The sequence below is a fragment of the Rhinoderma darwinii genome, chromosome 6 (assembly GCF_050947455.1).
Source record: "Rhinoderma darwinii isolate aRhiDar2 chromosome 6, aRhiDar2.hap1, whole genome shotgun sequence".
In the NCBI taxonomy this organism is placed as follows: domain Eukaryota; kingdom Metazoa; phylum Chordata; class Amphibia; order Anura; family Rhinodermatidae; genus Rhinoderma; species Rhinoderma darwinii.
The window spans coordinates 130,679,446-130,823,624 of NC_134692.1; the positions used below are offsets into that span (position 1 = coordinate 130,679,446).

General features: G+C 42.8%; 6 protein-coding genes across 11 annotated transcripts; 3 read left to right on the forward strand and 3 right to left on the reverse strand.

The window, feature by feature from the left end:
- Positions 1-1,005: 1,005 nt before the first annotated feature.
- On the reverse strand, positions 1,006-29,703 carry IQCE (IQ motif containing E). Of its 2 annotated transcripts, XM_075830361.1 has the most exons (24): positions 29,355-29,699; positions 28,152-28,244; positions 27,078-27,146; positions 26,620-26,659; positions 23,869-24,015; positions 22,033-22,164; positions 21,494-21,564; positions 20,851-20,964; positions 19,927-19,977; positions 18,267-18,337; positions 17,063-17,135; positions 16,718-16,767; positions 16,201-16,364; positions 15,148-15,203; positions 14,514-14,710; positions 13,891-13,971; positions 12,983-13,082; positions 12,258-12,401; positions 10,977-11,003; positions 8,757-8,870; positions 6,783-6,883; positions 6,232-6,341; positions 5,311-5,436; positions 1,006-5,106 (listed from the first exon to the last, which is right to left on the reverse strand). In XM_075830361.1, exons 2-24 carry the CDS (start codon positions 28,203-28,205, stop codon positions 5,003-5,005), a joined length of 2,196 nt encoding a protein of 731 aa, XP_075686476.1. In that variant the 5' UTR covers positions 28,206-28,244; positions 29,355-29,699; the 3' UTR covers positions 1,006-5,002. The 2 variants fall into 2 exon arrangements, 1 of the variants encoding a protein (XP_075686476.1); XR_012849550.1 differs by lacking the exons at positions 1,006-5,106; positions 5,311-5,436 and having other exon boundaries at positions 6,256-6,341; positions 6,722-6,883; positions 29,355-29,703.
- Positions 29,550-43,626, forward strand: BRAT1 (BRCA1 associated ATM activator 1). Of its 3 annotated transcripts, none has more exons than XM_075830359.1 (14): positions 29,550-29,814; positions 31,060-31,194; positions 33,107-33,261; positions 33,748-33,892; positions 34,498-34,867; positions 36,084-36,203; positions 36,775-36,866; positions 36,951-37,069; positions 38,110-38,296; positions 38,420-38,493; positions 39,508-39,601; positions 39,874-39,972; positions 40,858-41,039; positions 42,675-43,626. In XM_075830359.1, exons 2-14 carry the CDS (start codon positions 31,068-31,070, stop codon positions 43,368-43,370), a joined length of 2,460 nt encoding a protein of 819 aa, XP_075686474.1. In that variant the 5' UTR covers positions 29,550-29,814; positions 31,060-31,067; the 3' UTR covers positions 43,371-43,626. The 3 variants fall into 3 exon arrangements, with proteins under 3 accessions (XP_075686474.1, XP_075686473.1, XP_075686475.1); XM_075830358.1 differs by having other exon boundaries at positions 29,593-29,836; XM_075830360.1 differs by having other exon boundaries at positions 29,594-29,836; positions 40,867-41,039.
- A 220-nt stretch (positions 43,627-43,846) lies between these two features.
- On the reverse strand, positions 43,847-56,509 carry KDM8 (lysine demethylase 8). 3 transcript variants are annotated; one of them, XM_075830364.1, is made up of 9 exons: positions 56,459-56,509; positions 53,394-53,924; positions 51,970-52,052; positions 51,720-51,880; positions 50,069-50,201; positions 48,596-48,640; positions 46,183-46,332; positions 45,520-45,612; positions 43,847-45,440 (listed from the first exon to the last, which is right to left on the reverse strand). In XM_075830364.1, the coding sequence occupies exons 2-9, from the start codon at positions 53,839-53,841 to the stop codon at positions 45,276-45,278; spliced, it is 1,278 nt and encodes a 425-aa protein (XP_075686479.1). In that variant the 5' UTR covers positions 53,842-53,924; positions 56,459-56,509; the 3' UTR covers positions 43,847-45,275. The 3 variants fall into 3 exon arrangements, with proteins under 3 accessions (XP_075686479.1, XP_075686478.1, XP_075686477.1); XM_075830363.1 differs by lacking the exon at positions 56,459-56,509 and adding an exon at positions 54,854-54,978; XM_075830362.1 differs by lacking the exon at positions 56,459-56,509 and adding an exon at positions 54,712-54,978.
- A 17,274-nt stretch (positions 56,510-73,783) lies between these two features.
- On the forward strand, positions 73,784-75,813 carry LOC142656494 (chemerin-like receptor 1). Its single transcript, XM_075831427.1, has one exon. It carries the CDS (start codon positions 73,961-73,963, stop codon positions 75,071-75,073), a length of 1,113 nt encoding a protein of 370 aa, XP_075687542.1. The 5' UTR covers positions 73,784-73,960; the 3' UTR covers positions 75,074-75,813.
- Positions 75,814-94,032: 18,219 nt separating this feature from the next.
- On the forward strand, positions 94,033-98,472 carry LOC142656495 (chemerin-like receptor 1). The gene is made up of 2 exons (XM_075831428.1): positions 94,033-94,098; positions 96,484-98,472. The coding sequence occupies exon 2, from the start codon at positions 96,493-96,495 to the stop codon at positions 97,579-97,581; it is 1,089 nt and encodes a 362-aa protein (XP_075687543.1). The 5' UTR covers positions 94,033-94,098; positions 96,484-96,492; the 3' UTR covers positions 97,582-98,472.
- A 10,313-nt stretch (positions 98,473-108,785) lies between these two features.
- On the reverse strand, positions 108,786-111,728 carry LOC142656659 (chemerin-like receptor 1). The gene is made up of 2 exons (XM_075831584.1): positions 111,671-111,728; positions 108,786-109,912 (listed from the first exon to the last, which is right to left on the reverse strand). Exons 1-2 carry the CDS (start codon positions 111,726-111,728, stop codon positions 108,786-108,788), a joined length of 1,185 nt encoding a protein of 394 aa, XP_075687699.1.
- Between the last annotated feature and the right edge of the window lie 32,451 nt (positions 111,729-144,179).

Sequence of the window (144,179 nt, forward strand, 5' to 3'; positions counted from 1 at the left end):
TGCCTGTCAGATTTACACTGACAGGCAATAATGCTCTGGTATTATTAATAAAAAGTACAGTAAAAAAATAAATAAAACCATTTTTTTCCATAAAAAGTGGTTTTATTTAGTAAAAGTATATAAAAAAAAAAAAGTACACATATGTGGTATCGCCGCGACCGTAATGACTCCATTAATAAAGTTAATATGTAATTTAAACCGCAAGGTGAACACCGTAAAAAAAAAAAACGCAAAAAACCATGGCGAAATTGCAATTTTTTTCCATTGCCCCCCAAAAAAGTCATAATAAAAATGAATCAATAAGTCCCATGCACCCCAAAACAGTACCAATCAAAACTACGTCTCATCCCGCAGAAAACAAGCCCAAAAAATCACTACATTGATGAAAAAATAAAAAAATTACGGCTCTTGGAAAGCGACGATGCAAAAACAAATAATTTTAGTTCAAAAGTCGTAAAACATAAAAAACCTCTACATATGTGGTATCGCCGTAATCGTACCGACCCATAGAATAAAGGTAACATGTTATTTACGGCGTCAATTTAAAACGCATAGAACTATGGTGTAATTTCTGTTTTTTTTTTATAATCCCCCCAAAAAAAGTTCATAAAAAAATGATATGTACCCAAAAATGGTGCTATTAAAAAGTACAACTAATCCCGCAAAAAACAAGTCCTCATACAGCTATGTAGACGAAAAAATAAAAAAAGTTACAGCTCTTTGAATGCGACTATAGAAAAACGAATAAAATAGCTTGGTCATTAGGGCCTAAAATGGGCTGGTCACTAAGGGGTTAAGACCCCTGTTAGCCACAACCCTTTTTCCTAGACACCTCAAACAGTCAAGTGAGATGTAAAAATTATACACATGATAAATTTGGTGCACGGCTTATATGCCAATTCTTGGCACATTTTCTATCGGTTTTGTTTGGAGTGTTCCTTTAAATGTGGCAGCCTGTGTAACATAAAAACACGGAGCCGGAGATGTAGCAGAGTTTTTGGTGAAGATTTATTGTAACGTTCTATACTGTGTGTATATATATATATACACATATACACACACACACACACACACACACGATTACATGCAAATAGTAAAATCCACACTATGTACAAAATCTCAGCAGAAAAGACATTTCCATTACAATAAATAATTACTATCAAATATTTCAAGATGTCCTTATCAGGTTTAGTAAAATTGCAACAGTTTTATTTCACGGTTTATCAAAAATGCAGCAAAAAAAGTGACCAAACGGTCATTGGCGACTGCGGCCTTAGCGATTGCATGAGAAGTGCTCGTTGTAATTGCCTCCTATAGAACAGTCTTCTGAAGCCAGGACAAGTTTAGAAAAGGCCTGAAAAAGCTCAGACCACCAATAAAAATTGACGTGTAACACGTGCCCAATAATATCAGGCAAGCGGCCCAACGTCACAGCTTGAACAGATGTAGCAGAGCCGAATTTGTTGTTTAAAGGGGACCTATAAAATGATTATTCCGATGTGTTATTTTCCCTGTATAGATTCAATCTCTTGGCAGGGAGTATTTTTCTTGAGGATATTGTATCTATAAGTAATGTATGTTTGACCAAGCAGCTTGAAATCCGGTCCTTGGCAGGAGTCGAGTACACGAGTATCCGCAATCCTGGGCAGCAGATTTCCTGCAAATCTCCGCAGCTATGCTCAGAGGGAGAAATGAGCCCTAGGCAAATTGGGCTAGAGTACTTATCAATATTTTGCGCCCAAAAAAAATAAAAATGCTGACCGGCAGTAATAAATCTGTCGCACTTTACGCCTCCTCTTAGCCACGCCCACTTTTCAAAATTGTCCAGGAAGGTGGCAAAAGTTTCTAAAACATAATACATTTGGTGCACTCCGTGTATGCCACTTTATGGGTGCAATTTGTGACATAATTCTGCAGCATTTTGCTTAGTAAATCTCTTCCTGGGAGAACCCCCGATTTTATATTTGGCGTTGTATTTCATTTTTAATAACCATACCCATTCTCACAGCCCACATTTCGTTTTTTGGGGCTGCATGGTTTGTGTATCATAATACCGCTCTGAGGTAAAGGCTATGTACACTTTTGAAAGGCCATTTTTTTTTTTTAATTCACTGAATCAGTCAGTTCCGCGGATCTGAAGGGTTCAGTGACAGCGGGTCCTGCGTACACCTGTAAACTATCACATCTAAGTTACGAACTAAGATGGGGATGGATAACAGGTGGAGCCCGAGTGTCAGAAACCGGCAGGACTATCTGTGTCTGGACCCGTCAGTCCCACTGATCTGACGGATTCAGGTCTCAGCGCCAGTTACAGCTGCTGCGTATAGAGAATACAAAGCTGCTGTATCTCAAAAAGTAAAAAGAATTAAATTGTAGATTATATAATATGCAAAATAATGATATAAGTGTTCAGAGATTTTTGTTCGCTTATTTGTAATGTTTGGGAAAATAAAAAAAATACATAAATTAAAAAAAAAAAAAGTAAAAAGAATGAATAAAAAAAGTATTTATAAAGTTACAAACACTGACTAACATTTTTATTAAAAAAATAAAAATAAATCTGCCTTTCAAAAGTGTACACAGCCTTTAAGACAAAGCAGTAGGTTAACTGGCGACCCTACGTAAAGCTAGAGAGGAGTTTCGACAGAACAACAACTAAGCACTGCTACATCTGGCAAATAATTATTGTGTCGGGTTATTTTTATAACCAATAAGGGTTGAGCAGCCGGATCCGACCATTTGTGGGCAGCCGGTACACCGCCACAGTGATCACGAACACACGGACTCCAGATACGGTCTCAGAAATGTCAGATTCACATATAAAACAGGTAATAGATAAATAAAGGTGAAGCGATAGAACGCAAAACATTTTCCACACGGATATGAAAGCGGCTGCGAATTCTCAAATCCACACAGGTGTTCACAGCAGATGTAAAAGGGGTGAAATCCACACTGAATCCGCATGTAACAGGTGCAGATTTGCTGTGGCAAAATAGTCTACAAATCCACTATTTGTGTGGGTACCTCCTGTGTCTCCATGGTAACATCAGACTACAAATACATCTTCTGTAGTCTGAGCCTTAATGAATAATCAAAATATAGCACCAACATATTCCGCAGCCCTTTACAATTCAAAGGGTTCCAGTACAGACGATATCAGTCATTACATAGTGACAAAGCGAATTCACACAAGAGGGGTGATGACCCTGCTCGCAAGAGCTTACAATCTATGAGTAAATGGGGGAGACACAAAATGTAAAAAGTGCTTGTTCAGTACAATGGTCCGGCCATCTTTATACATAGTGGGCAGTACATATAAAGCCGCATGAGCCGTCACCAGCCAGTGTCTGTGTATGACAGACATGAAATGTGTTAGGGTGCAAGGAGTGTGGGGGAGACTGCTGAATGAGGGGGTCAGGTGCTGAGGACTAATAGTGGGGCCAAGGAAAGGAGTCAGATTAGGGAATGTTATAGGCCTTTCTAAAAAGATTTCAGCGCACGTTTAACACTGTGAATGTTGGGAACTAATCTGGTTGTCCAGGGGCAGTGCATTCCAGAGAACTGGTGCAGCACGGGAGAAGTCTAGGAGATGTGAGCGGGAGGTTCGGGTTATGGAGGATGTTAATCTAAGGTTATTGGCAGAACGTAAAGCACGGGTAATGCGGTAGACAAAGATGAGGGGGGAGATGTAAGGAGGTGCAGCACTGGGGAGAGCTTTGTGGGTGAGAGTAATACGTTTTTATTGTTTTCTAAAGGGAGTGGGCAACCAGTGCAGTGACTGGCACAGGGTAGAGGCATCGGTGTAGCGGTCCAGTGCAGGGACCGCAGCAGTGTAGAGGCATTGGTGTAGTGCTCCAGTGTAGTGACTGACCAACCACTACACCGATGCCTCTACCCAGTGACTGAGGGAGACACCGGACTGCTGCATCGAGGATAGACTGGAGAGGGGAGAGTTTAGTGAGGGGAAGACTATTAGTAATGAGTTCCAGTAGACAAGACAAGAGGGAACCCGAGCGACAATGAAGAGTTTTGGCTGTTTACGCATCAGTATTTCGAAGCCAAAACCAGTAGTGGGTCCAAAACACGGAAGAGGTGCAAATCTTTCCATCATAGGTTTTCTCTGCGCGCTGCCGCTCTGCTCCGAGTGACGGCTCCAGCAGTCTCCTGGCTGGGACTTGTGAACGCCGCAGCAGGGGAATTAATCATCGGTTTCTCGGTCCTGCAACTTGCACGACCGAGACAAAAGGTAATGTTACTCTGCCGTCCCCTTTCACTGTCAGTGCGTGTGCTGGACATACACTAACGGGCTACGTCAGGCCAGATTCATACGAACTAGTGCAATTTCGGACATCAAAAACTGGAGTTTTCACATCCGGGTTGCACCCGTGCGGGTCCCGTTTTTCACAGATCCCCATAGACTAGAGTCTATGGAGGGATCCGTGAAAAATGGAAGAAAATAGGACATGTTCTATTTTTTCAAGAACCCTTCACACTCTCCGTTGAAACAGTCGTGTGAACGGCCTCATAGAAATTCATGCATCCGTGTGACGGGCGTTGTGGCCGTTACACGGACATATACTACGGTCGCCTGAATTGGGTCTTCGGCACAAACAATTGGCGATTTCCACGGCTTATTTGTCAAACAAACTAGAACGACTGGACTATTTCAGGATAAAATAATTTTCTGAGAATGTTGGGGCATTGTGACTTCTGGACCATCAGAGCCTGGATATTTACTAAATGACACAATGCTATATGTACGTCTGTATGGGATATCATGTCATGTATATAAAAGGAGTCTTCCTTTACTGGTCTGAACAATTCCTAACTTTATATCCATCATTTTATCAAGAGTATAAAAAATCCTTAAGAAATCAAAATAAAAATTTTCTTACAAGAGGTTTCGCCTACAGATGACGTGTAAATATAGAAAATGTTTCTCTAACAGGAAACTGCACCCGGTCAGGTATTGAAGGCACTAGAAACAGCATTTCAGCCAGTTTTAAAAATCAGAGTCTTTCCTTCTTGCTGGCCGTGATGGAGACGCAACGATGATGTCATCAGAATCGTCAGAGTGCGGGTCTTCAGCGGGTGGATGGGACTTTCCTATAGAAACAGATTTATATACATTAGGCCTCATTCAGACGGCAGAAATGCGCACATCCATATTATGAACGGCATCAGAAGGATCTATCAGGTCATTACACCAAAACGGGCACTAAAATGGGATTGCTTTACAGCCGCCTGAATGAGGCCTATGAGAAAAATTTATTTCAGTTTGGAACGGTGCCATAATGGCGGGTCACATACCGGATGGCGATCGTCGTGACATTGAAGTCTGGGAATTTGGCCTCTTGGTTTTAAGTTCCTCTTCTTCTTCGTCGGATATTAGCTCTTGAATACAGTCCTCACTGATCTCGCCATCGCTTTCGCTGGCTGTGAAGTCAAATAATAAACGCTGCTGATATCCGGTCTGATAGTAGACACCCCAACCCCATATGGGACAATACATATGCCAGCAGGGTTCAGTTATGCTTTGATGGGGTGGGCCGCTTTATGTATCATTTGAACAAATGTTTGGGGAAACGTACTAATAAATACTTTTTTGAAGTTCAGCGCGAGCGTAGACGAAGGCAATATACCAGGCTTTCATCTGCAGGGTCCTGGACATCCAAGAAACGAGGACAGGCACAGTGCGGTGCAATGGAGGAGGCTGACGGACGTGTCTCGTCGCATGCCCCTCCATCTGCGGCCATTTTGGGAACGGGAGCCGTGTGCGCTCGGAACAATAGCCTAATCTAATCAGGGTACGTTCACATCGCATACGTTTGAGGAAGAAAAATAAGAGGCTGATGTCAAGAGAAAACCGGCTCTGAATCCAGGCGTTTAAGCGGATTTTCAAAAAGTTTTTTGGGCGTTTGCAAGCGTATTTTTTTTACGTCATTTTTTGTAGTGTCAATGGAAAATCAGCTTCAATTATGCCTCGAGAAGTGACATGCCGCTTCTTTTTATGATGCGTATTTTTACGATGCATTTTTTTTAAATTCAGCAGCATAAAAATACGCCTCATATTAACTACACTGGATTTCTAATTGAAATCAATGGGAAACGGTTTAAATGGACAAACGATACATAAAGCACCAACCTCTCTTAGGGTTAACGCAGGCTGTTTAATGGGGGGGGGGGGGTCATTTTGACCATAAAAGATAAAGCAGGAGGTGGGCAAATTACCTAGCGGGTGATGTACACTTTGCCCGGAGGATTTCCTGGTGACTGGAGATCTGGTGTTGGATCTGGGACTCTTTCTGATCGGGCTCTCTCTGCCTTTCATCTCATTCTGCCTGAGACAAGAGAAGATCTAAGTAACATCAGCATCGCCTGACAAGCCTAACATGTGCTTAAGTCACTGCTGAGTTTACATAGAAAAGTACTTGGCGCATTTCATGGTGTCAGGTCGCTTCTAAAGTCATGTAATTACGCAGGAATTACTAGCGAGCCGCGGTATGTTTGTTCGTCAGATGACAGGATATGTAACACACGTTAGGAAAGGAAGCAAAGTCATAGTAAACAAACGGGGGGAGAGTTATTAAAACTAGTGCAAAGGAAAAGTGAAGATGTCGCCCGTAGGAACCGATCACAGTCCCACTCACTTTTCACAGCATCCGGCTGATTGGTTGCTATGGGAAAATTTTCCACGTTCCCTTTGCACTAGTTTTATTACCTTTTAATAAACCGCTGTGTTCTGCTCAGAAATACTCCGTTCTATATCGTCAAATTTCTACCTTTGTTCAACCATTTTTGTGCGGGTCAAATGTGCCCGAAAAGAGGACTGCAGGAAGCGGACATGGTCTTCGTCCTTGCTGGTTTCAGACGTGGTGCCGTCCTACAGAACAAGTCACATGCAGAAATAGGTTACGACAGACAATATTGAAGCCTTAAAGGGCATATGTACATTATGGAGATCATCTGAATGGCCGCCATGTACTGCTACATTCCCCTGTAACTCCTACAAAATCAGCTGTGTGCCAGGAGAAGAACACGGCGATCAGCTGACGAGACAACCCCTTTAAATAGGCTCTGTCACCACATTATAAGTGCCCTGTCTCCTATATAAGGAGATCGGCGCTATAATGTAGGTGACAGTAATGCTTTTTATTTTAAAAAAACGATCTCTTTTCACCACTTTATTAGCGATTTTAGATTTATGCTAATGAGTTGCTTAATGCCCAAGTGGGCGTATTTTTACTTTAGACCAAGTGGGCGTTGTACAGAGGAGTGTATGACGCTGACCAATCAGTGACCAATCAGCGTCATGCACTTCTCTCCATTCATTTACACAGCGCATAGGGATCCTGCTAGATCCTTATGTGCTGTCTTATACTAATACATTAACGATACTGAAGTGTTTAGACAGTGAATAGACATTCCAACGGGATGTCTATTCACAATCTCTGCACTTCGTTAATGTTTCTCTGGTAGTGACAGCAGAGGACGCGTAATCTCGTTGTAACCTGTCATTTACAGCGTAATCTCGCGAGATCACGCTTCCTCTGCTGTAACTAGCACAGAAACAGTAACGAAGTGCAGAGATTGTGAATAGACATCCCGTGGAATGTCTATTCACTGTCTAAACACTTCAGTATCGTTAATGTGTTAGTATAAGACAGCACATAGTGATCTAAAAGGATCCCTATGTGCTGTGTAAATGAATGGAGAGGAGTGCATGAGGTATATACAAGTTTTTGACGCTGCCACCATTGCGTTGAGCACCACCCATGTCATTATTGACGGTGAGCTTCATCCTCTACCGGCCAGCTTTGATGTGAAAGTTGTGTGTGGAGCAGTGCCAGCTACCGTTTATCTTCACATTACTTCGGTGAAGCGACCGCGACACATCAGTGAGCGCTGCGCTCCTTTATACTGCTAATCACGAGGATACTGGGGGATGCCGAACCAATCCTATATTCATATCCAAAGGATAGGCCATCAATGTTAAAGGGGTTGTACAGGATTAGGCCCCATTCACACCACATGTAGGCCTTCCATTGGAGTTATACGTGAGGAAGAACTCCAACGTATACATCCGACGAACAGCCCGAACATATCCCACTGTATGACAGTGGGATACGTCACCCAGGGACTGGCCCTGGAAAAACTCCTGAAGTCACGGTCTATGTATTGACAGTGACGTCAGGAGCTTTCGCAGGGCCAGAGTCCTGGGGCAGAACATCTACTAGCGCTCTGACCAGGGTTTTTTTTTTTTGTTTTTTTTGCGGGATCCCTCAGAATGGAATAGCTTACTCTACTACGCTATTCCATACTTAGTCAGGCTGGAATACCTTGGTATACCTTTTTTTGGAGGCCAAAAGGACACTCTTTTGGTTTTCGTCTGGATAATGAAGCCCTATAAACACGTTTATCGTCAATGTTGGAAGCTTTCATGATAAATGTAGGTCAACAACGTGATGTGAATGGGGCTTTAGAGAAAAATGGCTGCTGTCTTTCACAAACAGCACCGCACCTATCCACAGGTTGTGTGTGGTATCGCAGCCAAGCCCAATTCACTTAAATGGAGCGGTGGTGCAATAGCAGACATGACCCACGTACAGGTGTGGCACTGATTTTAGGGGCAAGCAACCATATTTTTCTAGTCCTGTACCACCAATTTCAATTCTGGAAAACCCTTTTAAGAAAAGACGAGATGAGTTGATAAGCCCCTTAAATTCAACTTAATACATGAAAGAAACTGTACGTACCTGCTGGGGGGGGCTGCCTGATCTGGGAGACCTTGTAGGATGGGCTGCAGCTGGAGAGAACATTTTCTGCCTTGCTAGGTGACCTCGGAGGGCTGCTTGTAGGAAGACAGTTGTCTGTGAAAGAAGTGAAATGGGGGCTGTCAGATAATCAGAAGATCAGGCGAGGATTGCGTGGAGATTTCCACCACATGACAGGACGGGATGTCGGCAACGCATACGGTCGTGTTGTAGCGTGGCATTATACATCATCATCTCCTTTGTCCTGGAGTCCATCTGTCTAGTAGTTTCATATCTGGAACACTAGGTCACAGCTCAGATATCAGCAGCTGCCTGGCTTCCATTCATTGACAGGCGACACACTACATTTCTGCTATATAGTGCCCAATGCTACTTACATTTATATTGCTGACACGAAGGCTATAATTCCTATTAAAAGCTTAGAAGTCTCTTGAATGTTTATTAAAAAATCCACCGGTAAAATTCCTGCCATTGGTGCCATTGACCGAGCAGATGCCGGGTCTTTCGAGTCGCAATCAAGTTATTAATTCTGCCCTCCTATGCGGTCTCCAATTCTAGGAATGTACCCAATGAGGCAACAAAAAAAATCATGGTTTCTCATTGTAAAAAGTTGAATTGGGGTCTTAGCCCTTTGCACACTATTTTATACTACTTTGAAGCGTTTTGGGGATTTTACCTTGCAGGATAAACGGTGGGGGTCCCAACCAAACAAAGGGCACCCCCACCAAAAAGCAGGAAACGACTCCTGGGACTCGCGCCATTTTAAAAGAACGAAGAAACAGCAGCACTCGCTGGAGTGCCACGACTCCTTCACTGCAGTACCTGGCACCGACACATCTAGGAGTGTGGCAGTGCCTGATTCTGCAGCTTAGCCAATTCAAGTGATCGGTGCGGAGCTACTGTATCAAGCACAGCGACACTTGTATGGACATGGCGGTGCTGGGTACTGCAGTGAAGGGCCGTGGCAGTCCAGTGAGTGCCACTATTTATTTGTTCTGTTGATTGTGGAGGGTCCCAGGCTCGGACCTCCATTCATCATACCAGGCCATCAATTTAAACCCCTTTAATCCCTTGATTGCTGGTCCCCATAGGTCCACCATGTTCCCTCCACTACTGCTAATTTAACTGCTATGTATGCCATTGCAAGATTTTTTTTTTTTCTTTTCTTAAATTTATGTGATTATAAAAAAAAAAATTCAATTGACATTTCAAAAAACAAACAAACATTTTTCCGATACAGCGTCTATGGATTCTGTATACAAAGAAGCTGTATCGTTCGCTATTGGCTGATTCTGTAGGATCACAATAATATTGATCACATCGGAGTTAATGAGCTTATTGTGATCCTGTGTGTTAGAGACACGCAGGACCCACTTTCACTCGAGCCGTCAGTTCACTTCACTGACGGATTCCTGTGATCGTGAACGATACAGTTTCTAGGTCTAGGATACATAGACGATGTATCGGAAAAACAAAATATAAATTTTTCAATAAAAGTCAATTGAAAAAAAAACTTTTATGATAACATAAAACATTGACTTAATAAGAAAAATTTAAAAACTTTCAAGAAGGTGTACATAGCCAAACAGCTTATTTGCCAACAATACCGACGTTTCCATTCATTTCGGTGGCGTTGCCGGGTGGAACTGTCCCAATTTTGGGGATTTAAATGTTGGCAAGTATAAACAAGGTCATTTTTATTATTAGAATTTGCCGTTACGAAAGCAATTCTTAATATTTGGGTGGAAGCAGCATTGAAATCTAACAATATAAAACAGGTTCTGCAACTGGTTTGATCTACAGAAGAATGAGAAATCGGGCCGAGACAGACGACGGCATAACCCGAGCGCTGCCAACCTGCACTGCCACTTCTGCCACATCAGCAAATTGCAAACAGTCGAGTTGCTGGAGACAGGTCTGGTTGCTATGGAAACACTGCCTAGAAACGACAGCCTTAAGACGTTGTCAAGAACCAGGTCCCTAGAAACCAGTCTGTCTCAGATTACACAGGCTGAATAGTCAAAGAGGAGGCATGACCGTCCCCAATATGTAATCTCTCTCACTGTTGTATTAATAGGTTTTAAATATTATATATATATTTCATTTTTTTTTTTCTGTATTATTTTGTTTTATATAATTGACATAAAATCTAAAACTTTGACGATAGAGTGATCATCTAACACTGAGATAATTATATCTTACCTCTTCCAAGCTATGGTCCTCTTCTTTCTGTGAAGTAAAATAGACTATAAGGGTTAAACATAACATTAATGCTACTTTACCATTACCGATTTGCCGCCATTTTGCGATGTGTTTTTCGCCCGTGCGGCTATTACAGATGAAGCACATTGAAACCATGTGCCTCAGCTGTATTAGCCGCATTGCCGAAAACCGCATTGCAAAGTTGTAGTAAAACACGTGCATTTTTAAAAAAAAGCGTTTTTCAAACCAATTAAGGGTCTATTCACACATTGCGATTGAAGCGCGGCCAGAGCCGCATAAAAAAAAACGCATCTAAAAAACAAAATGCGTTTTTACCATGATTAGATGTGGTTTTCGGATGCATTTTTTTTTTTTTTATATATACCTTTAATGTATAAAATCGACCCTAAGAAACATTTCAAAACGCCACAAGAAAGACATGTGGAAACGAGAAGACTGCCACTTAGTGGTAAAACAAAGAAACTACATGATGCAGTCTTGGAAGTAAGGGGATGGGATTCATCAGGGTTTTGTAAAAGTCAGAGCATGGCTTGCTGGATTCCTTTACCAAGCCTCCTCTTTCACATGAGCTTTTTTTACTTTTCATTTGTTAGAGCACCAGATGGGTCGAGAAAGAGTGATACAGAGGCCCGCAACCTCCAGTACTCCAGCTGTTGTGAAACTACAACTCCCAGAATGCCATGACAGCCAAGTGCTTTATTATTCCAGCCAAAGGCAGTAAGGGCATGCTGGGAATTGAAGTTTCACAACAGCTAGAGTGCCGAATGTTGCGGACCCCTGCAGTAGTATATTAGAAGTGTTTCTTCAAAACTTTATATAAAGACTTGACTATGAACTATTCTTTTAGAGACAACACTTGAAAGTAGTGGTAGGAAACCGGTCTACCTGCCAGGTGACGTGAAACTGCAACTCCCAGCAAGTCCTGCCTATTGGAAACCCCCCCATTCATAGTTCCACCATAACAGAGCCCCTGTAACAGATCCAACCAACTACATGCTCCAATAAGAGAGCAAGCCAGCGGCACTGCCCATAATATCATACAATGGTGTTATCTCATTTTCAGCTAGCAACAAAGGATGGTACACGGATGCCCTCAAACACAACGCACAGGGACGAGGGGACAATGGTGGGCATTACCCTGAAGATGGCCCTGCGTGTGCCGGGTCCTTTGTTAGAGTGTTAAAAGTCAAATACGCCTGCCATTCTCATTGTGGTCACCCCTGCTCCAGTGTCCATGTCGGTTATCTACAACAAGCTCACCCTGTTTTTATACATCCGCCAGTTCTTCTGGATAAGCTGCGCTGCTTTTTGTTTGCTTTTGTGCTCTCCTCCGATGAAGGAACTATTGGATCCACGGCGTGAGGATGCGCTAGATGCACTTCTTGCAGAGCTTGGGCGGGACCCCTGTCACGAGGTAAAAAAAGCAGACTTTAATATATACAATGAAAGCGGGCAGCACCGGGGCTCAGCGGGCAGCACCGGGGCTCAGCGGGCAGCACCGGGGCACATACTGGTAGATTAATTGGCTTCCTGTTATGAGCGCCAATAAGGACAGGGACTGTTGGGAGTAATAACCTCTGTATAGCGCTTCGGAATATGTTGGCGCTAGTAGCGTAGTGTAATACTGCCAGATATTTTGAGATAAACCGAACAAGAGAGAACGAAGCAACGGAGTGAAAAGTGCAAGCTGCAAATACATGGCCTGAATTGCTAGCAGGAAAAGGTGATAATGAGTCAGTGTATGTAAAGATGAGCGCAATCATCCATCATAGTAATAAGGAGGGCGGCTCCCCCTCTATATGCTAGAGCAGAGCGCTGCTGGAAAAGATGACCCCCCACTCCGGAGAACTAAGCGCAGCCATATTTTACATGGTCACCCATTCACCATGGCAATCAGTTTGGCTTTTATATGGGGGTTATCCATTGTTTTTCCTATACTGTCATGTCACTTACACAGGCACTGCACATGAGGAACATAAATTAACCTTTTTTGCCGCTTCCAGCGCAGCCCCCTTCTCACGTTTTTCATCCTCCAGTTCCGCTTCCAATCTCTTAATTCTTTGGCTGAGCCGGTTGATTTCTTCTCTGTTGTGTGAAAGAAGATCACAAGAGAATATTTTATTTTACAGTGATTGGTCTGTACAAGAAAATCAGTTCATGCATAGAAACTGGACCAGTGAAATATTTTGGACAACCCGTTCCAAGTGTCACATTCCCCCCCCCCCCCCGCCTATCTGCAGACTGCAGAGAGCTACAACGAGTGTCAGGAGTAGAGGACCCCGCTGGTCCGTACGTTACATGGATGCCCAATTGATTTCAAAGAGCCTCATGTAATGCTGCAGGGCAATGAAGACTTGCGGACTTCTTTTCCGGTCTATAAAAGCTGGTCGCAGGGGCCTGAAAACCAAATGCCGACCTGGTTCTATCAATGCCTAGACTTTGGTTAGAGCTTCAGGAAGTATGCTCGACCACCGCTCCATTCATCTTCTCCTGGCAGCGGTCTTGCGGCTCGGCGGGGAGGGGGAAAACGGACTTCCTGTTCTGGCGATTGGTGGGGGGGCCCAGCAGCCAGACCAAAGCACTGATCTAGCAGTTATCCTTTATCCAGTGGAATACCCCTTTAAAATCAAGTCAATAGATAATAAGTCATAGTTAAAGGGGTTGAGCAGTTTGGAGTGTTTTTATACGGATGACCCCTCCACAGGTTAGGTCATTAGTATACAAATCGGTGGGGGTCCAACACCCGGACCCCGCACCGATCAGCTGTTACGGCTACCTCCGGGCACCGGAAGTTTTGAGGTTGTCGACGCAGGAAGCAGAAGGCTGTGGATAGGTCATCAGTATAAAATACCAACCCAACGTGGACAACCCCTTTAATGGCTTAATCATTCACCTTTCATCTTTTTTATCCTTCAGTCTTTGCAGCTGCTTCTCAAGGTCTGTCTTTTCCTGCTGCAGTTTTTTAAAGTCGGCTCTGTTGAGAATAACATTCGATAGAAAAAATTAACGTATTACAAAAAGTTCGCTCACCAAATTTCCAATGCGTTAGTTGGTGAAAAAAGATGTAAATTGATCCAATTGCTGCAGGTGCTTGTAGATACTCCTAATAGGGTCCTGTGTCGACAGCAGGTAAACAAGGTAATGGAGGTGAATGATGAAGATGTATCCAGCACTCGACATAAAAGTTAAATGTTTTATTAGGTCATGTTAAAAACAAAGAGGTTAAAACAAAAATCCCGGGACCACGCTTACGCGTTTCAGACCATTGAGGTCCTTAATCATAGTTTCGATTAAGCTATAATTAAGGACTTCAATGGTCTGAAACGCGTAAGCGTGTTCCCGGGATTTTTGTTTTAACCTCTTTGTTTTTAACATGACCTAATAAAACATTTAACTTTTATGTCGAGTGCTGGATACATCTTCATCATTCACCTCCATTACCAATAACATTCGATATCAGAAGTCAATACACGTCTAGTCATAGACACTTCTCATCTCCAGTGATCATCTGCTCACTCCTTGGTGCCGAGTCGTTCCTGTAAAGCTGCCCGATCTTCTTTTATCTTCTTGACCAGGTTCCTCAACCTCTCACATTCTTCTTGAGGGTCCGGTTTCTGCAGTAATGGACCCTCTCCCTCACCGGAGCTTGGCGTTCCCCTCACTTGTGGTGACTTGTCCTGCTCTGTAGAGGACTTCTGCGTATTTTCAAATTTCTATAAATGTACAGAATAAAGCTTTTATAAAAATGGTGTAAGGTCTTAGTCTTATTTTGAGCGATTCTCTTTAAAATCTTCACCAATCTCCAAATGCTGTAAAATCGCTTTAATCAGACAACCATGGGAACGGATAGGGGCTGAGTGATCAGAGATTCTGAATTATCAGGCGGTCAAAATATATAAAACTTACTTGCAAGGGCAGAAAACCTTCATGACTAGTGGTAAGTATAATCTTTTATTTTTTTTCCTATCGTCTGCCGCAGCGGACCTTCCGGTCGAAAAACCGCACCACAATTTGGTGTGGTTTTTCGGCTGGAAGGCGCTGCGGGCTCCAGGGCAGATACGCTGTGTACCTTTTACGCAGCGTATCCATCCTGTGTGAACATAACCTTCTGGTGAGGAAAATATTTTGCTAGAAGAACTTGCTCACTCACCTTTTCCAATTCTGAAATCTTCCTCACTAGTCTCTGCTTGCTCCACTCACTGTAACCTGGACAAAAACAGCTAAACGTAAGTACAAAACCTCATGGACCCCTCTAAGTAAATTAGTATTGTCATGCTTTACAGTATTAAAATAAAAACGGGTGTGGACGATAGTGGGAAGGGTGCTGTGGCGAATTGGTTTCCATTATGCACTATGGTGGCACTTTTCAAATTTGAGTGTCATCAATGGTAACGGATAAGTGCTGAATGACCCAAAGGACATAAAATCCCTGCAATGTACAATCCATCTAATTTGTGCACTATAATTACTGGAATTCTATTAAAGTGCCCCCTGGTGGACAAAATGTTAAATGCAGGATATGAAGCTGCACACGATTACTTCATTAACTTTGCATGTTTTGCACATGTGCTGACAAATGTGAGAAACGTCACATTAAATAAACATAAACCAATTCGAACATTAAATAAGTAGGCAGCAGTCCAAACTTTTAAAAAAAGTTACCAATTTCTTTATTCTTCCATGTTGCTGAAAGGGTAACTAAAATTTTCAAAAACTTTTGACATCATAGTGACAAGTCAGAAGTTTTGATCGGTGGGGGTCCGAGCACTGAGACCACCATGATCACTAAAACAAAGTGGTAGAAGCGCTCGGGTGAGTGCTGTGCCACTTTATTTCTGATCGGCTATCCTCGGAAAGCCGAGCGGCTTTCTTTTAAGCCTGTACCCTCCGAGAAAAGCCAATCAGAAACGAAGCGGCACAGCACTCACCCGAGCACTTCTGCTACTCTGTTTTAGTGATCGGTGGGGGTCTCAGTGCTCGGATCCCCACCGATCAAAACTTCTGACACGTCACAAGTTTTTGAAAGGTTTCGTTACACTTGAACGGTCGCAGCATGGGTGAATAAGGAAACCATTCACTTTTTTATATTTTGGAGTGCTGCCTTCTCCCTTTTGTGATATTTGCTGATGGGACGGCTGTGGTGAGGTGTCTGTGACTTGCACCCTCTATTTAGAGGGACACATTGCTGCTTTTTTCTCCATACCTTTTGATCTGGTAGATGTAGGCGACTGTGCCATAGCTCTGTCCAGATCGGCTTTTAGACTCTTGTTTTCCTCCTGTAACTCCTTGACTTGTTTGGAGAATTTCAGTACAGCCGCGTTCAGTGCTTTTTGTCTCATGAGGGAATCCTTACTTTCTGGAGGAGGCCTAACAAAAAAATCAGACCATATTTTATAAATGACACATTCACAGCGATTGGTAGGTGTTGCAGTGCCAGGACCACCTGCCCACTTCTTTATGACATGTCAATACAATCTGTACATAACTAGCGAGTCCACATGCTGCAGAGACTTGATTAAGGCCAGGATCTAACGCACACACGCACACAGTTTTGATGCCTCCTTTGGCTAATTTATTTGAGCCAAAGCCAGAAGTGGATCCAAAAGGAAGGAAAGGTATAAAAGGAAAGACTGACGAGTCTCCTTTCTTTTGTGATCCAACGGAAGGCTCAGAGACTAAGAAGTAACAGACATAAGACATTCATCGCTCCTTCTACTGACCTTTGTTGCGCAGCTTCTGCTTTCACCAACAACATCTGTAGCCTCTGAATCTGTTAATTTTAAACAAAACAGAAAACACAATAAACTTTTTATGTTTCATGTCATAGATAGAAATTGTCCCCCAATCATTGATCTTGGAGACCAGTGTTGCTGGGAAGGCAGTGGTGGTGGTGGTTTAGACCTAAACTTGTGTTTTATTCATGGACATTGGAATATGTTCAGAGATCTTTTTGGACGTATCATTTCCAAAGACAAGAAGTGAAAAAGAACTAATTCCTGTAGCTTTTTGTGGAATATACTGTAAAGTGCCCATGCCTGGCGTTGCGGTCTATCATCAGGACTCACCTCTTCATAATAGGTTTCCATAGCGATCCTCATCTCTTCCAGGCTGGTTGTTTTTAGATCGGTTTGGACTTTGCTTTAAAACATAAAAAGGTAAACACATTTTATCATTGAATTCTGGCAGCACGTGGTGACTCTACCCCATTACCTAAATACGGCTGCACTACGTTACATTTTGTCAGTCTCGTTCCACAACAGGATAGTCAATGGCTTTATGTGCAAAGAATAAACCATCCTACGGTCTAGGAAACTCGATGTCTGTCACTTATTTGATGCCCAGATGGATATTCTAGACCAGCGATCCCCAATGTGTGGATCTCTAGCAGAACAACAACTCCCAGCATGCTCAGGGTAGTTTTGTAACAGCTGGACAGCCATAGGATGAGGATCACTGGTCTTGATTATCTCTTCTAGCCTTACATAATATATCAACCCCTTGCCGTCGCAGCCATCTTTCCTCCCCGCCTTTCAAATGCCGTAACGTTTTTATTTTTTTGTCAACATAGCCGTATTAGAGCTTCATCATTGCAGGACGAGTTGTAGTTTTTAACGGCACCCTATAATGTACAGAAAAACGAAAAAACAATACTTTGTGGGGTGGAATATAAAAAAACAAAACACAGCGATTCCTTCATTGTTTTTTGGGTTTTGTTTTTACGTCATTCACGAGCGGTAAAAATTAAATGTTAACTTTATTCTACGGGTCAGTACAATGACGGCCATACCAAATTCATACAGGGTATTTTTTTTATGACTTACTACTATTACAAAGAAAAAACTATTTATAGGTTTGTTTTTTTTACATTTGTAGAAAACTTGCAAATAGATTTTTTTTTGTACATTCCTAAGCACTTTACTTAACGATTTATTTAAAAAAAATATTGCTGTATATTGTGATTTTTACCAGCTCCTATTAAGTCAATGATAGTAGAACAAAGATGGCAGACTTGGGGGTCTTCAATAGGGCCCCAGGTTACAATGACAACTCCGAAACAGCCGGAGGGGCCGATGGTTATCTCAAATCCCGGCCGTAAGAGAGGAGTGTCAGCTGTAACACACAGCTGACACCTGCAGCACATGGAGCAAGAACAGCCCATGAGCCCGCTCCATACTCCTCCCCTACCGACCATGACATACAGTTACGTCAAATGTCGGTAAGGGAGGAGTATGGAGCATGTTAAATAGGATACATTGTTGAGTTTCATACCTTAAGGCATTATCTTTTTCTTTACACTGCTTTTCCAACTTCAGAATTTTCTGCTTGAGATTATTCACGATCTGCAATGAAGATAAAAATAAAAATGTCAATCACAGCTTGGTGATAAGGATTATGACTAGTTTGCACAAGCTGCGCTACTACGGAGCATAACAAATGTGTTTAACTGGTTCCCGACCGCTGGCTGTATTTTTACGGCCAGCAGTCAGGGTCCTTAAAACCCGCGCCATAGACTTTTTACGGCTCGGGTTTTAACTTGCTGCCCGCGCGATCGGGCAGCTGAATGTCGGGTCTCCGGCTGTCAGTGACTGCCGGGGACCCTGAGGAGAAGATAGGAGCAGCTTTCGCTGCTTCTGTCTTCTCTGATCTATTTTACACAGCGTTCAATGAACGCTGTGTATAGGAATAGAGACAGCAGCAGCGGCGCTGTCTCTATTCCTCCCGGTGATCATGTGACAGGTCACATGATCGCCGGGTGCCGTTAGTGACGGACTGCTGCTCGGTCTAACTAGACCCAGCACAGCCCTATTAGTGACAATCGTCACTATGAGAGGGCTGATTTCCCCTGTAACTGGGGCTGCTGTGCAGTTACAGTGGAAAAACATGGTGTAAAAGAAAGAAAACAAATATATAAAGTTCCCCAAAGGTCTTTTTTGACCTTAGAGGGACAGACCATAGTAATAAAAAAATAATAAAGTAAAGTGCAAAAGTAAATTAAATAATAAATACACATAAAATACCCACCCCAAAAAAAAACGTTCCCCCCGCCAATCATTGTTGTAACGCTAGCGCTGACCCAATTACCCTAATATAGACATGTAATATATTAAAATTTACAGTAGACAATGGCGATCACAAATAAAAGATCTATTTTAGGGTAAAACTATGTTATTACCCCAAAAAAATAGCTGAAACGTAAAAAAGCTTATTTATTTACTATTATTTTCAAACTTTATGAATAAAAATTCTAAAATAGCAAAAAAGGTGTGTATAAAAACGATAAAAAATGAAACCTGCATGGTCTACGGAAAAAACGTCGCAAAAATAACGTCGTTAGCCCAACAAATAAAAACGTTATAGCCATTTAACTAACACGTGCTAAAAAGGGCTAAACGGTGTCTGGTCCTGAAGGCGCAAAATAGCCCGGTCCTGAACTGGTTAAAGAGGTTTTCCCATGAAGGACATGTATGACATATCCACAGGATACGTCATAAATGTCAGATAGATGCGGGTCCCACCTCTGTCTCCAGAGCGGGGCCCCCTAATCCCCGTTCTAGCTTTTTGTGCTCACGGTGACTCCCGGCCACGTCCCGACTTTATGGTCGGGAGTTACGGAAACAGCGTATCTCGCTGAGCTACACAAAGAGCTAGAACGGGGATTATGGGGCCCTGTTTTAGAGATAGTTGCGGGCCCCAGAGGTGGGACCCACATCTATCTGACATTTATGACCTATCCTGTGGATAGGTCATAAATGTCCTACATGGGAAAACCCCTTTAATACATAGTGTCAAGTGATGGCCCTAACAGAACATCAAGTAATGGATGCAAAATACTCGTCATGACTGGAATGTTGCGGCTGCCACGGACATTAACATCTGCCCCAACTCCCATTTTTTTTTTAAATCAATTGCAAAACACATAATAACTCACCAAACTGCTGTCACATCTTTTGTCCACCAGGCTCCTTGCAAATTCTGAACTCTGTATTTTATTATAAAACAGTGTGAGTATTTTTCACGTAATATCAAGAAGGCCAGCATGTGTAGGTGAATGCGGAGCAAATTCTGCAATACCCACTGCAGCCATTGCACAAGAGGGGCATTGTTTCAGAAAGAAATCAGCCATGCTTTAAACTCACACATCCGTTTAAGGAATTACAGATCCGATTTTTCCTATGTTGCACTGGGAAAGACCGTCCAAGCAAACTAATTATTCAGACAAATACACAGTAAGGTCCTCTGCACACGGCCGTGCCTGCTACCACGGCCGGCTGCGGACAGTCACCCGCATTTGCGGGCTGTGCTCCCATTATAAAGTATAGGAGCACAGTCCTTAAAAATCAAAAAATAGGACATGTCGTATTTTTTGCGGGTCATTTCTACGGCCCGGACACCTTCCTGTAAATATACGGGAAGGTGTCCGTGGGCGAAAGAAATGAATGGGTCCGTAACTTGATCCGCAATTACAGTCCGAAAATGTGGATCAAAATTACGGCCATGTGCATGGGGCTTTAAGCAGTGATCTCCAGCCTGTGACTCTACAGCTGTTGCAAAACTACAACTCCGAGCATGATCGGACTTATAATCTTCCAACAGCTGGAAAGCCACTGCTTTAACGCCAGGATCACACACAGTTTTGATGCCGTTTTTTGCATTAAACACAGAAGTGGACACAAGAGAAAGGAGATACTTCAGTCTTTTCTCTATACCTTTTCTTCCCTTTGGATCCATTTCTGGCTTTGGCTCAAAAAACAAAACAAAACCAAAGAGTCACAAAAACTGCATCAAAATTGTGTGTGTGTGATTTTGGCCTAAAGGATCATTGATCGTGCTCCTAGATCGGGAGAACACTCACTCTTGAGGGATCCAGAAACTGTTCAATTTGACGGTCTTTTTTGTTGTTTTCTTCCTCCAATCTCCGGAGTTTCGTTTTCATTATATCCGCTTCAGTCTTTTGTGCTTGTAACATCTGAATGAAAAAGAAATAAAGAAAACATATTAAACAATATTAGTGATAATAATGAGGTGAATGGAAGCTGCTCACTTTTCTCTTATATGAAGTCTCATATATATATATATATCTCCTAGTCAGTTGCTTCCAAAATATGCTGAGCGACAACCACTAATTGCAGCCATTCCAGTGTTCATAGGGTTGTCACCCAGCGGCCCCTACATGGGATATATATATAATCTGCCTAGTGATGCAGTTACGTCTTCCCACTCCCCTCTCTCATACTGCACCATCTATGGTCACTATACTTTTGGCGGTGTTCATGAACCAGGAAGAACAGGATGAGCACAGTTATAAGATAGGAGAGTGTATGAAGCTGTGCTGCAGGGTATGGTAGCGGTCGGTGTAAGATGAATACAGGGTTTCTATATATGAAATGTGATAATCGCCAAACCTTTAGAAAATGTCTAATAAAATCCTTGCAAATAAAGTAATTCTAACCACGGCGGCAAACAATACAGCTGTATCCACAAGCGCCGGCATGCACCTTTTTCAAGTCTAAGATCTGGTCATACATGTCCTCTTTTTCTTTGAAATCTGGCGTCCCGGGTATATAACCTGTGTTTAAAAACAACAACATACAATTTGCTGAATAATAAAATTGAACTACATTGTCAGAAATAACAAATAAGAACACAAAAAAGACGCGGGTAAGCTCCCCTGAATTGCGATGGAGCGAATGCGCATGCCTAGTCGCAGCAGAAATCAGAGTTTTAAATGCGCATTTCTGCCACGGATAATCTTCAAACTCCACGGTGCATATGGTGTGCGGATTTGCCGCGTGGATTTTCCTGCGGCAAATCCGCAGCGTAATACAGTAGCAGCAAAGTAAATGAAACTTCAAAAACTTCAAAAAAACTTCAGAAAAATGCAACAGACGACATTATTCTGCAATAGAAACCTGGCGGGACGTAATCTAAGAGCTTAATTTACACATCGGACCAATGATGACCAAAAACTATGATTGATCTATAAAAAGAGTAAAGCGCGAACAGAACGGCTCCTACACGTCTGGATCGTAGTTACCATTACTAGCAGAACGGGAATATTTGGGTTTCTTCATCCCAAGAGCTTCCTTTAGGTACTCCGGGGTGCTGCTGCCGGGGCTCACCCACGCCTGGCCCATGTCCATGTCAGATTTCAAAGGCTGAGTGAGGCCTGAGAGGAAACACAAGAGGATGAAATGAGGGAATAAAGTATCATAAACACACTCCAAACTCTGCAAGAATCAGGAGGAAACAATCTGCACCGCTCTACATCGCAGAACATGAATCTCCACTTTACCAGCATGTCATTTTTAAATCCCAAATTCTCAGATCGGATTTGACGCAGATCTCACCCTTTTTGAATTGCAAAGAGTAAAACCTGCCATGAAAATCCGCAACAAATCAGCCACGTGTGCTATTAGCCTTAGGCCCAGTTCACTTTTTTTTTTTTTACGCTGATTGACGGGGAAACCGCGGCAAATAACGCCTGAGACCGCCTGCCATTTTTTTGGGTGTTGGTTTTCAGCTGCTCGTGGTAAAAAAAATAAAAACTAAAGAGACATGCTCTTTGTTGCCGCGGTTCCCGCCTCTGACCTCCCGTTGAAATCAATGGGAGGTAGAGAAAGCGTTTTTTGTCCAATGGTCGTGGGCGAAAAGCGCAGCAATAAACAGGGCAAGAAATTGCAGGCAGGTCAAAATCTCCCCCAAAGTTCCTGAAAGAATTTTGAGGCAATTTTTCTGCCTGCAAAAAAAAAAAAAAAAAAAAAAAAAAAAAGCACTGTGTGAACAGGGCCTTAAAGTTCCATAGTATAACTGCCTAATACAGGAACGGTGATGGAAGAGCTTCTTTCCTCTAGACACAAACAGACGATTTAGACCATTTTCTGCCGACTGTTGGTGCTTTTTCCAGAACTAGCATGACCGGCAGAGATCTGTGAATAAGGTTGATCTGCCGTGTTGGAGCTGCATCCCATCAATAGAAGCCCAGACCAGCCCACAGAGATGATCAGGACAGAGATCGATCAGCGATTTGTCGTTCTAAAGGGAACCGGTCACCAGCATTTCACCTATTGAACTCTCCTCACCCCTCTCTGGCCGATACTGTCAAAAGTTGATTGCCGTTACCCCCTCTCCTAAACTCCTCCTCTGACCGTAAATAACGGTCTGCAAACAGTTCACGCCTTTTATGGTAATAATCCGGCAGTCTCATTCGTTCCTCTTCCTATGCCCGCCCACTGCCAAAAACTGGCCCTCCCTGAATGCCGAAATCTCGTCGGAGATCGTGCACATGCGCCCGTCATGTATGGCCCGATACCCTTCCCTGCTTTGTGTGGGCCGGACGAGGAATGAAGATGTGACTCTTTTATGCTCATTAGCATACGGCACGGGAACACTAAAAAAAATCAATTCTAAAAGGTACAGAGCCGACTAATTCTAGCTTACATAAAAATGATTTTTCACCGACCGCCACCAGGTATTGCTGGTTTAATAGCTGAAATGCTGGTGACCGATTTGACAGGTTCCCTTTAACTTATGGCAATGTCATCCAAATCGGCAATCGTCACAGACCAACCACAAGTTATTCAGAAAACGGCCGCCTCTTATCACTAACCTTATGTTTGACCGGCTTTAGGATCGAGCAACGACCCCATTAAACATGAAGAGTCAGCGGATTTGCTAGCATAAAAGCTAAAATTTAGATTAGTTTTGTAGAATAGATTATTCTGACCACACAGAAGGAACACAAGCTCCGGTCCGAGAACTGGAAATGACAGTCCGGCATGTGTGACGCTTATTGTTAGTTTGGTATCATTGATATCACTTCAATTAAAGCTTTTCTAATGAGTTCTATAGAAGAACAAAGTCCGAGCGTTACCATTGCCTTGTTTGAGGGAGCTGAGCCACAGCTGTCGCGGCACTTTCATCATCGGGTTCTCTGCGTGCATTTGTCCCGTCCCTTTCAGAGATCTCCATACAGGGGCTTTTTTAGGGTTCAACTTTGCGCTGGAGAGATAAGGAGAATCTGCAAAAAATAAATGAGAAAACTATTTAATCTTCTGAAACAATATAAATGATAGCGGAGAGGGGTGTAGTCATCATTAATCTCCCCCGCCCCGCACCTCTCTACATACAACTCAATGTCATGGGGCAGAATTAACAGGCCGAGTATATGTGCGCCGTTCATGAAGATTGGTCACTATTCTTATAAAAAACTGACAAACCCTTAAAACCGAGGATTGGGGAACTGGATTGTGAGCCCTATTGGAGACCGGGATTGATGTGAGTGATAAGCTCTGTACAGCGCTGCGGGATACGTTGGTGCTATATAAGCGACAGGGAATTAAACAGTCATAAATGTGTTTCTGCTGATGGATCCTGTTAATTTAAGCAGGATCAACCGGCAATTTAAGGACTGAATTTTTACCCATCCGATCCTGCGGTTTCCTCAAAATTGGCGTCAGAGATGGTGATTGTGGGACTTCATGTCTACCTAATGGAGTTTTCTCCTAAGTGAATGTCCAACTTTTAACATCTGAAGTCCAAAATTCTGTGTCAATTTGTATTCCCAAAGTTAACATCCACAGGATAGGTGATGAGTGTCTGATCGCTGAATTCCCCACGATTGCTAGAACAGGGGACCTGAGACCCCCGTTCCTCCTTACTCCACATGGAGCGGAGGACGATCATGCGGCCTGCCGCTCCATCCACAGACTAATGGAGAAAGCCGAGTGCTGTACTCCGTTGTCTGTCAGTCCCATAGACTTTGAACGGAGCAGCATAAGAGCACGCGTTGGTGTCGCTCCATTTAAAGTTCTCATCACTGTGGTCTTGGAGTGAGGAGGAAAAGGAGGCTCGGGACCCCCATTCCAGTGATTGTGGGGCAGTGGGGGTCCCAGTGGTAAGGCCCCCAGCAATAAGACATTTATCAGCTACCCTGTGAATAATTAATAAACGTTTATAATATACCTTTATAGTGGTCAGATGTATGGACATCATTAAATAGGCTCTGTCACCACATTATAAGTGCCCTATCTCCTATATAAGATCGGCGCTATAATGTAGGTGACAACAGTGCTTTTTATTTAGAAAAACAATCAATTTTTAGCACTTTATGAGCGATATGCTAATGAGCTTCTTAATGCCCAACTGGGCGTGTTTTTACTTTAGAACAAGTGGGTGTTGTACAGAGGAGTGTATGACGGTGACCAATCAGCGTCATGCACTCCTCTCCATTCATTTACACAGCAGATAGCGATATAGCTATATCGCTATGTGCTGCCACATAAACACACTATAACATTACTGTAGTGTCCTGATAATGAATATACATTACCTCCAGCCAGGACGTGAGGTGTATTCAAAATCCTGTCACTTCTGTAGCGTCTCTCTGAGATTTACAGAAAGGCAAGCGTAATCTCGCGAGATTACGATGTAACCTGTCATTTCAAACAAGAATACGTTTGCCTTGCTGGAATCTCACAGAAAAGATTCAGAAGTGTCAGGATTCTGAATAAACATCACGTCCAGGCTGGTAGTGATGTATATTCATTATCAGGACACTACAGTAATGTTAGTGTGTGTGTGTGTGTGTGTGTGTGTGTGTGTGTGTGTGTGTGTGTGTGTGTATGTGACTGCACAGAACGATATAACTATATCGTGATCTTCTGACTAAATGAATGCACAGAAGTGTATGAGGCTGATTGGTCACTGATTGGTCAGCGTCATACACTCCTCTGTACAACGCCCACTTGGTCTAAAGTAAAAAATGCCCACTTGGGCATTAAGAAACTCATTAGCATAAAGCTAAAAATCTCTCATAAAGTGGTAAAAATAGATCATTTTTCTAAATAAAAAGCATTACTGTCACCTACATTATAGCGCCCATTTCCTTATGTAGGAGATAGGGCACTTATAATGTGGTGACAGAGCCTCTTTAAATGATAAAATTAGGGCAACCTTTAGCCACCACCAGAGGGAGCTTCAGCGCAATATATATATATCATATCACTGCACTCCTGCTCCCTTAGATAGGGCAGAAATTCTCTCTTCAGCAGAACTATATGCATAGGGGACATACAGAGAAACAAGGCAGGTGGGATGGGGAGGGGTCTTAAAGCTGCCTGGAGGCATTTGATATGTGATTATGTAATCCTGTAGTTTACAGGAAGTCAGCGACACAGGAGAGACTGACCACCTGTCTACATATGAGAGCATGGTCTATTTAGGTGGTCAAACAGATATATATGACACAGCTGCCCATAATGAAAGGGTTCAACATGTATAGATGCAACTGAGCTGGGAAGAAACATATGACCCTGCTAGAATATTGCTGGTGAGATAGCATGATGTGTGCAAAAGAAAAGAAAATTGCCGGAGTGATTCTTTAAACTCAATAATAAAACAGTATGCAATAAGCTCCCCCCAGTGGTGGCTGCGGGTAGCTAGAATTTTATTATTAAACGGTGTCCATGCAGAGGATTTGGATGTCTGTATTCGATTAGACACAAAATAGTGTTCAAACGCAGATTTACTATATGATGGACATTCCCGTCTTTATTTAATCCATACCATACGCTTTTAACATTTGTAATGTATTGGCCATACAATATAGGAGGCAGTGACTTACTTTGAGACCTGGGTGGTTTACTTGATTTCTTCTTTACTTTCTACATAAATAAAAAAAAAACTTTCAATATTAAAAAATGGAGTATGTTTTATTGTGACGTAGCATATGGAATAGAAATGGGCCCATTGTATGTCAATATTTAATTCATAGGCTCAATGTAACCCACCAAGACTTCTCTTTAGTGCCTCATTATCCCTGAAAACTTCAACAGACCTATGAATATGATCTGTATTATGGCCGCAAATCCCGGCCGGACCATAGGTCTAATGACACGAACATAGATGCTCCCGTATTACGCTCATCTAAGGCTGGCCTATGGGTGGATTTTGTAAAAATCGACATACTAAAGGTTTCCCTGAATGCGGATTATGTATAAATAGTAGTGGAATTTATCATAATATGACATAGAAGTATTTAACATTGCATCATCATATGATACAATGTAACGTTCTTCATACCTTATCTGTGTCGGATTCATACGTAATAGCAGAAACTGCGTCATCACCCGGCTGTGACAGCTCCTGATACTTGAAATAAGAAGAACGAGGATTAAAAGCAAAATAAAAAAAAATATATAATAAAAATAATATATATATATATATATATATAAATAAAATAAAAAAAAACATAAAAAAAATCAATAAAAAAAAAAAAATCGCAGCTGTTGGAAAGTTAATTAATCAGCTATAAATTAGATCTGCATTTTACTACAGAATGAGGTAAAGGGTTGGCCCAACTGTTAGACAACTTTTTTTCCCAAATTCCTTAAGAGGTCATTGAGACCCACCTCTATAGAGGTGCTGGAAAGTCTGAGCGTCCGTCAATAAACTTCATGTACATACATTATTCCATATAGATGTCTGGCTGGTATCAGAGGGGGGGATCCGGCTTATCACTGATATTTTTTAAGTATTTCTACATAGAAGACACAGCTCTAAAAACCCATACTGTAAATGTAACGATCCCAACACCTGTGTGTCCATCACATGACCATGGACAGAATTGTATCCACTGGAAGTAAACATGGAAGGTTCCTACTGAATAACAGCAAGCAGAGATCTTGAAAACCGTGAGGAATTAATACAGAAAGTTTATTGGAAAATTTTAATCATTCAAAACATAATATTAATTTTTTGAAAACCGGACATTATTTATCTAGTACGGATCCTGAGTTACAGTCTGTATTTTACTCCAGAGTTGCATTCACATGTCAGAGCTGAAATCTCCCAGCATTCCTTGCTCACTCACTGTCTGGACCACGCTCCGGTGATTTAGATTCTGGGAAATGTCGTCTTTACACCAGACGCTCTCCATCACAAATCCGGTCAGATTAGATGGAATGAATAGAACTACATGCAGAACTATTCTTCCCATCAAAACGACGAACCCTTATGCAACTCAAGATCCGTCGGGCGCCGGTTTTATCGACCGTACTACAGATCCTGAAGAGCGTCACAGCTTCTGTCTCCAGTTGTAATTAATATTTGATAATAAAAAATAAAATATAAAAATCCTTGCCGTAAATAACTTACCACATCGTCAAGATCTTCAGCTTCAGTCACATTTTCACTGGACAGCCAAGACATCTCTCACTGCGCTCGACTACTCCGTAAACAGCAGCACCGCTATTGAGAAACACAACAAAAAAGGTCTGGTTAGTTTCAGTCCCAACTGGGCACCCCTTGTCCACATGTCCTATTAGGCCATCATGGAGGGGGGGGGGGGTGCACTTTCTTTTAGTGAGAATGGAGAAGAGTGGCTCGTGCTCTGGAGAAGAGCGGCGCGACTATCTGCAGATTCAGCAGCCTGACCGGAAGTGATCACCTGATCTTAGGGGTACGGCGCTCCACTGAATGGACCAACCCCATTAATAATTATGGCCACAACATTGTACAGTCCAGCAACAGTTCCCGCTCCGAGGACCGCGGCAGGCGGGGACTTTTACCGGGGCGGTGCACCTGTCGATCCGTAACCCAGGGGTCCTAACGCGAGCTCAGGGTGAACAGAAACCTCCCGTGTGCTGCTCACGATTTATCAGAGCGGATTCACCATCGCATAACGCCGCCATTCCCATCGCCATAACCCACAAATGTTTTTTTTTTTTTTCTGTAGAGGGGCGTGGCTTTCCAGACCACACCTACTGCGACTGATTCATGAAACTTCTGAAAAGTGGCAGTAACCAACGCTCTCCAACGTTCCTCGCAGACGTGCCCCTTGTTGGGAGTGTATGTCATAGACTAAATTGAACATTTCAGCGACACGCCTGTTTTCTGGCGCCATCTTTGCGAATATCCCGCAATGGGTCTCATGCCGTAAAATTGTGGCCCTTTTATTACACAGAACTTGGGAACGGTTTACGTTTTTCTTGGACACCTAGAAAAAGCTCCAACGATTTTATTCATCGTTAGAAAGGGGCATGGTTAAATCTGACATACGCCATTTCTTTACACTGAAAACAACGGCAAGAGCGGCTGTACTCGCTTCTCACTAGAAAGATGGTTTTTCATCCTGCGCCAAATTCTACAGGCATCAGGCAATATTTTGAGGAACACGACGCACAGGCGACAAAAAAAAGACCATTTTTAAGCACGGTTACAAGTGACAACGCTGATACCGGTGTTTGTTTATATGCAGAATCTTTTTTATGTGGCAGTATGCAGCGTAGGGGGAAGCCTTGCATTATATTCCTTCATATCTATTTAAATATAATACCAGACACCCCCCACTCTCCTCACCTGCTCCCCTGCATCCAGCAACACAACGGGCCCTGATGGTGACCTGAGGCTCCGGGTTTCTCATCGAGTCCTTAGCAACCGAAACCAAGGAAGGGACAAAGCACTTCCCCTGCAACCCAGAACCATTCATGAGCGGAGCACGTCACTGACTCCTCGGGCGCCATGTTTGATTTGGGCACCAAACTTTTTGAAAAATATTAATAACATGAATTTCTACTATTTTATTCGAAAGCGAATTGCGTCCTTTCAGTAATACGATTTGAATTGGCAATATTCATACGGGGCCTTATCACGGCGCAATTCTGTTTTTCCCAAATCAAGGATGGCCGCCGGGTTTCTCTGACGGCTGGTGATGACGTCATGTCATCGCGTCTTCCCGGATCTCCAGCATGCTGTGGCTGCTTCTCTAGTTTTGTAGCGTTGTGAATTATATCTATTCAACCGGGAGGAGGGGGTCGAGGTTTGGGCTCTGCTTACACTTGGTACTGTTCATAATATTCTGTAAATTAGGCCTCGTGCGTTTTGTTGTTGCCCATAGCAACCTGTAAGACTTCCAACTTTCTAGTGAAAATGAAAGCAGTAATCTGATTGGTTGTTATGGGCAACTGCTCCACCGCCTGCACTAGATATATAAGGCCCAGGGTGTATATACATCTGTATATGGTGGGATCATTTGAAGTTAAATATTAAAGAAAACAGACAATATTTTTGTAGTAAAATCCATATAAAATGAGTTTTCTTGTAAGGGAGAGCAATTACACAGTAAGGGTATGTGCACACGAGGGCATTACGTCCGTAATGGACGGACGTATTTCGGCCGCAAGTCCCGGACCAAACTCAGTGCAGGGAGCCGGGCTCCTAGCATCATAGTTATGTACGACGCTAGGAGTCCCTGCCTCTCTGCAGGACAACTGTCCCATACTGAAAACATGATTACAGTACGGGACATTAGTTCCACGGAGAGGCAGGGACTCCTAGCGTCGTACATAACTATGATGCTAGGAGCCCGGCTCCCTGCACTGTGTTCGGTCCGGTACTTGCGGCCGAAATACATCCGTCAATTACGGACGTAATGCCCTCGTGTGCACATACCCTAAGAGTATATTCACTCAGTGCTGTTTTTTGGTGCCACAACCAGGAATGAATCTAAAAAAAGAGAAGCAGAATCTTTCCTCTATACCTCCCCTCCCTATACGATCCACTCCTGGTTGTGGCTTCAAAAACTGCAGTGTGTGAATAAGGCCACTTTCAAAGTGCAGTATTTTGCTTCAGTATTTGCAAGCCAAAACCAGGAGTGGGACCAAAACATGGATTTTGTAGGTCCAACTCCTAGGAATACTGAAGCATAATACTGCCGTGTGAAAGTGACCTTAAAGGAACCCTCCGCGGCAACTTGATACACTGAGATATGCTTGGTGCAGGGCATGAGGGGGCGGAGCATGACACAGGAATTCCCTTCTTGGTCTTCTTTGAATCCCTGTGTCATGCTCCACCCCCTCAGGCCCTGCACGAGACATAACCCTGTGTGTCAGTTTTGCCTAGAGTGTTCCTTTAAGCGGACCATAGATATTAGAGATCTGCTGACAGCTGCTATCTAAGGGTTCCCCGATGTAAGATACAAGTCTCGCTCTATAGAAGTGAACAGATCTGGACAATTTATGGTCATGTCTTCATATACTGAAAATGTTGTATTTTTTTTCTCCAGGAATCACAATGGACGCGGAGTGCTCCCAGTTGCTGCCGCATGTCTGCGGAGTCTTGGTTGACAACAGGCAGCTTATGACTGATGACTCCATCTATGAGAAACTTCTGGACTGGTTTAAGTTTCTGCTTGGGACAGGTAATGTGCATCTCCTTATGGCCACATTCACACTGCTGCATAGGCTGTTGTGTTGCAGTGACCCTTAGTAAGATTGTGACTTTTTTTGTTTTCACCCCTTGCTTAATTTTAAAGGGGTTTTCCGGTTTTAGTTAAGTAAAACTTAAATATGTTATTAGGGTGTATTCTCACATGCCGCATGGTAGCAGTAGAGTGCAATACGGCAAAACCGCACCTGTTTTTGGGTAAATGATCGCAGTCTTTATACCGTAATTACAGATGAAAAACATTGAAAACACGTGTTTGACTTGTAATTACTATGCGGAGAAAATACGCATTGAAAAACCGCAGTAATTTGTAGAAAAACGTGCCAGGTTTGGCCGCACGACTCACTATCGGGACAATGTGGCAGGTGAGAATACACACTGGCAGCCACTGCAGGAGGAATGTGGTATAACATGGCGCCCATGTAATCCATAGTAACACTGAGTCCTCCAGAGCAGGAGCCGCACATTGCAGCCGCTCTCTATTTGGGCTACTAGAGGGGGTTCCCAAGCAGGGAACTCTCCCTCTATGACGTTCATGTGCTCTAATAGGACAACCCCTTTAAGTCTGGGCTGCACAGAAACTTTTTGTAGCACAACTATCGAGCGGCAGTCCAAAGGAATACATAGAGTTGTATGCAATATTGTGGACTGCAGCTGTCAAAATCAGTGGCACTACAAAAAGTCTCTGTGTAGCCCGAGCCTAAATGGGTTGTCTCATTATGACTACACCAGTTCATATCCCCCATAAGGCGGGATTCACACGACCGGGTCGTTCCCGAGCCCGAGTGTCGGCCGGTAAAATCGGCCATTTTGCCCGGCCGGTTTGCATTAAGTTTTGCATCCGTGCCGGGCCGGGCAGATCCGGACAGTGACATCAGCGGCAACTCCTGAAGGGGAATCCCCATGTGTTCGGGGATTCCGCTTCAGGAGTTTCCCCTGATGTCACTGCCCAGATATGGACAGAGACATCAAGCGCTCTGTCCAGGAGCGGAATCCCCGAAAACACGTGGATTCCGCTCCTTCAAGGAGCTAAAGTGCGGCTAGCACATAGCAGAGCGGGGAGATACCTCCCCGCTCTGCTATAGTGGCGTCGCTACAGTAGTAGCAGCAGCAGCAGCTGCTAGCGGCGCCATCGAATGTGTCGCCGGGCCAGGGCGCTTTTAAAACAAGCAGGGGAAGGGAGTCAGCGCAGCGCTCCCTCCACCTGCTGTACACCCCGGCCCTGCCACACAGTGTACAGCGATGCCATTCGTCCGAATGGCATCAACTCCTCCTCCTCACATGCACTCTGCGCTGTGAGGAGGAGGAAATAGAGCGCAAGCGCCGGAAAACCCGGCCATCACATGGCCCCATAGACTTCTATGGGAGCCGGGCGGCCGGGTACCCGGCCGAAGATAGAGCATGTCCTATTTTTTGACGGCCGGTTTTCCCGGCCGTCAAAAAATCGGTCGTGTGAATAGCCCCATTAGGGGTCTATTATTCCTAATGCAGCCGGGTGCCGGCCGATTTATGAACGGCCGGCACCCGGCGGGGAAACCCTGCCATGTGAATGAGGCCTAAGGGAATATGGCCACGGGAGAAGGGGAGTTCAATGCTCGGAAACCCTCCCTATTAGCCAGAGTGGGGAGTTGCACTATAAAAATTTGCCGTGTAGCCCAGGCCTAAAAGTGCCATTCTCATGAACTACTAGCCGCTACTAGTGGTTCTCTACAGTAGATACCCCTGGTATCATAGCAATAGTATTATAACATTACACTTACTTGCTCCTGGGTAAATTCTTTGACCATATTTTTTATTGGACTTTTTGTGGCTCAATCGCTTGTTATAGATTTTTATATCACTTTGTATTAAGTTGAACGTTTGATGCTTGTTTTTTTCTCTTCTAGTTTCTTCTGAGCGTCTGTTGAATGAGAATCCGTGTATTCCAGGACTGTTCCGGCAGGTGCTGAATATAGAAGAGGCAGACCACAGTCTCCTCGTCTTTTCCATGAGGCTGGTTGGCATCCTGGCGGCTCAGGAAGGAGGATTTAAATATCTGATGGTGATCAAAGCTATTTCTATAAACCGTCATCCTCAAGGGAACATGTAACCAATATTGTAGAGTGGGGTGTAAGATAAGTACAAGACATATGAGGATGGCCCCGCACGTTATAGGGGTCTGATTCTTCCCTTTTACTCACATACATAAAGACTGCAACGTTAATTGTACCCAAGCCCCCCACCCAATCTTCAAGATTCAAGGACCAAATATAAGCATATAAAAACCCATTTAGGGCCTCATGCACATGGCCGTATAATAGATCTGTTTTGTACGGATCTGCAATGGACTCATGATGTACCTCTGTGTGTCATGGCACACAAAGTGCCTACGGGTCTTTAAAGGGGTATTCCCATCGAAGACACTTATGAATTTCTGATAGATGCGGGTCCCAGCTATGGACCTGAACTTATCTCCAGAACGGGTGATTGTTCGTTTCCATTCATTTGCTCGTCATCTTTATCTAAATCTCTTCTTTGCTCTTCCCAGTTGGATCATGTTATACAGGACATGTTTGGAGAATGTATCTACACCAATGAGATCTGGAAGGATGCGTCCATTAGGAGAGCATGGATACAAGGCCTGCTTAGTATGGTACAGCACCGAGAAGCATTACACTTTCTCCATGCTGGAGGTAGGGGCAGTAAATAGAGCTACTCTGATGTTTCTTGAGCTATTGTCACCAATAAGATCTTTAACTAGGACCTGTCAACACTCCTGACATGCCTCTTTTAGTAAATACGTTGTATTTCCCATTCTAAGTTTTTAATGCTTAGAAGTGCATTGAGCCATTCCTCTGTTATTCCTCCTGGAAATGTATGCATAGATTGACAACTAGGTGTTACCATTCCGCCTTGTCAAAAGGGAGTGTCCCTATACAGTCTGAGACTGGCGGCACTAACTGGACAGTATCAGGCTGTGTAGGGACTTGCCCTATTGCAAGGGGAACACCCAGTCGTTAATATATTTATTCATTTCCAGGAGGATTAATAGAAGAATGGCAGAACACAGAGTTCCTGTTGTGATAGCAATGGAACAATCACACAATTTTATCACCGGTTCCTATTATAAGGGTCGTCTCGTGAAGACAACTCCTTGTCATATGATTTATTTGGGCGTATGGACATTATGATGGGGGGGGGGGGGGGGGGGGGGGGCGGCATGTAGTACTACATTTCTCCGGCATCGGCCAAATGTTATGTCTAAGTGTTTGTTTTTGTTGTTTTCTGTTTCCCGCAGGAATAATAGAGACCATGTTAAGCCTTCTGATGGACTCCAGCCTGTTTGTAGCCTCTGCAGTCAATGACCTTGTAGCCCATGTTTTCCTCATGTTTGTGAAGCTGATGGGACAGACCGATATCAGCCATGTATCTGATCTGCCTGACATGGCCCTGAGAATCCTTGGTCACTTAGAGAAGCTGCTCACCTCTGGTGTTTCCCAGTCGGTCACCCAGTCACTAAAAGCCCTGACCGTCATCTTCAGAGACTGCGCTGACGCAATGGCCGAGACGCTCTGGCCACAAATAGCAGATCTGGTCATTTCTCTTTTACAGCAGAAGCCTATTCATGCTGCTCCACATCTGGAGGAACTGTTGCTTGCCGTGACCAGGTAAATAAAAACGTAATAATGAATGGTAAAAAATGAGTGACGTAATACTGTTCAATTTTCTTATTCTGACTAGGAGGCAAAGTAGCAGCAATTTGGGACATCTTTTATTTTATAACGATCTAGGTCAATATATAGAGGTAGGAAAGACACAGATTATGTCTCTCCTGCACTTTCAAGATTGCATTGTATTTGTCTGCTATAAGTTTTTCTATTCTATTCATACGCGCACCTGACATTTAGGTTGTCAGACCCAAACTTGATGGTAAGTATGCTAATGCATTACATAGACTATAGTCAAATTCTTTATTGTTTAGGCTCATTCTTGATACTTTCAGGTTCAGGACATATTGCTTGTGAGTTCTACTATTGGACTTTGTTTGGTAATCCTTAAAGGGGTTTTCCCACGAGAGACATTTATGACATATCCACAGGATATGTCATATAGATGCGAGTCCCACCTCTGGGACCCGCACTCTTCTCCAAAACGGGGGCCCCCTAAACCCTGTTCAGCCGCTCTGTGTTGTGGCTGAATGAGGTGAATTCCGACCATGAAAAATGTTATATGGTCGGGTGTTACGTAAATAGCGTAACTAGTGAATGGCAGTTACGGAAGCCGCGTATCATGCGAACTACGCTGTTTCCGTAACTTCCATTCAGTTCTACCGGACTTACGGAAACAGCGTAGCTCAGCGAGTTCCGCTGTTTATGTAACTCACGACCATATAACCTTTTTCATGGTCGGAATTCACCTCATTCAGCCACAACACAGAGCGGCTGAATGGGGTTTAGGGGGCCCCGTTCTGGAAATATGGAGTGCAGAAAAACGGTGGATCCACTTAAAGGGGTTTTCCATTTCGGACAGTCACTGCTTGTTTGAAGGGTGCCTTGACAATAAGCAGATCACAAAGTGTCAACCTGCAGCGATCAGCTGTAATCTGTGGGGAAACCTGTTCAATTTATCTGCAGCGCCACCACAGGGGAAATTAAGCATTTCACAGTCCTTATTCAAATTAATGGGTTGTCTGAGTAATGCAGGACAGGACAGGTCCTCCAGAGAGAGACAGACGCTCTTTGTAACTGCTATACACTGAGGCCAAGAGATGAAGATCAGAGGACCCCTCTTTATTTTAACTCAGAATTCACTACTATGGTGTATGATAATGGGTTTTCTATACTGGACAACCCCTTTAAGAATGTCGGAATGTTGTTGTTTTAGATTTCCGGTTTTGTGTAAACCTGCGCGTGATATATGGAAGGTCATGAAACTGGCCCTGAGAAGTCTAAGTCCTTTCCAGGCTAGTTCACTAGCATTTGCCATTCTGAAGTCCAAATCCTGGTAAGCACAACTTTTCATTTTTTTCATTAAATCATTATAATCCATCATAAATCTATTGTGAATAGTGAAAACTAAAGTCCGTGCACTTCACTGAAGAACGAACACCTTTGCAGCCATTTTTTGTTTGCTTCAACGTAGCTAAGAATTAAAGGTGTATTCCCATCTTAGATATTTATGCCATATCCACAGGATAGGCCATAAATGTCTGATAGATGCCGGTCCCCCCTATGGGACTTGCACCTATTCCCAGAACGAGGGTACCCCGACTCCGTCATGCCTGGTGAGTCGGCTGCTGGCCGCTGTGTCCAGGCTGGGAACGAATGTAGAGGTGGCCAGTATTATGGGATTACGGAAACAGCCGAGCTTGCTGTGCAATGCTGTTTTTGTAACTCCAATAGAAGTGAATGGGAGTTACGGAAACCTTTCTGTTTCCATTATCCCAGCCACCTCTCCACTGATTCACCGCCTGGATGCAGCGGCCGCCTCATCAGGCTGAACGGGGTCTGATGACCATATTTTTATTTTTTTATTATTTTTTTATTTATTATTATTATTTGCTTTTTATTTCCAGTCCCCAGGATATCTGCCTGCAAGCTCTGTGTGTACTGCTTCAGCCATTATACTGTGTGCTGAGATGTTCAACTACAGATTTTGGACAACCAGGTATGATGTAGTTAGTGAACTGATGCCATAAATTCGGTATAACAGAAAATAGAAACTTTTTCTTTTTTTATTTGCTTCTTTTAGGTTTTCTTGATGAGCCTGCGTCCGATCCTTCCACTGTTGAGAATCTCTTGTCTAAGAAGACCTCATGTGTCAGTCTCTTATGTCAGTGCCTTAGTCATCTGACAGAACTGTGTGATCAGGTAATTTATAAAACAGATTAGATCCTACATCAGTGTAAAGAGTCTCTACCTAGACTTCTATGCAGAGAAATTTGATAACTACGGAAATAAGAGATAGAAAAGCGAACAGGACTACCGACAAGCCCACTTAGACTCATAAGCGCTCCGGCCAGGGACTCTGGTCCTGGGGAAGCCTTTGTCATCACTGTCCATATATGTTAGGGGCTTCCTCAGAGCCGGAATTCCCGGGCCGAGCGCTCCCTGATGCTCTTTCCGGGGACTCCGGCCCTGGAGAAGCTCCCCGAGGTATACGTTTAACTTATATCTTTGACGAATGCTATACAATGGCACCGATCTGCCATAAAAAAGGTACACCAACGTATACCAGTCCAACAGAGGCCAAAAGGACACTTCTTTGGCCTCTGTTGGGCTAATGTAGCCCTATGGACAAATTTAGCGTGTGTGTCTGGAGCTTTCCAGACGTACATGCTAAAGGTAGGGCAAAAAACGTGATGTGCACAGGCCCTTACCCCCTCACGTAATTTGAGCCTGACAACCCCATGAACAAGCCTGTGGCTGTTATGCAGTGTATCCATAGCAATTATTCATACTGAAATGACTCTTAGGGCATGTTCACACTGAGATTTTGGCGCTGTTTTTGACTCCGAAACCGCGCCAAAAAACGACCAAAAACTCCTCCCATTGATTGCAATGGGAGCCGGGAGCATTTTTTTCTGTCAGCGGGAAAGAACGCTCGCGGGAAAAAGAAGCGTCACTCCCCTTCTTCAGGCGTTTTCATCTCTGACCTCCTATTGACATCAGTGCTCAATGGCCACGGCCAAAAAACGCCGCAAAAAACGTGGCAGAGAGAGTGTAGGCAGGTCAACATGTGATTCATAATACCTTCACATTTTTTCGCCTGCAAAAAAAACTCCGTGTGAACGGGGCCTTAGACTGCATTAGTAATCAGATTTTTCTAGAAATAGACGACGGTGGAGAACCTCCTTACGACATGTTCTACTGATTTCATTTCCTCTATTTAATAATATTTCTTTCTTCAGGAGTGTCTTGTCATGCAGGTCCCGCATAGCTCTATACGGAGTTCTGTGCTGCTAATTCTCAGCTTTTGCATTGGACAAGCCGTTTGTTCATCACCTGCAGGGTCTCATTTGGGCAGGTCCCTGATTGGTTCTCTACGAGTTCAAAGGTCAGCGTTGGATGCGATTGGAGGTCTTTCACGTTGGCCAGGTGAGGGAAATATTGACGGAATATATAGTAGTATATGACTTTAAATGTGTGGTTTACAGGTACATTTTTATTACTGTTCCAGTCCATTTTATTAACATGCGATTTCTAATGTTTGCTTTTTAGTGAGACCAGAAGCCTTGACGAAGACATATAACGTGCTCAGTGCTTATCTTGAGAACCCAGAAACAGACGCAACCGTAAGATCGCCACATTGTCCTCCATTACTACTATAATCACTGTGCCTTAAAGGAATTGTCTCATCACAGACAGCCCCTTTAAAGAGAAGTCAGCTCTCCTGACATGTCTGGTATAGTAACTACTTGTATACACCATGAAATAACGCCAGGTCACCTTTAATTAGAACTCTGCGTTGTGCCATTCCTCTATTATTCTGCTTGCAAATGTAGGAGTTAATTAAAAAACGGGACATTATTATTTCCTTTGTTAATAGTGTATCTCTACATATTCTGACCCTGTCAGCACTGATTTGAGTGTCAGTGTGTAAGGACACATTCCATTGACAAGGGGAATGGTAACACCCTGTTGTCATTTTGTTCATATATTTCCAGGAGGAATAACAGAGGAATGGTGTGAAGAAAAAAAAAAAAGATTCTCAAGATTTTTTTTTCTTACGTGGAAAACAAGTATTTAGTGAAACAGACGCGCTAATAGGTCCTCTTTTATAGAAGAGCCACCACAGTAATCAGCTGGGTCCCGCTTCTATAAGGAAAATGTAGTATTATGTTGCAGTTCTGTGATGGATTATCAGACTTTCTGGATTATCGGATGGCAAATTAAAGGAATTTCACTGCATTTATTATAAAGTCTTCTATCACCTTGCTTTTCAATGAAAGAATAGATTAATTATCTCCACTCAGTCGTCCAGTTTTAGGCTAGGGCTATTGAGACTTTTTTAGCGCTACTGACTGATTTTAACACTTGAGTGACAGTGGCCGTCCAAGATTGCGTGCAAATCAATGTAGTCATTTGGACTGCAGTTGGAGCTCAATAGTTAAAATCAACCAGTAGCACAACAAAAAGTTTAGGTGTAGCCCTGGCCTTAGTAAGATTCCAGATTGTCAGGAGGTTCTGTGCCACAAAGAAGTGCTGGACTATCAAATGCAGGAGTAAAGAAACTTTACTGTACTTTAGGAGAGTTACAAAAACGGACTAAACATCGAAAGTTTACCCAATCGCTGTCTTCACTGCAGGTTCTCAAAAAGGCATTCCAGGCATCACAGAAGTGGCTCCAGGCCTGGCACACATCTGACGAGCACTGGGCAGAGAGCAGAGGTTTTCTTCAAGGTATGACACCGATGCACACATTCTTGTGAAAAATCAATTCCTTAATATGTGAGGCGAGCCGTCATTGATCCCCTTCCTCTCTATGCCCCGCTGAGAATGAGGACGACCAGAGCGCTGTAATAGAGCTCCGTGCAATTCTTACTACTTAGACTGTAAATAACTTGTCTCGATCTATCCCTGTTCAACGTAAATTCTGCGAGATGACAGTCTAATGTGTATTTACTAAATGTTCTTTTTATATGACATTTATACAGGTTTTGTTTCTGTTCCAGGTCTCTGTCCCGTCATAATGAAACGTTTGTGCAGCCCTTCCTGGGAAGTCCGAGACACTACATTAGAGTTTATCACCAACATCACAGCAACTGTTAAAGGTACCTTGATCTTGTGTATGGCAGGCCAGGAATAAGGCTCTATTCACATAGTGTTCATGCTTTACGTTCGGCAAACGTTGGCCATAGGATCCTATGTAAATAAAACATTTACTACCCGATTTGCATCGGATCCGTCACCATTGAAATAAATCAATGGTGATACAAATGGAAACCTATGGTTTCCGTTTGGATTCCGTCCATGGGTTCCCCTGACTGAAAGCTCAGACAGAACCCATGAACGGAGTCCCGACGCAGATGTGAACAAAGCCTAAGATTGTCTTATTTGCTTTACTGCATGTAGTAAGGAATTTCAGTGCAGTGTCAGATGAACTGTAATTGGTTGCAGTGGGTAACAAGGTCACTTATATTTGCATCTTCACTGGTTGCGTTTCTTCTAAATGAGATCCTCTCTTGGACATGATTAGAAAAAACGGTCTGCTATTTTTCCACAGAAACAGCGCCATCTTTGTCCGTGGGTTATGTCCATAGACTAGAGTTGCGGAAAAACAAAAACCCATGTGCTCCGCATGTTACTTCTGTGGAAAATAAATCTGTAGTACGGCATCTGATGAAATATGCCCCAATGAGGCATACAGAGGCACAGTAGGGCCCTATAGAAGTCTATGGGCACTGTACTGTGCATGAGTTTATATAAATCAGAGCCGTAATACGTCTGCGTGCGTGAGGCCTAGGAGCTGTTTTACACAGCAAAAACATGAGTTTAGAGACCGAGAACAGGGACGTTGACCCCAGCAGAGAAGAGAGAGATGCACCTTTTTATAATGGGATCCAATCCTCAGAGTGACAGAAAATAAACAAAAGCTGATGTAAATGACCCCGATATTCTAGTCATTGTTACTATTTACACTCGTTCTTTGGTTCCAGGACATGCAGACGTTGTACAAGTTCTGAGTAATGCCGACGTTCCGCAGCTTGTTCTGGATCTTCTTAAGGACCCCGAGAGTTATGTCCGTGCAAGCGCTGTAACCTGCATGGGTCAGATGATTAACATTACTCACACTTCAGCGGACTCTGCCTCCAGATCTGCCCAACCTTTAAAATGCGAGGTCAGTATTTATCTGTTGTGATGAGTTCTTATATATGGGCTCACGCACATGACATTATTACGTCTGTTTTGTACAGAGCCGTTATAGGGCTTCCATAGAGGTGATGTGACGTACAAAAAAAAAAGTGTCCTGCTCAATATGACTCTGTATTTATAGTAGAATTCTCCTGTAGAAGCATTGCTTCTACAGGAGAATACCTTCTTACATATGGCACCTGATGAATCCTGTATGCCAGTGGACGGGGCTGCACAGGTCCACACTAAAAGAGCCATACAGACTCTGCACTGCCCTATAGGCCCTGTGCCAACGTGCATGAGCTTTTAGGGCTTTTAAGATTTATATTGAGAGGTCACTTGAGAATTCATGAATATTTGAGGGATGGCTTGAATTGCTTAACTGGTTCCCGACCACTGGCTGTGTTTTTACGGCCTGCGGTCAGGGTCCTTAAAACCCACGTCATAGACTATTTACGGCGCAGGTTTTAACTTGCTGCCCGAGTGATCGGGCAGCTGACTGTCGGGTCTCCGGCTGTCAGTGACTGCCGGGGACCCTGAGGAGAGGATAGGAGCAGCTTTAGCTGCTTCTGTCTTCTCCAATGTCTTTTTACACAGCGCTGAATGCGCGCTGTGTATAGGAATAGAGACAGCAGCAGCGGCGCTGTCTCTATTCCCCCCGGTGTTCATGTGACTGGTCACATGATCGCCGGGTGCCGTTACTGACATACTGCTGCTGGGTCTAACTAGACCCAACACAGCCCTATTAGTGACAATCGTCACTATGAGAGGGCTGATTTCGCCTGTAACTGGGGCTGCTGTGCAGCTCCAGTTACAGTGGAAAAACATGGTGTAAAAGAAAGAAAAAGTATATATAAAGTTCCCCAAAGGTCTTTTTTGACCTTTGAGGGACAGACCATAGTAATAAAAAAAATAGTAAAGTAAAGTGCAAAAAAAAATTCAATAATAAATACACATAAAAAACCCACCCCCAAAAAAAACGCCCCCCCTCCCGCCAAACATTGTTGTAACGCTAGCGCTGACCCAATTACCCTAATATAGACATGTAATATATTAAAATTTACGGTAGACAATGACGATCACAAAAAAAAGGTCTATTTTAGGGTAAGACTATGGTATTACCAAAAAAAAATAGCTGAAAAATAAAAAAGCTTCTTTTTTTACTATTATTTTCAAACTTTAAGCCTAAAAATTCTAAAATAGCAAAAAGGATGTGTATAAAAACGATAAAAAAAAAGAAACCTGCATTGTCTACGGAAAAAAACATCGCAAAAATCACGTCGCTAGCCCAACAAATAAAAAAGTTATTGCCGTTTAACTAACACGTGCTAAAAAGGGCTAAACGGTGACTGGTCCTGAAGGCGCAAAATAGCCCGGTCCTGAACTGGTTAATTATAATCTCCAACCTAAAACACTTGGGAGGAGATTTATGAACACTAGTGCCTATAGCAACCAATCAGATTCTCTGTAATATGGCAACCTGATTGGTTGCTATGGGCAATGCCTAGTTTTTCCATGCAAAATAAACTGGAGGAAGCACGTTTTACTGCAGGGCATAGGTACAAGGGACAAGCCCTTTAAGGGAAAATTATATAATCAAAAATTCTGTCCTCCTTAACAGGATCTGGTGCCAAATCTAATGGACATTCTTTGTCACGACACGGAAGGTTTCCCCAGGAGGGCAGTTGTAAAGGTACTCACCGATTGGCTAAGAAAAGGTCACATGCAAAACTTCTGTGACTCGGAAATTCTGCTGTCACAGATTCTGGAGATGACATGCAGTGACTTGGATTGGGAGGTGAAAGTTCATGCATTGGACCTTGCAGATTTCTATATATCCCATATTCTTGATATGGGATTTTCCCAAAGTTGTCCCTACACTATAGGGTTACCCTCTAGCAAAAGCCCAGTTTCTATTTCCGATGCATTGATAAAATGTGAAAAAGTGGGGCTTTTCCAGGCCTTATTGAGTTGTCTGTGTGACTGTGACCGACCAGTGGCTTTAAAGGCCTGCGAAATCCTCCTCGCCGTGAAGCCAAAACTGTGTGATGGAGACACCGATTCCTCAGAACTGCATGGAAGAGACTGGCTGGAACGCACAATAAAAGAACGGCATATTACAAGCCAGGCTGCTGAAGGGGACAGTCAGCAGCAGACAGATTGGGCTACGGATGTCTTAAAGAAAATCGATTTGGCCAACATGAAATGTTCCCTGTCCAAAAGTAGTGATTATTTACATGAAACGCCCCTGTCACTGCTGCAGGACATCAAAGCCACCTTGTGGGGGGGAGAGATGCACGATGCCGATTGCTATTGATAGGAAAGGTTAAAAGGGAACCAGTCAGTGGGAGAAGCTGCTTTACATGAGGGAATCTTACAGACGCCCTAATAACACTGACCTAGAAGGCTCCGCTACATTCACAGCCCTAAGTTATATTTCTGGCACTTCAGAGGGCGATTTAGGGGGCACAGTCATGCCCATTAGTTCAGCTTAGATAGGACATTGAATGTTTGTTCCTTTACGTTCCTGTATTAGTGTTTTTTTTAAAGGCCAAAAAAAAGCTCCTCTCGTTCTTTCCGGTTTCATTTTTTTATATTTCTAAATGGTCTCCTGTAAAAGCAGCATGTCCCGGTAGTTTTAAGTTTTTATCATGTTTTGAGCACATCTTAGGAAAATAGGAGCAGATCTTGACATGAGCGTTTCGGTCTGTCCAAAAGTCCCTGCGACAGTCAGGACTATCATAGGATTTCTTTAGTACTGCCTCGAGTTCACGTTTAAACGAAGAACGACTGTTCCAGTAAAAATAAAATTTTAATGCATCATTAAAATAAACCCTAAAATATTAGTTCATACCTTCCTTAGACCTTTAAGAGCGTTCACCACAATTTATAATCTTGTCAGATTGGTACAAGGGTGAAATCAGTAATGGACAGTGATGCTGATGATCACTTTTCCTTTGAGCAGTTACTTCTTAGGTCTGCAGATGGCGACATGCCCCTTATCGTTATGAAATTATACATGTATTTAAATAACATACAGATTTTTTTTGTTGTAGAAGCCAACACCATTTTTATAAATTGTTGTGGACATCGTAAGTAATGCACCTAGGACGCAATAATTCCTATACATTAAATGTGGTAACGGAACAAGAGAAGGACCTGGGTATTCTGGTTACAAATAACTAAGCAGCACTCAATGTCAATCAGCAGCTGCAAAAGCAAATAGGATTTTAGAGTGTATAAAAAGAGAGATAAAAACCTGTGATTCAAAAGTAAGATTATACCCCTCTATAAATCCCTTGTAAGGCCAAATCTAGAATATGGAATTCAGTTTTGGGGTCCACATTGTAAAAAGGACAAAGGAGAACTGGAGAGGGTTCAAGGGCGAGCAACTAGATTATTAAATAGGATGAGAGGTGTCGCTTACAATGAAAGGCTAGAAAAATTGGGCTTGTTCAGCTTGGAAAAAAATACATCTTAGAGGTGATCTTATTAATATGTACAAGTATATGTGTGGTCAATACAGAACTAGCACATGACCTGTTCCTTCCAAGGGCTTTACAAAGGACCAGGGGACACCCATTGCGTGTGGAAGACGTTTCAGACATCAATATAGGAAAGGATTCTTTACAGTTAGAGCGGTCAAGCTATGGAATGCCCTTCTCTAAGAGGTAGTGATGGCAGATACTATGTCAGCATTTAAAAAAAGGGCTAGATGCTAATTTATTTACGAATGGCATTGAGGGTTATAATTAATCAAGCAATGAATGATGGGTAATTTATGGAGAAAGGTTGAACCTGATGGACCTGTGGTTTTTTTCAACTTATGTTACGAGTAGGGAAATGGTGCTGCAGCAGATTTGGGCTCTGTTCACACTGATGCTGCACATTTGGCATCTACGCCGGGAATATCTCCTGATGTTTTCATCAAACTTATGCAAACGTTTGGTCCATATAAGTCTATGGATACATTTGGTGTATAGGTCATGAAGAAACGCAGTGTGTGCATAGCCTTAGGCCGGAGTCAGATGGCTGTAACATGGCCACAAAACCCAGACCCCTCACGGCTCTACTGAACCGAACTTAGATCACCATTGAACCCTATGGTAACAGACTATATGACAACCAGGTGACCACCATCTCTGTGCTTCACTGTAACGTGGTGGTCACCCTGCTGGGGGTCCGTTATTATATAGGATTGCTCAATTAATAAAGTCCATGGTCAAGACCACCAATAACTGACAGAAAAGCTTATATCTAAAGCCTTAACATAATGCCACCATTTCACTGGTATGAACAGGATCTGCCCCGGGCACAGGATACACTCTTGATAAACGGCTTGTGCAAAATCAGGGAACTTGTCTGTGTCTGGATTTTCAACGTCTACCTGGAACGGATAAAAGGCGGTTATTAGAGACGTAATGTAGAACCATTATGGAGTCATTGTGAGGGAGAAGGTCACTTACCTGGCTGGTGTTGTGGAGAAGGGAGCTATCGAATGGGTACAGACGTTCTGTCTCACACACGGAGTATAAACGGAGGTATTTTCTGCCTACGACCTAAAATAAAAATCATATACACGTGAATACGCGGCCAACTACAGGTTTTCATACTGCTCACAGCTGCTGCGTGAAATTATGAAAAATAATGCTGCGGGGTGTGAACCGGCAATCTCTTAAAGGGGTTGTATAATATGATAAAAACATGGTTGCTTTCTTCAGATGCAGCGCCACTTTCGTCAATGGGCTGTGTCTGGTATTGCAGCTTAATACATTTCACTTGTATACCACACCCAGGTCAAGTACAAGAGTGGCGCTGTTTCCCAAAAGGAAGCAGCCATATTGTTTTACTCTGATACAATGCAGTTAAGAGGACAAGACACCCCACAACGGGTGAGACATCCAGTTATCAATTGATTAATAAAAGAGGAACGGCATAAAGGAAAAGATGCTCCAGAATAGTTATATTATGGCGAATACAAGTATTTACTAAACCAGACATGTCAGGAGAGGTGACAGATCGTGTGTTCACATGTCGCGGCAAAAAACACAAATTGACAGCGATACAAACCCTAAATGGTGCAAGTAGGCAGGAAAGAAAAAAGACCAGGTGAAGTAGAAAACAACTACCTGTGCTAGGAAGTTTTGCTGAGGGTCCTGATGAAGAGGAGACACCGTTCCTGCTGGCCCAAACCAAGCATTAATAGTGATATCATCTTCATCACCTTCACCGAGGCAGCAGTAATCTGGAATACCAATATCCTCCTTAAGTTCGCGTATCTGTTCCCAAGATAGAAGACATATCATGCAACTCACTTACGGCGGTCTGCAATGTTTACAAAAGGTCCAAATTCTCCGTAACAAACATTAAAGTAACTAAACTTTCATAAAAACTTTGACACGTCAGAAGTTTTAATCAGTGGAGGCCCAACCCCTGAGATCCCCGCCGATCGCTAAAACGAAGGAGCAGAAGCGCTCGGGTGAGCGCTTCTGCCCCTTCATTTCTGATCGGCTCTCTTTGGAAAGCAGAGCGAGCGGTGTACGGACTCAGACTTTCTATTGAGCCATACACCGCTCGCTCGGCTTTCATAGGAGAGACGATCATAAACTAAGGGGCACAGAGCTCACCCGAGCGCTTCTGCCCCTTCGTTTTAGCGATCAGTGGGGGTCTCAGATCTCGACAAGTTACTATGACATGTCAATGGTTTTCTGAAAGTTTAGTTACACTTTAACCTGTCATATAGACATTAAATTGTTCTTAAATGACCAGAAAATACATATTTTATACCTATTCTCTTTCTCTTGCAAGGGTTGAATACAATAAAGGGATACAGGAACTGTATGTATGTCATGTTTAGCAAAAGTATTTCAGAGTAAATCTAGTCAAAATGATTGGACATCAGACCCCTTTGGCACTGCACAGAGCTTTCTGATACAATATTCTAAGCACACTGCCATTGATTTCAATTGACTTTTCCTTAGGTTAGACATTCAGTAACCATGATCTCCAAGTAGTACCAAAGGGATATAACCGCTCTATAGGAAACCAGTGGTGGTCCAAGATCACACACTTCACCAATGTCCTCTACCCACATGTATCTATAACATATCATTTCATCTTTCAAGAAGAACTCCACTTATGTATGGGAGGACGTTGGGTAATCAAATCCCAACACTGGGAAAACCATGGGGCGCTCTCCTCACTCCTGCAAGTTTTAGGCCGGCCATACACATTAGATCACACCATGTCTATAGAGGCTGCCATACTGTCCTTCCATGCCTGCTGTTGTGGGCAATAAGGATTGGGGAGGTTGCAATTTTATCTGTTAAATCCTATTGTTGCCCCGAAGATAATCGATAACCACCGGTTATCGATCACATCTAATGTGATCGGTAACAACTCGATCCGGCGTGTCTCGACCCACTGTCACTGAACCCATCAGTCCCGCTCATCTGACGGATTTAGGTTTCAGTTCTAGATACAGCTGCTCTGTATACAGGATACAAAGCAGCTGTATCTCAAAACGAAAAATAATTTTTTAATAAAAAGTCATTAGAAAGTGGCATCAAACACACTGCTATAGATTTTGATTTTAAAAAAACACAACGGTGTACATGGTCTTAAGATTTTAAACAACATCATAACTAGAGACAGAGGGCAGCTTTACCAAAATCTGCCACCCGCTGCTGTTTTGTCTGCCTACCAAGTTTTTGGGCTTTGACAAAAAAAAAATAAAGCATCACCCTAAACCTTTATACAGTAAGTATTTATTTTAAATACAGTATTAGGGAAGATGTGGAAAACAAGGGACTTGGACATCTCCTAGGATCTGTCACTAGTTTAGTATTGTCCTATCTCCTAGCTAATCTAATAGGTGCTGTCACACTGAAAATGGTGTCCCAAAATGTTTATTATTTTAAAAGTTATGAGCTTTTTTCTAAATATGTAAATGAGGTTTTACTAGACAAGTGGGAGGTAACAGCAGCGAATCTCCTGAGGCGGAGCCTCCTCACAGCCTCTGACGCTGTCCTATCAGCATGAAGCTGCTTCACACAGTGTGAGAGACTGAGGCTGGAGGGAAGGGGGATCAATTCAAATAGCCATATCTCCGGCTGTGGACCACCTAGAACAGCGGTCCTGGTGGCATATGAAAGATGAGATTCTAATCTGATCACTGTTCTAGCTGTGAAACAACCGGAGTTATCGCCAGTTGAAAACCCATTCGGGATTGGAAGCTGTATACTATACGATCACGCTGTGTTGCTGGGCTGGAGAGAGGAGAATTGTATGATGCTGATTGGACAGCGTCATACAGAAAACATTACACTGCCCAGAGTGAAAAGAAAGAGTCACCTCCCATATGGCAAGTATAGCCAAATTAGCATATTTAGAAGAAAGCTCATAACTTTGCAAATAATAAACGTTTTGAAACACAATTTACACTGTAGTTATCAGCATCATAGCGCCTATTAGATTAGTTAGGAGGTAGGGAATTAATAAACTAGTGACAGATCCTCCTTAAATACAATCATACCCCATTACCTGATCAAACAGTTGATGCTGAGCGAGGTATCCCCTGCGAGCCGGCTTATAAAAAAGATAAAGCAATAAATCAGTAAATTCTATTATAAGTGAATGATACAAGAAAAAACACACGGCGCCACATAGCGTAAGTAAGCCCAAAAATAGCAGTCAAAATGTGACAGGTGTAGGCTTACCACAAGAAGTAAGATCAGTCACGTAGGATGGTAAGTGCTGCAGCCGAAATCCCAGACGGTCACACCAATGGGTCTCCGTGTAGAAATGATTGCAGAGGAAAAAATGGGATATGAACGGCGCTGCAACTCAAGAATGATGCTTGGAATGGTTATAATGATAAGATCTTTTATTCAATAGGCTACGCGTTTCAATGCCGCACCGGCATCTTCCTCAGGCCATCGGAAGATGCCGGTGCGGCATTGAAACGCGTAGCCTATTGAATAAAAGATCTTATCATTATAACCATTCCAAGCATCATTCTTGAGTTGCAGCGCCGTTCATATCCCATTTTTTCCTCTGCAATCATCTCTTAAATTCTATTATAGTACAGGACATGTCACATGTATAGATGTCAGTAAGAGTAGTTTAGAGATCCATTATTGTATTTTTTCCTGGGTTAGACTTGAAGGGGTTTTCCGGTACTATGTAAAAAAAAAGTTTAATGAGGTTCTGCTTTGGACAATCCCTTTTTGTTAGAAAGGTCCCCTGACAATAAGCTGATCGCAGGGAGTGCTGCTACGTCCACTAGTGATCAGCTGGAAACCCTGGCAGAAAGTGTTCCATTTCCCCACAGCACCGCCACAGGAGAAATGAAAAATTACACAGTTCTCATTAAAATGATTGGGCTTTCTGTATAATGCATAAATGTGCTGAGTACTCCAGACGCTCTTTGTAACCACACTGCACTCAATAGATGAGAGACCTGAATGAGGGACCCCGATATCCCTCATTGGATATATGAAAATGGGTTTTCCATTGGATGACATTTTCATGACTACATAAGTGTTCTGTTTGTAGTATTTAGAGTCAGTTTATATTGAGAAGAATATAGAAATTTTTAAAAAAAAAGTATTTTCTTCCTATTTAACCAAAAACAGGATTGGATCCTAGCAGTGGAGGATAGAACATCTTTCCCTTTCTGGGCACCATACCCATTTTCGGTAAAATAAATAAATCCAGAATGGATTATCTACTTCACATACACTCATGTGAACAGACCCATTTTTTTAGAAGAGTCTAAGGATAATGCACCACAAAAAATGTAATAGAAAAACAAAGTCACTGCCATCCCGTGGTTTTACCACGACTTGTGGGCAACGCGGAGGTCTGGTCACTGCCCTTCTATTGTATAGGGTGTTTGTTGGATCAGGCCGAATATCCATTCAGTGTATGGGAGAACATTGAAGCTTTGTACGTTCAGTTGCTTAGCAAACTCATCATGAGAACTTTGATTAAAAAAAATCATGTGTTACTTACCTGATCCAGAATGTAATTATTGATAAAGTCATTTACAGTCATCAGGCTCTGAGACCATTCTGCGTCAGTGTATCTAGATCCCAGCTCCACGGGCACGGTGCGACATCCAGCCACCTTCTGTATATACTCCACACTGTTTGGGTATCATCACAATATGAACAGGCCAGACTTCTACTGATATAGTTTATCACGTGATTTCCAACAGACTCCGATACCGCTTATATCACATCTATAGACCTGGAGGTCACGCCAGCTTAAAGTGAATCGGTCAGGTCTCCTATCTGAGGATAGCATAGAATAGTGGGGGAGGCGCTGTTCTCGGTGATATATCGTTTTCTATGATTTTTAGTCAGTGTGTTCCCACGGATCCGACCTGGAAGCCGCAGCACTGTCCGTTCGAAAAAAATCGCACCACACTGTGGTGCGGTTTTTCGGACGGAATTTCCGCTGCGTAAAAGAGTGCTCATACTTACCCCCTCCCTCCTTTGACATCCGCTCCGGCCTCCTACGATGACGCTGCAGCTTGTGATTGGCTGCAGCGGTCACATGGGATGAAATGTCATCCCAGGAAGCCGGACTGCAGGAAAAAGGAAGGCATTCTGGGTAAGTATAATTAAAAAAAAAACTCAGGCGTTGTGATTTTTGTGGTGTAATCGCTCCGATTACGCCACAAAAGTCGCAACACTTGCCTTTCTGTTGCAGGTTTTGCATCCCCATTGAATTCAATAGGGAAAACCCGCAACAGAAAATCAACAAAAACGCAGCATAAATTGACATGCTGCGGAAAAAGAAATCGGCACCGCAGGTAAATTTTTTAACGTTAACGATGCATTTTTTTGCGCAGCGTGGACATGAGATTTTCGGAATCTCATCCACTTTGCTGTTACTGTAAATGCTGCAGAATTTCCGCACACAATTATGTTGCGGAAATTCTGCAGCGTTTACGCTACGTGGGAACCCGGCCATAGAGGGAGCCTGTGCATCCTTCCTCCCCCGCCCACACAGTGATTGACAGCTCTCCTGTATACACAAACACACAGAGGAAACTTGTCAATCAGCCTGTGCGGTCAGGGAAAGCAAGACTCGCAGGCTCAAACTATTCATGGAAAAATATTATTCAGCCACCAATGCCCTTAGAGGGGTTGTCCAGTCATAGGAAATGGATGGCTTATTCTCAGGATAGGCCATCGATATCTACTCGGTGGGGGGTTGACTCCCGGGTCCCCCAGCTGATTTTAATGGGCTGCGGCGCTTGTACGTGCGCTGCTTCCCCTTCATTCCTTATCTGCTCGTACTGTGAACTGCAGACACGTGTAGCGGCGGTTCACATTATTACAGCCTTTTCTCATTGAAGTACATGGGAAAAGGATGTAATACTGTGAACCACTGCTACAAGTGTGTCTGCGATTCACAGTACGGACAGTGACAGTAATGAAGTGCCGTGGCCCTTTTAATAACAGTTGATCGGCGAGGGTGCTGGGAGTCGGACCCCCACCGATCAGATGTTGACGGCCAATCCTGAGCATAGGCCGTCAATTTCTTACCCCTTTAAGCAGTCATGAAACTCTGGGATTCAATAACAGGACCTAGTGGTGCATTGCCAGTATTACACTAATAATCAGCAATATAGAATGGTCCCTTTAAATCTCACCTCCATTTTTTCATGCATGGCCAGTGATCAATGACTCCTTCCAGTATTACAGCTTTCTGTGGTAACAGGCAATTGTGTCTGAAGTTTTCCAGCGAGGGGCAGCGGACGGTTGGGATTGTAGTATCTACATGCAGGACCGGGGTAAGTGCACGAGGTATTTTCTGTACAGAATAACAACCAGGATATTACAGCGGTGTAACATTTGGCAGGATACACAGGTAAGGTCTCAGTAATAATTTGCACACAGTACCTCCGGGATTTTGCCATTTGGTTCGGTTTCCGGGTCATTTCCTTGAATATCTCTGTGCCTCTTATGGCTTTTGTGGGTCAGGACTGCAGAAGGAGAAACAGAGTTTATCAAACATTTCCGTATAGAACAAATTCTAAGGTGAAAGATTTTTTTACAAAGATCGATCACAGTCATGAATAAGATTCAGGCTTTAAGCGGTTGTCTAGTTTAGAAAAAACCCATTGTCATACACCCTATTAGGGAATTCTGAGGTAATAGGGGGGGGGGGGGGGGTCCTCTGTTCAGGATCTTCATCTCTTGGCCAGAGCGAAGAGAAGTTACGAAGAAGGTCCCTCGCTCTGGAGGACCTGACCTGTCCTGCATTACACAGACACAACATTGATATGAATGTTTAATGTGTAATACTTCATTTCCCCTGTGGTGGCGCTGCTGGAAAATTAAACACATACTGGCAGGTTTGCGGAGTTAGCAAATGGGGGTCATGTTCTCCCAATACGTGACGTTCCCAGAAGTCCCACTGTTCTGAAATGTATGTCAATGGATATGCCATAAATGTCTAGGATGGGAATAGTCCTTTAGGCGATGTACACACAGGGCAGATACGCAGCGTAAAAGTTTGCAGCGTGTCCACCCTCGAATCCGCAGGGAATTTCGCCCGAAAAACGCACTAAAAAATAAGTTAATACTTACCCCCCTGGCATTGTCATAGCAATGTGTTCTTCTATTTTCCGTGATGCCCGGCCTCCTGGGAGGACGCTGCAGCTCATGTGACCGCTGCAGCCTCTGATTGGCTGCAGCAGTCACATGGGATGAACCTGGACGGAGAATAGAAGAACACATCGCTATGACAATGCCAGGGGGGTAAGTATTAATTTTTTTAATTCATTTTAAACAAAAAAACGTCTTTTGTTTTCTTCAGTTTTGCGATGGGATCGCAGCTTTTCCACCGCAAAAATCGCAACATTTGCTATTTGTTGCGGGTTTTACCTTCCCACTGAATTTAATGGGGAAATCCCGCAACAAATCCACAGCATAAGTTGACATGCCGCGGATTAAAAAACGAACCGCGGGTCACTTTACAAACCGTTTCTCGGCTGATTTTTTCCGCACCGCGTGGATGAGATTTGTTCAAACGTCATCCACTCTGCTACTACTGTAATACGCTACAGATTTTCCACAATGAAAGCCGTTGCGGAAAATCCAGTGTTTACGCTGTGTCCCCCTACCCTTAAAGGCATTGCCCACATCTCTTAGGAGCCTCTGTCACTAATTCCGCCAAAAATCCGTGACAAAGTAATGCAGCACGCAGCGCCATTTTGTTCAGTAATATGATGGACACTGTGACGAAACCTATTGAAGTCAATGGGTTCTGTTGGACTCTTTTGGCGTCCCCGTTCATTTCACATTACCCATAGATGATATACCTCTTGTGCCCTCTGGGGGCTTTACGGTTTCCTTGGCGTGGGGATCGCTCAAAATTTGGATGATTCTACTTATCACATTGTTCATGATCTCGGCTCCCAGGAGCATCGACATGTCGCACACTCGCAGAACCTCGTCCTTATTGAATACAGGGACCCCACAAACTCCGACCACCTTAAACAGGCAGCCATAGGAATATGCAGTCCTCCAGTCCCGGGACACGTCCTTCCAGTTACAGCCATTCAACTTCTCCCAGCTGTAGTCCATAATCAGCTCCCCCAGCTGTCCACATCGTGCGGGGTCACCCGTATAGATACAGGCCGCGGCCTCCTTCATACACACAGCAATGGCTCCATCCACCTCTGGGCCCAGATCCTGTGGGAACTCCTCAAGACGTTGGGGCAATAGGGACCTGATCTGGGACCACAGCGAGTTCTGCACCTGGTCCATCCTTCTGTCCTAGGAACTTTTTGCATTACCTCATACTAGTTCCACCAGTTACATAACAGGTTTCTACATACCACTGTCTACACCTGTGAAAGAAAACAAAAATATTCATTGATTTTGTGTACTGTCAGTGAATGGAAACGCTCATTACAGCATATCAGAACTGGGAATGTCATTATAGGTTGTTTTTTTTAAGCTCCTGGATGTAAAGAAGAATGTTCCCATTCATTGACCGTAAGCAGAGATCTTGAAAAGGTGAGTAATTGATACACAAAGTACATTAGAAAGTTGCAGAACTTTACACTATATAATGAATGTTCTGTATTTACATAAAATAGGAAAACCCCCATAGATGCCCAGGCCTACGACTGGTCCTGACACTCGCCATTCCAGTGGTCTGTAACCTGTAAAACTACAACTCCCAGACAGACGGCGGCTGTTGGGAGTTGTAGTTTCATAACAGATGGAAGGTCACAGATTGGAGACGACCGGCCTGTATAGGCGGGTCACTCGTCTCACCCCGCAGCAATGTCGCCTGTATCTCCTGCAAATTGCTGTGGGCTGTGTGGCAATGTCTGCTTTGTTATGCCTGGCACCAAAGGGTTGGCATATTTTTTTTTTTTTTTTGAGCATGGCAATATAAATGACGCTTGACTAAGTGCACTACGTTTATTAGCGCACGGCTGTCGTGCGATTATATTATGTCATGCACTATGGGTCACAGGGCGGATTCTTGCACATAGCCAACATCTCCGGCTGAATGCATTAGGCACAGGATATAAATAACGGAGTTGTGGTGGCATCAGGAAGCAGTGGTGCTGCAGTCAAACTACAACTCCCAGCATACATCTTAACACACGCTGGCAGTTGTACCTCCGGAACGTGTACAGAGCCATTGCAACTTCTTCATATGCTGCATTCAGCCCTCGGTCGCCACATTCACGGCCAGACTAGACAGTCACCATCCCCCGGCAATAATACAGCGGCGTGCAGCCGACACTAGCGACCCGTGTACCTGCAGCACGCCCCGCCCCTTCCTGCACTCACACACCGTGCATCACCGGTGACGTCACGCCTCGCCACCTCTGCTATTGGCCGGACGGAGGCGGCCTCTGATTGAATAAAGCGCGTCAGCGGGCACCACTTTGTGCACACACACTAATTACGTCCGTAATTGACGGACGTATTTCGGCCGCAAGTCCCGGACCGAACACAGTGCAGGGAGCCGGGCTCCTAGCATCATAGTTATGTACGATGCTAGGAGTCCCTGCCTCTCTGCAGGACAACTGTCCCGTACTGTAATCATGTTTTCAGTACGGGACAGCAGTTCCACGGAGTAGCAGGGACTCCTAGCATCGTACATAAGTATGATGCTAGGAGCCCGGCTCCCTGCACTGTGGTCGGTCCGTTACTTGCGGCTGAAATACGTCCGTCAATTACGGACGTAATTAGTGTGTGTGCACATACCAATTGTGTGGTCGTTCTGTCAGCTCAGCGCTCCTTCCACTGGAGTTTACATTTTTGTACTTTTTATTTTTTTATTAAAGGGACATGAACTCATTTAAAAATAAATATTATAATAATTACATAACAATTCAGATGAGAAAAAAAAATATCTTGAGATAAAAAAAATTTAAGAAAATATAATTCCTTTATATGTCAACTTGTTAGGCTGGGTTTACATCCGGATCGGTTCTTCGATTGTTCTGCTCTATCGGAGGTACAGAACAACGGAAATAACTTCCGTTGTACGACAGACACCACCTGCGCTCGGTGGAACCAATTCACCTTAATAGGTTTCGTCAGGTTTCTGTTGGGATGTCCGTGGATTTGCCGTAAACAATACTGCTGTATGCTGCACTATTGCTTCCCGTATTTTCTGTTGGATCTGCGACGCACGCCTAACGGAGCCTCCAATGCAGACGTCAACGAGGCCTTAAAAGTTATATTCAGCCAATGATATCAGTCCCTAAAAAAGCTGGGTAATAACCAATATGACTTTCATTAAATGTCACCCAGTTTTTCCAGACTCCTGCATGGACAATCTGCCCATATAGGAGTAGGTGATGTGTCACTCTGCGACAATTAAGAGTTGCCATTTAGGAGTCCTGGAAAACCGGATGACTACCCCTGTGAGAGCTGTAATGGCCGCCATCGTGGTTGTCACCCAACTTTGCCAGATATAACTAAGAAATGGCTTAATAAGCAAGTTCATGAGAGCAAAGTACAAGGCTGAGACTCCTCTTTAGGCTCTGTTCACATTATATTTGAATCATATGTTTATTTACGATAAAAGTATATACATTTATTTTGCAATATTCCCATAGGATTCCTTTTGACACACTCTTGTCAGGTTTACGCCCGCAGGCTGGTTTTCTATAGTACTTAGTTGCTTTACATTTTCTGTTACATTAGAAGTCAATGTCCAGACAGATCAGAACTTCTAACAAGCATTGGATCTTATCATTTCAAGAAACTTCTGACCGGTCCAAAACACCCCCAAGTTTCTGGAATAAAGGTGGCAGAAGTGCTCAACAGATTGGCTTTTTCCGCCTCTGATGGGAGATGTAGGATTAGTCGTGTATGGGATTTAGACTTTTTTTTTTATGGGAACGTATACCTCTCTGGTCAGCTATCCAAGGAGAAGTTGAAAAAGAAGAAGGGAGGCCGACCTCAACCAAACTCTTTTCCTCCTTTAATCCTGCAATCAGAGTTTGGGGGTCGGAGAGGGGGGGGGGGTAGTATCAGCACCAGGACCCCCATCAATCATACTGTTATAAAGATATATAAGACGTTTTTTTTTTTTTTTAAATGACAGGAACCCTTTAAAGGCTAACTAAATGTTCAACAAACTTCTGACATGTCAGAAGTTTTGATTGGTGGGGGTCCGAGCACTGAGACCCCCACGTTTCTGTTCGGCTTTTTCCTGAAATCAATGTATCGGAGTACGGACTCAATAGAAAGTCTATGAGCCCGTACACCGCTACATCGGCTTTCCGGAAAAAGCCGAACAGACACGAAGCGGCTCAGCGCTCACACGAGCATCGTTTTAGCGATTGGTGGGGGTCTCAATGCTCGGACCCCCACCAATCAAAACTTCTGACATGTCAGAAGTTTGTTGAAAGTTTAGTTACCCTTTAATGATTGTAAGGGAAGATTTGTCTCTGTGTGCTTCTTGCTTCCTGCACAAATATCCAGTGTCAGCTAGTTTCTGTGTCAATTTCTGTGAATGTCTCTTTTGAAAAACAACTCTTATATTTCTTGGGAGTTTAAAGGGGATGTCCGGCTGTAGATTGTGAATCACTCCGCCACCACTTAAAATAAGGGGGAAGGGGGGTCTTGCTGCAAGGAGCTGCTAGTTGGTTTCTGTAATTTAACAGGAGTCTGGCATACAGACACCTTTGAGAAAGAGCATCTAAATCTAAATCCCATTTATTCCCATTAGGGACGCTGATTTAAAGCGCATGTTGTATGCAAATGAAGGAGATTCTTAACCTGTTTGGCCGAGAGGCACCATGTGGTGGCACCCATATTTATTTTGGCACTCAGCCAAATAGTAGACGCAAGGTTTTTTGTTTTTTTAGTTAGAAAATAAACAAAAGTGATCTGATTGGTAACAAGGGGCAAATGCTTCACTTTTTGATTGCACCAATCTTAATAACTGATCAATATCTTCATCACGTATCCACAGGATAGGTGATCATTTTCAGATTGCTGGGGGCCCCACGACCATGAGAACGGGCTCCGGAACCCCCTTTCCTCCTTACTGTCAGTAAAGAGGACATTGAATGGAGCGGTGGTCGAGTGTGTTGCTAAATCACCCCCAAATATTACATATGGTTGAGGATGCGGGCATCCCATGTGTGAATGGCTCTTATAAGGGTCTAATTTCTAATCTAAAACTAATAGATCATATGTACATATAAAATATATTATTGATGCCCTTTGAAAAATGTTTGAGGTCCAAAACTCACAGTCTGTCGTAACCACTAGAGGCCATGGTGGAATAATTAAGAAGAGATGTTAGATTAGAATTAATCCAATTTAGCCGTTTTGGGACATCTTCCTGGCACCCTTATCTTGGTTCACTGTTGTTTGTACGCAGCACCACCTGCGTCACCTACAACTTGTCCTACCAATGAGAATGTTCTATTTGATTTTTTTCCCCTAGAGTCTTATCATTTTTTTTATGTTCGCTAACCCCAAAAATATAAGACAGCAGTAGCCTCTGATTCTTAATAGCATATCAAAGTGTTTAATCCATAGCTGCCTGTCTATTCCATACAAGATCATTTCTATGTATCGTCATACTGCCATACAGAGTCAGACTGGCCCACCACAGCTGTCCACGGCCGGCCGTGCCCGTAATTACGGTTCATAATTACGGGCACGGTCGTGTGCATGGGGCCTAACCGATTAGACTTTATGTCCTGCATGTGCAAAGATATCAACAAAACTTACAATGCAATTCAAAGTGGACGTGCAGATGTCATGTATAGATGGAGCATGGGGCTCAGAATAACCTTCTGGGGACCTGTGTAACCCCAGTTAGATGCAGCTGATATTTCAATCACTCCGAATATGAACTATGCAGGTATCCGGTCCTAAGGGTCTGAATGGCCGACCAGAAGACCACGGGATTCCCAGAGGGCCCAGATTCTGAAGCAGTTTTCAAGCCCAATCACAATTAGGCCCATGAGGTCAATGTAACCCCATCTGAAGTGGAACACTTTCTGGTAGGGTGTATTACATTTTTGAGTTAATATTCTCTGTAGTTGTGGATTCTTCAGAAACATTTCCTATGATTTGTCCGAGGTACCTCAGTCTGACACATGATGCTCGTATGATGGGTCCCCTCATTTTGATACTATATTCTTTGGGAGAAAGAAACATTTTAGGGGGCTACACTTCATATAGATAACCTAATATGTAACACTTGACTAGACAGTTTACCAACTTTAGGTTAAGATGCGATTAACAGTGAAATTCCAAAACAAAAAAATTGCAGAGGACTTGCCTAATTTTGCAGACTTTCTGAGGACAAAAAGTGTCAGCCACATAACCATAACTTTTTCTCTACATTTCTCATACGTTTTCTCTGTAGGCTCTGCTAACAGATTTAAACATTGCCTTGGTACCCCACAACACCTCTGTCAATCTGCTGTGAGTCTATACCACTCTTAGGGTATGTTCACACGGCCTATTTACGGACATAATTCAGGCGTTTTACGCCTGGAATTACGTCCGAAAATACGGCTTGAAAGCGTTGACAAACATCTGCCCATTGAAAGCAATGGGCTGACGTTTGTCTGTTCACACGAGGCGTATATTTACGCGTCGCTGTCAAAAGACGGCGCGTAAATAGACGCCCCCGCCAAAGATGTGTCCTGTCACTTGTTCAGACGTAAACGGAGCCGTTTTCCATGGACTCCATGGAAAACCAGCTCCAGTTACGTCCGTAATGGACACGGCGTTCAAGCGCCTGCACATGCCGTTACGGCTTGTTATGGTATAAATATACATATATAATGTATTTGGGACCATAAGGAGTGAAATGTTATAAAGGAGAACATGTATTACAATATAAAGGTATTTTAGAAAGGTTAAGAGAAGAAATAGTTTGCAGATGCTCTGCCGTCCCTTGAAATTGCAAACAGATGGTGGTCAATCACTTGACCACCCCCCTAAGCATAAAGGAAACATAAGGGAATACCTGGTGCTCCACCAATGAGCTTTTATGGGAAAGGAAGCTGTAAGGCTAGAATATACAGATGACTCATATGTTATGGAATGTTCTTTGTTCGTCTGATGCTATAAGTAGGAACGTTGTAGTTCAATAAATTAGAAGTATTTTACCTTGAGAAATGTCTCAGTGTATCTGTTACTTCTCCGAGCAGCTCGTCCTACCTATCGATTTGAACCTGCATGGAGATCAAGGCGTAAAGTGACCCCATTGCGATTACAGAAATTGGCGCCCGAAACAGGGACTTGACCAGACGAAGTGGTACCCAGCCCGGGTACCTACCGGGACTAGAGTGGCGACTCTCCAGACTAAGGAACGGGCAGACCACAGCTGCAGCAAGGTAAGAAGCACTTAATTCTTACAACTTTGCTCTGCATTTTCCTGTCTGGTGAGCCACCCCTCCCGGTACTAATCCCAGGCAAAAAGGTCCACAAAAGAGAGATATTTTAGTGTAAAAATCTGGTCAAGTCTATATGTAATCCTACCCTCAGGATAAAGTGCCTGATCTCTATGGCAGTATTTGTATGAATGTAGTAGAAACCCAGTTTTGTGTCACAAATGCATTTTAGAATAAGGAAAAAAAAATTTAAAAAAAAAAATTCCGATAATCCGGCAAATTACCAGAAACATGTGTACATGCTTCAGGTGACTACGGGGATTATGATAGGCTAAATTTTAGCCCGGAAATCGAAAATTTTCTGCAGTCCGATAAACCGGCATGTCAAATGAACAGCTTGATTTTACGTTTGCCTTGTTATTTGGATTAGGAATATTTGTCATATTACTCTTATGGTGCGGAGGGCACGTACTCGAGTGGTGTCTCAGACGAAGAAAGTAAGCTAGTTATAAAAGGAATTTAATTCTCTGGCCAGAGTAGAAGAAGGTTAAAAAGAAGTTTCGAGGGGATAAGTAACTGTCTCAAATAGGTGAGAAAGGAATTCACCTATCAGGAAAATTACCCCCTACATAACTTAGGGTCTGCCCATAGGCGACCACTTATAACTAGGCAACAATGGGGAACTTGGTGTCCCTATTACGAGATGAGCACCCACAAGGACTGACAGCCAAACAGGTAGTGGCGGAAAGAGAGGGAAAGGATGTGACAAAAGGAACGAATCAGTTAATGAAGGCATGTGGAATGGGAAAAGCGGGAAGATTAGATCCGGAAAAATGGAATGAATGTTGTGACACAAAACGTGGATGGTTGAAAGATAAAAAGTTACAGGGGAAAGCAGAAGCATGGAGAAAAGTGTCAGAAGAAGTAGTACGAGGAGGTTTCAGGGAAACAGAATGTAAAGATAAGTTTTACTACACTTGTTATAATGAAGGTGGTAAACAAGGAAAGGAAAAAGCAAGTAGCCCACCGGGGTATGGGGTAGTCACGACGCAGGGACCAGGGGGATGGACGTGTAGAGTGTGTGGTCAGCAGAATCAAGCATGGAGGGATACTTGTTTTGCATGTGGGGCAGCAAGACCAGGAGGGCAAAATCCCCTAGGGATATATCCAGTGGTACCAAAAATGAGTAGCACAAACCCCTTTGCCCCCTCACCTCAACAAGTACCAGAACCATATAAACAAACAATAGGGTTGGCCCCTGTAGTGTTGGCAGGAATAACCCCAGTAACAGGAGGAGCCGAGGGCTCAACGGATGAAAGAGTAGAAACTAGAGCGTATAGAGAGAAAAGGGAAAAAGAGGAGGCAGAAGAGAAAGAGGAAAGGGAAAGACATCAGCGTAATATGGATCAGGCAGAAGCAGCAAGGAAGCTTCCCGAGTCAAAAGATACGACGCAAGCATTAGAAAACGTGGGGAAAAGGTTACAAGTATTGACAGACCTGTTTGCGACTGAAGCTGACAAGAATTTTAATAAAGATAAGGAACATAAATATAAGCCATGGAACCCTAGGGATGCGTTGACTTTAGTTCAGAAAGCCCCCGACCCGGAGACAGAGCCTGTCCCTTTTTGGAGATATATAGAACAAATTCAGAAAATGTATTCAGCAACATGGGAAGACTTAGTGCAGCTCATACATACCAAAATGGGAATCTATAGCTCTACAGTCATGGATGATTTGGATCCCCCGGTAGGAGGGAATTGGGCTCAGACAGAGCCATCGGGGCAGAACATGGTGGATCAATTGAAAGAATGGGCAGTGAAAAAGCAGGCAGAGCTAGGACTTAACCTGACAGACCTTACGCAAGATGGAAGTGAAACAGTGGAGAAATTTTACGCTAGACTCCAGACAAGCTGGAAAAATATGGGATACAGAAGAGACAACCAACTAGATACTAGACTACTGACAAACTGTTTTGTAGACGGGCTAAAACGACACATAAAAGACGCATTGTTAGTAGCTAGACCCGAGTACCGAAGTTTGGCCCCAGGAGACCTGTTAAAAATAGCACAAGGTATAGAGCAGGGTCAAAAAGCACAAGGACAAAGAAAGAAACAAGTTGTTGGTGCTGGAGTATACCAGCCTCAGTACCAGCAACAGGAACAGGCACAAAGGCCATTACGGAAAGATATAACTTGCTATAATTGTCAGAAGCAAGGACACATAGCCAGGAACTGTAGAGGTCCAAAACGCCCACGACAGTTCCCGCAAGTGGAGGGCGCGCAGCCTACGGCACCTCCGCAGACACAACAAATGCAAACATATCAGGCATAGGACAGTGGCAATCCCGAGGAAGGGGTAGTAACACAGATACAAGTAGTTTCCTTAGGTCCCGCTCCTACGGTCCCGCTAAAGATAAACGGAGGTCCCTCCATACCCTTCCTTATAGATACGGGAGCAGCCATGACTGTCATCAAAACCCAATTACTTCCTTCCGAGATGTTGTCCCCAGATTATCAAGAATGTGTGGGTGTGGGAGGAGTTGTGGTGAAAAATCAAATAAGTAAACCTGTCACACTCCAATTTGGACCACACAGCTCGCTCATTACTAGGTTGGTCACTTGTGATACTACTCCCGCTTGCTTGCTTGGTGCTGACCTGTTACAGAAATTACAGGCCACCATCGAGTATTTGCCGGATGGGACGGTAAAACTATGTGGCCAGCTGAATGAGGAGGAGTTGTGTTTGGTAGCGGCTTGTGACACCAATCCATGGAGTACCTCTACGCAAGCATACGTCCAAGCATATACTCCCACAGAGCAAGAACAATGTTTGAAATATGTACCACACAAGTTGTGGTCAAAAAGTCCTACAGATGTAGGCATACTGCCAGTACCCCCGGTAGAGGTCAAACTGAAACCCAATCATCCACTACCTCAAAAGAAACAATACCCCCTCAGCCAAGCCCAATCAGATGCTATAACCAGTAGCATCAGGGACTTCCTACAAGCAGGAGTACTAAGGGAAATAGTGTCCCCATGTAACACTCCCTTATACCCTGTTAAAAAGAAATCAGAAAAAGGCCAACCTGCAAAATATAGGATGGTCCAAGACCTGAGGGCAGTAAATGCGGCAACAGTTTTTAACACACCGATAGTGCCAAATCCCCATGTATTATTGGCTCAGATCCCAGCAGCATCTTCGCATTTCACGGTGGTGGATCTGGCAAATGCCTTCTTCTCAGTCCCATTGCACCCAGATAGTCAGTATCTTTTTGCTTTCACACATGAGGGAAAACAGTATGCATGGACTGTTTTGCCCCAGGGAGCACATAACTCTCCAAGTACCTATACGGCCGCAATGCAGTCGGTACTTGCAGAATGGGTGCCTCCCGAGGAAATAGTATTATTACAGTATGTTGATGATCTACTCCTTTGCTGTCCCTCCCAACAAGAGTGCGCAGAGGCTTCTGTGTCACTCCTCACGTTCCTAGCTAACCATGGCTGCAAAGCATCAAAAGACAAGTTGCAGTTTTGTTGCACACAAGTGGTATTTTTGGGACATTGTGTGGCTCAAGGCACATGACACCTTACTCCTGATAGGGTTCAAGCCATTACTCTATTGCCATTGCCCACGTCATTAAACACCCTCAGGACATTCCTGGGTCTTGTATCCTATTGCAGGCCCTGGATCAGATCAGCATCGATCCTCATGCAGCCCCTGTATGATTGCCTAAAAGTCAGCCATTCGGACTCACCCCAGAAGCTGAAGAGAATTTTCATAGCCTTAAATTAGTAGTACAGACAGCTCCAGCCCTTGGTACTCCAGACTATGACAAACCCTTCAGGTTGTACTGTACTGAACAAAATGGACATGCCACTGCAGTTCTCACACAAAGTCATGGACCACAGCAGCGCCCGGTAGCATATTATTCAGCTAGACTAGACCCTGTGGCCCGAGGTTCCCCATCATGTGTGAGAGCTATCATTGCTGTAAATTCAATGTTAAACAAGGCCTCAGATTTGGTCCTGGCATTTCCAGTCCAAGTTTTTGCACCACATGATATTACTGCTATTCTTACTCAAGTACAGCCGAAGCACTTGTCAACAGCAAGACATTTGAAATTAACCTGTGCACTTCTTCTTCCTGAGCAGGTTACTTTACACCGCTGTACTACATTGAACCCAGCTACCTTACTGCCTTTGGAGCAAGGGGGAGAAGACGTAGGTAAAGTATGGTCACAATTTTTGCCTGAAACTGATGAACATGATTGTATGGCCCTTATGGCCCAGGAAACAGTAGGGTTTGCACATGTAAAAGATACCCCACTCCAAAACCCAGACCTAATACTCTTTGTGGATGGTTCAAGGTATTTTGTAGAAGGATCTTTTCTTACAGGATATGCAGTAACCACCGAAGATGTAGTCCTAGAAGCAGCCTCCTTACCAGCGTCCCGCTCAGCACAAGAAGCGAAGCTTAAGGCCCTGGCAGCAGCATGCCAACATGCAGAAGGAAAGACAGCAAATATATACACTGACTCTCGATATGCTTTTGGCATTGCACATGACTATGGCCCTATATGGAAGGCTAGACAGTTTTTGACCTCTGCAGGTACACCTGTAAAGAATGCAGACTTTGTAAAATACTTGATGGAGACCCTGATGTTACCCACAGAAGTAGCAGTAGTAAAAATTAAAGCTCACACTAAGGTGAGTTCACCAGAGACAAAAGGAAATGCTTTGGCAGACCAAGCCGCAAAAGCAGCAGCCTTAAAGCCAGTAGGTCCAGTAACAGTTATGATGTACCAACATCCTGAAGACTCCGTGGTCAACATCAGCCCCACAATACTACAAAATCTGCAAAACCAAATATCCAAAGAAGAAATAACTAGATGGCAGAATCAGGGAGCTACCCTGAGAGCGGATGGACTATGGCAACAACAAAATAAGCTGTGTCTGCCACAAACAATGTTCCCTATGATGGCACAGGTAACGCATGGACAGACACACCAGTCAAAAACAGCAATGATGGACTTGGTTAACAAAACCTGGTATGCTCCAGGGTTTAGCACTGTAGCGAGTAAGTTTGTACAAGGGTGTATGGTATGTGCCACCAATAACGTGGGGAGAACAGTGAAAGTGCCACAAAAACACACCCCAAAGCCAATTTACCCATTCCAGAGACTACAAATAGACTATATTCAATTACCAAAAGTCGGTACCTATGAGTATGTGCTTGTTTGTATTGATCTCTTTTCAGGATGGCCAGAAGCATTTCCAGTAACCAAAGCTACAGCCGTAGCCACAGCAAAGAAACTGATCAACGAGGTGGTGTGCAGATATGGAGTTCCAGAGGTGATCGAGAGCGACAGAGGAACTCATTTTACGGGTGAAATCATGAACCATGTGTTGTCAGCTCTAGGCATAAGTCAAGCCCTACATACACCATACCATCCACAGAGCAGTGGGAAGGTTGAGAGACTAAATGGGACTCTCAAATTGAAAATCCAAAAAGCAATGGTAGAAACCGGGAAACCATGGACCGAGTGTCTACCATTAGCCTTGTTCTCAGTAAGATACACTCCAACAAAAAGAACAGGTCTCAGCCCATATGAGATCTTATTTGGATCGGCTCCCAGATTAGGATGTTATTTTCCACAGGTGCTCCAAATGCAGTATGGTAGACTAACAGATTATGTATCAACGCTGAACAAACAATTGACCAAGGTGCATGCACAAGTCTTTGCTTCCATTCCAGATCCTGATTCAGTTGAAGGGACGCATAAGTTAGAACCGGGAGATTGGGTGGTCGTTAAGAGACACGTGAGGAAAAGTCTAGACCCAAGATTTGACGGACCGTTTCAAGTCCTACTCACAACAAGCACCTCAGTGAAGCTCGAAGGAAAGGCAAGCTGGATTCACGCCAGTCATTGTAAAAAGGTTCTTCAGCCAGAAGAATGAAGATCTTTGCGGTTGTTGCGGCGGTTGTTGCGTGTGCTCTTATACAAAAAGGCAGAACTGCTACTCCTGTACACGTAATCAGTACAGAATCACTGGAACAGTTCAGGACAGGGTGGGCGAATGCCACAGTGGATAGAAAGCAGGGTAACTACACCTGTAAGGCCAATGCCCCGTGTTATACTACAAATGTGACTACAACCGAAGGGACTTGGAAAAAAGGACCACATGGAGGGACTGTGTACCTTCACATAGACAAAACAGCCAACATTAGCATACAAGAAGAGACGCCGGGGCTGTTGCTTTGTTGTTATGAACCAGATTTACAGTATCTACAGAAATGTACAACCAGTAAAAATAGAAACGAAATGATAAATAAGACTTATGAAAGATGCAACAAGGAGAGGCTCAACTCTACGATTGTAATAAAAGAAACTGATGGGATGATATTATGTATGAATAATAGCCAAATAAGAAATAGAAGATATTTTGTATTCTTGATAACAATTTTAAGAGATAGTTTTAAGCCACATATAACAGTACAAAGTCTGGAAAGAATCCCACACACTTGTAAGAGCGCTGTAACCCAACAGCAGAAAAAGAATGTACAGTTCAATATTTCCTTCCCTGAATCCCCCAGCTGTCATAGACAAAAAAGAGAATGGTATGACCCGCTATTAGGAGGGGTAGGAACGGGATTAGGAGTATTGAATGGTATACAGTTAGAAACAGTTATGAACAAATGAAACTCAGTGGGAGATGACACATCTACTGCATTAAGGATAGGTGCCTCATGGTTACCTACTACCTTTGACTTACAGCAAAAAGGGTTAGCTATAGATGAACTGTTTCTAAATGTTTTTAATGAAAGTATGCTAACCGAATATAGAACATTACAGAATGTATCAACTTTTGTAAATTGGACAGTATGTACGCTTAAAACGATGTGGCAACAAGAACAGATGAATAATTTTAAGAATAAATTGTTTAGTAGTCATGTTAGGCAATGGACAGACATTCTGCCCATAGGAAAGAGAAATGATACGTGGTTATTGTTCCAGCCTGAGTATACTGAGTGTACACCTAAATGGTGTGCAGGAAGACTAATAGCATTTCATGTGAAAAAACTCTATTATGCAAATTTATTGTTATGCCAATGGTAATGATTGATCCGGTGACATTATTAGGACAATATTGGATGCCGAAAATGAAAGGAACACACATAGGTTCTCAAAATAAGACAAGGAATATAGATTTGTGCCAATTAACAGAGCAAGGATATGTATGTAATCAACAGTCAGGGATATATGAACCTTGTCTAATGCAGCACCAGGATAATGTATGCGCACTCACTATAATCCCAGAAGCTAACCTACAGGTTTATATTGAAGTAGGTCCACAGCATGTATGTTTAATAACTAACAACAAGCAGACCCTTAGCCAGTTTAAACTCACAGGACCATTTTCAGGATGTCTATACAATGTGACGCATTTGACTTGGGGGAACCAAACTATAGTGTTCCTGCCTACTTTAGAAGAAATAATGTCCACTATATGGGTACCTGAACCTTTGCCCTATGGAAATTTTAGTTTATCTTTAGACGAATTGAAAAAGGTGTTACAACGATCAGGAGAAGTTGAAAAACTAATCCAAGCCCATAATGTAACTCTAAGTAAGGTGAAAATATTGGCTACAATAGCAGCTAGGGAAGTGATACATTTGTCATCAGCAATTAAAGATGCTAGTGCCCATCACTGGTATGACGTTTTTACAGGATTCTCACCTACAGCTACTAAAATATTACATGTGCTTTTCCAACCATTGATTTGTTTAATGATATTATTTGTATTGCTTACATGTTTTAATTGTTATGCATTTTGTAAAATAAGGGAAGCATTCAATCAGAGGCCTATACATTATGATGAAAGAATGTTGTGAGATTACCCCACCTACATACCTGTGTGAATCAAGTGAAGAAATGGATCGAAGCCTTGCTATCCGGAGATAGAAGTAGCATTGGAATTTAGGTGTTGGTAAAATCACAAAAGGAGGGATTGTTATGGTATAAATATACATATATAATGTATTTGGGACCATAAGGAGTGAAATGTTATAAAGGAGAACATGTATTACAATATAAAGGTATTTTAGAAAGGTTAAAGGGAATGTGTTGCCAGAAAAACATGTTGTTTTTTTTTAAATTAAACATTTAGTGTGTAGGTGATTAAACATTGTTCAAATTTTTTTAATTTTTTTCACGAGTCAGGAAATATTATAAATTAGATTCTAATTTATAATATTTCCCATTGCTGGTCACTAGATGGAGCTATTCCCAAAATTGCAGCATTGCATGTGGTAAAGCAACCACATTGCTTTATGCTGCAAAATTGGGTAAAAAGCCCTCGCTCTAGTGAGCTCTCAGCATCCCCCCTCCTTTATCCTGGCTAGTGCCGGGATAAACGAGGGGTTTGAACGGTCTAACCTCCTACACTGTGTGTCGCCATTTTTTGAGCTAACACACAGTGTAGTAGGTTTACATACAGTAGTAAACGTACACAAACACGAACATACATTGAAATCTCTTACCTGCTCCTGCCGCCGCGGCTCCCTCCGGCCCATCCGCTCCGTCTGCTGCCGCTGGTCCAAGTGCACAAGTCCGGAAGCCGCGACCGGAAGTAGTAATCTTACTGTCCGGCCGCGACTTCCGGTCCACAGGAAAATGGCGCCGGACGGCGCCAATTTCAAATTGGACTGTGTGGGAGCGGCGCATGCGCAGTTCCCACTCAGACGGCGTACACAGAAGTGGATGGGACGGGAGCCGTTCGCAGTCCCTATGGGACTGTGGCTGCCGTATTCCATGTCTGTATGTGTCGTTAATCGACACATACAGAAATGGAACAAAAAATGGCAGCCCCCATAGGGAAGAAAAAGTGTAAAAATAAGAAAAAGTAAAACACAAACACATAAATAAATATAAACATTTTTAATAAAGCACTAACATCTTTAACATATGAAAAAATAATTTGTGATGACACTGTTCCTTTAAGAGAAGAAATAGTTTGCAGATGCTCTGCCGTCCCTTGAAATTGCAAACAGATGGTGGTCAATCACTTGACCACCCCCCTAAGCATAAAGGAAACATAAGGGAATACCTGGTGCTCCACCAATGAGCTTTTATGGGAAAGGAAGCTGTAAGGCTAGAATATACAGATGACTCATATGTTATGGAATGTTCTTTGTTCGTCTGATGCTATAAGTATGAACGTTGTAGTTCAATAAATTAGAAGTATTTTACCTTGAGAAACGTCTCAGTGTATCTGTTACTTCTCCGAGCAGCTCGTCCTACCTATCGATTTGAACCTGCATGGAGATCAAGGCGTAAAGTGGCCCCATTGCGATCACAGGCTGAAATGACGGGGCTGTTTTCTCCTGGAAACAGCCCCGTAATTTCGGCCGTTACGGACGCTGCCATGTGAACATACCCTTACTGATAATGCTCTTGTGATGTGTGTAACCTATATTGTATATTATATATATATATATATATCTATAGTGGGATGACTAGTTTGTAGTGTCACATATAGTTGTTCGTCATCGTGTTCTTCTACACATCATGTTGTCCATGTTCTATGATCCAGTTATATTCCTAATTTACTGCTTTCTGTACCTTATAGGGTATAGTATATATATATATATATATATATATATATATATATATATATATACACAGTGTATATATATTTGTTTTGTTTTTTATATTTTATATAACATGAAAATCTATAGTGTCTTTCCTATGGTGTCTGTTGATGTTATCATAAGAGATAGTTTTCAGCTTTTCTATAGCAATTACTGTGAAGCTGCATTGAGTAGCATTATAAAGCTGTATTAATATCACACAAACTACAATTCAGCAATATAATCACGCTATTTAGGGGAAATGTAGTATTATGTGGTGCCCAGTCTAATAAATGGGCAAACGTAATATATGGCAAGGCTGAGTCGGTCAGTGCAAGAGCAACCATTTCTTAGAAGCTCTCCACTTTGGCTCACAGAGTGGACTCCTTAGGAGGGGACCCTACTCCATGACATCCATATGCCCTAGGGGTATCTGAACAAGAATTGTGTGGCAGGTCCCTTTGAGTTCACGGGCTCCCATGCCATCTGCTAAAGCAGTAGTTACGCCACTGACTGAAGGACTGGATGGGACAGGGGGCCTGTGGGTCCCCTAGTATTTGGCAACTGCGACCGATGTGACCCCTATAGCTACACCACTGCAACTTATTTTAGTTTGTTAATATGTATGCCAATATTTACATCCCCACAATGCTAAATATTGATCGCGCCTTGTAAACTAATATGGCACCTGAGGTTTAATTTCCAGAGATTTTGCTGCTGTATGTGCGCACTCATCTGCGCATCAGCGGACATATGTAGAATTCCAGCCATCATCTACAGTGATGCACATGGTGGAAGCCGATGCCCTCTTTCTAACTATGGATATACCCATTAGGGTATATTCACACGGCCTATTGTCGGCCATCTTTCGGGCCGTAAACGGCCGAAAAACGTCTGAAAAATCGGAAGCAGAACACCTCCAAACATCTGCCCATTGATTTCAATGGGAAAACGGCGTTCTGTTTCAACGGAGAGTTTTTCGCGGTGTTTTTTTACGCGTAAAAAAACGGCCGCGAAAAAGAAGTGCAGGACACTTCTTGGGACGTTTTTGGAGCCGTTTTCCATTGACTCTATTGAAAAAAGCTCCAAAAACGTCCGTAAAAAACGCAGCGAAAAACGCGAGTGACTTAAAAAATGTCTGAAAATCAGGAGCTGTTTTCCCTTGAAAACAGCTCCATATTTTCAGACGTTTTTAGTCTAGTGTGTGAACATAGCCTTATGCAGTCACACATCAGAAGACAATTCAGAAGAAAATGACCCAATTTGCTTCTCTGAGAAATGTGCACGGATTTACATCATACTCTTCTATTTCTCTTGAACAATACTATGCAAGAGGGAACTTTTCCAAGTTTCAGTCTACCTCTCCGTAAAGGGGTATGCCCATCTCTTAAATGTATGGCATATCCACAGGATATGCCATAAAGTCCAATAGATGCCGGGGTCCTCGACCCTTGTCCTTCCTTCTGCCGCCATTGCTGGGCTCCGGCCACTTAATTACGAGGCCGGGTTTTCTGGAAATAGCCAAGTGTATTTTGCTACGCTGTTTCTGGAACTTCCTTAGAAGTGAATTGGAGTTACGGAAACAGTGTAGCACAGCGAGCTACACTGTTTCCGGAACTCGGGGGTACGGAAATAACATAGTTCGCTGTTCTACGCTGTTTTCGTAACTCCCATTTACTTTTAAGGGAGTTCTGGAAACAGCGTAGCAAAACAGCTGTTTATAGAAACCTCGTAACTCAGTGGGCAGAAGCCCAGCGTCCGCTGCAGATGGTAGTACGGGGGGTCAGGGGGGCCCCGTTCTAGAGATAGGTGCATTCCCAGAGGTGGGACCTGCATCTATTGGACATTTATGACACATCCTTTGGATATGCCATAAATATTTAAGTTGGGAATACCCCTTTAAGTTTGTACAGGTAACATGAACCAGCACCAGTAACTACCTCCTCCACGTCAAATCCTGATGTTTTTTTTAACATTTTAATCTCGGCACCCTTTTTATGTTGAGAGATATTTTTCTTACACTTTAGAAGTTTGCAGTTATGTTCATCTATTATCCTGTGCCGTCTTGCATCCTCTGGTTACATATATTCCTGCCACAGTTCGCATGTTAAAATGGCAAAAATCATATCCCGCAAATGGCCATAATCACATGCAGATGTTAGTTTAGATAGAAGCTTAACACTTGTCAGTCAAGCAGCCAACGGAAGTAAAGATAAGTCCATAAACTCTAAGATATGAGATATTGAATCTATGAATATTGTGGGACATCTATTGTATAGTTGTGACCAGTAAGATTGCAGCGTGTAACTTCCTATGACTACTAAAACATTATAAAAGTTCTTACTTTCAACTAATACAAATACAGTGGGATCCCAAGTTCTGCCAAGGTATGGAAACTAGAATATATCTGTAAATGTTACATTTGCACTGTCCTTGAATTGTCCTTGAACTAACTGTAAGGGCTCATGCACATGACCATTGTTTTCTTCAGCGTCCTATCCGTTTTTTTTGCGGATAGCATACTGAACCATTCATTTTTATGGGGCAATGCACATATCTTTTTTTGGCGAAGACGTGTGTCTGTTCAACAAATTGTAGAACAGGTCCTATTCTTGTCCGTATTTGCGGTCCGTCTCACCCATTCTAGTGTATCGGCCTGCAGAATAAACCGACAGCACATGGAAGCCACTCGGATCCGTGTTTTGAGGTCCGCAAAACGGAAATGGTCGTATGCATGATGCCGAAATGCGGTCACATATGTAAGTCTGTTGACAAATTAAAATGTATTATTGCTGCAAGACTGCAAGTGTATCATAGGAATAACTGTAAAAGAATAGGGAATGTACAAAGAATAGCTCAATGTATTGAAATGCTTTGTCAACAATGAAAGTTTCCCTTTTCTTCCCTCGAAATTGAAGGGGTGGTAGACTGTCCATTATTGATTTGATTAGTTATTATAATATCTATGTAGGAAAATGTTCATTTTGATTAAAGGGTTTGTCCAAAACATGAAATGTATGATATACTGTATCGATCCGATGTGTCACTTGGCACATCAAAACATTACATGGACAGTCCATTGGGTTCAAAGGAACTGTGTAATGCTTCTTTTACCCAAGGGTGGCGCTGCAGGGAAATTGCACACTTGCTCCCGTGTACTTCAGCTGCTGTAACATAATTCTTTTAGGGGGATGGACATTTCTGAGTGACATTTTTGAGTGTTCGACTGTCCCGTACTGAAAACATGATTACAGCACGGGACAGTTTTCGGACAGTTATTACGGACCGAACACGCTCGTGTGAATCCGGCCTAACAGTAAAATGATCCTTGTTGCCATAGCAACCAATCAGAGCTCGGGTTTTATTTCTTGAATTGTCCTGGAAAAAGGAAAGCTGAGCTCTGATTGGTTTTAATGGATAGCTGTTAGACAGTTTTGATAAAAGAAGCACAAACTGCCTAAAAGAAAAACTGGCCTTGTTGCCCATAGCAACCAATCAGAGTTAAGCTTTCATTTTCTAAACTGCTTTGGAAACAACAAAGCTGCTCTGCGATTGGTTGCCATGGGCAAAAAGGGCAAGTTTTTCTTTCATTTTTGAATAATATAATATTTTTAGACAGTTGTCTGATTAAGGGGCTTTCCAGTTATAAGAAATTGATGGCCTATACTCAGTTGATTAGCTGTTCTGAAGGAGCCGTAGCGCTCGTGCGAGCGACGCTTCCCCTTATTTTTTCACAGGCTCGTACTGTGCATCTCTGACACACTTGTAAGGAGAAGTCTGTAATACTGTGAACCGCGGCAACAAGTGTGTCGGCAACTCACAGTACGAGAAGTGACAGTAATGAAGGGGAAGCAATAACAGCTGATCGGTGGGGGTGGCGAGAGTCAGACCCCCACCGATCAGATATTGATGGCCCATTTAAGGCAAGGGCTACATGGTGACGACACAGGTTGCGTTTCCAAAGATCACTGTGTCGCGCTGCGTTGTGACCCGCAACTTCCTGCGACCTTCGCAACAAGCCCAAACTTACAGTTCGCAATGTGGCCACATTCACTTACATTATTGCGATGTACGCAGCGCTACACATACATCGTTGGATGCACGACCTGTGTCGCTGCCAAAGTCGCCTTGTAGCTGTTGCCTAACACAACTGCTGAATCAGTAAACTAGGAAATGAAGCTGCATCCTTTCCATATGTTTGGGCACTAAGTGTGGAATTGGAGTTACAAGCTCCAAGTGCCCAGGTCATCAGTGCAAATGGCGCCCCCTTTAGGGCAGGAGGTTCCCCTTTCAGTAATAACAGGAGAGGCGCCCTATGCGCACACCCCAAAAGCCGGCCATGCAAGCTGCTTTTTTAGTGAAAGTTCAGATTGATATGTTAATGTTTTTTTTCTGTCCTGCAGTTTCTAACCATGTACCAGGAACTACTTGAAAATACGTGTTATGCCGCCTGGGACTTATACAGTTCCCCAGAGCTATGGGCGTTAGGGTCTAGCGCCAGCGACCCCACGGTTCTCCAGTACTTCAGCTTCATTCTGTCCATTGTCACATGTATCATCGGATTTGCCGGCAACATTATTGTCATCTTTGTCACTGGATTCTTAATGAAGAAGAACAAGTCTAAAATTTGGTTCCTGAACTTGGCTCTAGCCGACTTGGCCTTTCTTCTCTTTCTACCACTTCATGCCGTGTCTACAATAAGAGGACAATGGCCGTACGGCTCCACTGTGTGCAAATTCTACAACTTCCTTACCGTAGTTAATATGTATGCCAGTATTTACATCCTCACTGCGCTAAATATTGATCGCGCCTTGTCTGTCGCTAAACCCATATGGCACCTAAGGTTTCATTCCCGGAGATTTTGCTGCTGTATGTGCGCAGTTATCTGGGTATCGGCGGCCATATGTAGTATTCCAGCATTCGTCTTCAGTGATGTACATCGAGATTTCGTACGAGAACAATGCATCCTGTCCTTCAGTAAGGTTTGTTCGCAACCATCTAGTGACTGTGAGCTAGAAAATTATATCAATTTTACTGCTTTTTTTCCACGGGAAAGATGTAAGAATATCTCTGACTATTTCGAAATATCCAATAAAATGGAATTGGCTGCAATATGGAGGGAAGAACTTTTTGAAACAATAAACCATGTAGTGTCAATTGCAATGGTTGGTTATTGCATCCCAATGGGTGTTATCCTATTGTCCAATATCGTCATTGCGTTTCATGTGAAGACATCTAAGATGGCGGCACTCTCCAGACTGTACAGAGTGGTCATTGTCGCCATTATGAGCTTTTTCTGTACCAGGACACCACTTGTTTTAATACATATTATTTTCGCAGTGTCATTTTACACTATGCATTTCACTGTGTTGTATAAACTCTATATTTTTGTTCCGCTGTTATTCAGCGTATCCGCTACTAACAGTTTCCTAAATCCAGTGGTGTATGTGCTGGTAGGAAAGGAAGTAAGAAAGGAAATAATGAAATTTTTAGGAAAACGTAGACGTAGACAAATAGACATTTGAGAATACATTTATTGCCTATCAGTAGGATTTGTAATGATTGTCTGATCTGGGGGCTCTGATCCCTGGGCACCCGCTGATCACTAATAAAGGGGCTGTAGCTCTAATCAAATCACTGTGCCCTCTCTGAATGTAAACTGCTAGAGCTGAAGGAGCACTAAGAGTGCCGCACCCCCTTCTTTTAAACCATCTTTGGGAGCAGGGTAGCACCAGTTTTATGTGGGCCCTTGGATGATAGAGCAATAGTGGGCCCACTTTTGCCCCAACTTCTTTCATCCACCCAGTATACTGCACACCAATAATGGCACAAGGGACTGTTTGGATTCACACGTGGCATTTTTCCTTTGTGTTATTTTTTGTTACAATTAGATGATTCCTGTCATTTTTACACAAAAATGCAGCAAAAACGCACGTATCCTAAGAAGAGAGGCAGCTGGAGGCCACAAAGTTTATAATTGAACCCATTCAGAGTTTTGCGTGCTGTATTTTTTCAGATAACCAAAAGTATTTCTTTTGTTTTTACCCTCCCACATTCCAATAGTGTATAAGGTCTTATTTTTTGCGAGACATATGATCATTTTTTAGGCACAATTTTGTTATACACATGAGTAAGCGTCTCATTTATACAAACTTTATTATGGGGGAGATGCAGAACAATAAAGCAGTTTGGAAAAAAAAATTCCTGCCATTTACCGGTCACCATAAATAATGTGTTGACTGTATTGTACAGGTTGTCATGATGATATAGGGATATCAAATATGTTCATGTTATTCACGGTTATGTGATGTTTAATTAATAAAATGTATTTTAAAAAATGCGTTTATCCTAATTGTTTGGGTGGCTGTAGTTCTTCGAAATTTACTGGAAAAAAATAAAAAAAATGTTTGGTTTCATTAGGGAACTTTTACTTTTCACCTTTTCCTTTTACCTACACTGTCCTTGCAGATCTCTGTATGTATCTATATACCAGTACATTATACCTCTAAAGAAAAATACTATAAGAGCATTTAGGTAGAGCAAATCCTCTCATAGATAACAGTGCAGCCTGTGGCTCACTGTTATGATTTCTGCCTCCGGTTATAGCAGAGACAGTGTCACGATCCGTGGGTATGTGGGCCCACTGGGCCGCACCACCGTAGCGGAGTAGCAGCTGGCCAAACAACAGTCCTAGTACAATAGTACCTTTAATAGTCTAGACAGAAATGGAGGCTCGGCACAGATGAACTTGTAGACACCAGACGTGGTGTATATCAGCAGGCGTGACCGGTGGCACAACACGACGCCAACAGGTTAAGGTACAGGAACAGATATAGCACGGGATACAGGATACAGGTAGCAGGGCACAGGAACAGGATAACACTAAGGAACCATTTGGTGTAATAAACTGGTGAATGTGATCGGCGCTGCAATGTAGATAACAGCAAAGTGTTTTTTTTTTGAAAAACGATCATTTTTGCCCAAGTGATGAGCTATTTTATATTTATGCAAAATGAGCTTTTCAATGGACAACTGGGCGTGTTTTCTCGTCTTACCAACTGGGCGTGTATTGTGTGACGTCACGCTGTGTCTGCTGTGAAAGAAGCTGGGTGGGAACGATGAGAAGTGTATGATGCTGATTTGTCAGCATCATACACTTCTATTCACAACGCCCAGTTGGTAAAAACACAATACACGCCCAGTTGGTAAAATGAGAAAACACGCCCAGTTGTCCATTGAAAAACTCATTTGCATAAATGTAAAATTGCTCATAACTTGGGCAAAAATTATCGTTTTTAAAAAAAACAAAAAACTTTGCTGTTATCTACATTGCAACGCCGATCACATGCAATAGGAGATAGGGGTTTGATAATCTGGTGACAGGGCCTCTTTAACCTGTATGATCGCTTATGTCCATGTATAGTATTCAATTTGATACTACTTCAATCAGTATTCTACCTCCAGCTTATGCTACTTTACATTATTGATCATTTTTGTGTGGCTTAACTTTGAAGCAATCCATTTACTCTATACTATTTGTTATGTGGCCACCTTAAATGGGATTATTCGTTAAATCCGATTAACCATGTCATTTAACACCCGGCCGGGTTTGTGATGTCTGTTTGTGTGTTTTTTGTGCAAGATTGCATAATTTTAAACTTTATATACATTAATAAATTTTGCTAACTAATTTTGTGACATATACTGAGCCGAGTGCCTTTTCTACCAGGATCTTTTTTCTCCTTTATCCTTAAATTCCTGGTTGGCACCGTATACATATACTGAGCTCTTTAGTTTAGAGATCTCTTATTTCCTTTGTCTATATATAACATGGGTAAACACAACAACGCACAGGCAATGAATGAAAGGGCAGAACAACTGCGGTTAGGAGTTTCAATGTAGCGGTGATCGAGCATACTCGCTGCCTCCATATTCGAAGTCCATGGGACTAACAGAAACAACCAAGTACAGAACAGAATTTCGGTAAATAATCTCTTTAAATGCTAAGAGGATGTTAAAGGAATTGTCCCCTTTTTGGCAATCCCTTTTTGTTAGAAAGTGCTCTCTAAAAAAAAACCTCCTTGAAACTTGGACCCCCAGTGATCAGTTGTGATCTTCATAGTATCCTAGAAGAAAGTTTTCAATTTCCCTACAGCACCACCACAGGAGAACTGACGCATTACAGGGTACACGCAGAAATCAATTAACATGCCGGGATCTCCACTCAGGATAAAATAGATAACAAGGGACTGCTCTGCCATAATAGGGTAGCTGAACCAGAAAACCCAGTTAAGTAAGTTCTAAGGTAAAAAGTATGAAGCTGAGCAAACAGTATTATTCTAAGAAAGCAGCAATATCTCTCACCACAATCATAACTATTTATCAGATAAACATGACTTCTAATGAGGTCTGGAAAACATAGACACGTAAGTCACTATATATCTGCAGAAAATGTTTTTCTAGTATCTGAATTGGTATTTTATCGCAAATATACAATGGATGCTGCCTTGGGCGTAACTAGAGAGGGCTGGGCTCCATGCCACTCTTTTGCCCCTATGGATTCCCATATCAGACCCCAGAGCCCTAAACCAGACCCCATATCAGACATAAATTTACTCACTACCCCTGACTTCTCTTCAAGGCCCTCCCCTGGTTTCTCTTGAGTGCCCCCCACAAACCCCCAAAGTTGCCACATCAGGCCCCGGCACACAAGGACAGTGCCGCGGCGCATACAAGGTCCTGAAACCCGGGCAGTATCAGGACCTTGTATGCAACACAGCACAGACCTTGTGCGCCGGTGCCTGATGTGGCAGCCTATGGGGATCCAGGATAGGCCACCTGAGGGCACACTTCGCCTCCTCTCTCGGTCGAGGTCATACCCCCTGCGACCAGGATCATTACAACACTGACATTAACACTCAACAGGCTCTGCAGAAGAAGCACTTGCACTTCTCAGCTTCTCCTGTATTGAACTCCTGGTCAGTGCAGACAGGATAGAAGCATAAAATATATAATATTACAAATGATCATTTTTATTTATATAGCACCAAAATATTCCACAGCACCTTATAATTGGGGATAAAAGAGAAAACTAAAATAATGTGAAGTATTTAAGTGTTCCCCTCCATGACTCCATGTAGTTTCTGCTGTGGGACATTTACCTCTAGACTTTACCTGTGCTTCATTCAAATAACCAATTTTTTTGTACCAGTTTTGAGGTGGCATTTATTATCGCACCTTGACCAAGCAATGGGGAGAAAAATACTGATATTTAAAAATGTTCATCCATTGGCACTTAGTGCGGGTAAATGAGTAGTTTTACTTACACAGCAGCTAATGTGCGCAAGCAGAGCAGAGGTGTAAAGCATGAGGGAGGGATAGAGTAGCATCCTGAGCCAATGATGAGAAAGGAAGCCTACCTTGAATTTCTTTGCAGTTCAGACATTGACTTAGGCCTCATGTACACGACCGTGCAGTATTTACGGCTGCGGGTGGGCCACGGAGTGTCACCCTCATTTGCAGACCGTGCTGACATTAAAATGTATAGGAGCACGGTTCGTAAATGCAAAAAACAGGAAACGTTCTATTTTTTGCAGGCCATTTCTACATTTCTGTTGGCCCAGACAACACTCGTAAATATACGGGAAGGTGACCGTGGCTGTTAGAAATGAATGGATCAGTATTTTATCCGCAATAACGGATCCGTAATTGCGGATAATTATTACGGTCGTGTGCATGAGGCCTTAGATGTGACTGGCGCTATCTTCAGGGAGCATTGTGACTGTCACTATTTAAAGGGGGCATTATCTACAGGGGGCATTGTGACTGGCGCTATCTACAGGGGGCAATGTGACTGCCGCTATCTACATGGGGTATTGTGACTGGCGCTATTTACAGGCGCCAGTTTGACTGGTGCTATCTACAGGGGGCAGTGTGATTGCCACTATCTACAGGGGGCATTGCGACTGCTGCTATCTACAGGGGGCATTGTGACTGGCGCTGTCTACAGGGGGCTGTGTGACTGCTGCTATCTACAGGGGGCATTGTGACTGCTGCTATCTACAGGGAGCATTGTGACTGCTGCTATCTACAGGGAGCATTGTGACTGGCGCTATCTACAGGGGGTAATGTGATTGGCACTATCTACAGGGGCTATTGTGACTGGTGCTATCTATAGGGGGCAGTGTGACTGGTGCTATCTGCAGGGGGCACTGTGACTGGCACTATCAACAGGGGGCATGGTGACTGCTGCTATCTACAGGGGGCATTGTGACTGGTGCTATCTACAGGGGGCATTGTGAGAGTGTGTGTGTGTGTGTGTGGTGTTTTACTTTACAGTGTTTGACACAATTTAATTCATGGGGACAAAGTATGGTGCTATTATATTCAGGGGCACAGTGTATAGTACTATTCTATTCAGGGCCACAGTGTGTGATACTATTATATTTTGGAGCAGATCCCGGCACCATGAGAATTTTATTTTCGTTTATAGGTGCGGAAATGTTGGAAAAGTGAGGAGCCGAAGACATCTGAGCTGCAAACTCTTCAGAAATGGGCTGTGGCCCGGGAGAAGTCATCATAGAGGTCTGGACCAGAAGAAGAAGAAAAGAGAAAAATAACTAAAAATATTCTGAGATGTCACCTGTGAGTCACTCAAAGTAAATAATTATTCTCCCTGTGACTGATCAGTACTGTAGTCACTATATGATCTGCAGTGAGATGAGGGATGGTAGCATTCTTTTTTCTGAAACCGCAACTCCCAGCATATTCTTATCATTGTTCAGGCTATACTGGGAGCTCTTGTTTTATGTTGAACAAACTTATATGGCAGGGGTTAAACTGAATTTGCAAATGATCTCTGTATTTGTGCTGGTGCTGTATATATGTACTGAGCTTGGTTCTGGCATTGTATATATGTACTGAGCTTGGTTCTGGTGCTGTATTTATGTAGAGAAAAATATGGGGGAGAGATCCTCCAGCTCACCTGACACATGGCATGTGTGTCGTAGACATCGCACGGATTCTCGTGTCGGCACACGATGGGTGAAGGCAGACAAAGGCAAGGGGTTGAATCCAGCGTTGTAGAGGGTAAAACGGAATCTTGTTCCAAGTTTACTAGTATCAAATTAAAAAGGTCCAAAGGTATGGAGTCCTAGTGTGCAGGAAGGAGTGTATGTCAGTCCAGTCGTAAAGCCTACGCGTTTCAGACGTGTTAGACGTCCTTAATCATGGCTGTTTAATGTTTGGAAGCTGTATTTATGTACTGAGCTTTGTTCTGGTGCTATATTTATGTACTGAGCTTGTACTGAGCTTGGTTCTGGGGCTGTATATATGTACTGAGCTCAGTTCTGGTGCTGTATATATGTACTGAGGTTCATTCTGGTGCTGTATTTATGTACTGAGCTTCGTTCTGGTGCTGTATTTATTTACTGAGCTTGGTTCTGGGGCTGTATCTTTTTGCACTGAGCTTAGTTCTGGGCCTGTATATATGTACTGCGCTTGGTTGTGGGGCTGTATATATGTACTGAGCTTTGTTCTAGTTCTGTATATATGTACTGAGCTTGGTTCTAGGGCTGTATATATGTACTGACTTTGGTTCTGGGGCTGTATATATGTACTGAGCTTGGTTCTGGGGCTGTATATATGTACTGAACTTTGTTCTGGGGCTATATATATGAAGTGAGCTTGGTTCCAGTGCTGTATCTTTATGCACTGAGCTTGGTTCTGGGGTTGTATCTTTATGTACTGAGCTTGGTTCTGGGGCTGTATATATGTATTGAGCTTGGATCTGGGGCTGTATATATGTACTGAGCTTCGTCCTGGTGCTGTATATATGTACTGAGTTTGGTTCTGGGGCTGTATATATATATACTGAGTTTGGTTCTGGGGCTGTATATATGTACTGAGCTTGGTTCTAGGGCTGTATATATGCACTGAGCTTGGTTGTGGGGCTGTGTATATGTACTAAGCTTGGTTCTGTGGCTGTGTATATGTAATGAGCTTTGTTCTTGGGCTGTATATATGTAATGAGCTTGGTTCTGTGGCTGTATATTTATTTACTGAGCTTGGTTCTGGGGCTGTATATATGTATTGAGCTTGGATCTGGGGCTGTATATATGTACTGAGCTTCGTCCTGGTGCTGTATATATGTACTGAGTTTGGTTCTGGGGCTGTATATATGTACTGAGCTTGGTTCTAGGGCTGTATATATATATACTGAGCTTGGTTCTGGGGCTGTATATATGTACTGAGCTTGGTTCTAGGGCTGTATATATGTACTGAGCTTGGTTCTAGGGCTGTATATATGCACTGAGCTTGGTTGTGGGGCTGTATATATGTAATGAGCTTGGTTCTGGGGCTGTATATATGTAATGAGCTTGGTTCTGTGGCTGTATATTTATGTACTGAGCTTGGTTCTGGGGCTGTATATATGTAACGAGCTTGGTTCTGGGGCTGTATATATGTAATGAGCTTGGTTCTGGGGCTGTATATTTATGTACTGAGCTTGGTTCTGGGGCTGTATATATATACTGAGCTTGGTTGTGGAGCTGTATATATGTACTAAGCTTGGTTCTGTGGCTGTATATATGTAATAAGCTTTGTTCTGGGGCTGTATACATGTAATGAGCTTGGTTCTGGGAAAGTATATTTATGTACTGAGCTTGGTTCTGGGGGTGTATATGTGTAATGAGCTTGGTTCTGGGGCTGTATATATGTAATGAGCTTGGTTCTGTGGCTGTATATATGTAATGAGCTTGGTTGTGGTGCTGTATATATGTACTGAGCTTTGTTCTGGGGCTGTATATATGTAATGAGCTTGGTTGTGGTGCTGTATATATGTAATGAGCTTGATTCTGGGGCTTTATATATATGGACTGAACTTGGTTCTGGGGCTGTATATATTTACCTTATCTTAAGGTAAAATTAGATGCTAAATCTACTTTTACCTTAAGATATGGTAAATTTATACACCCAGTAAAAACGAAACCCCCCCCAAAAAATGGAGGAACCGTAGATTTTTCCAATTCACCCATTATATGGTACTTTAAATGGTACCAATAAAAACAACAACTCCTCCCGCAAAATAATAATCCTTCACACACCACTACATTGACGTAAAAACAAAAAAGTTATGGCTCTAGGAAGGCGGCGAGTGAAAATGGAAAAAAATGTCTTGGTCTTTAAGGGGTTAAACACCAGAGACTGGTTCTTTAAATTTTTGCACAGCAGATTTTTTTCCCCGGAAACCACTATCAATTTAAAGCTCCCGACCTCTTTAGTGTCTCAAAGGATTTTGCTTTCTTTCTTCTGTATGGCTCATTCTGCTTTTACAGCGAATTCAAATCCGTGCCACGTCTGTGGCCGCCTAAACAGAAATCTGCAAATATATACGGTACAGGGTCATTAGAGTTCGGGGGGCACACTTTGTGAACTGCCTGGTGCCCATGGTACCCTTAATCCGCCCCTAGGTCTGTGAATATCTTTATATCTTTATGGGATTTCTCAGGTTGTGTTGGGTAATAACTGGTGGATCTATCTATCTATCTATCTATCTATCTATCTATCTATCTATCTATCTATCTATCTATCTATCTATCTATCTATCTATCTATCTATCTATCTATCTATCTATCTATCTATCTATCTATCTCATATCTATCTATCTATCTATCTATCTATCTATCTATCTATCTATCTATCTATCTATCTATCTATCTATCTATCTATCTATCTATCTATCTATCTATCTATCTATCTATCTATCTATCTATCTAAAGTCCAAATACAATGTCAGCCGCACAGCCTTGTGAAAAGGACATGAAATGGTAATCAATCCTAATACCAAGGAAGACGTGGATTGAATATCTAATGTAAGAGGTGTAACTGTATGTAAAATTTATTTAATAACGGTACCCAGAGGAAACTCAACGTTTAAGCCCCATGGTTTAAGTGTACCCAATCTGTAAATCCACTGCAACTCGCGGCGTTTCAACAATCTAACTCTATCGCCACCCCTGCGTAATGGGGGTACATGATCTACTATCCAAAATTTCAAGTCTCTTTCACCGTGTTTAAAATCAGAAAAATGTTTAGAGACCGGAAGGTCAAGTCTCTTTTTTCGTATAGTATAGCGGTGTTGGTTCAGTCTCGTTTTAGCATCAAGTGTCGTTTCTCCTACATACAGAAGACGGCCAGGGCATTGGAGTACATAGATAATAAATTCAGTATTGCATGTCAAAAAGTAATTGATGAAGAATTGTTTACCAGTATCAGGATGCACAAACTGACTGCCCTTGACCAAAAGCGTGCAGTTCGTACAACTGAGACATGGGAAACAGCCCTTCCTGGGGGAAGATAAAAAAGTCTGTCGTTTAATTCTTGATGGACCAAAGTCCGATTTTACTAACTTATCTCTCAAATTGGGTGGTCTACGGTAAGTGAACAGGGGCGGTCTTCTGAAAGGTTCTACATGTGGGAAATATCGACCCAACATGGGCCAATGCAACCGTATAACATCATATATCCGATTACTCATCTGTGTATGAGTGGTAATAAATGGGATACATTTTTGATCCCTATGTATCCTGTCCTGTAAAAGATCAGCTCTAGGGATAGAATCTACCCTACGTCTGTGCTGTTCTAATATACGTTTGGGGTATCCTCTGGCTTTGAACTTATCCATCATCTGATCAAGGCCAACAGAAAGTTTGTCAGGTCTATCTATGATTCTCTTGGTTCGCATAAGTTGACTAACCGGCAAAAAATTTATCATTTTTCTAGGATGTGAGCTGTCATATCTCAGTAAGCTATTCCTATCCGTAGTTTTAACGAATAAGTCAGTGTAGAATGTAGTTCCACTCAGTTCCACTAGCACATCCAAAAATTGCAAAGTACTTTTGGAACTGACCAATGTAAACTTCACTGTCTGATCTATGGTATTCAAGAAATTATGGAAATCCGTAAGCTCAGAGGAACTGCCAGTCCAGACGAGGAAGACATCGTCTATGTACCTCCACCATCGCAGCACATGCCGAAAATGGTGGGACACATAGACGAGATCCTCCTCGAGTGAACGCATATATATGTTGGCATATGTAGGGGCAATGTTGGAGCCCATGGCAGTTCCCTGGCATTGGATAAAAAACTGATCACGAAAAAGGAAATAATTCTTTGATAGAATAATTTCCAAAAGTGATAATATAAAGGATCTACATTCAATAGAGTAATCCGACTGTTGTAATAGTATCTCAACGGCTCTCAATCCACCCTCATGCTGTATGGACGTGTAAAGCGAAGTTACATCGAAGGAGGCCAAGATGACCTCCGCTCCTTCATCAAGTTTAATCTCCTGTAATTTATTTAAAAAATCCGCTGTATCCCGTATATAAGAATGTGCCCCCATAGCAAATTCCCTTAGACATCTGTCAAGAAAAATCGCTATATTAGAAAAAATAGAGTCAGACCCAGAGACGATCGGTCGCCCTGGCGGGTCTGTCAGAGTTTTATGGATTTTAGGCAATATATATATCACGGGGGTAATGGGATGTTCGACAATCAGACTTTTTTTCAAGTCGTCATCAATGAGGCCCCCATTACTGGCGTCATTGATAGCATTTTGAATAGTCCTGGAGATATCAAATTTAGGGTCATACGAGATTGGTGTATAGATCGTTGTGTCTGCAAGCTGGCGGTATATTTCCTTCAAATATTGTGAGGTATCCATGATGACAGTAGCCCCGCCTTTATGAGCCGGTTTGATAGTAATACTGTCATCATGGATCAATTCATCAAGGGCCGCAGCCTCATCCTTTGTCAAATTTGAGAAAGGCTCCTGTGTTGAGCTGAAACGTCGTGTGTGTATATGGACCAATAAAGCACCTTTTTCTACCTTGCTTATACCTTGGAGTGCTGCCTGATTTTTGGATTCTATCTATCTATCTATCTATCTATCTATCTATCTATCTATCTATCTATCTATCTATCTATCTATCTATCTATCTATCTATCTATCTATCTATCTATCTATCTATCTATCTATCTATCTATCTATCTATCTATCCATCTATCTATCCATCCATCCATCTATACATCCATCCATTCATCCATTCATCCATCCATCCATCCATCCATTCATCCATCCATCCATCCATCCATCCATCCATCCATCCATCCATCCATCCACATATATCCATTTTGTGTATAATACATTATCCTGTAATACTGTAATGCTTATTACCAAGCAAATATAATGTGTGTAAATACATTATGTCATATAAGCAACCATTCTTGAAAACACATTATCAGCAATTTACTAATTGATTAATACTTAAAAGGAAACTTTAAGACTATAATGCTTTATTCTGAATGATTCCAGTCTTGGCGGATTCTCAGCTCCAGAACAAAAGAACATTATTCCCCGCGCTGCTGTCAGATGAAGAAGAGGCTCAGTCTCCACTGTTCCTCTGGATGCCATTCATGTTAATTCTTGCCCCAAGACAGTAACTGGTACCTGAGGTAGGAAAATATCATGGAATTCTATGTAGTAATAATAATAATAATTATGTATGTGGTAGGATTGGATTTATTATGGTACCTATAGTACTGCATGTGTAAGATAAAACACAAGTGTCGCCATTCACATGGATACCAGGGCCGTTTTAATCATAGAGTAAATGTAGCACTGGGCCCCCTTCTGTGTCAGCCCTGGGCCCTGTGTTGCTAGAAATTATATTTTCTCTTTACTTCCTTCTCTCTAGAAGCACTGGAGATAGGACCTGTGAAGGTCTTGCTGAGACCCCGCCCAGAGGGGAGGAGCTTATCACAGGACTACCGAGTAGCCAAGGACTATACTAGATGTTTCTGAGGTATAGAAACTTTTTAATGTGTTAATATAATGTGTGTGTGTCTGGGGAAAAAATTAACGCGATCGGTGTGCATCCCAGCGGTAAGGCCTCCGTGATCAGACAATTATTACCTATCCTGTGGATAGGAGATAATTGCCGATTCTGGGAAACTCCTTTAAGGCCTAATTCATGCGGCTGTATTAGGATCTGTGTTGTATGGATCCGTAATATGGCTTTATCGCCTGCTATATGTAACACTGGCGGTGGATCCCAGGTTACTCAACCCTGCCGCCGGCGCTCTGGTTCCCTGGTGTTGCCGGCGTTCCATGCCTACGGCATACTGCCTCCCCAGCAGGCATGGTGGCCAATATGTCTCCTCTCCCTGTTGTCGCGCTCTTCCTCTCCCCTCTGCTGTGTCCGGTTCTATGTTGCATACGGCGCGTGTGTGCTTCCTTGTTAATTCTTAAAGGGCCAGAGCGCGCACTCAAACCATTCCCCAACCTATCCTAGATGCCCAGTACATATTTAAAGCAGCCTCACTAGTCACCGACGCCTGAGCAATTTTGGTACAATGTTAGTTTGTTCCTGCGAAGGTATCATTACTGTGTTCAGCTTGTCCGAGCGTCGTTTCCGGCCTGTCTCCTTCTTATGCACTGGTGCTGCCTGTTTGACCCTTTGTCCAGTTTTACGTCCCTGAGCGGACTCAGTCTGCCCTGACCTCGGTCAGACCCTGACCACCCTCTTGGCTGACTTTTCAGTGTACCTCACCATTGTCTCCTGGTCCATGGGGACAGCTGCTACTTATACCAGGACCACCCCAGGAGGTAGTGACCTGGTGGTGGTCTCCCCGCAGCGAAGTCCAGATCCCCAAAGGGGGGATAAAGAGTGAATACCGGGGAGGCTACTTAGACAACACCTTTAGAGGTGGCCCAAAGTCAATCTGGTTAAGTAACACAGTGGGTCCACAACCCACTGGATATTACACTATGTACCTATATCTTTATGTTCCTTCAGTTTTACGTGGAGGCGCAGGGAGGCAGCACAGACTGTATTACATTGCTTATCACGCAGAGGTACCATATGGAAGCACCCAGAGTGCCCTACATTCCCATAATATTCATTCTGTATGTATCCTTATAGGCTCCATGCACACAGTTTTGCCATATACATACATGTGAATTAATTGCACTGAACATTTTTCAAACTTTATATCATTACCAAAGTATTTACCAATTTGCTATGTTCTTTGAGTTGCGCAATAATGACATCATATGCCGTTCTTTCTGGGGACTTATGGTTAACCACAAAGTCCGACCTTTAGAATTTATACTTAAGCATTTCCATCGCATTGTTATCCTCCTAACGCCTCGGTGAGTCTGACGTGAGTATATGTCCCTACACTTACTACTTCTAATTGCTTTTTTCTATCTTTCTTATCAGTAATTTCTCTGGAGATTTGTTCTCTTGTTCTATAGGCGATATAAGGAAGTCTCTGCTGTTTACATCCTAATAATTGTGTATTTTTTTTACTGCTTTGTTTTACTACAAATAGCAGAACAGTCTTTTATAGTTTTACCCATTTTAGGCTCATTCTATATACACTGGTTTTGATGTGACTTTGCAGAAAATGTGATATTATTGCATTAGATTTCAATGCGATATGATTAGATTTAAATATGGGGAGAAGTAGTGTATGTCTATTATAGTTTATTTCCCTTTATGATCTACACCTGGTTTTGGCTTTTAAAACTGCATAAAAAATACAGCCTTAGGCTGGGTTCTCACAGTGCAGATTTGCTGCAGATTTTGCCTGCATTTTGTAAGCCAAAACCAGAAATGGATCCAGGAGAGCAGACCTATAAGGCTTTCCTTTATATATGTCTTCTGTTTAGCTTCCGTTCCTGGTTTTGGCTTAAAAAGCGCACGCAAAATCTGCAGCAAATCTGCACTGTGGGACCCCAGCCGTAGGGACGGAACACACACAACATTTTCCGAAACAGATTTTGTTGTGGAAAATCTGCAGGCTAATACAGTAGCAGTAGAGTGAATGATATTTCAACAAATCTCGTCCCCACACAGCGGAAAAAAGCAGCCAGAAAAACGCTCATAAATTGACCTGCGGTGCGTTTCTTGTGCGTTTTGCTGCGGAATCACTGCTGTTGTGGGTTTTCCCTATTGAATTTAATGGGGTGCTTAAACCCGCAACAAAGTGGTGTGTGTTGCGACAATTCCACCGCAAAAATCGCAAGTGAAAAAAAAAAGTTATACTTACCCAGAATTCCCTGCTTCTTCTCCAGGCTGGCCTCCTGGAATGACGTTTCATCCCATTTGACCGCTGCAACCAATCAGGCTGCAACGGTCTCATGGCCACAACGTCATCCCGGGATGCAGGACTACGCACAGAAGAGTATGAAGGTTTTGGGTTTTTTCCCGGCGCTGCTTTCCACAGCGTAAATTCTGCCCGAAAAAACGCACCACAATATGGTCCGGTTTTTCGGACGCTATTCCCTGCGGCGTTCAGGGCAGATACGCTGTGCAGCTTGAAGCAGCGTATCCACCCTGAACGCACTGTGTGTGTTCCTAGCTTTAGGGTCCTGTTACACAGCCTGCATCTAAAAGAAAACGTAGGTGTTTTAATAAAGAGTACATGCATTTTTGATGGTGTTTTTGGTGGCTTTTTTTCCTAGTAGTATGTTTTACTACCTGCGTTTTTTTTAGGTTCCGTTTTACACAGTGCTAATCATGAGGTTCAAACATCATGTGATTAAACAATTCCTCTTTGCAACACATGATAAATTCTGAAAAAAACGCCATAAAATAACGCAACACACATTGACACATGCGTTTTTTTGAAGAGACAAAAAAAACCTATGGAAGTTTGTGGAAGAAAAACGCCACTAAATGCTGGGAAAAAAGACCAAAGCCGGGCTTGCTGCAATTTTTAAAAAACACCACTGAACCAAAAAAACGTAACACAAAATAAATTTTTCCTAAAAACGCTGCGTGTGAATCCACTCTGAGGGTCCATTCGGACGTTGCGCATGCCATTTTAATGGCGATTTGGTGTATTTTTCAATGCTGTTGTTTTTTTTTACAGCAGTTGCATTAAAAAATGCACAAAATCGGGTAAGAATGCATGAGCTTTTCGGATGCATTTTTTGGATGCGGATTTAACTAAAACTCAACCGCAACGTCTAAGTGAACCCTTAAATTTTTCTCTACCGTGAAGACCTAAAATTTGAATCAGGCGCACCAGATCAGGTGCAAAGGCTTAGAACATGGTTAGAAAAGATCTTGGTGGAACCTGACTTATTTAGGATGCTTGTACATATAGCAGCCGTGATGCGGGAGACTGCCATACAGCGAAGAACCGCGTGTCAAAACAGTACAAGCTTTTACTGTGAATTGCCACAATTTTGCGACGCTGTTTTTGTGTCAACAGTTTGTACAGGTAAAGCATAGAAACCATGTGCCTCACCTGTACAAGCCATGCGGCCAAATATCGCATAGCAAAACAACATCAATTCACAGTAAAACTTTGCTACGCGGTAACGCGGCGCACTCCCGCAGCACGACCGCTACATGTACGGCACCCTTACATCTCAGGGTTTGATTTCCTTTTGTTGGTGCAATGTGTGGTCTAGATCCAAAGAGCTCCCTGAGGCCTTCAGTAAAACGGTTATAGATGTGTATGAGTCCGGAAAGAGATTTAAAAAGTTTTCCAAACAAATAGACATCAATATTTCCCCCGTCCATAAGATCATCTACGAGTGAAGAAGATTTCAAACTACTGTCAACTTGCCCAAGTCATCCCAGCAGGTTCATAGTGTAGATATGGTTGGATAAACAGTGAGTCTATATGTGGTAGCGTTGGCGACACTACACGTTGTTCTTGGGCACTCCATAACTCAACTCTACAGCAACAGTCCTCAGTTTACATTTCTTTTCCAATTAACTCTATGCTCGCCAGCAGATGTTGTAGGCTCCCTTATATGGGAATGCACATGTTCCCGTGCGGCCACACAGTCTGCTAAGCTGCACAGATCTCCTGTTATATTTCCATCCACCTGCAGAGAATAGGCTGTAAATGAGGCAATCTGTAACAGAGGAACATAGGTCTCTTATACACACTGCCCCTCCATACCAAACACACTCCAACTGACCCTAACTACCGTCTCACGTTCCCCACTCCCATCGTCATCCACTTCGAATGTGCCGTGCTTGACCAAACGCAGACGCATTAGTAGCAGATGCCGCTAGCAGTAGTGGGTCTACCCCGGTGTACTCCAGCACCTCGCCTCTCTCCCTATTTACATAGTGAAAGGGGAGACATAACAAGGGGGAAACACAAAAGAGAATTAACGTGAGCTCCTCCTATCCCTAGTGCAGGTGATAAAGAACAAGACAGACACATGTGGAATATTAAAGAGGACCTGTCACTAGGTCATATAAGTTAAACTGGTTTACTGACATGAATAGCGCTGTCTCCCTGATTCCAGCGCTGTTTTTCTTTTTTTCCTGGACCCCCCAGTTCCAGAGATATGGCCCACTGTTGTGTTGGTTCCCTATATGCTAATTTGCTGTAGTTAGCCAACAGGGTGGAGCTAGCTCTCCTGCCTCTGATGCTGACCAATCAGCACAAGGCAGCATGAGGGTAGTTCACGCCCTGTTGGTTAACTACAGCAAGTTATCATAGGGGGAGCCAACACAACAGTGGTCCATATCTCTGGAGCGGGGGTTCCAGAGAAAAACAGCGCTGGAATCAGGGAGACAGCGCTATCCAGGCCAGTAAACCAGTTCAACTTATATGATCTAGTGACAGGTCCTCTTTAACTAACAGCATTGGGGGGAGGCTGAGTGACAGGGGTGGACCTCGTTACATGACTATGACCCTAACCATACCAGTAACTCCACCAGGGATTAGCTGAGAAAAAGAAATAAAGAGTTGACTGGCCAAGTGAAAGCCTTGATGTAATTCCCATTCTTCCTTGCCATGGGGATATATATAAAACAGACCGTGCATGCAAGAAACCCCTCAAACATCAGACAGCTAAAAAAAAATCTCCATAAAAGAGGTAAAAAATATAATTTCCTGTTGATGTCAGAGACTGTTAAGCAGAAGAAATGCCAGCTGGATGTTGTATATGCCAAAATATGCCACGTATTATTGCCATTTAATTTTTTTGTTTAATACATTGTTGCAAAGTGAATTTATTATTCTTTTTTTGTTTTATCACCTTTATGTTTATACTGTTTGAATGAAGGTCAAATATTGATCTTTATTCAAACAGTATGTAAAGATAAAAGTAATTAAACAAATAACAATATTATCCACATATGTTACAAACCTTACATTCTGATGTCAGAACCTGAAGATTGTACAGAGATAAGTGGCGCTACCTAGACACTACTTATCTCTCTCTGCAGAAGCACGTTCCTTCTCCTGCGTCAACCACTGATTGACCAACATTTAGTGCTACTTTTCTGTTTAAAAAAGAGGTTCAGCAGCAGCAGCAGCAGCAGCAGTGTGTATTATTAACTTCTGTGCCCCAGCTGCTAAAGCACATGAAAATACATCTGCTGTAGATCTTCTTTCTAAAAAAAGGATCATCAAAGGCATAACTTGAAGAATAACGAGGGCGCCGAGTCTACCATGTGCTATTGATAATACTGGTTTCTTCTTATGTGGCAGAAGGTCCTTTGAGCCCCCTAAAACACCAAGGCCGGGGTGCGACTGTGACCTCTGCACCTCCTATAGCTAAGGCCCTGATTTCATATCGAGCAATCAATGGTGGACAGGAATCAACCACTTTTTCTTCTAGAAAAGGTTCTGTAGATGCTGAAATGTGTATTATAAAAAATAATGTACCCTCTACTATAAATTATAAAGAATGATCTGTGGCTTTGTGGTTTAATATGGTGATGGTGACTCCTAATATTCTCTTAATTTACAGTAGGGTAGTATTATCCATAGGTTACCTATAGTTTAGATTATGTCCAGTTTAGAAAACCCAAGGTTCTCTGTTCACTATCCTCGTCTTTTGGTCAGAGTGGAGAGCGGTTACAAAGAGCATCTCTTGCTCTGGTGGACCTATCCTGTCCTGCACAGACAGCCCATTAATATGAATAGGCACTGTGTAATGCTTAATTTCCCCTGTGGAGGCACTGCAGGGAAATTGTACACTAACTGTCACATTTCCCCACAGATTACAGTTGATCGCTGGGGGTCCCAGCAGGGGGGACACTTTTTGATCTGCTTACTGTCACGGTACTTTTCTAACAAGTAGGGGTTGTTTTAGTGGAAAGCCCTCTATGTGTTTGTGGTGGTGACCGCTGGAGGTAGAAATGAAGTACTGACTTGTCCTTCAGGGGTTGGATACATAAAATGTACCATGTTCCTGGGTCAACCACGTGGGTGACAGGTTAACAAAGTGAGAGGTTCTTGATGAAAATCATCTTCAACCAAATGTTGTACTGATAATACAAAAACATCTGCCATAAAAGAGAATAGAGAGACTACCGGTGATGGGACAACTCAAAAGTCGTTCAATCCAGGTGAAAGACAACCACAGACTTGATGTGAAATTTTCATTAACACTTCTAATATTCAATTGATGACATTAAGGTTAATGAAATATTTATGCTTTGTAATGTATCTTACGTTTATAAGGAGTCTCACATTTTATAACCTTTTCAGGAAATGTCTTTGCTGTTTATTACTATTTTCATATAGAGCTGAGTATTCAGAGGAGGGAGTGGAGAAAACCCAAGGGAGGGACTTGTAGGGTTCTGAGGCGAGAGGTTGGGAAAAGCATGGAATATAAAGTTATATCTTACTCCGTAGTTTCACATTCCATCTGGATTCTTTTGGACTCAGCTCTACTAACCAAGACATCTCAGAAGATCCTGGAGAAGACAGATCGCCCATTTAGACTTCGAGATTGAAGGGAACCAGTGCCTACCAGTAGTGTCATACAGATTCCACATCTGTGTGTGTTCTTTCTGTTATCCTTTTTAGGTGCTATGCTGATCTGTGATATGGTTTGAATAGATAGATAGATAGATAGATAGATAGATAGATAGATAGATAGATAGATAGATAGATAGATAGATAGATAGATAGATAGATAGATAGATAGATATGCATAGAAAGATAGATAGATAGATAGATAGATAGATATGAGATATAAATATTAGATAGATAGATAGATAGATAGATAGATAGATAGATAGATAGATAGATAGATAGATAGATAGATAGATAGATAGATAGATAGATAGATAGATAGATAGATAGATAGATATGAGATAGATAGATATGAGATAGATAGATAGATAGATAGATATGAGATAGATAGATATGAGATAGATAGATAGATAGATAGATATGAGATAGATAGATATGAGATAGATAGATAGATAGATAGATAGATAGATAGATAGATATGAGATATACATTTTTGGATATTTATTATAGATATGTGCTGATGGCGGCATAATCTTCGCGGGAATGTCAATAAAGGGAAAACATATGTTGTTTGTGGTCCAGCAGGGAAGGTTTTATGTTAAACTTCCATGTGATTTTATATTTAGTTACTGTGTTAGACTAATATTACGCCTCTCATTCGTATATATCACAGGGCCGTCCATGCTGAAGACGGAACATTTGCACAGACAGTTTAGTATTCCAGTACTTTGCACTGCAGGTAAGTGAAGTATAAGCGCATGGGAGTTATTGCTCTTTGGTTATTATTACATGACAACATTTCCAGAATTTGTCCGCTGTGACATGTTCTGCTTTTTTGAAAATTGTGTTATTGACTGGGTGGCGGATGTTTTTTTTTTGTGTTAAACATTTCTTTCATTTCAATTTTGCATAGCTGTAACAACAAATCCATCAAGTGTACAGTAAAGAGTTGACAACCGGCGGGAGCAATCCGTGGGGTTAAGAGGGAATATAGATAGTCATACAATGTGGGCCTGGAGGGTAAGCACCCTATGGCGAGATTAATTATAGAAAATGAAGGTCAGGTCTGTTGGGGAGCGAAAACATATGAGGTCCACTAGTGGCGGATTAAGTAGACCATAGGCCCTGGGCTGTTACCCAAAACCTTTTCCACCGCCCCCTGCTGCGCCGTAACTATTGCTAAAACTACCTTTTTGTGCAAGCATTAATAACTAGTTGTTACAATTCGCCTTGTCAAAGGGCTGTTTCCCTACATACTGACAGTCTCCAACCATCCCCGACAGTATCACACTGTGCAGAGACACATCCTCCTGACAAGGGGAATGGTAACACGCATTTGTCTATAAATCCTGGACTGCACAAAGACTTTTTGTGAAATACAAGGATTACCGATAATAAACATATAAGGAGAGGTGACAAATTCTCTATAAATCCAGTGACACACAGGTGACATCTTCTCAGATTCTAGTAGTTTTTTCTCTCCATCCGGTCCAGACCTTATGGCGACTTCTCCCGGCCATGACCCATTTTTGCAGAATTTGCCACTCAGATGTCTTTGGCTCCTCACTTTTCCGACATTTCCACACCTATAAACACAGATAAACTACTCATGGTGCCACACACAGTGCCCCTAAATATAATAGCACCATACACTAAGCTCCTGAATATAATAGCACCATACACTGCGCCCCTGAATAAAATAGTACCAAGCACTGTGCCCCTGAATATAATTATGCCAAACATTGTAAAGTAAAGCACCACATACACAGTACCCCCTGTAGATAGCGCCACACACAGCCCCCTATAAATAGCATCACACATCACCCTGTCGATAGCGCCACACACAGCCCCCTGTAGATAGTATCACACACACAGCCCCCCCTGTAGATAACATCACAAACACCCCCGCTGTAGATAGTGCCTGTCAGGGCTATGGGGTATGTGGACCCACTAGGCTGCTCCGCCGTAGCGGAGTAGCAGCTGTCCAAACAATAGTTATTGATAGTCTTTAGGACAAGAGTACATAAATAGAAGGTTAGGCAGACACTTGGTGTGGCAGACACTTGGCATGATGACACTTGGCACAGATGACACTTGGCACAGATGACACACTCGACTCCGACACTAGTCTGCGGATCTGACGGATTCAGGTCTTAGCGCATGATACAGCTGCTCTGTATACAAGAGACAAAGCAGCTGTATCTCAAAAAGTAAAAATAATTAAAAAAAAAAACCTAATTAGAAAGTTGCACCAAAAACACTGATTGAACTTTTTCATAAAAAAAATAAAAATTGCTTTCGAAGTGTACATAGCCTTTAAGTAATGCCTTCCACGAGTTACTAGGTAAGTTGTGGCCCATGACTGTGTGGATGAGTTGATAGACTTGTATCCACAGTGGGCCGACTTTAGGGCATATCTACCAAGTAGTATGGTATATATAAACTATGTCAGGATATGCCCTGAAACACGTAGGAGGATAGCCAGGAGCCACAGCTGTTTTGCCATATTGGTAAGCCCAGTGCAAAGATTTGAGGATTTGCCCCGTAACCTCCCATTTTTTATCCAAATGTTAAATATGGAAAAGAGGTACAAGTATCACCTTCTCTTCCCACCTGAGCGAAACCTAAAGCGGTAAGTTGTATGGTGCTTGGCACATTAATCTCGTTGGCATTGTTCCCTTACCGATGTGTGGTAGCCACAGATGCCCCATAAGTTTTAAAGCCTCAGGTGCCCCAATCAGGGTCTTCAGCCTTAGATGTCCCCTCCAGAGTATCTGCCTCAGATGCCCCTGGAGCGCAATGTACAGAACCGAGCCTGTGGGTAAAGTGGCTTTGGAAAAGTGAGTTTCTCAGACTCAAGGGTCACGACAAGCAGCCTTTTGCCCCTGCCCGCCTGCACTGACTGGGAGTACACTAGAGAGTAAGAGGCAATTGTAATAAGACTGAGCTGCAATACTAGACATGACCTAAGAACAAGAGTGGCGCTGTTTTTTGGAATAAAAGCAGACGTCTTTTTTCTTATCTCAAACTAATCCTTTAAGTGTAAGCATTCAAGTCAGTTCATGAATACCCTATGATAATAATGACTGTTTTTTTTTTGTTTTTTTTTTAATCTATGCTGCAGATTCTAACCATGAGCCAGGAACTATACATGAGCGAAGAATTACACAAAAATCTATGTTATGTGTTCTGGGACATATTCAACAACCCATCGGTCTTATCTCCTAATACCAGCGACCCCACGGTTCTCCAGTACTTCAGCTTCATTCTGTCCATTGTCACATGTATCATCGGATTTGCCGGCAACATTATTGTCATCTTTGTCACTGGATTTATAAGGAAGAAGAGCAAATCTACAATCTGGTTCCTGAACTTGGCTCTAGCCGACTTCGCCTTTCTTCTCTTTCTACCACTTCATGCCGTGTCCGTACTAACGGCAAGATGGTCGTACGGTTCCGCTGTGTGTAAATTCTACAACTTCCTTACCTTTGTTAATATGTATGCCAGTATTTACATCCTCACTGCGCTAAATATTGATCGCGCCTTGTCTGTCGCTAAACCAATATGGCACCTGAAGTTCCTTTCCCGGAAATTTGGTTACAGCATATGTGCAATTATCTGGATATCGGCGGCCATATGTAGTATCCCAGCCATCATTTACAGTGATGAACATGACATCAATGGGGAACCTCAATGCGTCCTCTTTTCTAATGATCTTACTAGCATTGTATATTCAAATATTGACCGCAATTCCAGTATGAGTGAAGTCTGGAGGAGTTTTCCACGTAAATTGTGTGATAAACCCTTTGAAAATCTAGAAAAGTTCAAAGAGTGGATAGAAATTCTTTCTACGACGAGGAATCTTGTCGTTCCCCTCGCAGTGATTGGTTGTGTCATCCCGCTATGCGTTATCCTATTCTCCAATATCATCATTGTTTTCCATGTGAAGAATTCCCAGAATGCTTCACCATCCAGACTGTACAGAGTGGTAATTGCTGCAGTCCTGGCCTTCTTCTGTACCAGGACTCCATTAGTTTTAGCACAGATCATTTTCTTGGTGGCAGCTTACACTCTGCAGTTCACTCTGATGTATAAAGTTATTATATTTTTGCCGCTGTTATCCAGCATAGCCGCCACTAACACTTTCCTGAATCCTGTAGTGTATGTGTTAGTGGGAAAACAAGTCAGAAAAGAGATTTCTCAATTTTTTGCTAAAATATAGCATGGCCAAGATGTACAGGTTTGAGGATGTCCATATCAGCTAAATTGCAGAGGGAAGGTTTCTCCCTGTAGGCAAATCAAGGAGCCTCCCGCTAACTTCTCCTCAACGAGTTCAATATGGAATGTGTTTTCTATATATTTCTGCGAATGTTATCAATAAATTCACAACATATATATATATATTTTATGTTTAACATTTATCCTCCTGGGGATGCAGTAGGATTTAGTATTTTGCCTATAAGGCACACCTAAGTGGGAATCTGAGAGGATAGCCCTGGAGTCTGCCTTGCTGTCTGGTTGCAGGAGCTGACAACCTTGTGTGCGAAATTAGCCTCCTCTGTTTGTTTGCACCCCATAGATGCTGTGGTTGATATAGATTGTAGCATTTATTGAGTTAAATGTTGTAGATCAGAATTCTCTCCAATCTCGGTAGTTACAGCAGGAAAGTGGTTGTCAATCGTATCCATCCGTCCATTGGGGATAGCATGGGCACAGCTGTGTTATCAGCGTGATGTAAATATACGGCACGGTGTGTGAAAGCTATGTGGTAAGGGGTTAATCCTGTGTTCATTTTCTCCCTTGTATTGCATGTTTTTATCCTGAAGCCCCATGAGGTCTTCTGTAGTCTTCTCAAGCTTGCGTTTGGCTGAATAAGGGAAAGGATGCTGAAACAAGTATGTGCAGCATGGAGAGGCAGTGTATTGTACAGCATGAGGTTTTCAGATGGCAGTCACCTAGACAAGAAGTCACACCAGCTGTAGAGCTACAATTGCCTATAGCATGCAGATGGGGGAGCTGCAAAATAATAAATATAGATGTTATAAGGGGTAGTATGATTAGAATAAATTCAGACACTTGTCCATTGTGAGGGATAATATTGCTGATCAGCCAGATACAGTCGCATATCTATCGTCTATCTATCTGTCTGTCTGTCTGTCTGTCTACCTACCTATCTCATCTATCTATCTATCTATCTATCTATCTATCTATCTATCTATCTATCTATCTATCTATCTATCTATCTATCTATCTATCTATCTATCTATCTATCTATCTACCTACCTACCTACCTATCTATCTATCTATCTATCTATCTATCTATCTATCTATCTATCTATCTATCTATCTATCTATCTATCTATCTATCTATCTATCTATCTATCTATCTATCTATCTATCTATCTACCTACCTATCATCTATCTATCTATCTATCTATCTATCTATCTATCTATCTATCTATCTATCTATCTATCTATCTATCTATCTATCTATCTATCTATCTATCTATCTATCTATCTATCTATCTATCTATCTATCTATCTATCTATCTATCTATCATCATCAACAACTCTCAAGTAATGATGTAAAGTGAATCCTTTTATTCACCCAGATGTTGTCCAGTATAGATAATAGCGGAAAAACTAATTTTATGTGTTTTCTTTTTCAGATCTGAACTTTGAAGAATCTTTTACAGGCTATGCTCACACGCTTAGCAAAAAACGTCTGAAAATTCGGAGTTGTTTTCAAGGGAAAACAGCCTCTGATTTTCAGGCGTTTTTGAAGCTGAAAATGAAGCTTAGGCTGGGTTCACACAGATTTTTTTGCAGGCGGAATTTCTGCCTCAAAATTGCGTTTGGAAGTTTGAGGCAGATTTTCCTCTCCCTGCACACCGATTTTCGCTGCGTTTTTCGCCTGCAGGCCATTGAGCGCCGCGGGCATAAAACGCCGCGAAATACGCTCTCTCTGCCTCCCATTGAAGTCAATGGGAGGTCAGAGGCGTAAACGCCCGAAGATAGGGCATGTCCCCGCCTCCCATTGAAATCAATGGGAGGCATTTTCGGGCCATTTTTGACGAGTTTTCCCGCGGTTTCCGCGTAAAAAAAACTCAGTGTGAACATCGCCTTAGTGTTCAATGGAAAATCAGCTCCAAAAAACGCCTCAAGAAGTGACATGCTACTTCTTTTTAGGCTGAGTTCTCACAGAGTTTTTTTGCAGGAGGAAAATTCTGCCTCAAAATTCCATTTGGAATTTTGAGGCAGATTTTGATCTGCCTGCACGCGGTTTGCAGTGATTTTCGTGGCGTTTTTTGCTACGTTTTTCGCTCACGCCCATTGAGTGCCATGGGAAAAAGCGGCGAGAAATACACTTTCTCTGCCTCCCATTGATATCAATGGGAGGTCAGAGGCGTAAACGCCCGAAGATAGGGCATGATGCTTCATTTTACTGCAAGCGTTTTTTACCGCTCGCGGTAAAAAACGCGTCCGCCTCCCATTGAAATCAATGGGAGGCATTTTCAGCCATTTTTTGGCACAGTTTCCGAAGCGCTTTCCACGTCAAAAAATGTGTAAAAAAACTCTGTGTGAACAGGGCCGTTTTTTAAAACTGAGGCGTAAAAAGACGCCCTGTATGAACTAAATTCTGTTTTTCCTATTGATTTAAATGGGCAGATGTTTGTTGGCGTTCAGCTTCCGTTTTTTCAGGCGTTTTTCGAGGCGTAAACGCCCCGAAATATGCCCGATACCACTGCGTGTGAACATACCCTTACAAACATATTTATGAGCCTTTAATTTAGCCCTTACAACTAGTATTTGCTACGAAGGCAACTTAAAGGGAAGGTGTCATGAAATGTTTTATTTTTTTTATTATATTGCTTTTAATATTTATTTATTTGTGCTCTCATGTTCTACTTTTTACTTTTTTCTTTCTTTTACTTCTCTATGGGGCTGTCATTTTTTTTTTCAATCGACACATACAGAGATAGAATACGGCACATACATCCCCATAGAGAATGCGAACGGGAGTCGTTCCATTCTCTGAAGAGTACGCTGTCTGTGTGGGAACGGTGCATGCGCCACTCCCACACAGACCCAAACGAAGCTCGTTCGCAGAGCGAAATCCGGCGCCATTTTCAAATGGACCAGAAGCCGCTGCCGGACAGTAAGATGACGACTTCTGGCCGCGGCTTCCGGCCATATGTTCAAGGAAGCGAAGGAGCAAGGAATAGGAGCGGAGGTGGCGGCGGCAAGAGACGGTAACTTATGTTCGTGTATGTGATGTGTGTATTATGTTCGTGTGATACTGTCTACTGAGCACTGTATCTAATCCTCCTACACTGTGCATTCGCTCAGAAAATGGCGGCACACAGTGTAGGAGGTTTGAAGATTCAAACCCCTCTTTCTCCAGGCACTAGCCAGAAGAAAGGAGGGGGGATTGTGTGAGGACACTAGAGCGAGTGTGTCTACCCCAAATTTGCAGCATAAAGCAATGAGGTTGCTTTACCACATTGACCATGCTGCAATTTTGGGAACTGCTCCCTGTAGTGGCCAGCACATGGAAATGTTATAAATTAGAATCTAATTTATAATATATCCTGCCTTGTGAAAAAATTAAAAAAATTCAAACAATGTGTAATCACTTAAATAATAATTGTTTAACTAAAAAAAAAAAAAAACATTTTCTAGCGACACATTCCCTTTAAAGGGGTTGTCCACTTTTGGACAATCCCTACTCGTTAGAAGGGTTCCTCAACAATAAGCAGATCACAAAGTGTTCTCCTGCTGGGAACCCCAGCGATCAGCTGTAATCTGTGGGGAAACCTACCACTAAGGGTTCAATTTGCCTGCAGCACCACTACAGGGGAAATTAAGGGTATGTTCACACGGCCTATTTACGGACGTAATTCGGGCGTTTTTGCCCTGAATTACATCCGAAAATAGCGCCTCAATAGCGCTGACAAACATCTGCCCATTGAAAGCAATGGGCAGACGTTTGTCTGTTCACACGAGGCGTAATTTACGCGCCGCTGTCAAATGACGGCGCGTAAATAGACGCCCGCGTCAAAGAAGTGACCTGTCACTTCTTTGGCCGTAATTGGAGCCGTTATTCATTGACTCCAATGAATAGCAGCGCCAAATACGTCCGTAATGGATGCGGCGTTCAAGCACCTGCACATGCCGGTACGGCTGAAATTACGGGGATGTTTTCAGGCTGAAACATCCCCGTAATTTCAGCCGTAACGGAAGCCCTCGTGTGAACATACCCTAAGCATTACACATTGCACATTCAAATTGATGTGTTGTCGACAGGACAGGTTCTCCAGAGGAAGATACACTCTTTGTAACCACTCTTCACTCCACTGGCAAAGAGATAAGGATCCTGAACCCCATGTATTAATTCATATTATCCTAATAGGGTGTATGAAAATGAATTTTCTAAACCTGACAACTACTTTATGATTCCTTTATTCTATCACCATGATAAGTGTGGGGAAATATGGACTGATAGGAACCAGAGATATATTTAGTTAGTCTCCGCCTGGATGCAGGGAGGTGGTCAGGGGCCCCTTGTTCTCAAAATAGGTGGGCTGGATCTATCAGACATTTACAGCATATCCGGTGGATATGCCATAAATGTCTAAGAAGGGAATACCCCTTTAATCTAGCAGGTGTGCAGGATTATACATGGTGAGCGGCTGTTCTCATGCGTAGGTGCATGGATGTGATTATGCGCAGTATGCTTACAATTTCTGTATTGACATGCGCAGTGTGGCGCGGTGCAAGCCGAGACTCTGGACATACGGAGGTCCTCGACTTTGAGATCAATAATGATATATTGAATTTCACGCGGGGGAGTCCTCTTGATCTAATCTGTTATTAATTCATATCACTCTGATGTAACTGTTCAGTGAAATATGTATATCCCTTGTATCATGCATTGACGTTAATTGATATATTCATTATATGTATGGATATATTATGTTGCACTCTGAAATTTATTTGAAGTTTTTTTTTATATTACTCATTCTATCATGTACTTAATTGTTAAATGTCTGATAATTACCTATGGATACTATTTCTGAAAAGACGGCTGAAACATGACATGTAACAGATGGGCAAATAAAAGGATTCATTTTGATCATTACTGGAGTGATTTATTTTGTAAATTGTCTGGATATTGAGTCTTATTCCTTGGGCCTGTACTCACAATTTTTTATAAAGTGCTATCTATCTATCTATCTATCTATCTATCTATCTATCTATCTATCTATCTATCTATCTATCTATCTATCTATCTATCTATCTATCTATCTATCTATCTATCTATCTATCTATCTATCTATCTATCTATCTACCGTGTTTCCCCGAAAGTAAGACAGTGTCTTACTTTCTTTTTATCCCCAAAAGCCCCACTATGTCTTACTTTTGGGGTATGTCTTATATTAGAAAAAAATTGTCGAATTTTTTGCACTTTACTTTATTATTTATTATTTTTTTATTACTATGGTCTGTCCCTCAAAGGTCAAAAAAGACCTTTGGGGAACTTTATATATATTTTTTTCTTTCTTTTACACCATGTTTTTCCACTGTAACTGGGGCTGCACAGCAGCCCCAGTTACAGGGGAAATCAGCCCTCTCATAGTGACGATTGTCACTAATAGGGCTGTGCTGGGTCTTGTTAGACCCAGCAGCAGTCTGTCACTAACGGGACCCGGCGATCATGTGACCTGTCACATGATCACCGGGAGGAATAGAGACAGCGCCGCTGCTGCTGTCTCTATTCCTATACACAGCGTTCATTGAACGCTGTGTAAAAACACATCGGAGAAGACAGAAGCAGCTAAAGCTGCTTCTATCCTCTCCTCAGGGTCCCCGGCAGTCACTGACATCCGGAGACCCGACATTCAGCTGCCCGATCGCGCGGGCAGCAAGTTAAAACCCGAGCCGTAAAAAGTCTATGGCTCGGGTTTTAAGGAGGAGGCGGCATTGACAAGTGCTGGGGGTGACGTATGGAGAGGGGGGCGGCGCGGAAGTGGGCAGGAGGCGGCAATACCCCCGTGTTTCCCCGAAAGTAAGACATATGTCTTACTTTCGGGGTACGGCTTATATTAGCCGACCCCCCTGAAACCCCCGATACGTCTTACAATCGGGGGTGTCTTACTATCGGGGAAACACGGTATCTATCTATCTATCTATCTATCTATCTATCTATCTATCTATCTATCTATCTATCTATCTATCTATCTATCTATCTATCTATCTATCTCATATCTATCTATCTATCTATCTATCTATCTATCTATCTATCTATCTATCTATCTATCTATCTATCTATCTATCTATCTATCTATCTATCTATCTATCTATCTCATATCTATCTATCTATCTATCTATCTATCTATCTATCTATCTATCTATCTATCTATCTATCTATCTATCTATCTATCTATCTATCTATCTATCTATCTATCTATCTATCTATCTATCTATCTATCTATCTACCGTGTTTCCCCGAAAGTAAGACAGTGTCTTACTTTCTTTTTATCCCCAAAAGCCCCACTATGTCTTACTTTTGGGGTATGTCTTATATTAGAAAAAAATTGTCGAATTTTTTGCACTTTACTTTATTATTTATTATTTTTTTATTACTATGGTCTGTCCCTCAAAGGTCAAAAAAGACCTTTGGGGAACTTTATATATATTTTTTTCTTTCTTTTACACCATGTTTTTCCACTGTAACTGGGGCTGCACAGCAGCCCCAGTTACAGGGGAAATCAGCCCTCTCATAGTGACGATTGTCACTAATAGGGCTGTGCTGGGTCTTGTTAGACCCAGCAGCAGTCTGTCACTAACGGGACCCGGCGATCATGTGACCTGTCACATGATCACCGGGAGGAATAGAGACAGCGCCGCTGCTGCTGTCTCTATTCCTATACACAGCGTTCATTGAACGCTGTGTAAAAACACATCGGAGAAGACAGAAGCAGCTAAAGCTGCTTCTATCCTCTCCTCAGGGTCCCCGGCAGTCACTGACATCCGGAGACCCGACATTCAGCTGCCCGATCGCGCGGGCAGCAAGTTAAAACCCGAGCCGTAAAAAGTCTATGGCTCGGGTTTTAAGGAGGAGGCGGCATTGACAAGTGCTGGGGGTGACGTATGGAGAGGGGGGCGGCGCGGAAGTGGGCAGGAGGCGGCAATACCCCCGTGTTTCCCCGAAAGTAAGACATATGTCTTACTTTCGGGGTACGGCTTATATTAGCCGACCCCCCTGAAACCCCCGATACGTCTTACAATCGGGGGTGTCTTACTATCGGGGAAACACGGTATCTATCTATCTATCTATCTATCTATCTATCTATCTATCTATCTATCTATCTATCTATCTATCTATCTATCTATCTATCTATCTATCTATCTCATATCTATCTATCTATCTATCTATCTATCTATCTATCTATCTATCTATCTATCTATCTATCTATCTATCTATCTATCTATCTATCTCATATCTATCTATCTATCTATCTATCTATCTATCTATCTATCTATCTATCTATCTATCTATCTATCTATCTATCTATCTATCTATCTATCTATCTATCTATCTATCTATCTATCTATCTATCTCTTGTCTGTCTGTCTGTCTATCTATATGTCTATCTTTCTTTCTATCTACAAGCTATCTATTATTTATTCTTTGGATAAGTAGAAACAGTAGAATGTCATACATTACAATAACTTATCTGTTTCTATAGATAATGGGGAATGCAGGCTCATTATCTGATGAATAATTATTCTAGTAATCTATAGATGTATAACGACGACATTTGCACTAATTGCTATGTCCATACCAACCATTCCTGTGTATCCAGCTATTACAGCTATTGCACCAATAAACTCGGAGCCCTCACATACAGAACTTCAGGAGCTCGAAGAGGGTAAGAAATAACCCAGGTTACATTTATAAATGAATAGGCGGTGACAACGTTACATATTACACTCCTTGAGCCAGGTAATACATGGTAATAGGGTTCTGTACGTTCAGCACAAACTCACTGTAAACCAATTGGAATTAATTCAGCATTGCCCAATTTTAAGGGGAATTCCAAAAATTCTCTAAACTTAAGGCCCAATTTTTAGGAATAAAATCACATGACTTGTAGATAACATAATTGCAAGCATTGTGGTGTACATCATACTTTCTGTTAAGTGGATGTTCTACATATGTAAAGGATTTGCCAGACACAGCTTCTGTGTCGACGCACGTGGGCAATCAGTCTGCACCTGCTCCTATGTCTGTGAGACTGACTCCATCTTCTACCACTCAGGATGGCAGGCTTAGGAGTGGGAGAGCCTATCACAGCCTGGCCAGACGGAGCTAGCTCCCGCCCACTGTCTATTTATACCTGCCTTTCCTGTTCCTCCTTTGCTTGTGATTCTGCTCTGCTTGTTTCCTGGCCTTGCTGCTGCTGCTTGTACTACTCATCCTCTGCTTGTTATAGACCTTGGCTTTCTGACCACTCTCCTGCTCAGCGTTTTGTACCTCGTTCACTCCAGGTTTCCACCTTCGTTTCCCCAATAAACCAGGTCCACCCAGAAAGGGTCCGGTGGCCCCTCATAAAAGGGGGGGTACTGTAAAGGATTTGCCAGACACAGCTTCTGTGTCGACGCCCGTGGGCAATCAGTCTGCACCTGCTCCTATGTCTGTGAGACTGACTCCATCTTCCACCACTCAGGATGGCAGGCTTAGGAGTGGGAGAGCCTATCACAGCCTGGCCAGACGGAGCTAGCTCCCGCCCACTGTCTATTTATACCTGCCTTTCCTGTTCCTCCTTTGCTTGTAATTCTGTTCTGCTTGTTTCCTGGCCTTGCTGCTGCTGCTTGTACTACTGATCCTCTGCTTGTTATAGACCTTGGCTTTCTGACCACTCTCCTGCTCAGCGTTTTGTACCTCGTTCACTCCAGGTTTGACTCGGCTTGTTCACTACTCTTGTTGCTCACGGTGTCTCCGTGGGCAGCTGCCCCGTTTCCCTAGCTTCTGTGTACCCTTGTCTGTTTGTCTGTCTTGCACTTACTGAGCTTAGGGACCGTCGCCCAGTTGTACCCCGTCGCCTAGGATGGGTCGTTGCAAGTAGGCAGGGACTGAGTGGCGGGTAGATTAGGGCTCACCTGTCTGTCTCCCTACCCCGTCATTACAACATATCTGAATGATTTTCCGCTTGTGGTTTTATTAGATTGTTTTTATTTAGAAAATATTATGGAAGTTTCCATGGAAAACAGTCATACAATGATTCTTATGGATATAGTTGATGATATGCTTATAATCTCTATAGAAATCAGAGTGGGACAGCGATTATGATGGCTGGGGTAAAGATGAAGAACTTGTCATTTAATGAAGGGTGAAGATATTGAGGTGTAGTACTGGTACGATATTAAAGGTTTAGATCCGTACCTGTGGCTTCCATAGGTTTTGCACCAAGCTTAACATCTAGTCTAGTTAAAGGTGGGACTGTGATGGACAGTGCAAAGGAAAAACAGTAGTATTATTGGGCTGGGGTTTCTTTTGCCCATCAGCAAAAATGATTCTTAAGACCCATCCTTCAACTATAGAGAACAGAGAGTCAGCTCCGAATGGAGTTGTCTTCTGCTGGACCATTGGGACCCATTTTTGTTTCAAAGCATGGGTCTACCAGATAATCCTCTATTACTCCAGTTGGCCAGTCCAATCCTAAATAGTAGGCCTCCTGGGTTAAAAGTTAGAAAAAATAGCTCTTATGTACATAGCAACTAATCAGTGACCACATCTTTGTTTCCTGTGAAATTTAGAAGTAAAAGCAGAACTTGAATTAGTTGTTATTGGCAAAGACTGTTTTTCTTCTCCATAATACATGAGGTCCCTGGCTACCACTGTATTTTTGGTAAAACTTCCCTTTTTTACAGCAATGTCGATTTGTCCCATCGACGTAATTTAATAGTTAGTATTTTCCAATGGCCTAGTATTGGTTTTGCATTGGCAGTTGATTAACACCTATGGCTAGCAGCTTTGGACCTGTTAAGAATGAATTGGTTCTGGTAATAGTTTAACTGGAGAATGTGACGACATGCATGACCACTTGCCCAATGGAAAGAAATATAGTTAAAGGGGTTGTATGAGCTTACAATAATAACATGGCTACTTTTTCCTAGAAACAGTGCCCCTCTTGTCCATGGGCTGTGTCTGATATTACAGCTCAGCCCTATCCACTTGAATGAGCTGCAATACCAAACACAGCCAATGGACAAAAGTGGTGCTGTTTCTGGGAATAAAGCAAACTCTTTAAGCAAACCGATAAGTGCTTTCATTCACAACAATCACCATTGCGACATCATCACAACAATAAAAATTTAGACATCACCACAGCAATCACATTGTGACATCATCACAACAATCCCCATTGGGACATCATCACAACAATGACCATTACAACATCATGACAGAAATCACCATTGTGACATCACCACAACAATCACAATTGTGATCTGATCACAACAATCATCATTATGACAACACATCATCACAACAATCATCATTATGTCATCATAACAATAATCATCATTTTGACATCATCACAACAATGACCATTGCAACATCCCGACAGAAATCACCATTGTGACATCATCACAACAATCCCCATTGGGACAACTTCACAACAATCACCAGTGCAACATCATGACAACAATTATCATTGTGACATCACCACAACAATCAATATTGTGACATCACAACAATCATCATTGTGACATTATGACAGAAATCACCATTGCAACATCTTGACAGAAATCACCATTGTGACATCACAACAATCATCACTTTGACATCATCACAACAATCACCATTGTGAGATCTCGACAGCAATCGCCATTGTGACATCATCACAACAGTCATCATTATAACATAATCACAACACTCACCATCGTGACATCATCACAACAATCACTATTGTGGCATCATCCAAATAATCACCATCAGGACATCATCACAACAATCATCCCTGTGACATCATCACAACAATCACCCCTGTGACATCATCACAACAATTACCATTAAGACGTTATCACAACAATTACCATTGTGAACTTTCTTTGTTGATGGCCAGTGTCTCCAGTGTTAAGATTTCTCAATCTACTCTTGTCATGCCCAAAAAAGACACTTCTTCTGCCAACCATACGGCCCAGCTATGCGGATGGATATTTTTATTCACATGCATAGTCAAAGAAATTAAATTTTACATCTTAGTTGCCAATTCAAAAGGAGGGCAATGGAGGACACAACAGGAATAAGGCAGTACAGTTGACTTTGATTTGGTCATTAGGTAAATCTCACATATGGTTGGTCGTCATTCTATGGGAGTGTAGTGTATCCGGATGATATAGTGTCCTATTGTCCATTCATTTGCAGCTATTTCTGATGCTACTTATGAAATCAAAAAGTCCCGTTCGCATCCGCCCACCGCTTAACACATACACAACTGGGTTCAAGCAGCTGTTTGTGTAGGCAATGTTGATCAAGAGTGGCATGAATTGAAGAACGTTCATCATGACTATAAGGTTCATATTGAAAGCAGAGATGAGTAACACAATATATGCTGTGATTAATGGAGTCCATGTTATAAAATACACCATGACGATCACGAGTACAATTCGATAGAGCCTGTGGGCATTTACCGTCTTGGATTTTCTCACGTGCACTACTATCGTTATATTACAAATGATTACAATGCCCAGGGGAATAAAATAACCAACGACTAGGAAAGGTATCAAAAACCACTTTGACGTAAATATCAAATGCTCCCAAAACTGAAATGTCTCTTTGCCACCACAACATGTGTCAGATGAGCAGCGCTGGAAGAAGGGGCTGAAATTGGTGTAGATGTCCGAGGCTAAGAAGTCTCTTGTGGTGTTCTCACTACTCACATTATACCCGGTGTTGAATTCTACATTACCAAAGATCTCATTATCCAAGTAACTGCATAGTATGACTTTTCCAATTTTCGCTTCACCTCCAAAGTAGAACACGGGGAGGCTGGACAATATGGTAAAAAACCATATGAAAAAACAGGTCCAAAAAGAGAAGCGTTGGGACATCAATTTGAGGTGAAACATTGGGTGTGCTACAGACAAGAATCTAGCAATATTTAAGGCGCTAAGAATAAAAATACTGGCGTACATATTAACGCAGAAAGAGAAGAGAAAAAGTTTACACATGTGATGCCCGAATGGCCAAGTGCCCTTATGAACTGCAACGGCATGAAAGGGCAATATCAGGAGTGAGGAGAAATCAGCAATGGCCAAATTCAGAAACCAATATTTAGACTTGTGTTTTTTCTTCATGATAAATCCAATAAAACAGATGACAACTGCATTCCCCAGCAATCCCACAAGGCAGGTTATAATGGATGCCACAAAATTGAAGTACTGAAGGCCAGTTGAGTAAGAGGGATAGTATTCCAGGAGACGTCGTATATCCACAATGGCGTAACAGAGATCAGGGAACACCATTTTTCCAGTCTTAGATCCTGAAAAATAAAAAAACACATTCATAAGATTTTGTCACTTTCTGTCATTGGTAACGTATATGGAAACAGTAAAAGTATTCACACCCTTTAATTCACATGTGTCTCAGGAATTCATAACTTATGTACTATGGATATCTTACCCAGTGAGTAACCAAATGTTTTCTATGGTGTTAAAGAAGCATGAACGCCATGGTCCCATTGAGTGCTCAAGAACAACCCCACCCAAAATGGCACAGTCAAAAAATGAATGTCAGCGCGGGCCATCAAAGACATTTCTTTTTTTAGCTACATTTCGGTTTTCTAACATTTGTCAAGTAATGCTGCTAACTTAGTCAAGATAGGCCCTCATAGGATTTGGTAACAACTGATGGGATTGAAAAACATTAAAAAAATATATACTTATTACCCATTTCTTTTGTGGGCCCTCGTCCAACCCTTTGCTTTATAATGGGGAGAATCGGCAGGAGCTGGTGAATGACATCACCAAATGTTCCCGCTTGGCACATTTGGTGACGTCACATCCACAGGTTCTTCATCTGAGCCGTGGAAGACTGAACAGACATCGCCTCCAGCCGCTGCAGATTCTGATAAACGTCTTGGCACGGCTGGAGGCGAAGTCTGTTGACTCTTCCATCGCTCCGGTGAAGGACATGTGGGAGGAAGTCCCGTCACAGCATGATCTCGCGAGATCTCGCGAGATCATGCTGTGCAGTGAAAGAAGCTGGGCTGGAATGAAGAGAAGTGTATGATGCTGATTGGTCACTGATTGGTCACCGTCATACACTTCTCTGTACAACGCCCACTTGGTAAAAAGTAAAAAAACGGCCAGTTGGTCATTAAGAACTAATTAGCATAAATCTAAAATTGCTAATAATTTGCTCAAAAATGATAGTTTTTCAAAATAAAAACTACTGTTAGGCTGGGTTCACACGAGCATGTTACGTCCGTAATGTACGGAACGTATTTCGGCCGGAAGACCCGGACCGAACACAGTGCAGGGAGCCGGGCTCCTAGCATCATAGTTATGTACGATGCTAGGAGTCCCTGCCTCGCTGCAGGACAACTGTCCTGTACTGTAATCATGTTTTCAGTACAGGACAGTAGTTCCACGGAGAGGCAGGGACTCCTAGCATCGTACATAACTATGATGCTAGGAGCCCGGCTCCCTGCACTGAGTTCGGTCCGGGACTTCCGGCCGAAATACGTCCGTCCATTACGGACGTTAATGTGCTCGTGTGAACCCAGCCTTATCTACATTACAGCACCGATCAGATGATGTAGGAGACAGCGCACTTATAAAGTGGTGACATTCTTGAAACTGTTCTGACGTATATAAGGCTGGGTTCACACGACCTATTTTCAGGCGTAAACGAGGCGTATTATGCCTAGATTTACGCCTGAAAATACGGCTCCAATACGTCGGCAAACATCTGCCCATTCATTTGAATGGGTTTGCCGACGTACTGTGCCGACAACCTGTCATTTACGCGTCGTCGTTTGACAGCTGTCAAACGACGACGCGTAAAATGACTGCCTCGTCAAAGAAGTGCAGGACACTTCTTTGAAACGTAATTTGAGCCGTTTTTCATTGAATTCAATGAAGAACAGCTCAAGATTACGGGCGTCAAAGGAGCTTTTACGTCTGAAACGAGGCAGCTGTTTTCTCCTGAAAACAGTCTGTAATTTCAGACGTAAAAGCCAGCTAGCGTGTGCACATACCCTTACAGGTGTTGGCACAGTCTTAGATAATGGCTTTACCCATATTGTCACCGGAGGGAAACTGAAGTCTGAAAGTCACAGAGATATCCGTCACCATGATTTCTGCCAGGATTGTGGTAGTGACCAACATCCACAAGCCTTATCCTATTCAGCCCTGACATCATATCTAAAGTAAGACAGACCGTCGCTATAAGCTGAATATACACACTAAATAACTGTATGTAGATCCTACTGATATCAATGAGATCTGCCAACTATCATATATATTTATGGGGAAATGTTTGACTTTACTTTCCCCCTTATGACAAGACACAGAGCAATTCTGTGGATTTATATATTATTTAAACGGTAACCAAACTTCCAGAAAACTTCTGACATGTCATAGTGACATGTTAGAAGTTTTTCTCGGAAAGCCGAGCAGTAGGTGTATGAGCCTATAGACTTTCTATTGAGCCTGTACACCCACTACTCAGCTTTCCAAGAAAAGCCAATCAGAAACCAAGTTGCTCAGCGCTCACCCGAGTGCTTCTGCCGCTTTGTTTTATCGATCGGTGGGGGTCTCAGTGCTCGGACCCCCACTGATCAAAACTTCTGACATGTCACTATAACATATCAGAAGTTTTCTGAAAGTTTAGTTACCCTTTAAAGACAGTGCATGCCTTGCTGTAACTGTACCATAGAGTATCACACGACTGCTATGGTGTCTGTAAAGGGAAGTGTTTAATGTATCTTTATATACGTTTACATGGATGTAGATATATATATATATATATATGTATATGTATACATATGTATGTATATTTAATATTTATTGTCCCATCAGACATAGGTGTGTATTCACACATATGTCTGTGGGAGAATGCTTATGTAAAGCCTCATGCACACGACCGTATTTTTTCCCACCCGTAAATACTGGCGTAAATATGGGTCCGGTGTCACACGTATTCGACCCGTTTTGCACCAGTATTTACGAACCCGTGCCCGTAAATATGTTTCCGGGGTCACCAGTATTCCACCTGTATTTACGGGCACGTTTTCGATGCAAAATTGCACTGCACTAATCGGCAGCCCCTTCTCTCTATCAGTGCAGGATAGAGAGAAGGGGCAGCCCTTTCCGAGGTAAAAGTAAAAGAAATTCATACTTACCCGGCCGTTGCCTTGGTGACGCGTCCCTCTCTTGACATCCAGCCCGACATCCCTGGATGACGCGGCAGTCCATGTGACCGCTGCAGCATGTGATTGGCCTGTGATTGGCTGCAGCGGTCACATGGGCTCAAACGTCATCCAGGGGTGTTGGGCCGGATGTCGAGAGGGACGCGTCACCAAGGCAACGGCCGGGAGACCGGACTGGAGGAAGCAGGAAGTTCTCGGTAAGTATGAACGTCTTTTTTTTACAGGTTGCTCTATATTCTGATCGGAATTCACTGTCCAGGGTGCTGAAAGAGTTACTGCCGATCACCCGAAAAGGACATAAAACACCAGGAGCATCGTCATGTGATTGCATGTGAGACAGGTTACAGAAGCATTTTAGCTACAGACAGTACATTATTAAGTGACTAATCCTACTGCGGTTAAACCATCTGCACACAATTTTTAAAGACCGGAATTGCCCATAATTTAGTTTGGACCTAAAAACAGAATGGTGGATATTATCTTGACACCCCTGATAGCAAATCAAAATAAACATAGTGTTGCACTGGAATTAATATCCTGCCTTACCAAACAACCTCCTCCTCTTCTATGGAGTCAAAATAATAAGACAATCCAAAGGTAAATACACAGGACAAGCAAAATTTCTAGCTGACCAATGAACTGGATTATATGGAATGATCTTGCAGGCCGGCAGCAGGCTACTATTTACATAGATTCAAGTTCTCTGTATTTTTTAAATAATTTAATTACTTATTCACACTCGTATTTTGATCATCTTTTTATGCTGGTATAATGTAAGAGGTGTAGTGATTTGCTTAGGGCACCAAAAGAGCTTGTTCTGTCCATGGTGCCGCAGCAACCTTAGTGCCCCCCTAAAGCTGCACTGTCTTTGATGTATCAGTCCTACATGTGTTCTGCTATTTACCTACAACCACAGGACCTCTCTAAGGAAGAGAAATAAGTAATATATAATATAAACAATATTTATTCCAATATTAAATGAAAGGGGTTTTCCAGTCCCTAAAAAATGGTGGCTTAGCCTCAGGATAGGTAAACAATATTTGATCGGTTGGGGTCCGACTACCGTCACCCCCACCAATTAGCTGTTTTGAAGGGGCTGCAATGCTCCTACGAGCGCTGCTTCCTCTTCATTTCCTTTACTGCTCATACTGTGTATCGCCGACACACTTGTAGTGGCGTTTCCCAGAAATACAGCCTTCTACCTTTCACTTCAATGTGAGAAGGCTGTAATATTGTGAACCGCCGCTACAAGTGTATCTGCGATTCACACTGTGACCAGTGACGGGAATGAAGGGGAAGCAGCTCTCGTACAAACGCTGCAACCCTTTCAAAACAGCTGATCGGCAGGGGTGGCGGGAGTCGGACTCCTATCGATCAGATATTGATCTCTTATCCTGAGGATAGGCCATCAATTTTTAGTGACTGGAAAACCCCTTTATGAAGCATGGTGGGGGCAGCATTATGGAGCTTGGTGGAGGCAGCATTATGGAGCATGGTGGAGGCAGCATTATGGAGCATGGTGGAGGCAGCATTATGGAGCGCGGTGGAGGCAGCATTATGGAGCATGGTGGAGGCAGCATTATGGAGCTTGGTGGAGGCAGCATTATGGAGCATGGTGGAGGCAGCATTATGGAGCATGGTGGAGGCAGCATTATGGAGCATGGTGGAGGCAGCATTATGGAGCACGGTGGAGGCAGCATTATGAAGCATGGTGGAGGCAGCATTATGGAGCTTGGTGGAGGCAGCATTATGGAGCTTGGTGGAGGCAGCATTATGGAGCTTGGTGGAGGCAGCATTATAAGGCATGGTGGAGGCAGCATTATGGAGCATGGTGGAGGCAGCATTATGAAGCATAGTGGAGGCAGCATTATGGAGCATGGTGGAGGCAGCATTATGAAGCATGGTGGAGGCAGCATTATGGAGCATGGTGGAGGCAGCATTATGGAGCATGGTGGAGGCAGCATTATGGAGCATGGTGGAGGCAGCATTATGGAGCGCGGTGGAGGCAGCATTATGGAGCATGGTGGAGGCAGCATTATGGAGCTTGGTGGAGGCAGCATTATGGAGCATGGTGGAGGCAGCATTATGGAGCATGGTGGAGGCAGCATTATGGAGCATGGTGGAGGCAGCATTATGGAGCACGGTGGAGGCAGCATTATGAAGCATGGTGGAGGCAGCATTATGGAGCTTGGTGGAGGCAGCATTATGGAGCATGGTGGAGGCAGCATTATGGAGCATGGTGGAGGCAGCATTATGGAGCATGGTGAAGGCAGCATTATGGAGCATGGTGAAGGCAGCATTATGGAGCATGGTGGAGGCAGCATTATGGAGCATGGTGGAGGCAGCATTATGGAGCATGGTGGAGGCAGCATTATGGAGCATGGTGTGGAGATTTATGCAACCACATTATTTTTGTTCTTTATTTTTATTTTTCCACCCTAAAAGATTTCAGTTTGTTTTTCAATAGAAATGTACAGATTATAGGTGACATTAAAGTGTACCTAAACATTCGGCAAACTTCTGACATGTCATAGGGACCTGTCAGAAGTTTGGATTGGTGGGGGTCCGAGCACTGAGACCCCCACCAATCACTAGAACAAAGCAGCTGAAGCACACGTGTGAGCGCTCAGCTGCTTTGTGTCTGTTCGGCTTTTTCCGGAAATAAATGTATCCGTGTACGGATTCAATAGAAAGTCTATGAGCCCGTACTCCGATACATCGGCTTTCCGGAAAAAAACGAACAGAAACGAAGCAACTGAACGCTCACACGTGTGCTTCAGCTGCTTCGTTATAGCTATTGGTGGGGGTCTCAGTGCTCGGACCCCCACCAATCCAAACTTCTGACATGTCACTATGACATGTCAGAAGTTTGCCGAACGTTTAGCTACACTTTTAGGGTATGTTCACACGCCCTATTTACGGACGTAATTCCGGCGTTTTACGCCTCGAATTACGCCCGAAAAAACGTCTCCAAACCGTTGTCTAAAGACTGCGCGTAAAGAGACGCCCGCCTCAAAGAAGTGCATGTCACTTCTTGGGACGTAATTGGAGCCGTTTTTCATTGACTCCAATGAATAGCAGCGCCAATTACGTCCGTAAAAGACGCCCCACAAAACGCGAGTACATGCAATTACGTCTGAAATTCAGGAGCTGTTTGCGACTGAAAACAGCTCTGTAATTTCAGACGTAATTGGTGTTGCCGTGTGAACATACCCTCAGGGTGGAAAAAGTTCTGAAATGATTCATCTTGGACTGATTTTTTGACATGACAAACACCTGGCATTGGGGTGTGTAGACTTTTTTATATCCACTGTAGCTCTACACAAAACAGAACTGTCCAATAGGAATCCTTTATCTAGTGATGTATTGAGGGGGCAAGACGGACAAGATGTGAATCATTCCCAATCCCTGAACTGTATTTGTCTCTTTGATTTCCCCCATCCTCCGGTATACACTATGAAATATTAAGGAATATTTGGCTGCCCAGTAGCGGCACATACACAATAGCCAATGAGGATAAGTGACCCTGGCTTACATCTGGCTGACAGCTATGTAGCGATTAGCTTATTAATATCATTATAACTACATTAGACATCGAGCTTTATTACAATTACCAGTAAGTAAACATTTATAGTGATCCACCTCCACTGGTGCAGATGTAGCAGAGCTGATTTTCTCATTTGGTACAAGTCATCCTGATTTTGCAATATGGTTTTACATAATACTCTGGGGAACGCACAAACAACAAGTAGCTGACAAATTCAACACTGCTACATCTGTATTATCAGCAGACTAGATGGACATGTCAGTTCTGTTTTTAATCTTTTCCTTTACTTTTTTTTATATTTAGTGTCAAGCCCATATTATAGCAAGTGTTGAAATAGCAAAGCAGATTTTGTCTCTTGGCACAATGTAGCTTTACATAGGACTGCAGGTAAAATAAGTGCAAGAAATAAATAGTAACATAGCATATCTAGCTCTGCTACATCTGTACAACTACTAAACTAGATTTACAAATCAGCTCTTTTCTTAAATTTGTTTTTACTTTTTTATATTTTGTATCAATCCAATATTAAGGCAAGTACAGAGGTAGCAGAGCTGATCTTGCTATATCACTCAGGGTATGTTCACATGTAGTGACCAAAAACGTCTGAAAATACGGAGCTGTTTTCAAGGGAAAACAGCCCTCGATTTTCAGACGTTTTTTGAGCAACTCACGTTTTTCGCGGCGTTTTTTGCGGCGTTTTCGCAGCGTTTTTTACGGCCGTTTTTGGAGCTGTTTTCATTGGAGTCTATGAGAAAACGGCTCCAATACGTCTGAAAATAGGTTGTGTGAACCCAGCCTAACTGTGCATTGTGATAATAGATGAAGGTAGAAGGCTTATTAACAGTCCTAGAAAACTACACATAGTAATATCACCATTAGTTGCCCCAATTATATCTAGAGAGAAGGGGAAGAGAGAGAGAGAGAGAGAGAAATAGAAGAGACTGAGAGAAGAGAGGAGAGAGAGAGAGAGGAGTTAGAGAGAAGACACTAAGAGAAGAGACAGAGAGAAGAGAGAGCGAGAGAGAGGAGTTAGAGAGAAGGGACCGAGAGAAGAGAGAGTGAGAGAGCGAGAGAGAGAAGAGAGAGAAGAGACTGAGAGAAGAGAGGAGAGAGCGAGAGAGATAGGAGTCAGAGAGAAGAGAGAAAAGAGACAGAGAGAAGAGAGAGAGAAATAGAAGAGACTGAGAGAAGAGGAGAGAGCGAGAGAGAGGAGTTAGAGAGAAGAGACTGAAAGAAGAGACCTAGAGAAGAGATAGAGAAGATAGAGAGATAGAGCAAGAGACAGAGAGAGAGAAAAGAGAAGAGAGAAAAGAGACAGAGGGAGTATAGATAGAGAAGAGAAGAGAAAAGAGACAGGGAGAAGAGAGAAAGGGAGAGAAAGAGAAAAAAAAGATAGAGAGAGAGAGAGAGAGAGAAAGAAAAGATAGAGAGCAAGAGAGAGAGAAGAAGCAGAGAAAAAGAGATAGAGAGAGAGAGAGAGAGAGAGTGAGAGATGACAGAGAAAAGAGTGAGAACAGAGACAAAGACAGAGAGAAGAGTGAGAACAGAGACAAAGACAGAGAGAGAGAGAGAGAGAGAGAGAGAGTATTTGGGCACTCACCATGAACCACACTGTTAAAATGACCCAGTTTTCCATGTTTGATAAAACCAACACAAATCTTTACCCCCCTCAAAAAAATGCTGCCCCAAGGCAAGTGCCTGCTTGGTCTGTATATCCTATAAGTGGACACCTGCTGAACTTATTGTCCATTGTCTTTCTTTAGAAGGTCGAGCGGTCAATAAACCTCTCATTAATATTTCATTCTTTTACATTAAATCTACATATAGAACATTATAATGCAGAAAGCTCATAGACAAATAGCATCTAAATGACGAATTAATTTTTAAAACAGCAGAATTTTTTTTTTACCTGCGCCCTTGGAGATGTTCCCTGTATTCTGCTGCTGCTGATGAATCCGATGTGCACATTATCTCTCCCTCTGTGGTTTACGATCCAGAAACACAATTTTCTGCTTTCAACTCTATTACAAATATCAGCTATTTCCGCTGAGACATTTAGCTGATGAGTCCTGCTTAATGGACTAACTCAATATCTTCTGTTTTACCCAATATTTCAATATTAAGTGTATGTAATTAAGGGATAGTTGTAGGACTTGCCTCATAACGTCGGCGGCTGAAATATTGCAAAAACATATTTACAACCATGAAAAGGTCAGCGGTCAGAAACACGGACGGATGTGGGCACCTGGAAAGATGGAGAAAAGCTGCAAAGTGATCTGTTGTTGTTACGAATACTCATAATAAACATACACAATATGGCCAAAAGTATGTGGACACCCCTCCTAATTATTGCGTTCACGTGTTTCAGCCCAAATGAATTGCAAACAGGTGCATAAAATCAAGCACACAGCCATGTAATCTCCATAGACATTGCTAGAAATATGGGTCGCACTGAAGAGTTAAGTGACTTTAAGGCTATGTTCACACAGGATGGATATGCTGCATAAAAGCACACAGCGTATCCGCCCTGGTCGTCGCAGGGAATTCCGGCCGAAAAACTGCACCAAACTGTGGTGCCGTTTTTCAGATGGAATGTCGGCTGCAGAAAACAAATCGTAAAAAAAAAAAGTTTCATACTTACCTGTAGCCATGGCGATGCGTCCCTCTGCCTTCCTGCAGCCTGGCCTCCTGGGACGATGTTTCATCGGTCACATGGGGTGAAATGTCTTCCCAGGAGGCCAGCCTGGACAAAGAAGCACAAAATTCTGGATAAATGTAAGATTTTTTTTTTTCCCAAGTCGAGATTTTTGCGGCGCAATCGCAGCTTTTCCGCGGCAAAAATCACAACATCTGCTATCTGTTACGGGTTTTACCTCCACATTGAATTCAATGGGGAAAACCCGCAAAAAAAACCAGTGATTACGCAAATACAATTGACATGCTGCGGATTAAAAAAACGAAATGCAGGTCAATTTCTAAATCCGTTGTGGAAAATCTGCAGTATTTACGCTACGTGTGAACCCAGCCTAAAGATGTCCATATGTTTAAGATTGCTGTTATCTGAACAACCATTCGACGGGCAGCTAATTCCCCCAATACCCACATACACATGCACACCCGGCTCAGAAGAGTAAGAATGTATATTCAATGGGGAGAAAGGGAATAAGCCACTGCCTGACTCCTCTGGCAGCCGCTTATCTCCTACTGGAACAAAGGATCGGGATGTTATAATCCAATGTGCCCGTTAGTTTTATTCCCCAGACATATGCAGTCGGAGAAAAGTCGGGACACCCCCATACACTTCTGATAGTTGGCCGCTTCTGCCAAAATCGGCAAGTTCAGCCGACTGTCATATGATGTGTTTGGGCACCTTAAACGTGGCACGCTGGCAAGTCTGATGTCATTTTGCACCCATCTTACTCCTCCAGTGTTGGCCACATAGCAGTAGTGACAGCACAACAGTAACATCAACTGCCCATATTATTGTGTTAGACATACAAAATTGCACACAACATTGTGCCAACTACATAGTATACAAAGTTCTAGTCACATAGCAATGCCCACAGGGTCGTTAAAGCTAAAACAGTGCCCATGCAAATCTGCTGGCCACAGTGCCACTACCCACTAATCTCTGCCATGGTCCTCCTGCTCTGCTCTTTACTCCACTAACAGGGACTGACAGGTGAGTATATAATATAATATAATATAATATGATAATACAGTGAACTTATATAATAAACGACAATAAGCATAAAAAATGTTGACAATAGATTTGCCTAAAATATGGAGAGTGATCTAGAAGGAGATTTGCTTTCTGGGAAATCCAATGTGATGTATAAAAATTTCTTAAATATAGTACTAACCAAGAATATCCAGACTGACTAAAAAATTATGCTGAAATTCCAAAGTACACAAGAAATGGAACAATAAGGGTATGTGCACACACACTAATTACGTCCGTAATTGACGGACGTAATTCGGCCGCAAGTACCGGACCGAACACAATGCAAGGAGCCGGGCTCCTAGCATCATACTTATGTAAGATGCTAGGAGTCCCTGCCTCGCTGCAGGACAACTGTCCCGTACTGTAATCATGTTTTCAGTACGGGACAGTAGTTCCACGGAGAGGCAGGGACTCCTAGCATCGTACATAACTATGATGCTAGGAGCCCGGCTCCCTGCACTGTGTTCGGTCCGGGACTTGCGGCCGAAATACGTCCGTCAATTACGGACGTAATTAGTGTGTGTGCACATACCCTGAGAGTCTGCCAGAAAACACAGAATCCAACGTCAACTCTACATTGTGTCCAGGGAGGTTACGTGTTTAGGATCCTTATTTACTCGGAAAGTACGAGCGGGTTTGAGGTATTCCTGCCATCAACATTAATAACCTATCCACTAGACAGATGATAAATGATAGATCAGAGGGGGTCCGATCCGTGGGACTGTTGACGGTCACTGGAAAATGGGACTGGTTCCTCTCCGCCAGCACATCCATATTGAGGAGTGGTATGTATGCCGCTCCATAACTCTGTAGTTTGCTGAGGAATTTGAAGGGAAATATCTAGCATTTCGATTATTAGGACCATCACTCTAAAGTTATCAATGCATATCCAAAACAGAAGAGGAAACAATACTTCGGGAAAAAAGAAAAGTGAAATCTTAGAGATGGGACTTCTTGCTATATTTAAAAAATGCAATAATTAAGGGGTTGTCCCATCATTAAAGAGGCTCTGTCACCACATTATAAGTGCCCTATCTCCTACATAAGAAGATCGGCGCTGTAATGTAGGTGACAATAATGCTTTTTAATTTGAAAAACGATCTATTTTAAACCACTTTATGAGCGATTTTTAGCTTTATGCAAATACGTTTATTAATGCCCAAGTGGGCGTGTTTTACTTTAGACCAAGTGGGCGTTGTACAGAGGAGTGTATGACGCTGACCAATCAGTGACCAATCAGCGTCATACACTTCTCTCCATTCATTTACACTGCACATAGCGATATAGTTATATCGCTATGTGCAGCCACATACACAAACACTAACATTACTGTACCTGATAATGAATATACATTACCTCCAGCCTGGACGTGATTTTTATTCAGAATCCTGGCACTTCTGAATCTTTTCTGTGAGATTCCAGCAAGGCATCTTATATCAGATCCCAACTTGTATATTATTTCCTGATTTGGTGCAATTTAGAGCTTAAAAATGTCTATATTCAGATTATTTTTGTGCTAATATGTAAATGACGATTATTTAGGCATATATAAATGCATTAAAAAAAATTGGTCTTTTAAACTATGAACCATAAGTATCCCTCCTTGACCATTCAAAATGTTGGGAGGTATACTGCAAATTAGTTTAAAACAGCTGTTAACAACATTTCAGATAGTTTTGGGATGAAAATTATTTGTGGGATAACCTCTTTAAAGAGGATCTGTCACTAGTTTAGTATTGCCCTATCTCCTAGCTAATCTAATAGACGCTGTCACACTGATAATGATAGTGAAAATCGTGTCCCAAAACATTTATTATTTTAAAAGTTATGAGCTTTTTTCTAAATATGCAAATGAAGCTATACTAGACAAGTGGGCGTCAACACCGGCGATTCTCCTGAGGTGGAGCCTCCTCACAGACTCTGACCTGTCCTATAAGCATGAAGCTGCTTCACACAGTGTGAGAGACGGAGGCTGGAGGGAAAGGGGATCACTTCAAATAGCCATATCTCCGGCTCTAGATGTCCTAGAACAGTGGTCCTGGTGGCATATTAAAGATGGGATTCTAATTCTAAACTTGTTCTAGACTTCTGTCCATAGTTATTTCAGCAGGAAGTAGCTGTCTGAGGGCAACCACTGCCATCCATACTAACTCTTATGTAGCTAAATTCTCTGTCACTAGGTCACCTAAAGAGTCCCCCTCTCTCAGCTGAAGATCTAGTATCAGTGGCTGTAGGTTTATGTGTCCATCAGAGATTTCTCAGACAGACTAGAACCTTCAACCTAATCTACAATTTACAAGATCACAAGTTGGGAAATGTAGTTTAGTGGTGACATCACTAGGGCTGGCTGAGTAATTAGCTAGAAATCAGTATAACTAGCAGCCTAAAGGCATTTTTACACGTGCTAATGATCGTGCAAACGAGCGTTCATATTAACCCTCGTTCCCGATCATTGCCCTGTGTAAACAGGGCAACAATCAGCCAATGAACGAGAAAACACTCGATCATCTGCTGATCGTATAGTTTATGCAGCAATAAATATTATCGTTGTCGGCTGCACATGTGTAAACAGGGAGACATGCTGCCGACATGATGGAAATGTACGGAGACGAGAGATCGTAGTAACGATCGCTCGTCTCCATACACTACTGATGATAGCTCCAGAGCTGTCTCGTTTATCGGCGCTCGTTTTCACGGCCCATGTAATAGGACCCTAAGACATACCTGCATTTAAGGAATGGTAAGATATGGAATTTTACAAACACTGCCAGCTACTTCATATTTGACACCGACAAGGAGTAAAATGACTCTTATGGTAAATGTTATAATTCACTTTTTTCTTACTTATCTACCTGGTAGATCATAGATTTACAATATTTCTAACAAGGGAAAAATCATATTATATCTTTATGACAAGCAGTGGAAAGCACGATATTCTTTTTGAAGCTTTGCAGTGAAGATCCCGATATAGTATCATGCGATTATGTGCTTCTTACTAAAATACAAACATTTTCCTTATTGTTGTGCCTAACCCTTGATTCGACCTTGCTTCATTAATTCATTTTCTTACTATATGCATCTAGTCATGTAAGAAAACCCTGCACTATTTTTGATATCACCAGTTCCATGCTTTTTGAATAATTTAACAATACTGCAGGATCCTCAAAAATATCCAGAACCAAAAACTTATTTCTAGGGTGTATCCCTTTTCCTTATGTCGTAGAGAGCATCTAATTGGGTTTATGTGCAGATGTCCGATCACACTAATGGGTTGTTAAACAGGTTTTTCGTTTTATTATACTTATATCTGCAAATTATTTTTAGTTTCAATCATTGTCCGGCCAAGAGACATTATACTTGCAACTAAAAGGAGCAGTAACAACAACTTATTTATGCCAAGTTATGGCAACTTAAGGCCCTTTTACACGGGCCAATGATCGGGCAAACGAACGTTCATATGAATGATCGATCCCGATCATTGCCCCGTGTGAACAGGGGAATGATCAGCCGATGAATGAGCAAACGCATGGCTGTAAACAGGGAGACGTGCTGCCGACATGATAGAAATGTATGTGGACGAATGATTGTAGTAACAATCCCTCGTCCCAACACATAACCGATCATTGCTCCTTGTAAAAGAAGCAAACGATTGCCGATCGACGAGCTGTCCCGTTGATCAGCTCTCGTATTTACAGCCCATATCGGGCCGTGTAATAGGACCCTTCCTTATCAATACATTTATATAAATATAGTCAATCAGATAACTAAGTAAATAAATAATACTATACAGGGGAAAACGAATTGTTCTGGACGCTGGGAAGTTATTGAAGGCCCATAATCTAAGGGGCCAATGGACCCCTTTTGTTCCCTACATTGCAATCCAGCTTGACTACGTAGGTTCTCCATTGCGGAAATGGAGATCTACTAAAACTCAGATATCCATCCTTTGGTTGATGCTCAAGTTAGTTAGTTATGCTGCATTACTACTTCAGTATACTGTCGATAAAGATGGAGGCCCAGACAATGGGACCCTGTAGTGGACTCTTGCCCGATGCTGTCAATGAAGTGGTTTACTTTCTGCTACACTGATGGTGGAGCCTACCTTCTTACTTCTCTTATACATTTGTGGGGGAAGCTGGGACCAGGCCCTGGTTTGGTGTGCACCATAGATTCCAAAGAAACTAAGAGAAGTGCTATTCCCAGCTCTATTTCCTACAGGTGGTTTCCCCAGGCTGTTTTTGGGAAACTACAAAAAGGTGGGGTGGGGGAGTGGTAAAGGTGTCTACACATCCTTATATTAAATTGTAGCCAAAGGTGTATAGATAATTTTTCCAGTCCAGCCAACACTTCATACAGACGTATCCGATGCATCTATGGTCACAAAAAAACGAAACATTTCTTACTGATGTAAATCTAGTGCATTGCTTAGGGGCATGCTTAAAGTGTACAGCTTTTAAGAAGTCCGACAATCTGTCCTGAATTATTTCTTAATATATCTTTATATCAGTTAGAGCATAATTTTGCTGATACAGAGTCATACAGTTAAATGATAAAATTGTAGCTGCTTGCAGCTACCACTAGAGGGAGTTTTAGAGCTTACTGCATACTGTTTCAAAATTGAGTTCAATGCAGTACAGAACAGTATGCAGTAAACTCCTAAGCTCCCCCTAGTGGTAGCTGCCGGCAGCCAGAATTGTATAATTTATCTCTATAGCATTGCAGGGGATTTTGGGGCTTTTATATCAGAAAAATGTATCTACAACCCTATATAGATATATGAAGAAATTAGTCAGCATAGGATTGTGGACCTATTTAGATTAAAATATAAATACAATTTTGATCAAGGATGGACATTCCCAAGGCTGGATTCAGCACCGGGTACTGATGCTGCCGTCGTCACGCCATCACTGTCCATATATGGACAGTGATGTAAAGAGGAGAGAAGGAGTCCCAGGCAGAGCACTAGCGGCTCTGCCCTGGGACTCCGTCTCTTGGGAAGCCCCTGACATCACTGTCCATATATGGACAGTAATGTCAGGAGGAAAGAAGGAGTCCCAGGCAGAGAAACGGCTCTGCTCCGAGACTCCATCTCTGGGAAGGCCCCTGACATCACTGTCCATATATGGACAGTGTTGTCAGGAGCAGAGCAGTGTCCCAAGCAGTGGCGTAGTTATAGGGGCCGCAACGGCCGCAATTGAGACCGGGCCCCTAAGCTCCCCGTTGCCACACAGCACTGACCCCGCTGGTCCCGCTTCCAACTGAATCTGCGTCACATTCAGTTGGGTTCAATGCTGGAGCCTTGCTCCAGCATCCACTGTGCCCCGAGCGGCTTGGTGCAGGCAGGCAATGTAGTGACATCATCGCGCCTAACTGCGCTGAGTCACTCACAGCACAGTGCAGAGAGGGAGAAAGGTCTCCTACACCCGTTGTGGGAATGGGGATAGGTAAGTAATTATGTTATTATTTTCTATTAGGTACATACATATGGGGGCATTATACTCGGTATGGGAGGGGGGGCTAATATGGTAGCTGCTGGGGGGGGGCATTATACTGTATGGGGGTATTTTACTGTATGGGGCAGCTATGGGGGGCATTATACTATATGGGGGCATTATACAGTATGGGGCAGCTGTGGGGGGCATTACACTGTATGGGGGCATTATACTGTATGGGGCAGCTATGGGGGGCATTATACTGTATGGGGCAGCTATGGGGGCATTATTCTGTAGGGGGGCATTATACTGTATGGGGCAGCAATGGTGGACATTATACTATATAGAACATTATAGTGTATGGGGCAGCTATGGGTGGCAATATACTGTGGGGGCAGCTATGGGAAGTATTATACTGTGGGAGGGCAGCTATGGGTGCATTATACTCTGTGGGGGGCAGCTATGGTGGGCATTATACTGTGTGGGAGGCAGCTATAGGGGGACATTATACTGTGGTGGTCAGCTATGGGGGATATTATACTGTGTGGGGGGCAGCTATGGGGGGATTATACTGTGTGTGGGGCAGCTATGGGGGGCATTATACTTTGTGTGGGGCAGCTAGGGGGCATTATACGGTGTGGTGGCATTATACTGTGGGGGCAGCTATGGGAGGCATTATACTGTGGGGGCATTCATGGGGTCTATTGGGCAAAGCAACTGGGCATAGGCATGTGCAGGGGTCTGGTGGTGTTGGGGAGGGATAGGGGGGCCCAGCAAAATTCTTGCACCAGGGCCCATGAGCCTTTAGCTACGCCCCTGGTCCCAGGCAGAGTGCTAGTAGTGCTCAGCCCGGGACTTTGGCTCTGGGGTTGCCCCTGACAACAGTCTCCATATATGGACAGTGACGTCAGGGGCTTCTTCTAAAGCGGAATCCCGAGCCAGAGCGTCGTTAATGCTCCGGGTGGGGACTCCCCTCCTAAAGGGAAGCCTAAAGGTGCTACCTACAGGCATGGGGGCTGTGTGGCACTACCAGGGAGGGGGGTTGTGTGGCACTACCAGGGAGGGAGTCTGTGTGGCACTACCAGAAGGGTTGCTGTGTGGCACTACCTGGGAGGATGGGGCTGTGTGGCACTACCTGGGAGGCAGGCTGTGTGGCACCACCTGAGAGGGGGCTGTGTGGCACTATCTACAGAGGGCACTAAATTTATGGGGGTACAAACTGGGGGCCTAACTTCTATATGGAGACATAAACAGGGCCTAACATCTCTATGGGGGCACAAAGTGATGTTTTCTGCCGCCGTGAGTTTCCCCGCAAAGGGGTCTACCAAGTCTGTGTCGCTCAAGGGCCCACATAAACCTGGAGCCGGCCCTGGACATTCCCTTAGTCATGATCATTTACCTTGGTACATGATAGTCAATTGGTAATTTCCCATGTTAGCAATGCAAGTGTTAAAAAGAAATCAGGGTCTGAATACATCTATCAGATATAGTGGAATTATTGTTCCTATAAACAGAATTTGGGGCGGTTAATTGAATCTGTCTTTGGACATTTCATCTCTTAGATCCATCACAAAGTTTATTTAGATCATGTGACGTGTTTTTCTGTGGGATAGAGGAAATCAAATTTGACAATAAGTTCTAACCAGGATGTGGTTAGCCGCTATGTAGCAGACAAAGCATAAATACTGAGCGTCAGCGAAATAATATCAAGATAAAAAAATACAGACCATTGCAGATATACACTGATCAGACTTAACGATAAAACCACTGGCAGCGCCCACTCTCAGCAGAATAACGCACCTGCCACACTGCAAAAATTGTTCAGGAATAGTGTTATGAACCCAACAAAGGGTTCAAGGTGATGACTTGTCCCCAGATTTCCAGATCTCAATCTGATTAAGCATCTGTGGGATGTGCCGGAAAAACAAGTCCAATCCATGGAGGCCGCAACTCACAACTTACAGGACTTATGACATATCCACCTCTGGGACCCGCGCCTATCTCTAGAACGGGGCCCACTAAACCCCGTTCTAGCTTTTTGTACTCGCGTTGCCTCCCGGCCACTTCCTGATTACATGGTCGGGAGTTACGAAAGCAGCGTAGCTCAGCGAACAAAAGGCTAGAACAGGGTTTAGGGGGTCCTGTTCTAGAGATAGGTGCAGGTCCCACCTCTGACATTTATGACATCTGACATTTATGACATATCCTGTGGATATGTCATAAATGTCCTTCATGGGAAAACCCCATAGAAAACCAGACTGAGAGAGTGCTTGCTGCAGAACCACCGGTCTGTGTGTTCTCACGGGAGGGGACACAGCGCAAGCCGTCCTAACACTGTCCGTAGCTGATTGGACAGTGTCAGAGCGAAGACCCCCTTGCCATTTAGTTAGCTAGAAACGCCCCATTGACAGTTCAGGGGCTTATTGACATATCGGGCACCAAACATAACGGCACCGATATGTAAATAACGGAGGAAGATAGGAAAAAAAGGTCAAGTGCCTCAGGGTTTGTGTAGCCCTGACTATTACGTGCTGCACTCAGCTGTACATGTATGGGGAGGTGAAAGGTTCTCTTTAAAGGATATGTACACCTTTCTGTTTCAATATGTCTTTATTAAACAGTTGAGACATCAGAAAATATATGTAAACAGTTCTACTCACAGGTAGAAGAAAATAGTTAAAGTCTCAAATAATAATTAAATTGTTAATTCCTATAAGTTTTAACATTTTGAGAAAATGGGATTCAAAATAATATGGATAATAAAAGAAAGGTAAATAAAATAAATGTTGTGAAGAACGTATACAGGTCATAAAGAAAAAATAAAATGTATACAACAGGCAACGTATGAGCTCCCACTAGAAAGGGAGAGGTACGGCATATACAGAAATATTCCAGCACATCCAATCTCTACAGAACCGGTCATGTCTCTGTATACTACAGGCATAAATATATTCAGATTGATAGTTTGTATTGACTTTTTTAATGATGTCTGTGATGGTCGGGACGTTACATGTTTTCCATCTGCACGTTACAGCTGATGTGGCAGATATTACAATTTGGAATTGTTTGGGAATAACCTCAATTCCAAGCCGTAGTAACCCAAGTTCCGGCGTGAGGTTTATATTTTGAGTTGTAATCTCATTTAGTAGTGCGCTAATTGATTGCCAAAAGGTTAATAATAAAGGATATTCCCAAAATATGTGAAGTATGGATCCCAAATGGTTACAACTTCTCCAACATTGGGGCGATGCATCGCTATATATTCTGGAAAGTTTATACGGAGTGAGATACCATCGATAGAATATTTTATAATATAATTCTTGATGATTAGTACAGGAAGAGGACTTAAGAGAGATGGAGAATGCTCTTAACCACTGGTCTCTTGAAAATTGGCCGTTCAGATCTCTATGCCATTTAGATATATGTGTTTGATTTTCAAAGATGAGTGATTGGGAACCAATCTGATAAAACGTGTTAGGCCTCATTCCCACGACAGGGTTTCCCGGCCGGGTGCCGGCCGTTCATAAATCGGCCGGCACCTGGCTGCATTAGGAATAATAGACCCCTAATGGGGCTATTCACACGACCGATTTTTTGACGGCCGGGAAAACCGGCCGTCAAAAAATAGGACATGCTCTATCTTCGGCCGGGTACCCGGCCACCCGGCTCCCATAGAAGTCTATGGGGCCGAGTAATACTCGGCCATCACTGGGATGTGTCCCGAGTGATGGCCGGGTTTTCCGGCGCTTGCGCTCTATCTCCTCCTCCTCACAGCGCAGAGTGCATGTGAGGAGGAGGAGTTGATGCCATTCTGACGAATGGCATCGCTGTACACTGTGTGGCAGGGCCGGGGTGTACAGCAGGTGGAGGGAGCGCTGCGCTGGCTCCCTTCCCCTGTTTGTTTTAAAAGCGCCCTGGCCCAGCGACACCTTCGATGGCGCCGCTAGCAGCTGCTGCTGCGGCTGCTACTACTGTAGCGACGTCACTATAGCAGAGCGGGGAGGTATCTCCCCGCTCTGCTATGTGCTAGCCGCACTTTAGCTCCTTGAAGGAGCGGAATCCCCGTGTGTTCGGGGATTCCGCTCCTGGACAGAGCGCTTGATGTCTTTGTCCATATCTGGGCAGTGACATCAGGGGAAACTCCTGAAGCGGAATCCCCGAACACATGGGGATTCCCCTTCAGGAGTTGCCGCTGATGTCACTGTCCAGATCTGCCCGGCCCGGCACGGATGCAAAACTTTATGCAAACCGGCCGGGCAGAATGGCCGATTTTACCGGCCGGCACTCGGGCTCGGGTGCGACCCGGTCGTGTGAATCCCGCCTTAATACCTTTAATTGTTTTTAATTGGTTATGTAAGTACGTAGAAGCCGGCATAGGTAGGGAGAGGAATGGATATGGAATCTCTCTCATAATAGTTCTTATCTGCAGAAATTTGTAGAATTGAGTTGTATCTGAATGATAAGTCAGAGAAGCAGCAGAGATTATTTTCCACCTATAGATCATCTATATATGTTAAGCCTGCGTTTATCCAGCTGTTTATGTCTAGATCTGGAAGAAAGTCATTCAAGATTTGGAATGGGATTTTCTCTATTTTGGTGGCATATCAAGATGTTTATATTTAGTAAAATTGTTCCAAATTTGTAAAGTAGCGCGTACTGTAGATGTGGAGCCGTGTTCTGGCCTATATTTAATGGCTTTTGAGTACAATATATTTTTTAAGTTATCTACTCCTAGGGAAGCTTTTTCTATGTCTACCCATTTCTTATCAGAATGAGGGAGCCACCATTCTTTGAGTTGGTCTAGTATGGCAGCATGGTGATAGAACTTCAGATTCGGAACACTAAAACCTCCATCAGATTTATGTTGTGACATCGTTTTTAAAGCTATCCTTGGTTTTTTGTCCGACCAGATAAAGTTAGTCATTTGTTTATGTAGTTGGTTTATTATATGGAGGGGGATAAGAATGGGAATTGTTCGTCATTTATATAGTATAACAGGTAAGGTCATCATTTTATATAACGCAATTCTACCACACCAGGATGGTTCAGATTTACTCATATGATCTAAATCTTTCTGAAGTTGAACGATTAGAGGTTTAAAGTTCTTATCAATCAAGGCCTTGATTGACGAGGTTAGTTCTATACCTAGATATGGGATAGATTGATCGTGCCATTTAAATGGAAAGGAATGGGTTATAATGTCCTTCATTTGCGGTTGTATGTTTAAACCTAGAAGTAATGATTTATTATCATTGACTTTGTAGTAAGATATGGAGTTAAATATCTTGATTGTTTCTGATACAGTTTGGAGGGAAGATAATGGATTTCTCAAGGCTATTATAATGTCATCTGCAAATAAACCTATTTTATGAGTAGAATTATTAATTTGTTCACCTTGTATTTGAGTGTGTGATCTTATGAGTTCTGCAAAGGGTTCTATTACTAATACAAATATTAAAGGGGAAAGAGGGCATCCTTGTCTTGTGCCATTGGATATGTCAAATGGTTTGGATAACATTCCATTTGTGAGTACCCTAGCTGAGGGGTTAGAGTATAGTGCTTTGATTGCTTGTAAGATCAGGCCATGAAACCCAAACCTTTCTAGAGTCTGAAAAGTATATGTCCAGTTTATTCTATCAAATGCGTTCTCTGCATCTAAAGATAAGAGCAGAGAGGGCGTTCTATTCCTCTCCACCCAATCTATTATGTCAATAAATCGCCTTGTAGCATCAGAGGCTTGTCTGTTTTTAATGAAGCCTACTTGGTCTGGGTTTATCAGACCAGGCAGTATACAAGGTGGGCCATTTATATGGATACACCTAAATAAAATGGGAATGGTTGGTGATATTAACTTCCTGTTTGTGGCACATTAGTATACGGGATTCAAGCTGGGTGTTGACCATGGCGGCCATTTTGAAGTCGGCCATTTTGTATCCAACTTTAGTTTTTTCAATGGGAAGAGGGTCATGTGACACATCAAACTTATCGAGAATTTCACAAGCAAAACAATGGTGTGCCCATTGTGTTGGATTGTCAATGCAACCCTCTTCTCCCACTCTTCACACACTGATAGCAACACCGCAGAAGAAATGCCTCCCGATCTGACCCCCTTAGACTTTTATCTTTGGGGTCATCTGAAGGCAATTGTCTATGTTGTCAAGATACGAGATGTGCAGCAACTGAAACTACGGATACTGGAAGCCTGTGCTAGCATTCCAATCTATGTGATAGAATTTTTGCATAGAGTTTAATGTCTCCATTTAGCAGAGAGATGGGTCTATAATTGGTGGTTAAAGTCGGGTCTTTATTAGGTTTAGGTATGGTTGTAATTGTAGCTAAAAGCATTTCTTTAGGAAATGACCCTAACTGCATTGCTTCATTAAACAAGGTTTCCATGTGAGGGGAAAGGATGTCTGTGAAGGTCGTATAGTATTCATTTGTATAGCCATCTGGGCCTGGGGCTTTAGATCTTTTGAGTGTTGTGACAGCTCTAAGAATTTCTAAGTTTGTGATTGGTTTGTTTAGGTTATTCAGTTGATCGTTGGATAAAGTAGGAAGATTGACTTTGTCAAGAAATTTTTGAATATTTTCAGTAGTTGGTTGTGAAATTGTAGGGTCAGATTTTAAGTTATATAATGATGAGTAATACTCTCCAAAATTATCTGCTATTTCTTTTGGATTAAGAATTTTCTTAGATGTGGTCGGTGAGATCAGATGGGCAATTTTATTTTTCATCTGTATATTTTTAACTCTTTTGGCCATGAAAGCATTGGCTTTATTGTTTAGGCTATAGTATTTCTTACGGAGTTTAGTTAAGTTATGTTCATATTTGTATAGTAGTAAGGATCTGAGTTTGTCTCTGGTATGAGTTAATTTTTGGTGGGTAAGAAATGATGGGTTATTTTTTTGTTGTGTTTCTAGACTTCTCAGTTCTGTGGTAATCTCATCTAATTGTTTTTTCCTCTTTTTATTGCGGAATGCTGATATTTTAATAAAAATACCTCGTAGGTACGCCTTATGAGCGTTCCAGAGAGTAAATACACTGATATCAGGTGTGGCATTGAGTTCGAAGTAGTCCTTGATCTCTTTATGAATGAGTTTCTGGGTTTCGGTATGGGCTAGTAGAAAGTTGTTTAGTCTCCATACATTCTCTATTTGTGGAATATGAGGTTCATGAAATTTTATAACTAAAGGTGAATGATCAGACCAAGTTATGTCACCTATTTTGACCTCAGCGCATAGCTGTAGAGAATTTTTATCTGTGAGACAATAGTCTATTCTTGTGTATGTTCTATGTGGAGAAGAATAATATGTGTAGTCCTTTTCGTTGGCATGAAGACATCGCCAAGTATCATACAAGTCGTTACTATGTAACCATGACAATAATGTTGAGGGCGGTCTCTTGTGCTTCGCTGTTGTATCCATTAATGGATCTGAAATTAGATTTAAATCACCGCATAGAATTAAACTGCCTTTTTGTATTTTTTAAATTTTCGTAAGTACTTTATTAAGAAAATTGATTTGCTTGCTGTTAGGAGCATATACATTACAAATTGTGTATATTCTGTTATTTCGTTTGCATACCAGCACAAGGAACCTCCCTTTTGGGTCAGCTAATACATTTAATTCTTCAAATATGAAAATACGTTTAAAAGCAATCAATACTCCTGCCTTTTTCTGTGTGGTATGGGCATGGTATATATGAGGGAAATTGATACTTTTGATTCTGTGGGCATCTGCTTCTAAAAGATGAGTCTCTTGAGCGCATATAATGTCAACCTTTTCTAACTTGCTTTCAGACCAAAGCGAGGATCTTTTGAAGGGCCGGGGATTGTGGATTCCGCTCCAGGAGAAGTGAGTGGGCGTCTTTTTTACGCGCCGCCTTTTGACAGCGGCGCGTAAAAAAAATGACCGTCGGAACAGAACATCGTAAGACCCATTCAAATAAATGGGCAGATGTTTGCCGACGCTTTTGAGCCACATTTTCGGACGTAATTCGGGGCTAAAACGCCCAAATGTTTGTGCCATTTTGCATGATAGGAATATGGACCTGTAATTGAATATACTGCTCTTACAAAGGCAGCATATTTAGCTGACAGATCCAATTTAAAGAGAACCTGTCTCCTCTCCTGACATGTCTGTCTTAGTAAGCAATTGTATTTCCCCATGAAATAATTCCCGAACACATTCTCTTAGAACTCTGCATTGTGCCGTTCCTCTGTTAGGCCTCATGCACACGAAAGTATTTTTGTCCTCCTGTAAATACTGGCGTAAATACGGGTCCTTGGACACACGTATTCGACCCGTATTGCACCAGTATTTACGGACCCGTAAATACGGGTCCGGTGTCACCAGTATTCCACCCGTATTTTCCGGCACGTTTTCGCTGCAAAATTGCACTGCAGTAATCGGCAGCCCCTTCTCTCTATCAGTGCAGGATAGGGAGAAGGGACAGCCCTTTCGGCAGTAAAAGTAAAAGAAATTCAAACTTACCCGGCCGTTGTCTTGGTGACGCGTCCCTCTCTTGAAATCCAGTCCAACCTCCCTGGATGACGCGCAGTCCATGTGACCATGTGCCTGGGAATGGCCTGTGATTGGCTGCAGCCTGTGATTGGCCTGTGATTGGCTGCAGCGGTCACATGGGCTGAAACGTCATCCCGGGAGGCCGGACTGGAGGAAGAAGCAGGGAGTTCTCGGTAAGTAGGAACTTCTATTTTTTTTTACACGTTGATTTATATTGTGATCGGAAGTCACTGTCCAGGGTGCTGAAAGAGTTACTGAAAGAGTTACTGACGATCAGTTAACTCTTTCAGCACCCTGGACAGTGACTATCCACTGACGTCCCGTAATTACGGGTGCACAGACGTAGTCACCCGTAAATACGGGAGTCCCATAGACTTCTATGGGCCTGCCCGTGCCATAATTACGGCCTAAAATAGGACATGTTCTATATTTTTCAACGTCACGGGCACCTTCTCGTAAGCATACGGGGAGGTACCCGTGGCCAATAGAAGTCTAATTACGGCCCGTGATTACGGCCATTTTTACGTTCGTGTGGATGGGGCCTAATTCCTCCTAGAAACTCATGAATAAATTGACACCTGGTGTTACCAGGTGGAGGCGTGTCCCTGCACAGTCTGACACTGTGAGCTCTGATTGGACATTGTGAGACTGCGTAGGGACACACCCCCACCTGGTAACATCCAGTAGTTAATTTATTCCTAAATTTCTAGGAGGATTAACAGAGGAATGGCACAATGCAAAGTTCTAAGAAAATATGTTCTAGAATTGTTTTTTAATGGGGAATACAAGTATTTACTAAAACAGACATGTCAGGAGAGAGGAGAGATCTTCTTTAAGCAGATTAAAATTAGAGCGCAATTCAGGATCAACAGTGATGAGCAAACAGTAGACTTTTCAGATTTGTGCCAAGCCAAGAGCACACACATTAATGTCAGTCAGGTGCGTAACAGCCTGGTGAATAAGTCGTGCAGTAACTGGCACTTACAGCATGGGTATTACTGAAAATTACAGGAAGAGCAAATATAAGTGGATACATTTGGTGGACTTCGTGTGAAGAAATCATGGAGCTTATCTGATCTAATGTGACAGGACCTGGTGTTTACACTTTAATGTGCCCAGTAGAAAGCTGCCAAGTCCTAGTGGCATCATTTCTCATTGGATATGGTCGAAGCGATCCCAGCAACCGATGATCAAGAATTAGAGTCCACAGAGACTTTTATATGTAAATCATTTATTCTGAATATCAACTTGGGGCAAATTTTAGGCAAGTGTTTGCAGATGTAGCAGAGCTGACTCTTGTGTAAAGGTATAGCATTGTTAACTCTTTTGTTGCTGCATCATTTGCTTATCTTGAAGATAATTTAATAGGTTCGCCTGCAGTCCTATATTACCCACAGAAAACACATATCACAGTGAGGTGGAGTAAATTACCGCATCTAATTCTATAATTGAGTTTAATGTATAGGAGTTTTGCTCCTAAGCTCCCCCTAGTGGCTGATTCAGGCAGACAGAATTTTATCAGCTAGCTTTGTGTAAGCAGGGGATTTGGAGCTCTGTATCAGGAAAACTGTGCATTATCCACTATAAGGATATAATTATAAATTATTCAGCGCAAAATTTTGAACCTATTTAGATGAAAAAAATAGCAAAATGGTTTATATGGTGGACATTCACACTTTGACTGCCTGAAATCTTGAGAAAAGTTCTACAGCTAAAGTGACGAATAGCATTGACATTCACAGTAGCTAATAGCATTTACAGTCCCAGTGCCCCATATCAGAGACAACCACAGTGCCTCCATAATGTCAACTACAGTGCCCCCATAATGTCAACCACAGTGCCCCCATAATTTCAACCACAGTGCCCTAATTTTCTCCTTGGCCTGGGAGACGAATATACACCTCACATGCATTTTCTATGGCTGACAGCTCCTGCTAGACAGACTCCTGGCCAAAGGCTTACATATCATAGGGACAGCCCATGTGGCTGTTATGGGACCCCTGGAGAGAGGGGGCGCAGCCCTGGTTTGTCACATCATATTTGCTATTTGGTGGCAAGAACCTGGCGAGGACTCTCATCTCCAGAGGGACTGTATTGTTAACAAACAAGAGACTGGGGAATCGGAAAAAGGGATGGAGGGGAAAACAAAGACCGGACCCGTCTATCCCAGGTGGCAAAAGCCAGCACCTTACTACCAGGCTCAGTTTGATATGTGCTATGAGGACACAAAATAACCAAATGCCATTACTATTCAGTTCTATCTATTTGTGCAATGAATATTTTAACCTCAGTGTTACCAAAATCAAAATGTATAAATGTATATCAGTCCTATAAAGGAAATCTGCTGCACCCATATGAGAGTTATAAAATGTAGTGAACAGTGCCCTCCAGTGGAGACTGCAAGTCAATGCAGCATAAGCATTTATAACACAGCCGGACATTATAGGCATGTGCTGCCCCCTTCTGGCTGTTGTGAAATATGTTATACACGCTCACATGTTCAATGAATGTTCATTATTGTAAAGACAACACATTTGACAGCGGATGAGAGAAATATTATTATTTACAATAATAATAATAATAATAATAATAATAATAATAATAATAATAATATAACACATCATGTACGTACTCAATTACTGTAGCTCAATATTAATAAAAGTCATGATAATAATACTACTACAAATAATAATAATATACGTTCTAAACATTTACTACTGATCTAGTTTATTAATAATAATAATAATAAAAAAAAATATTATAATAATTTAGTACAGATCATGGAAATAACCCATATTTCCATGATCTGACCAAGGTTTTATGGTTAACTCAGTTAGGGTATGTTTACACGAGGTCATTAGTACATAAGTATGATGCTAGGAGCCCGGCTCCCTGCACTGTGTTCGGTCCGGGACTTGCGGCCAAAATACGTCCGTCAATTACGGACGTAATGACCTCGTGTGAGCATACCCTTAGGGTATGTGCACACACACTAATTACGTCCGTAATTGACGGACGTATTTCGGCCGCAAGTCCCGGACCGAACACAGTGCAGGGAGCCGGGCTCCTAGCATCATAGTTATGTACGATGCTAGGAGTCCCTGCCTCTCCGTGGAACTACTGTCCCGTACTGAAAACATGATTACAGTACGGGACAGTTGTCCTGCAGAGAGGCAGGGACTCCTAGCATCGTATATAACTATGATGCTAGGAGCCCGGCTCCCTGCAGTGTGTTCGGTCCGGTACTTGAGGCCGAAATACGTCCGTCAATTACGGACGTAATTAGTGTGTGTGCACATACCCTTATCGTCACATCATAAGGCTATGTACACACATCGCGATTTGTTGCAAATTTTGATGCAGATTTTTGAGTCAAAGCCAAAAGTACACTATATGGACAAAAGTATTGGGACACGCCTCTTAATCATTGGATTCAGGTTTTTCATTCAGTTCCATTCCCCCAGGTGTATAATATCCAGCCCCTCGCCATGCAGTCGCCTTTAGGGCGGATTTACACGAGCGTGTGCGTTTTGCGCAAAAGGCACTTGACAGCTCTGTGGGCCCTGTTCATATGGATGCGCGGCTGCGTGCTTTTCGCGCAGCCGCCATCATTATGATGCTCAGTTTGGAAGTTTGTAAACAGAAAAGCACGTGGTACTTTTCTGTTTACATTCATTCTTTTACTGCTGTTGCGCGAATAACGCGCGTCCCACGGAAGTGCTTCCGTGGGGCATGCGTGATTTTCACGCACCCATTGACTTCAGTGGGTGCGTGATGCGCGAAAAACGCCAAAATATAGAACATGTCGGACTCACGCTGCGTAAAAACCACGGACAGTCTGCACTGCCCCATAGACTTGTATAGGTCCGTGCAGCCCGCGTGAAAATCACGCGGGCTGCACGGACGCAAATCACATTCGTGTAAATCCGCCCTTATAGACATTATGATAGAATGGGTTGTTGTAAAGAGATCACTGAATCCCAGCGTGGTCCTGTAATAGGACGTCACCGGTGTAACAAGTCTGTTCCTGAAATGTCTTCCCTCCTGGATATTTCACCATCACCTGTGAGTGGTATTATTGTAAAGTGGAAGAGATTAGGAACCGCAGCAACTCAGCCACGAAGTGCAGACCACGTAAAATTACAGCGCGGCGTCACCGAGTGCTCAGAAGCAAAGTCGCCAACGCTCTGCTGACTCAATCATTGCAGAGTATAAGGCCCAGTTCACACAGTTTTTTGACACTTTTTATGATGCGGAAACCGCGTCAGAAAACGCTCCAAAAAAAGTCTGAAAATGCATCCCATTGATTTTAATGGGAGGCGGAGGCATTTTTTTCCCGCAAGCGGAAAAAAACGCTTGCGGGAAAAAGAAGCGACATGCCCTATCTTCGGGCGTTTACGTCTCTGACCTCCCATTCGCATCAATGGGAGGCAGAGAAAGCGTATTTTGCTGCGTTTTTGCCCTGTGGCGCTCAATGGGCCCGAGCGAAAAACGCCGGCAAAAACGTGGCAAACGGCGTGCAGGCAGATCAAAATCTGCCTCAAAATTCCAAACAGAATTTTGAGACAGAATTTTCTGCCTGAAAAAAACTCAGTGTGAACAGGGCCTAAACCTCCTCTGTCATTAATATGCGCACAAAAACTGGGCCCGGGAGCTTCATGGCATGGGAGCCGAGCAGCTGTATACCAGCCTTACATCACCAAGCACAATGCCAGGCGTCGCATGGAGTGATGTAAAGCCGTCGCCACTGGACTCTGGAGCGGTGGAAACGTGTTCTGTGGAGTGACACTTCTCTGTCTGGCAGTCTGATGGACAAGTCTGGGTTTGGTGAATGGCAGGAGAACGTCACCTGCCTGACTACATTGTGCCAGCTGTAAGGTTTAGTGGAGGAAGGGTAATGCTCTGGGGATTGTTTTTCAGGGGTCGGCCCCTTAGTTCCAGTGAAGGGAAATCTTAATGCTTCATCACACCAAGACATTTTGGACGATTGTAGCTTCCAACTTTGTGGGAACAGTTTGTGGTTTGTCCCTTTTCTGTTCCATCATGACTCTGCCCCAGTGCACAAGGTCCATAAAGACATGGCTGGTTGGTTGGTTTGTTGGTTGGTTGGTTGGCTGGTTGGTTGGTTTGCTGACTGATTGGTTGGTTTGTTGGTTGGTTGGTTGGTTGGTGGGTTGGTTGGTTGGTGGAGTTTGGTGTGGAAGAACTTGACTGGCCACACAGAGCCCTGACCTCAACCCCATCCAACACCTTTGGGATAAACTAGAACGGAGATTACAAGCCAGGCCCCCTCCTCTAAGGTCCCATACACATGACTGTATTTTTCATCCGTAATTATGGACCCATTCATTTCCGTATTTTTATGGATGGGTGTCCGTTTCGTTGAAATGATTCGTAAAATATAGAACATGTCTTTTTCTTGTCTGTAATTACAGCACGGACTCCCCCTAGAAGTCTATGGGGGCGCTTCCGTAATTACGGACGGCTAAGGATTGTGCACCCGTTACCATCCGTAATTACGGAAGCGTTGCTAGGTGACGCCAGGTTTGCAGATGTTACACATTATTTGTGGTTTTCTTTTTGCGGATCCATATATACGGATCACATACGGATGCACTACGGACCGTATTTGCTGATACCGTTCCATATATGCGGATACGTTGCGGATGAATACCGATCCGTATTTATGGACAGTATTTATGGATGGATGAAAATACGGTCGTGTGCAAGTGGCCCAACATCAGTGTCTGACCTCACAAATGCTCTTCTGGATGAATGGGCAAAAAATCCCACAAATACCCCAAAATCTTGTAGAAAGTCTTCCCAGAAGAGTGGAAAATGTTTTATCTGTAAAAAGGGGGGGGGGGGGGGGAACGACTCCATATTATCCTTTGCCTAAATGTTTTTTTTTATATGAAATCACAGATGAAGCAGAGCTGACTTTGCAACGGTAACGGCGTAGGTTTAACTGTAGATCTATTGTATCAGTATTGGATTTATTGAATTATTAAAATTTTTATCGGATCAGTAGTTGGATTTTTCTTTGTTGACTGATCTCCCAAAGAGTGCCAATGGCATCCGTCAGCCTCTCGCCCCTCGCCCCTCACTAAATATAACATCTATGTTCAGCAGAACCAAGCACCCATAGAAATGATAACTGCCTACCAGCAACATTGGCTACATGTGACATGACATACTCAACTCTGCTACATTTCTATCCTTCAATCCTATATGATACAGATATAAAATACACACGGAACAATGCTCCCTGACTTATATGTTTATAATTTATAGTAAGGGGTTTATTATTCTTTATAATTCATGCCTCAGCTGCTGCAGAACCTCTTTTTTTGAGGAGTAGGGGGAAAATTCCTGTCCACCATTGATGGATTGATAGATATTAAACTGCCTCCTCCTTTTTAAAATCAAGATCTGCAGCGGCTGAGGTGCGCATAATGACTTTCTGCAATATCCAGAGGGCACGGTGCTGTACGACACACTGCAGCTGCTGCAGAACCTCTTCTTAGAGACAGAGGGAACACTACATGTCAGTCCATCATTGGTTGACGCAAAAGAGGGAACTTCCTTCAAAGTGATCTGTGACACATGCCTCCCAACTGTTCCATTTTTCACGTGATCGCCTTTTAAATATTGATCTTAAAGGGGGTGGGGCTTATGTATATGTCTCCCAAAGCAGCCGTTTCTAAACGGATCGGGGGCCAGGACTTGAAATGTCCCACCAGTGGTGATTAAAATGTTGGGAGGTATTTTGACAGATAGCTTCTGCGTGGAGAGATAAGCGGCGCCACCTAGGTAACGCCGCTGATCTTTGCATAATTGTCAGGTTCTGATGTCAGAATGTGATGTTTTCATTGATGTTTATTATAGGGAATATAATTCACATCAATATTGTATTATTACATGCAGTCTATAACGAATACATCGCAGTAAAAACTCAGGAAATGTCGCGGTATTTCCGCAGCGGAATGTCGGCTACTTTCAATGGAATTCCGTTACGTGTGGACAAGCCCTTAGAGATCCCAGGGGCATCCAGCGAAGGACCCGCATGTTCTCGACACCGCCGGTATGAAGATCGTTGATATTCCAGCAGCAGCCGCAATCCGATATTTTATAGACGCTGTCCAAGCGCAGCATATTTCTCCATCCTCTCTCCTCCCGGAAAACATGTCAGCTCTCATCTGCTTCAAATCAATGAGCCAGGCGCGCTGCCATTGTTTTGGTATTTTATAAAGATGACATCAATACGCGCGCTTTGGAAATTCACCACTTAAGTCCTAAGTGGGGTATTTCTAGTAGATGGATCGATTGTTAAAATGACAGCATCTGTTTGCTTGTATACATTTTCTTATAATTCCTCCCTTGGTAATTATGGCGGCGCGCGGTGAGTAATAACCAGCTGTTTGGATTAGCGAGCAGTAAACACAGTTATTTGATCTGTGAAGGATCCGTCGCAGCCAAGGCCACAAGCTGGAAAATAATAAAGACAGCTGTCGTAAAACGTAAAACGCAAGACAAACGATAGAAACTGCTGACGGCGTCTTAAGCAAAGAGGCGCTGCGTGGCCACTCCGCCGGCAGCGGGAGCGATACTTGTGCCTCATTATAATAACAGCGGCTGTACGGCCGCTGGGGGCCTATTCCCTGTGGGACGGTGATGTCCTGATGGCGGGGTCACCCTGGGGGAGGATTTTGCTACATAAAGCAGATGTTATACCATATCAGCATTAAACATCCCCAATTAGTAAAAAAAATAGATCAACCTTAAAGGGAAACTCCACTCTGAGCAACAATTTGCAACTTGTTGTCAGCTTTGAGCAATGCCTTTTTGTCTGCTGCAGCGCCACCGCAGGATAAATGAAGTATTACATTGAAGTGAATGGGCTCGCTGTGTAATTGGTGGCATTCCCGGACAAGAATACCCCCTCTGTCAACTCCAAACTTCCTAATAGTTTATTAGAAAATGGATATAACTAAACTAGATAAACCCTTTAAATCTACGTAGTTATATAGATGTTGAATTAAATAATGTATTACACTCCAATCACATCTAAAGCTGCATTCAGAATTCTGTTTTCCTGTTCACAGAGAGCAATGTGATGTTGAAGCTCAGTTTCACATATAGCGTAAAGCTGTTAGGTCACATGTCCGACAGCAGGGAGAGGTTAAAACTGCTGTCTGTTTCCAAGGGCAACCAGCATAATTTTGAAAGCAGCTATGGATGTGAGTGGAGAAAACAACCTGGAACCCCCCTAAAACACTAAGGCTGGGTTCACACGAGCGTGTGCTTTTTGCGCACGCAAAAAACACGGCGTTTTGCCTGCGCAAAAGGCACTTAACAGCTCCGTGTAGCCTCAGCATATGATGCGCGGCTGCATGCTTTTTGCGCAGCCGCCATCATTATGACACTCCGTTTGGATGTTTGTAAACAGAAAAGCACATGGTGTTTTCATTTATCCTTTTCACTGCTGTTGCGCAAATCACGCTGTTCGCACGGAAGTGACTTCAATGGGTGCGTGATGCGCGAAAAACGCTCAAAGAACGGACATGTCGTGACTTTTACGCAGCGGACCAACGCTGCGTAAAAATCACGCACATGTCTGCACCGCCCCATAGACTAATATAGGTCCGTACGGACGTATATCCCCTTCGTCTGAATAAGCCCTAAGGATAAGGCCATTAAACAATTATTGTATAGGTGATTAAACATTGTTCTAATTTTTTTAATTTTTTCACGAGTCAGGAAATATTATAAATTAGATTCTAATTTATAACATTTCCCAGTGCTGGTCACTAGATGGAGCAATTCCCAAAATTGCAGCATTGGCATGTGGTAAAGCAACCACATTGCTTTATGCTGCAAAATTTGAGAATACACACTCGCTCTAGTGAGCTCTCAGAATCCCCCCTCCCTTATCCTGGCTAGTGCCGGGAGAAAGGAGGGGATTGAACGGTCAAACCTCCTACACTGTGTATCGCCATTTTTTTAGCTAACACACAGTGTAGTAGGTTTACATACAGTAGTAATCACACACTAAAACACGTACATACACAGACCTAACTTACCTGCTCCTGCCGCCGCCGCTCCCTCCGTTCCGTCCGCTCCGTCTGCTCCCTCCGCTCTAAGTGCTTGCATTAGAACACAAGTCCGGAAGCCGCGACCGGAAGTAATAATCTTACTTTCCGGCCGCGGCTTCCGGTTCACAAGAAAATGGCGCCGGACGTCGCTCGGCCGAAGACCTTCAATTTGGACTGTGTGGGAGCGGAGCATGCGCCGTTCCCACACAGACGGCGTACAGCATAGTGAATGTAACGGGTCCCGTTCGCATTTACTATGGGACTGTATGTGCCGTATTCCATGTCTGTATGTGTCGTTAATCGACACATACAGAGATGAAATAAAAATGGCAGCTCCCATAGAGAAGAAAAAGTGCAAAAATAAAAAAAAGTCAAACACAAACACACAAATAAATAACATATTTTTTAATAAAACACTAAAATCAAATTGATATAAAAATTTTTATTTTCGCGACACCCGTCCTTTAAGCCCCTCTCCTCCTAGACCACCAGGAGGATTAACCTTATTTACTACCCTAGACCTTGTGGGATTTAATCATTAGCTGCCTCACTTTCATAGACTGCCAGGGAAAAGAATCATTCACCCTTTTTACTGCCACCATGGATGTCTCCATTAACCCCTTCACTGCACTGGACAACTAAAGATGGCTCTAGTAACCCCCTCACCACCGTAGAAAACCCCTAAAGAGAACCGGTCACCTCTCCTGACATGTCAATTTTAGTAAATACTTGTATTCCCCATTAAATAACAATTCTGGACGATATTTTCTTCAAACGCTATGTTGTGCTGTTCCTCTGTTATTCCTCCTAGAAATGTATGAATAAATTGATAAATGGGAGTTACCATTCCCCTTGTCAAAGGAGCGTGTCCCTACAGTTTCACTCTGTCAGCACTGATTGGACATTAGTCAGTCTGTCTGGGGACACACCCCCAACTGGTAACACCCAGTTTTAATTTATTTATATATTTCTAGGAGGAATGACAGAGGAACGGCACAACGCAGAGTTCTAAAAAAAGATACTCCAGAATTGTTAATTCAGCGGGAATATAAGT

Bases quoted from the DNA above. Each gene is read 5' to 3' on its own strand.
- IQCE (XM_075830361.1), bottom strand. From the start codon at position 28,205: ATGTCTTGGCTGTCCAGTGAAAATGTGACTGAAGCTGAAGATCTTGAC. The intron at 27,147-28,151 runs GTAAGTTATTTA...TCTTATTTCAAG, and splicing joins CTGAAGATCTTGACGATGTG to TATCAGGAGCTGTCACAGCC. The intron at 22,165-23,868 runs GTAACGCTCGGA...GTTTCCTCTCAG, and splicing joins CTCCCTCAAACAAGGCAATG to GCCTCACTCAGCCTTTGAAA.
- BRAT1 (XM_075830359.1), top strand. From the start codon at position 31,068: ATGGACGCGGAGTGCTCCCAGTTGCTGCCGCATGTCTGCGGAGTCTTG. The intron at 36,204-36,774 runs GTAAGCACAACT...TTTTATTTCCAG, and splicing joins ATTCTGAAGTCCAAATCCTG to TCCCCAGGATATCTGCCTGC. The intron at 39,602-39,873 runs GTATGACACCGA...TTTCTGTTCCAG, and splicing joins GAGCAGAGGTTTTCTTCAAG to GTCTCTGTCCCGTCATAATG.
- KDM8 (XM_075830364.1), bottom strand. From the start codon at position 53,841: ATGGACCAGGTGCAGAACTCGCTGTGGTCCCAGATCAGGTCCCTATTG. The intron at 48,641-50,068 runs GTAAGTAACACA...CTTTTTTATAAG, and splicing joins ATAATTACATTCTGGATCAG to CCGGCTCGCAGGGGATACCT. The intron at 46,333-48,595 runs GTAATGGGGTAT...TCTTGGGAACAG, and splicing joins AGCATCAACTGTTTGATCAG to ATACGCGAACTTAAGGAGGA.
- LOC142656494 (XM_075831427.1), top strand. From the start codon at position 73,961: ATGTACCAGGAACTACTTGAAAATACGTGTTATGCCGCCTGGGACTTA.
- LOC142656495 (XM_075831428.1), top strand. From the start codon at position 96,493: ATGAGCCAGGAACTATACATGAGCGAAGAATTACACAAAAATCTATGT.
- LOC142656659 (XM_075831584.1), bottom strand. From the start codon at position 111,728: ATGGTGACGGATATCTCTGTGACTTTCAGACTTCAGTTTCCCTCCGGT. The intron at 109,913-111,670 runs GTAAAGCCATTA...TTTATTTTTCAG, and splicing joins TCCCTCCGGTGACAATATGG to GATCTAAGACTGGAAAAATG.